Source organism: Diadema antillarum, unplaced genomic scaffold (genome assembly GCF_040938485.1).
Source record: "Diadema antillarum isolate AM-2024a unplaced genomic scaffold, OU_Dant_1.0 scf00000030, whole genome shotgun sequence".
NCBI lineage: Eukaryota > Metazoa > Echinodermata > Echinoidea > Diadematoida > Diadematidae > Diadema > Diadema antillarum.
This window is the reverse complement of record NW_027270919.1, coordinates 3,092,671-3,236,849: the sequence shown is the minus strand read 5'-3', so window position 1 is coordinate 3,236,849 and position 144,179 is coordinate 3,092,671. Positions and strand designations below refer to the sequence as shown.

General features: G+C 37.8%; 1 protein-coding gene across 1 annotated transcript; it reads right to left on the bottom strand.

Moving 5' to 3' along the window:
• Positions 1-57,741: 57,741 nt before the first annotated feature.
• Positions 57,742-116,865, bottom strand: LOC139741046 (integrin alpha pat-2-like). The gene is made up of 29 exons (XM_071651637.1): positions 116,542-116,865; positions 101,037-101,179; positions 99,442-99,548; positions 96,591-96,723; positions 93,162-93,223; positions 92,061-92,103; positions 89,250-89,348; positions 87,861-87,949; positions 85,851-85,960; positions 84,193-84,298; positions 81,483-81,588; positions 80,739-80,842; positions 80,174-80,264; positions 79,477-79,522; positions 78,319-78,426; positions 72,688-72,743; positions 71,863-72,014; positions 70,443-70,571; positions 69,566-69,630; positions 68,137-68,284; positions 67,370-67,453; positions 66,894-66,973; positions 66,353-66,442; positions 64,827-64,932; positions 63,566-63,730; positions 62,681-62,881; positions 61,209-61,319; positions 59,666-59,797; positions 57,742-58,927 (listed from the first exon to the last, which is right to left on the bottom strand). The coding sequence occupies exons 1-29, from the start codon at positions 116,742-116,744 to the stop codon at positions 58,766-58,768; spliced, it is 3,231 nt and encodes a 1,076-aa protein (XP_071507738.1). The 5' UTR covers positions 116,745-116,865; the 3' UTR covers positions 57,742-58,765.
• Between the last annotated feature and the right edge of the window lie 27,314 nt (positions 116,866-144,179).

Genomic DNA, 144,179 nt, shown 5'->3' with positions numbered 1-144,179 from the left:
TTTTTCATGCTGACAGCTTACTAGCCTATTGTCAATGAAGTGTAAAAATGGGGGAATATCTTTTTAACCTACTTTAATTTGCTTTTTTTTGGGGGGGGGGAGGTTCAGCTGGGCTGTCAAATTGGACAATCGAGTTTATTTGCAACTAAAACAAAAAGAGAAAATAAAATTACTAGGTAATTACAACTACAAAAATCATTCAGGTATGGAATATTTCTGAAATGATTTGTGATGCTTAATGTGTACTTAAATATATACACTCAGCAAAAAAGAAACAACAAATGAAAGACAGAAATGTAACACTTTTTCGAGTTCATAATTTATTGCTTTTTCTCTCATTTCACTTGAATTTTGAATTGACGGAAAATTCTTCATTTTCCTCCATTATCTTTAGCTTTCATTATTTTGGGCTTCAAAGATATTACATTGTAATGAGACCACAGGTATATCTTTGCAATTGAATTCATGCTTTTTAGTGTGATGAATTTGCTTTTTGTTCTAATATATTGTATCATTAGAAAGCACTTGCGTATGAATAACAAATTGTTCATGTTTATATAAAACTTTAACATTTAGCCTAAAATTCTATGCTTTTTTTTTCTGAGTGTATTTCCACCTACTTTTGCGATTTTTCAGCTGGGCTGTCACATGGGACAACCTAGTTTGTTTGCAAATAAAATAAGAAAACAACATAAAGGAAAATGTACCATAGTAAGTAATAGGAACGAGGAAAGTCACTCAGATGAAAAATGATTTCTAAAAAGATCAAATCAATACAAACTTACTATATGGAGGTTAGGGGGCTGATTTCACTTCTTTCTGGTTGCGATTGGCACAGTATCTACTACCATCTTCTTTGCCTTCTGGGACCGGGAACTCCATAGATTTACCTGTTCTTCATCACTACGAAAGATGTGCCTGTGATGGGGATATTTGCATGGGGGCCTCGCCTCCCTTCCTGATCTTTTTGCGTTTCATTGGCATGACACTCGAGCAAAGTGTCGACATTTTCGTGTCTGGATCACAAAATTTCCGCATCGGTTCCGGACACTTGCATATACATTATACACTCAGCAAAAAAAAAAGACAGTAAACGCTTTTTCAAGTTAAGATTTCTCATAGAATATTTGGCTGAAAGCTAATGTATCATATACCATATTGAAGGTAATTTAATTGGCTATCAGCCTGGTAGGTCAACAAAAAGGGGAAACTTTATACATGAGTGAACACCGTTGTTTTTCTCTTCCAGAGCACAAAAGTAAAAATTGCAAAACTGAACAAGTTGTCATTAATGCGTATGTGCTCCTCCATAGAACAATATTAAAGAACAAACAACAAATTTCGCACAAAAAGAAACATGAATTAACTTAAGCAAATTAAGCAAAAATAAACCCTTGATCTCTATATCTTTAAAGCCCAAAAGACCAATGAAGGCTGAAAATACTGGAGGAAAATAAAGCATATTATGTCATATCTAAATTCAAATAAAATAAGAGAAGAAGTAATAAATGACCAAAATGGTAGAAATTTGAGCTTTTTTCAAATTAGGAAATTGTACATGTTTGGTTCTTGAAATTGTCATATGAACTTTAAATCACTAGATTAAAAGAAAGAAATACGGAAATTCTGCTCATTGAATCATCTTTATGCTTATTATTCCCTTTGTCATTGAAGTTTGACTTGACAGAAAATTCTTATTTTTCCCCTTTAGTTTCCCACTTTGTTTTTCTTAGAGGTTATTTATAAAGAAATAAAGAGGACAAAAACTTATTTTTCCTATTTCATTCATGTCTCTCATTGAGTTAAACTGGTCTTTTGTTGTCAATGTTATCGTTACGGGCATTTGCAAATTAAAGAGAACATGTCAAATTTTGCCACTTTTAATTTTGTGCCTTGGAGGACAAAAACGAATGTGCTCACTCATGCGGAAAGTTTTCTTTTAATAAACCCACTAGCTTAATGGCCAATAAAATTACCTTTAGTATGGTATATAATACATTGATTTTCATAAAAATCTTCAAAGAAAATATGACCTCGAAAAAGTGTTTACTTTCTTTTTTTGCTGAGTGTATACGATCCGCATCGGCTCCGCGCTATCCTAAAACATTCCTGGTGTGTTCCGCTTTCGTTCGCGAAGCTTCCCCACACCGCGGGATTCTTTCCGGAAGGTGTGCGGAAGGAGCGGAAGGGTTCCGGACAAGCGGGACATCCTCACGACATCGTCAGGACAAGTCGCCGAAGGTGTCAGGAAGTTCATTTCCGCGTCCAAATTTTGGTCTCGATCAAAATTTGGACGCGGAAATTTTTCTCTCTCCCGAAGGTGCGGAAACGTCCGGACATGTTTAGGACAGTGAGCGGACACGTTCTGGAACGTGGAAATGTGGAAACTGGAAGGTGGACATGTGGAAAATAATGCCCAACTTAAACATACAATAATTTTGTCATATTTTAACATACGTTAGGCCGCCATTCGGACCTCCACATCCCCCCCCCCCCCCCCATCCCCTGGCACTAAGGGGGGGGGGGGGGGCACACCTGATTCCGCTATAAACAAACTTTAAACTAGACTGGTATAGCTCATAGTAGGCCTATTAACTTGGCTCTATCACCTCTAGAGATTTTTTTTTTAAATCCTTAATAAGTGATTTCCCCCCCCCCCCTCCCTGTGGGGCATTGTGCCCATTTGAACAAATTGAGATACTATCCCCCCCCCCCCCCCCCCCAGGGATGCTACCTGCCAAGTTTGGTGAAAATCCATCATGGGGTTTATGCACGACGGACGACGGGCACCAGACGCTGGACGAAGAGCGATCGCAATAGCTCACTTCAGCCTTCGGCTGAGGTGAGCTAAAAATGAGTTTAAAAGACAAAAGACAAACGTTGGTTACTGAACAATCACGTTAAGTCAACCTGATGAGTACCAGGTCCAGGAGAAAAGATCTTCCATCAAGTCGTTTCGATGAGTGCACGTCACGAGACCGACATCCACAAGTCATACAGCCACGAATCATACAGCTCACAAGTCATACAGCCCATGAGTTAGCTCAAGAGTCATAAAGCCAATTACAGTATAGTTCGACACTAAAAACTAATAAGGCCCAAGATACCGACATATTAAACCCCGTGTTGTATCTGTCCAACGCGTGGGCTGTTCTCATCTAATGTCGAACTCATGGGCTTTATTTGCCTGTAGTGTCGAAAATGCGCGAGAATGAGAGGACAAGATCCTATAATCCTTTTTGTCTTTTTGCCCTGATTATGTCAAATGAATGTGCATCATAAATTTGAACATTTTTTTTTTGCATTTTAATAGAAGCAGAGCTACCAAGTCTCACGCATTCTGCGTGAGACTCAAGCATTTAGGGGCCGTCTCACGATCTCACGCATGGCACCCATTTTTCTCACGCATCTTGGGAAGTCTTCAACTTAGGCCTTTAACAATGAACATAGCTCACAAGATTAAAGTGATAATTGCAATTGAAGGTATATTTTCCTTTTGTCTTTCAAAATAAGTAAAAAATAGTCACTTGAGAATGCACCTGATATTACCACTAAGAGCTAAAAGATGAAAAAGCTCCCTACCGTGGAAGGCCACAGGGGGGAAAACCCTTGCTCGCGCGCACATTCGCTCGCCGAGATGCCGACTCATGAAAATCTCACTCATAAAAATTTTTTGAACTTGGCATCCCTGTAGAAGTTATTTTGATAGTTCAAATCTTTACATGCAAAATAATACATGTAATTACAATACAGTGCACTCCCGTTACAACGAACACGGTTATAACGAAATTTCGTTGTAACGAAGTAAAACTTCTGGTCCCAAATTATCTCCATTACAGTCTATGGTACAAAATTCGCTTAATATAACGAACACGGTTATAGCGAGATTTTCTCTACAACGAAGTCTTTTCCCAGCGCCATTGACAAAGGAAATGTGCTCCGTTATAACGAACTGAGGATCGTTTTCGGAAATACGTAGCGGAGCAAGCATATTGCGTCTCTGCATGGGCGAACGCGTCACATCACTGTGTGTTCGCTTGGTGTGTCACGCACAGTTTCCGAGTTGAACTTGCGTTATTTTAATACAATAATCTGAAATTGAATAACTGAATTTGTTTTATTGTTCACATAGCTTTCCAGCGTATGACGAGTATTCAACAACCAGAATATCATATGTGGCTTCCTTGTTTTCGTTATGTATTGTGTTTTTTCGGTTATAACAAAATTTCGTCATAACGAAAAAAAAAAAAAAAAAAACTGCCGGTCCCGAGCATTTCGTTACAACGGGAGTGCACTGTACAGCATCTCGTGTATTCTCTTATGTCACAAATTCTTCCTTATGCATTAACTTTTCGTTAGTTCGATGTAGTTTGATGACAGTTTCACATAACTGGCAAAATATTAAAATGACAGGTTTGTCACACATGCACTGAATGTTCGCTTTCCTTGAACTAGGTTTATTTGGATGAATGGCTATACTGTCTAATAAGAGTGCAGGTATTTGGGGATTTGTACCCAACTTCTGACCCTTTTATAAGTTTAAAGAAGAAGTGAAATTTAACACTTTCACTTGACCTTTGACCTTTTGGCCTGTGACTTTTGACAAGAAACTTCCAAGAGAATCTGTATTGGGTAATAGATGCATACACTAAGTTTCAAGAAAAAAATCCTGCTGGCATTGCATAGATAAGAGGGAAATAATGGCATTTTGATGAGTGGACCTCGACCTTTGACCCATGACCCCTAAATTGATCACTGCCAGTCAGTACATGCATATACTAAGTTCCATGAAGATACCTTGAAATATCTGTGAGATACGGAGAAAAAAGTGAAATCTTAACATTTTCACTTGACCTTTGACCTCATGACCCAAAACTCTCTATGGGGGAATCTTCATTTGGTAGTTCATGTATACACCAAGTTTCAAGAAAATACCTCCAGGCATTGCAGAGATATAGGGGAAATAATATAATTCTGAGCATTTGACCTTGACCTTTTGACCTTTGACCTCGAGCGTGTGCACCCAAAAGTTGATAAGCACAACTTCGCCCACTCATACATAAACATGCCAAGTTTCATTAGGATACCGCTCTCAGTTTTTTAGATACGCTGTCCACAAAATTGATTACGGACGGACGGACGCAAGGACGGACGGACGGACGGAAGGACGGACGGACGGTGGGACGGACAACCCCAAAACATAATGTCTCCGGCGACACTTCGTGGCGGAGGCATAAAAATCATGATCGCAAACGTTACAAACACAAATGAGGTAAATTGAATGGGTTGACATACTGTGCGTGACTGTTTTCCTGTCTAACATGAATTACTATAAAATGCTTTAAAAGTTTAAATACAGCTGTATAAATATGAATATAAGTTTCACCTATCTCTCTTTCAATCTCTGTCTCCCTCCCTCCCTCTCCGTTTCTCTCAGTCCACCACCTCCTCTCTACATGTTGTGTGAGTGTGTCTCGAAATTACGATATTTTGAGAAATGATATACTTTCTGACGTATGGTTGCGAAATGACACAAGAACTACAAAGAATGCATTATGAAATCATCCAATCCCACATCCTTTATTTTAAGGCAGGCTCCTTTACCTTTTAAACATCACTCTGAGGCACCCAGTATCAGCTAAGGGGATACTTACGCATACACATGTACCCTAATTTATTTACAATTAAATTGAGAAATCAAACTTTGAGAATGTGCAAGTAATGGCACTGTAGCTAATTGATACTTTTTTCCCAACCAAACGTAGCTTAACAATAAAGGTCGGAACGGATTTGAATGAATTTTAACGGTGGAGTTAATAAGTACATGTATGTATTATTATTTACACGTATATTCAAGGTCTATGAATTTCTATCATCCTATTTTAGTACATGTACATGCATAAACATTTAAAAGAACATGACAGACATGGTTTTACGCTTCAAGAAGTATCAACACACTAAATTCTACTTAATTCTACTTTCAGTACGCTATTACTTCTGAGAGTGGTCGTCTTCAAAATGTTTATGAATTGAATGGTAACAAATCAATCTTTCCTTCTAAGATATCTTTTAAACAGTGCATATCATTTTCTAATAGCTGCTTGCTACTAGATAGATTTCATGATCATCCTTTTTTTTACCAATCTTGAAATAAGAGTTCAATTTCTAAAGTATACATGAAGTCACTTTGTTAGTTTATAACTTTTTTCCTTATCCTTATTAGAACATTCAAATAGCAATGACATATCAGGTTACTTGTTACAGATCAAAGCAGAACGATAAACCAAGGCTGTTTATCACACTTACGCCACAGTCTGGTAACATACTTACAAAATTATACAAGATTTAATTCCCGACCTCAAAATATCAACTCGGTCGAAATGAACTTGAAAGAAGTTTATTAAAATGAATAGTTATCAATTGTAAATAAACATTCCATTTCATAATTCAGATGTTTTTCACACATTATCAAATTCGAGAAATACATACATTTGCTAAGGTACTTACATTTCCGCAAATAGTAATATGCTAGTATACACAGCTATAAAAACTATTTTGTTATTGTCATAAATTATATTCTTTTAACGTTGTTCTTTGAGCCCCCCCCCCCCCCCCAAAAAAAAAAAAAAAAAAATCCAAACTTTGAAGGCCTGAAAAATGAAGTGACAAAGTATCATGGAATACTTCCATGTTTATCATGATGGGTGTCACTACGTTTTCTGGTTGTCATGGTCTCCTCTCAGCTTTAAATTAAAGATAATTACACTGCCATTCACTGCCACGGAGGGCCAAGACAAAGTCGGTTTGTGACCTTCTAGCACTCTCTTGCAATATCTTTACAAATAAATTGACGTTGTCAAACACAAAATGCTATAGTCATAAAGTTGGCTCTTGACGCCATGGACACAATTTTCGCCCGAGAATCTTTATTTGGTAATAATTATGTATACTACGAAAAAATCTCCAGGCATTCCATAGAAATGGGCGAATAGTGGCAGTGTGAGAATTTGACCTTGATGTGTGACCTTTGACCTTGAGTATAACACACCCAAAAATCGACAGGCACAACTGTGTCCACTCGTGCATAGATACAATATATTTCATTAGAATACCTCAGAGGGTTTGTAAGTAATGCTGTCCACAGAATTCGGTACGGACAGATGAACAAGGCCAGATAGACCACGTGAAAATATTATGCCTCAGGCAACACTTCGTGGCAGAGTAGCAAAAGATATTTCTTAGTCTTGAATAAACAAATGGCATGGTGTCGTACGGGACATCAAATTGCCCTGTATTGGACATCTGTGAATCAAAGTCATTAACTTTCTGACTGAGAATTTTCGTAACTTCATCAAAAGCAATTTATATTTCACATAATTATAAAAGTTGTATCAAATCACACGGCAGTGGACAGGTTAAAAATAACTGATGAGTGAAGAAGTCTACCAACGTGACCAAGGAAGGAGGAAAAACCATAAATGCAAAATGTGTGAAAACCGGAGTTTAAAATTACAGTAAACAGTATGTTTCTTCAATTAGTTTTGATTTCTCAAAACCTGATGTCAGAAATGTTTCATACGACACATGGAGATTTATATAAAGTTTTGAACACGCATACGTTTTCAGGATGGAATTTTCTAATCTAAGTTTCACAAACTTTGACTCATGACAGACTGAAACAGCTCATTACAATGTACCACACAACACGAAATCCATTAATCAAAAACTATCCATATTACAAAGTTCTTTCCGTCATTTTTTTCCCTATTGATTTAGGTTGTGGCGTGCTTTATGAACATTTGTTCTTCTTTTTTTCAGCTTGGTTGCTCAAACAGCAACCGTAAGCAATTTGCACAGTGGATACAGGATATCTCACCCATTTGCCAAGACAATTTTCACAAATAATGTAAAATTAGCTGCGAACTAAAATTGTGTATACGTGCTGATAACGTTCAAAAGCGTTGCCTATCTCTTGAATTCATCCTGTGATAAAACGAAATGAAACTGGGTACATGTACACCAATGTGTGAAACAATGAATACCGTTGCATATCCATAATTTGGGGGTTTCGTATATATTGGGGTGTATTGATTAAAGTTTAAGAGTATTTTGCAGGGCTTTGTTCTGAAAATAAATGAATGTCAATTTTTTTATCAGTCAATGATTAAAGTCTAAAATCTATTACGAATACCGGTAATAATAAGTATACACTTGTTCTTAATGTGCAGTCATCATTATTCTGAACTGTTTACCCAACCATATTGTATTCAGAACTATTTAGCGTCCATGCGCAAACAACACATAAGTGATTTAGAATGTTAGTTTCAATTAGCATTTCAACAAAACACAAGGCCAGGTCTTGCATAAGCAAGTTGATCTGAACATGATTCCTAGTAAATTGTACAAAAGCAGGATTTCCAACCATTAAAAAAAAAACCCTTGAAATTATTTCAACTGAACAGCTATACACAAGTAGCAAATACAAATACATGTATTTCAATTTGAACATTGCTTATAAGGTTGTCTTTGCGCTGTACAACCTGCTAATGCTTTATGCAAATTATGAAAATTTCTAAAATGCGTTCTTTGGGCAACCAAGTTGAAAATGTTCATTAACACCATTGGATCATACATTGGAGAAATCCTAACGTTTTGTTATTTTTTCTAGGTTAAAGTGTAAGCTAAATAGGATGACAACTTACTATAAGCTACTTTTGCTTGCATAATTCTTTTTTTCTTTCATTCGTTAAAAGTTTTGGGGTTATCCTCCAGCATGACAATTTTCCGAAAATACTTTTAATGTTCAAATTGCAAGGTTTTTCAGATTGTAATCTTTTTCCGTGAATCTACTGTACATATGTACAAAGAGAAAGAAAGAAGGAAACAAAATTACTTGTTTTTCTTATAAAAAAGTGATCTACAGTAAAGGTTAATTGCATTCCTGCATTCTTGCATGCACATTGTCTTTTCACGGGAAGGAACATTGTAACGTTCTAAAGTAGTTTGCATAACGTAGGACAGAATTTGTTGGTCTATTCTTTTTACCATTGGTCTTTTGGAGATCTTGCTTCCCCTGCCATTGCAATTACTTTCACTGAGAATGTCATCTGACACAAGCTCACTCATAAGCTTCTTGGCAAAATTTTTTCTTGAAGTCGCGTTGGCTTGCAAGCTGAGCAATACCCCTTCGCTCAATGGGATCCCTGCTCGCCAGCCAAGCAACTCCCCATTGCTCATACGGATTCCTGAACCACTCTTCCTTGGAGACTTGGAAGTGCCGTCATTTTCACTCTCTTCGCTTTCGCTGTCACATTCCGAAGTTTGTTCTGGCTCTGACACAGGTTTGTCGTCGTCCAAATTTCTAGGTTTGTGGTTTTCCCAATTTCTAGGTTTGTCGTTTTTCAAATTTCTGTTAACTAACTTTTCAAGAAGGGAAGTCATCCCCTCCACTGCTGTGGTCAATCTATTTATAGATGTTTCAATGCGGCCACAGCACCCATGGCAAGATGCATGCTCAGAGTGAGATCTACTTCCAAGAGTAGGATCTGATCGTACACTCAATAGCTCATCATCACTCTCCAACATCTCTCCCTCTCCTCTCTCCCCTTGCTCTTCCCCTTCGTCTCTCTCTTCTTGTTCTTCCCTCTCTGTCTCATCACTATATTCACCTTCCTCTATCTCTATAACCTCTTCTCTCACACACATGTTCTCTTCTCTCTCCACTCTCTCCTCTTCTTTGTCTCTTGCTTCCTCCTCTTCCTCTTCCAGATCTCCTCTCTGTCCTCTATTGTCATCCTCTCCTCCTGCCCTTCTCTTTCTTTCCCCACTCTCTTTCCCTCTGTCACCTGTTTTATCCCAACTTGGTTTGATCCTGACTCGACTGTCTGTTGCTGGACCGTGACCGTGTGCTGCACATTTCTGCAAAAAGAAACACAACACATAAGAGACAAAAAAAAAATCAATTTTGTAAAGTTGGTACAATATGCTCACTGCCTTTATAGCATTATCAAGATAAACATAACCCTTTACTGATGCACAGTAAAAGGTCTGGCAATTGCGTCTATGTAATCAAAATGTAAAAGGACTTTTTACAAAGCTAGATGTCAAAGAAATATAATGGAAAGGTTTTATTTTTTCCTATTTGAATAATTTGCAATTCTTACCAATCAGTTATTGGTATGCGTGTTTTAAATTTGAGTAAGGCTTTTGATTCTTAACATCATTATTTCATTTTATTAGTTCACATATTGGCGAGTGATCCCTGAGGTCACTCCAAAATGAGTGAAAATGAACATTTTCACTCAAAATTCACTCCAATTTCACTCTAAATTCACTCTTTTTTGTATTCACTCCTTTAAGAGTGAATATTTTCACTCGATTTCTTTTTAGAGAGTAGATTTTGCAGAGGTTGTCCGATCATAAGGAATTTACATTGAAATGTAAGAGCACCCGTCCAAAATCAAAAAGGATTTCTCTATAAATAAAGCTTGCAATTCAACAAAAGGTGAAATGCGTTTTTCGTCTCCGAACTTCGTTTTGCAACTAGAGCGGTGCCGAGCATGACTTCAAAGCGTAGTGGAATGCTAGACATTCCATTGTAACGCCTTGAACCCAAACATGTGTTTGCATGAATTACGAAGAGTTGCCACTCCATCTCTGTAACACCTCCCTGCCTAAACTAAAGAGGGCCAATGCAAGGAGGGAGAGCACTCCTCTTTGGGCCTATTGTCACTAAAGCACAACTACAACTGTAATTAGCACTGCATGCGCACATTTGGTCACAATGGTTGCTATGCACTCTATTCCTTTTTGCTGCTATCACCTCAACTGTCAGATTTTCGCATATAAACTCGAAGGTATGCTTTTACTTTTCATTGTGCCACCGTCACTTTGACTGTCTGATATTCGCCTCTCATAAACACCAATGTACACAATAGCTGCCTTCAATTTTTACTTTCTGCTATCATCACAAATATGCAACCCATGCCAATACTATTAGGCAAACTTCCTAAGAGTATGCTGTCCTCTTAGATGTTTTGACAAAGATGTTAAAGATGATTTGACTGTGATTATTATCTCATTGTGTCCAAATACATGTAATATGCCTATTGAAAGCAAACTGCAGAATTTCAGTTCGGCTTTGTTTTTTACTCTCCATTCTCTTTTTTTGACACATGGCTCAACTCGTACCTCTGCTTATTTGCTTCATCACTTTGCTCTTTCTCTCTCTCTCTCTCTCTCTCTCTCTGTTCTACTAATTGCAATCCACCACAATTTCCTCAATTGTCATCATTTGCTTGATCTTTTGTACCAAAAAACATAATTCAATGTTCCTAGTCCATTCTTAGTTCTCAATATCGCTTTCCTGTCCAATTGTAGTACATACATGCAACAGCACAGATTGTTCAATTTAGCTATGGTACAACCAAAAATACATCATAGTAATCCACAGTCTCCGCAAGGCACCAAAAAAAAGCACAATGGGGATTCAGATCACCATGTTTGAAAGCAGGCCTCAGATCATTGCCACCCTTGCATGTACACATGCCAAGTTTGAAGATAACATGCCAAACCATTCACAAATCATCATGATGATGTGCTATTGTTAATGATGATGTACACTCTGTGACCTTTGACCTTTGACTTCATGACCCCCAATCTGCTCGGGTGATTATCACCCTAGCATGCAGACATTACCAAGTTAGTAGTTAACATGTCAAACCATTCACAAATTAATATCTACTATGAGAACTGGCTATTTTTATGTGATATGTGACCTGCTACAACAAAAGGATCCTAAAGTCGCTGACGGCCGAGCCGAGAAAATCGAGTTTGAAGTTACATCATCAAAATTGGTCAAAACAATCCGATTTCTGTTTTTGGCATAATTTTGTAATAGTCTAATGTTTTGTCCATCATCTGCCAAAATTTCAAAGCTAAATGATCAAAGGAAAGGCAAGGAATCGGCACTTTTCTGGCCCATGATTTTCCTACTTTCAATGTAAGAGAAACGTGTCCGAAGATTTGGATTTAGCACTGTGGCTAGACTCCGCCGCTAGCAACGAGGGAGTGATCTCATTGGTCAGTGCGTGGCATCCTGACTACCGATTGGTCGAGCGTAGACCACTGGCGCTAAGCTTGAATGAACATGGCGGAGGTCGCTAGGAGCGTGCCTTCTCTATTAAGCCAGTTCACAGTTACTGTAGCACACGTCTGCAATGACCTCTTCAACCACAGACTTTGCAAATCATGGAAGAGTCTTCAAGAAGAGCAGCTCAAGACAACCATGTGGGAAGGGGTAATTTACATGTCAGTGCTGCATGAATGGCTTTAGTTAATGTTGCTGAAAAGAATGCACATTCACATGTAAATACCAATCTGCACCTGGTTCATTTATAACACAGTTGTCATGATGGAAGCCCTACACAGGTTTTGAATAATTCAGTTGCAAATTCATTTCAAGAGAAGGCCTGCAATGGCCTTTATCTGCACATGCTCAGATTGGAACTGTGAACTGGCTTATTGTAAAGCAGTGAAAACTGTCTCGCTTCCCCTTGACCATGATAGCCTCGGAAGGACAACTTTGAAGGCGTTTTTCTCAAAACTCTAATTTCCTCAATCACTTGACAAGCACTGATGAAATCATCGATATCTCCGCAACCGAGTACTTTTATGAGTTGTGTTTATATATATGAAATTAAAGTAGAAGAGTAAGGAAATAATGTCATGCCATTTTCAGAAAATTGTCCTCCCTCGACTTTCAGATCCTTTTGTTGTAGCAGGTCACATATTATTACCTCTGTACACATTTGTAACCTTTGATCTTTGACTTCTTGACCCCAAATCTAATCAGATCATTGGTACATTAATAGTTTGCACACATGGTTCCAATTTAAAATTGATCCTTGCAGCTGACCTTAAGTTATCACAACAAGATCAGAAACAGGACAAACGAATGGACAACCCCAAAACATAATGTCTCCAGTGAAGTTGTGGCACTCAGACAGTAAGACAAATGTTTGGGTGTTAAACTGTGAAATTTCCACTTTTACAGCAGTCTCTTTCTGAGTGCTGTTCGAGTGAGTTTAAAAACAAAATGATTGGCATCTTTATGTTATGCTGTAACATGTTCATGGAAGCAAAAACATCAACAATATCTTACAGATAATTACTTTTCTTGCTATTAACAAGACAACATTTACCCCCTTCTGCTGCTGATGGTCTGGAGGGGGTTGTGGCTGGAACTGCTTAAGAGAGGCATCTCCACTGTACATCTGGTGTTGTGGACATTCTTTGTGGGATGGGGCTTGTTGTGCCAGGTAGGCTTTGCTGAGTGTTGGTCCTGATGGTAACAATACAGAACAGGCAGTAAGTGTACACTTGAAGATTTATCTTTTGTATCATGCAAGAGAGTCTGATGATTGTAAAACAATTCAATGTTTATTTTCTTTTTAAGAATGCATCTTATAGAGTATACAGTTCATAAGAGCTTATATTTACATTATACATGATTCTGTCCAAACATATAAAACTACTTTTGCAAAATCAAAGATGAGCTAATAAGACAATTCAGGCTACACACCCAAGTAATTTGGACAGCAAAACTTGTACCTTTACATCGCAAGGTTTTCAATATTAAATTGATTATAATGTATTCAAAAACAAAAAGAAAGAGATATTGTATAATACATACAGATGCATCAACTCGCTTGCTTTCATATCTTCCTTTACAGTGCAGTTAGAAAAATTCTGTGCTCATTGCCATGATTTAGTTTCAGTACATATAAGGCTGGTATACACTGTATATTCTTTAGGTCAAAGACAGTGAGCTGTATTTGATCTTAATAACTACAGCTGTAGAAATGTCGCTATGGCGACTGATGCCTCCGCCATAATGCATGATTCTCCCAATAGTAGGTGTATAGTGCAATGTCTCCACAATGTGTGATGACAGTTTCACATGACTGGCAAAACATTGAAATTGCAGGTTTGTCAGAAATAATAATAGTCAGTTCTTAGAAACGCATAATACCATAAGATAGTCTCTATGCGTGTACAAAATTAATGAAACAAAATCTATCACATATTTCTCTATTCAAACATGTAAGCAACAAAATTTGTCAAAAAGGTGAGTTTTTAACACAGATTTGAATTTATCAAAATCTGTAATATCTTGAATGTTCACTTTCCTTGAACTACATAGGTTTGCTATAATTGTCGATTAAAGAGTACAGATGTATTTGGGGAATTGAAGATTTTTACTTAACTTCTGACTGACCCTTTTAAAAGTTTATGCATTGAGTAATTTCCAAGGTATGAAGAAAGAGTGTACTTACAGTATAAAATAGATTTTTTTTTTGCATTCGAACCTGGCCTTGACCTTTAACATTTGACCTTTGGCCTTCTAGCAAGAAATTTCCACAAGAATCTCCATTAGGTAATACATGTATATAAAGTTTAAAAAATACGGCAAGCATTGCATACACTAGGAAATAAAGGAAGGAGTAAAATTTTGAAGAGTTGACTTTGACCTTTGACCCCCTGACTATTGACCCATGACCCCTAAATTCCCTTGAAAATATCTGCCAGTCAGTGCATGCGTATGTACCAAGTTCCATGAAGATACATTGAACCATTTGCGAGAAAAGTGAAATTGTAACATTTTCACCTAACCTTTGACCTTTTGACCTTTGACCTTATGACATGAAACTCTCTCTGGAGAATCTTTATGCAGTAGTTCATGTCCACAGTAAGTTTCAAGAAAATACCTTCGGGCATTGCATGGATATGGGGGGAACATTTTTAGCATTTGACCTTGACCTTTTGACTTTTGACCTCCTACCAATGTCATCTAAATCTACTCAGCTAATTGCCCCATCATACATCATCCTTGGACCAAGTTTGGTGAAAGCTGCTTCATCCAGTTTTGAGTTATTAAAAATCATGTAAAAAACAGATAAATTTCAGGATTTGGCCTTGACCGTTGACCTCTGTCCGATTTCATTCAAAAATTAATCAAGTAATTGTCCCACCATACATCATCCTCAGACAAAGTTTGGTGAAATTCGCTTGATCCAGTCTTGAGTTATCGCGTAAACAGATACAATTTCATGATTTGACCTTGACCTTTGACCTTTGATCTTTGGCCGATTTCACCAAAAATCTAATCAAGTAATTGCCCCATCATACTTTATACTTGGACCACGTTTGGTAAAATTCCAGTCAATATTACTCAAGTTATTGCGTTAACGAATGCGGACAGACGTACTGACAGACGGACAGACGTATGGACGTACAGACGGACGGACAACCCGAAAACATAATGCCTCCGGCACCACTTCGTGGCGGAGGCATAAAAAGGTACAACTGTACATGGAAAGTGCAGCTTTTGGGAAATTTGTCAACAGCAGGATTGAAGAGTTGTCATCTCAGTGGATAGGACTGCATGTATACAATCTGTATTGTGCTAGTAACTACATTATCAAGAGCTTCACGATAAAATTTATTGAAGAGTATGTCCAGCAGTGCCTTGGGCAGAGTGCTTTTACTAAAAAAAGAATGGAAAATGGAAGTATGCTCCTAGACACACTTACATTATGTACAACTGTATGTACAAGGGAAAGTTATGGCCAAGTACTGTACAGTGTAATGTACAATGGAAGCACGGAGTTTACTGCTCATGCCTGTATAAATTTAATAGAATAGGTCAAAATGAGAAACACTTCACAGTACAACTTTTTTTTTTTTACCTTTAAAAACTCTTGAGTTGTAGGATTTGGCCCGACCATCTCTAGCATGGACAAGCATGTGTTTCTTGTTTCTGTAACGTGTTCCACATGACTTCCGGCAGATGTTGCAGACACAGTGTTTTGAAAACTGAATTGGTTCATCGTTATGTACGTTACTCTTTTTCAGAGCATGTTTATAACCAGGCTTGATAATTTGGACCTTCCTGTGTGCTTCACAATCCAAGTCACGTGGATAGCAACTGGAACAGCGGTTGCGCTTCACATTACTCTTAGCGAAGTTTTTCTGTGAGTGCAGTTTTCTGTGAACGTTGAGATCCCACTTCTTTTCAAAGGTCTTTGGGCACATTTCACACTTGTAAATGGGTTTGCCACAACGTACTTCTCCTCTGTGAACTACCCTCACATGCTTCTTCGTGTCCCACTTTGTAGGGAAGTATTCAAAACGCTGCTCACACTTGTTTGTCTTTCTTCCCTCGTGCAGTCGCATGTGTCTTGCGAGATTGACAAAACGGCCTCCACAAATACGACACTCTTCATCGAAGGTCGAAGGCACATTCCCGTGAGACCAAGAGTTGCATTCCACTGAAGTGTTCGTTCTGTCACACATACTTACGACCTTGGCCAGTGGTCTCAGTTTCCCAGGTACAGACGCCGTCTGAGTGAATGCCTCTGATGTCACGCTTTTCTCAGCATTGGCTACGTCTTGGTCTCCTGTGTCCAGAGCATCATCTATTTGAAAGGAGTCATAAGATAATGTCACAAATATCAAACAAAATATTCAACGGTAAAACACAAAAAAAAAATGATTTTCTTTGCTCTTTCTGGGCATCAAAATTCGAATTCAATGTCAAGCAGTAAGTTGACCATCCATCTCAAATCCACAAAAAAGGTTCAATTTCAAGAACCAAGATAAGCCTCAACAAATGTATTCTGGATAAAGATTGGAATATCTTGGGTTTCCTCTGAATTTCTGAAAATTTGGAAGCTTACACTATGAAAAAGTCCAACAGGTGATAAAAATATAGAGCATTTTAGATTTGCTATCATTAAAAAAAAAGTAGGATTTGTTACTTTCCATTTTCCAAATCTATTTCTAATAAAAAACTTCACAATTACAATATGTAGAGATTTGCTTTATATCAGAATATCTATCAATCAATCTACCTGTCACATGTGGATACAAACAGCTCTTTCCATAACATCTAATTTTGTTCACTTGACATGATTCCTGCTAGCATTGAATGATCAAAATGCACCCTGTAAAGTGGACTCCCACTTTAACAAAGTCCTTAGGACCGACAGTTCTTTTTTTTTTTCGTTACATCCAAATTTTGTTTAAACCAAACAAATAAAAAATAAAAACATAGGGTGGGTACTGCGTGAATGCAGCGTGAATGTTAACTTCACTGTATTAAAACAGAGTTTGTTTTACCCGTGTTCGTTATATTAGGAGTGCAGTGTGCAGTGCACTCTCATTAAAATGAAATAAAAATTCAGGTCACAACATCATCCTTCCTATGTTTTGAATTGTTTGTCTGTTCAGTGATTACCAAATTTCAATATAACGAAAAGAATTGCCAGTCCCGAGGACTTTGTTATATTGGGAGTCCACTCTACAGCAATGTCTGTAACACTATATGGCATCCCTTTGCTCTCACCATTACCAATGCAGTTGCTGTAGTAGTTGTCAAGGTTGATTGCTTGTGTCTGCAGGTCTCCTAGAGATGGAGGTTCAACCTTGATATTAACCTCGGTGGGATACTCTACTGGTCCAGTGGAGATGGTCTCATCCTCAGCTTCATGACTCGGTAGCTGATCTCTTTGCATGATAACTATTTCGTCTCCAGACACAATTCTCGTGATGGTGGGGCATTTTTGGGCATGGCTGCATTCATGTCTTGTCAGGTGCTGTCTGAAATCTTCACTGCTGGAGAATGCTTTACCACAATCTTCACACATAGGTAGCTTGCAAGTCCTAACCGAGACTTCTTTTTCCATCTCCGGCTTTGGAATGGAGGAAGGAGAACACAGGTAGGTCTCTCCTTCTTCTGCAATTAGGTGTTAATACAAAATTGCATGAAATTAGACTTTACTGACACAATTCATGAAGATGTACATCATTAACCAATTCTTGTATTGTAATTTATTTCTGGGGAGTGAGTAAAAACAGAATTGTCCTTGTGAAGAAATGCCTCCCATATTGGATAGGTACTGCAACTTTGAAAAGTTATCTGCAAGTACCAGTGCCATAATACTCATGTATTGTTTTGATATTTGATATTTGATCTTTATTTATTTCTGCCATTAACAAGCATAATAATATACGATACATTTTTTCTTTTGTATGTATCAGAAGATTTTCAAAGAAGAATTAATAAACTTGATGAACAAATCATTGACAATTATTGATTACAAATTACATGGCACCGTACTTACATGTAAATAATAAAGAAAAAAATTTAATGGAGCAATCCATGGAAAGCAACTGCAGAAATAGGCTGTATCCAATAAGCTTATGCTTGAGAGCAGAAACAGGACTTTAAAGTTTAATCATAACAAGTGTGGCAAAGTCAGTCAAAGTTGACAGAATCACTTCAGTTTAACAGAAATCCCTTCACCTGCTTCAGTAATGTATTCCCCAAGGACCTCCTTGGACTGTGATGGATGTTCTGCTTCAATCTTGTTTTCATCTTCTACCTCCATCTTAATCCACAAGACTGCCATGTTGATCTGTTGTATGATGGCAAGGAATCTGCAGTTGAAAGGAAGCAATAAACCAAGCCTGTGATCATGTGAGTTGAATGAATGAAATGTTTGACTTTAAGCACCGGACATACTGCAAAATACTATACTTTGCCTATCCAAGTCAGGATTCCAAGACACATCCATGAGTGGTACAATTTGAGGTGGCACTCAACCAGCTGTGTAGCATATTCATATGCTAAAAGAAAAACATTTTTTTGTTTTCCTAATTAATGTTTAGTGTACTTTGGTTGCTGATGGGCATACCCACAGGAGTGCTTTCTTCACCAGTTTGCAAAGATGTCTGGAAACTTACAATGTATATGAATAGAGAATAATATCCCTCATGCACTTGTAAACAGGGCTGCGCCGGTTTCGCCCCTTCTGGATCCGCCAAACTTTGCTGCAATTGTACTCTGTGTGACTGGCCGGTACCAGTGCCTATGCAGGCACATATAAGTCTATCACACATTCTTTTAACTATAACTAAAATTTCAAGCAGGGCCTTTCAAAGATTCTTATTTTATCCAGGTACAGGTTGTACAGTTTGTAGAATGCAGACATGCAGTATTGCTAATCCTCTGGCTCTACTTCACTTTTAGTACCCTGTTAATGACTTGTTCAAATGCACTCGGGCAGGTGTCCGATATGGCCGGTGAATGCATGTTACAGCGAAATCAGCTAATCCTCAATGAGACATGTAATCAATTGCTCGTAAACTGCTGAAGGCCACTCTATAGTCTTCAGTGGTCCTGCACGCATATACGCTACACATCTGTTTTGTCATTACACGCTACATATTTGTTTTGTCATTATTTAAAGAATAAAGTACCGGTATTTATCTGAAGTGAAAACAAATGTTATTCCACACAAACACATTTAGTTTTATCAAACTAAAGCAAAAAAAAAAAAAGAAGAGTATTATATTATAAAAGTGAAATTATACAGGTAACAAAGCAAGTGTCATAATGTCTTGCCCTTTCCCGTAGAAGAAATTAATGTTTTTCTATCTCCTGGAAGTTCATTGACCCTGCCTCTGAGCTTTGACCTTGTGGTGAACTTCAACTCCACAAAGGAACATTTACCAGTCAATTGTTTTGTCACAAACAGACATATGGATCAAAAGTTATGAACCATAATCGATACACCTCGTAAAACTTAACATTGGGCCTTAATAGTTTGTTGACCCCTGTCTGATGTGACATTTGACCTCTGGATGAACTTTAACTCCCCAAGGGACATCTACCATCGAAGATTGGTCACGACCGGACAAAGGGATCAAAAGTTGTGAGCAATAATCGAAACGCACCATAAAAACTTAACACTGGACCTTAATAGTTTGACCCCTGTCTGATGTGACATTTGACCTCAGATAGTTTGTTGACCCCTGTCTGATGTGACATTTGACCTCTGGATGAACTTTAACTCCCAAGGGGACATCTACCATCGAAGATTGGTCACGATCGGACAAAGGGATCAAAAGTTATGAGCAGTAATAAGCAAAACGCGCCATAAAAACTTAACATTGGACCCTAAAAGTTTGTTAACCCCTGTCTGTGACCTTTGACCTCGTGATGAACTTTACCTCTCCAAGGGACATCTACCATCCATGTTTGGTCACAAACAGACGTATGGATCAAAAGTTTTGAGCCATAATCAAAACGTGTTGTAAAAAACTTAACATCTAATTCACTGTAATTGGGCACTAGACTTTGTTAATCCCTGTCTGTGACCTTTAACCTTTCGCTGACTTTCAAATTCCCAAGGTACATCTACCGGTACTATAAGCTGTTGCATGGTCACAAATGGACAAATACATGAAAAGTTGAGCCATAAAATCGAAACCAACCGTAAAAACTAAACATTAATCAGCTTGGCGGATCCAGAGGGGGGCGCAACCGGTGCACGCCCCCCTTTATCTTTTGTCTAGAAAAACAAAAGAAATAAAAAGAAGAAAATGAAATGAAATCCTGGAAGTGGCACCAGAAATATTAGTCACACCCCCCCCCCCCCCCTTTACAGAATTCCTGGATCCGCCTGTTAATTGGACACTTACGTTCATTGACCAATGCATGTAATCTTTGACCTCGAGGTGACCTTCATGCTTGGTAAAATGTGTAACTTTGCAGAACCACTCTTCCCTCCAAGTTTGATTGAAACTGATTAAGTCCTCAGCCTCAGAAGAGAGTTAACCAAGTTTTTGGAGCGTTACGGACAGACAACGGATCGACTGACGCTGACAACCGACGGACAGACGGAACATGGACGGACCACGGATGAATGGATGACAGATGGACAGACGCCGCAGGTGATTCCTTTAGTCTCCCTGCACCTTTGAGCGGCTGAGGGCTTGACAAAAATTAACATTCTAAAGAATGATTCTACGTAACGTATGTACGTCATGCGTTTTTGCACACGGTATCATAGAAAAATCAATATATGGGACTACACAGACATTGGGATAATGACATGTCGACTCACAAATTCAAATATCTCAGCTAGCAGGTACCGGTACAGCATGGTGGTCCACAACTTGGAATTTGAGCATGTTGCAAGCTCAGAATCTGAAAATATTGCAGAAATTGAATATGTGCGGAGCGCACACAGTGAGTACGGTACATACATGTGTACAGTTGTACATGTAGTACGCAATATTTTGCTGCTTATCTCTCTTTGTGCTGCTTACATTCAATGTTCTCTCTCATGTTTTGCACACAAATATCTTAAGTACCAGGTAGTTTGATGTTTCTTATGTTATGCACATGTTTTGCACATTTTTGAATACTTTTACTTTCAGCTTGTTGCAAATTCTTGAGGATGTTGCATAGCAATTAGCATGTTGCTGGCTTTTGAGGATGTTGCACAAGAATTTTAGCATGTTGCAGCGACATGCTAAAACCCCTCGTGGACCACCCTGTACATCAGTACGTGAAATGAGATAAATACCCGATTTTTTTTTTTTTTCATTTAGCTCTAACGTTATAGTAGTACAAGTTATGATGTCCTGAAGATATTTTAAATTATCCATCATCAAATGTACAAAGATAGGTAGAATTAAATCTGGAAAACAATACAAAAAAGTTTGAAATACCTAAAGCTGGTCTTCCATAAAATCTATATTTTATTTTCAAAATTTGACATTTGTCGAAGGGAAATTTTGTTGCCCATGGTACTTAACATTTTCAATCCATCCTCTTCAAAGTGAGTGGCCCCACAAACTAAAAATGCCCCCCCCCCCAAAAAAAAAAAAAAAAAATAAATAAATAAATAAAATAAAATAAAATATCCTCAGCGGTTTACTGGTGAAACTGCAGAATATCATACCCCACCATTCACCACTCATTTGTATACTGTGTAAGATCGTTGGTCAGCCAGAGTGATGCATGAGAAAAGAGAACGACTCAGCAGTACTCACCATGTCCAGATTCGCAGGGTCTACTACGTGGGTCCAGCTATAACCCCGGGACGCTCCCGTATACACAGTTACACACTGCGTGTTGGGGCTGGTCGCAGTTAGTCCAGCTATTGCATACAGTGCAGTGTCTCCTGCACTAGGCGTGTTGTTCATTGAGAAACACGTACACTACACGTACATGTAGTAGCTGTGCACGCTATAAACAGTGATAAACGCGAAACCAACGCGATTTAACGCAAGATAGCAGACACAATGATTTTTAGCCTAACAACGAAAGTTTCTGTCTGTTCGTCCGATGAAGCATCACCATTCATGAAGTGGATGAATGGATGGATGGATGTTGCTACCTCATAATCAGTCAAACACTCACTTATCATTTTTCAACGGATCATCGACCGAAAAGAGAACGACGGCGATTCGTACGTACGTGTACGGTACGCGTGGTACTAGTAACCCTTTGCTGCAGTACGTCACGTATCGCACGTGCACATACTTCGCATTGCGCGCGTTGCATTTTGCACTCGCCCCAATCAACTCTACCACTGAAAACTTGACCAGCAAGGAAGGTCTAGATCTATGATGCAGAGTTGTGTAGATGCACTTGATACTTGGCGTTGTTCATAATAACAGTTAGAGCGGCATAGCCGAACAATTGTGCATTTTGTGATAAAAGCACCAAATTTCGTACACAGGTTGACAATCACATTCAGATTAAATTTAGATATTGGGCCATCGTAAATAGCGCCCTCAACGTCCATGGTAGCCATTTTTCAAAATGGCTGCCATAAATACCATATTTTCGTAAAATTTGCTAATTTTAGGAGAGAAAAGTCAATAAGATTTTGGTTACAAATGGGAAATTACATTCAAAATAAATCTAGATACCGGGCCATCAGAAATAGCACCCTCAACGGCAATGGCAGCCATTTTTCAAAATGGCCGCCATAAATGCCATTTTTTTCAAAATATTTGCTAACTTCAGAAGGAAAAGCCAGTAAGATTTTGCAAAGAAGTGGGAAATTACATTCAAGATTAATTTAGATATTTCGCCATTGTTAATTGCGCCCTCAACGTTCATGACAGCCATTTTTCAAAATGACAGCCATTTTTCAAAATGGCTGTCTTGTGTGCCACTTCTTCGATGATTTTGCAAGTTTCAGAAGGGAAAACTTAATAAGATTTTGCTCATAAATGTTAATTACATTCAAAATAAATCTAGATATTGGGCCATCGGAAATTGCGCCCTCAACGGCCATAGTGGCCATTTTTTTTCAAAATGGCCGCCATAAATGCTATTTTTTGTTTAAAAATGCAAATTTCAGAAGGGAAAGCCATTTCTTTTTTCTTTTTTGCAAACAAGCGGGAAATTATATCCAAAATAAATCCAGATATTGGGCAATTGAAAATTGCTCTCTCAATGGCTATGGGCACCATAAGTGCCACTTTTCCATTAAAGAAAAATGTTAATTTCAAAAGGAAAAGTCAGTGAAATTTTGCTTATGAATGGGAAATGACATTTAAAATAAATCTCGATATTGGGTCATCGGAAATTGCGCCCTCAACGGTCATGGCAGCCATTTTTTCAAAATAAAATGCTATATTTTCGAAAAGATTTACTAAAATCAGAAGGGAAAGCCAACGAGATTTTGCAAACAGGTGGGAAATTACATTCAAAAGTAAAGTTATTGAGCTGTTGCAAATTGCCCCCTCAATGACCATTCCAGCCATTTTTCAAAATTGCCACCATGAATGTCCTTTTTTTTTTCGTAAAGTGTTGCAGACGTCTAATCAGAATTTCCGCAAAGGTGGAAAATTACATTCAAACTGAATTTGATAATAGGACATCCAAAAGTGCACCCTCAAAAGCCATAGCAGCCAAGTTTCAAAACAGCTGCCATGGATGCCCCCCCCCCCCTTTTTTTTTTGCAAAAAATTGCTGCTGTCAGAAGAAAAAGACTTTGCAAAAGAAGAAGACTTTGCAAACAAGTTGAAAATTGTGCTCAAAAACAAATTTAAGTATAAGGTCTCCTTAGAAGGCGCCCTCAAGGGCCATGCTGACCGCCATGGATGTCTGTTTTGTTTTGTTTTATTTTGTTTTTGTTTTTTTGAAAGATATGCTAATTTCAGAGAGAAAATCAATGAAATTTGTACATAAGTTGAAAATCATATTAAAGAGAAAATAATATACGAGGTCATTACAAATGGCACCATTAACGACCATGGCAGCCATTTTCCAAATGGCCACTATAGATGCTATTTATTTCTTGAAAATATGATAATGTCAGTAGAAGACAAAAACATTTATTGTGCAAATTGACAAAAGACATTCAAATAAATTCAAGTTTGAATTTGAATTTGAAATGAAGATATTGAGCCACCATTTAAACATCGTCCCCAACGGCTATGGCAGTTCTTTGTCAAAATGGCTTCCACACACTCCTTCTTTTTTTATTTGCTTATTCCAGAAGGTGAACGCAATAGAAAACTGCTAAATAGCCATTACATCTAATGCAATCTGGTGTTCAAAGAAATCAAAGTTCTAAATTCATGTTTTCAGTTTAGTTCTAACTGCAGTATTTCGCGTGTGACGGCTAACAGTATGAATATCAAAGGTATGTGTTTTTATGGAAGCATGGCAAGTAAATTAACTTTTTTTCGTAAATTGAAAGGCCATTTTTCGTATCTGTCTTATTTAGAAAGTTACATTTTAGAATAGATACACGTCATATAGTCCCATATATTCAATAATATGGAGATATTGTAAAAGTTAATACATGGCGCCATTATTCCTGGATATTCATATTACTCTTTTTCTGAAATTTTTCAAGTTTGCCACCAAAAATATGCATTCATCATTGGCGAGATATAATCGCTAAGCATATGCCTTGTTTATTTTAGTTGTTCCTCAAATGATTTCTTTAACATCATATTTCAGATTATATAATGTCTCTGTGAGTATTCTACTGCCTTCTCCTTCTGAAGTTAAGCAAATCTTCAAGACAAAAAACAAAAAGAACAGTGTATTGTAGCCATTTCGAATAATAGGTGAAATAGCCATTGAAAACACAGCTTATGATGGCTCAATGTCTAAACTTCTTTGTATGTAATTGTCAACTTGCGCAAAAATGTTTATTGTATTCTTCTGGCATTAGAACATCTTCATAAAAGAAAAATGGCATCTCTGACAGCCATTTTGGAAAATGGCTGCAATTGCCGTTATTAGCATTTTTTTTTCTTCTTGAAAATTTGCGAAAAACAATTTCTAGAGTTAATGCAATCTAGATATATTGTTTGATTTTTAACATGATTTTCAATTTATGTACACATTTGTTGACTTTTCTTTCTGAAATTACCATTACAAAATGATTATGACAATGGCAGCCATTTTGGAATATGGCGGCCATGGCCGTTGAGGGCAGTATTATAATAATTTAATACAAATATTTATTTCAAACATATTTTTCAAATTGTGTGCAAAAATCTTATTGACTTTTACTTCTGTGAAAGCAGGAAACAAAAAATAATGGAATCCATATGGTGGCCATTTTGAAAAATGGCTGAAATGGCCATTGAGGGCGCTATTGACAATAATGTAATACATAGGTGCAAGATTTATTTCAAACGAAATTTTCAAATTGAGTGCAAGATCTTGCTGACTTTTTCTTCTGGAATTAACAAATTCAGAGAAAAAGGTGGTATTTATGGCAGCCAATTTTAAACATGGCCGCCATTGGCGTTGAGGGCGCAATTTGCGATGGTCCAACATCTAGATTTATTTTGAATTTTATTTCCCACTCGTTTGCAATATCTTATTAATCTTCCCTTCTGAAATTTGAAATTTTTTGCGAAAAATGACATTTATGGCGGCCATTCTGAAAAAAATTGCTGCTACGGCCGTTGAGGGCGCTATTTACGATGGCCCAATATCTGAATTCATTTTGAATGTTATTTCCCACTCGTTTGCAAAATCTTACTGATTTTCCCTTCTGAAATTTGTAATGTTTCACGAAAAATGACATTTATGGCGGCCATTCTGAAAAAAAAAAATTGCTGCTACGGCCGTTGAGGGCGCTATTTACGATGACCCAATATCTGAATTTATTTTGAATGTTATTTCCCACTCGTTTGCAAAATATTACTGATTTTCCCTTCTGAAATTATTAATTCTTTGCGAAAAATGGCATATATGGCGGCCATTTTGAAAAATGGCTGCCATGGCCGTTGAGGGCGCAATTTGCGATGGCAAAATATCTAAATTTATTTTGAATGTTATTTCCCAATCGTTTGCAAAATCTTATTGATTTTCCCTTCTGAAATTTTTAATTTTTTGCGAAAAATGGCATATATGGCGGCCATTTTGAAAAATGGCTGCCATGGCCGTTGAGGGCGCAGTTTGCGATGGCCCAATATCTAAATTTATTTTGAATGTTATTTCCCAATCGTTTGCAAAATCTTATTGATTTTCCCCTCTGAAATTTGTAAATTTTTACGAAAAATGGCATTTATGGCGACCATTTTGAAAAATGGCTGCCTTGGCCGTTGAGGGCGCTATTAACAATGGCCCAATATCTGAAATTTTTCCAAATGTAATTGTCAACATGTGTGCGTAATTTGGTGCTTTTATCATAAAATGCATAATTCCTCCATTTGTTTGAGCTATGCCGCTCCACTAACACCAGTATCTTATTAGAAAAAAACAAAAACAAAAACAATCTTAGGTTTATGGTCGTTACTGCGTCACATACAGCTCTATGGCTCACACCCATAAATATTTCCCCATAGGGATGTTTCAAAAAAATTCTGTAAAATAGCTGGGAAAAATGAGGTCTTTCAGCTTCACTAACGTGGATAAGTGAGATATACCCTTTCATCCATCAAATTTTCAGGGTGGATTCTTCAGCCCATATTCTGTCCAGGGGTCCGCAAAGCCAGACTACGAGTTCTTGTCACTCAAAAAATCACCTATATTTTCTGTACACGTATCCAATGAAATATAGTCCCCTCAAATTCCATCTTTCATCTTCCAACCAAAATGCAGTTTGTAGAGGAATTCATACTCAATATCTACAGTTATTCAGTTTTTTTGCCAAACTACATCATTGATTTTAATAATTTCTTTTTCTTCATTTATTTTGGTATCTTTGGTACGAATTTGTGAAGGGGTCTGGGACATTCCATTTTATTTACGGGTGTGAGCCCTATAGCTTTGCTGTAGTCCGTTGTTGTTTTCATCATGTAGTTGCGAATGTTGGGCTCGCTATTTTTTTTTTTTAATCTCTCTACTAGCAGCTCAAAAGTAACAGACATGCAGGGTACACAGTTGCTTTTAGTAATTTGATGAGTGTCCTGCATGACCAATCATTACAGCTAGTAACAGTTAAATGTAGTACAAAACTATAGAGCTATTTGGCATGAGCTTGTCAACATAACTTAAAACACGTACATGCAATTGTTTAGTATAAAGATTTATTCATTTGATATTTATTTCTCATTTATTTACTCCTGGAATTCCATGACAAGCGTAATATACAAACAAATACATTTTTCTTTTGTGCAAACCATAAGATTTTTGAAAAAGAATTAGTAAACTTGATGGATACAAAACACTGACAAATTTTTGTTTGACATAATTATACACGGTACATAGAGATACAGAAAAAAAAATAATTTAAAGGTTTAATCTAAGGGGAACAATTGCAGAAAAAGGCTGTATCCTATAAGCTTACGCTTGAGAGCGGAATCAGCCCATGTTTGTCCAGGATGAGTATTTAGATTTGGAATGTGGGGTCGAGGGGGAGGGGGTTGCATGCGAGGTGAACTGCATGTGCAGAATGGTGAGTGCTTGAAAGTGGTGAGGCCTTCAGTGTGTTTTGGAGATTTAAAAATTATTCCGCATATCATTAGGCCCTATAGTATACGACAAATTAGGTAATTCTTATAAGCTTTGTCTTAAATGTTCTGACCGATAGACTGCCGGTTTGATGTGATCTGGTATATTCCGCCTGGCCCGTCGGCCTATAATAGGGACTGTGAGCGGTGATTTTATTAGAACTCTTGGATTAGTAATGTGAAAATTGTCAGAAATTCTGATAGATAACATACAAGTATCTGCATGAAACGCGAATATTCATGTCTGAGCTTGGTTGAGTTGAACCATGCAACTTTTCCAGGACACGAAGCCTTTCGACAAGTGTCAGTGAGGATCGAGCGAAAAGGTGGGAAGCTGCATAGCTGTGTCATGCCATTTAAAGGCATAATTTACCATTTGAGATGAAATAAAAGTTCAGCATTGATGCTTCAACTTAGGTCGAAAATGTGATTTCCTGTATAGGGATAGGAACAACTAATGTGAAAAAATTGAATCAGTGTAATCAATAATTATGTTAATTCGCAAACCGTGAACAATGGCTATAATGAAAATGTTTTCAAACTAAACCGTCTTCAGTTACGGTTTAATGAGAAAATACTGATAATACTGAAATATATGTGGTAGGCTATCCGGGCTGTTTTATGATACAACAGACGTGCAAATAGATGCATCATTTGTGATATCTTGAATATTTTTTGTCAAATCACTGCTCCCAAAGGTAAAGAGGACCTTTAAAGTCATGCAGAGTCCATAAAATTGAATACGGACCGACGGACGGATCGACGAACGAACTGATATAGGCAACCCGAAAACGTCTCCTGCGACGCTTGGCGGAGACATTAGAAAAATATATGTATGTATAAGATGAGAGAGTGACTTCAAAATGACCTGATTTCAGAAAACGTTTGCTTGTTTGTTTATTAACTAGTTATTTTTTGCATTCCTGCTTAACATATACCGTGATATATAATTTGCTGGATGTTTTGATTGTTTGTCTGTCTGTCTGTCTGCTTTCATCCAGGTATATAAACAGTTTTGTATTCCAGTTCATAATTATGGTCGGTCATATTTACGTAAGAAATCAACTGCGGTAATATTCACAGGAAGAAAGTGTATGTACAGCACAATGCATCGACATATTGTTAGTACAATATCATTGATGTCTTAAACATTGGTTTTAAGACTTTCTTAAAAGAATATAGAGACTTTATATTTCGAATATGACAACGAAGAGAGCTGAATCATATCGGTTCCGGTATGTCTGAAAGATTTCAGAGCCATCATATCGTCGTAGGTTTATATGAATGATTTTTTTTTTTTTTAAGATTGTCTTCCGGATAAGAGTATCTGTATGTCCTTGTTCAACTAAAGGGCACTGCAAAAATGCGGGTATTAGATAATTATGAAACACCGAGCTGGTGTTAAATATCTGATGCTCATTATTTTTTGTGTTGATGAATTAACGTGGGTGTCACCTTTTATAAAACAAAGAAAAACATTTATTTTAAAACAGGTTGTTACGGTCAAGTTCACACAAATGAATGCAAGGCGGTCACAGTGAATTGAAATGAACAAATCTTCCGGAGCTTTATTAGGAATTTACTTAACAATCAGTCCCCAACCGGAATGATAATAATTGTTCAAAACATTACAGCGAAATTAACCATAACAATTGAATGTTAGATCGGATCGTTTCAACAAAAGATAACTCAACGACAGATTATGTGATACCTGGCCAGGGTTTTACCCTAACAGAACCAACGTCGGGGCCCAACTCATCTGTGACGTGACGGGGAGGCGACGCAAGACGCTATCACGTCGAGATCGCGTCGATGCACGGGGACGTCGTCGAACCAGCGGGCGACGCTATCTCGGCACAGCTTGCCGCTCCGCGACTACGCCGGGTAAAAGGGCGTTGGCCGCTAGGTGCGCGTTGCCACTCACACAGTCTCGACGCCCTGTATCGACCTCGGCGTGGCTCCCACTAGTTGCCGTGTAGCATAATCACAGGTGGGCGTTGGCTCCAGACCGCCTGGTGGTTCGCCTGGCCAAGTCAACGAAAACTTATCGACGCCGTCGTCATCGAAGGGAAACGGACTAGAAGCAGGTTGACATCTCCTGGATTACCCTGCTATTTAGCACTTTAACTCAGTCCGCAGGATACTTGTCTCAGGGAGAGCAATTTCTCCCAAGACCATGGACGGGACGTTGAGAAAGTTATAACGGTCCTCTCTAACCGGAGTCTGATTGTCGACTGACGCGAGCAATGGATTTTTAACATGAGCATTATTGCATACATAGAAAATTCCGTCAGGCACGCCAAGCTAAATATATTCACAACATTAAACTCAACCTGGGCGAAGTGTGTAAGGCTGCGTTTCAAAACGAATGACTCGGAAGGAGATTACGTAACCGGTGGTGTTTACAAACATTTGCGATCGTGCACGTGTGATCGCATACACATGATCATAAAACATGAAACCACATTGTTAAGTGATTACATGGGCAAATTCGTAACAAGGTAATGAGTTCCTCTTCTTCATCTTCTTGATGCCAAACTGAAACTAGACGACCAAGAGCTTCCTGATACAGTACTTGATTTGTTAGGGTGAAAATGTGAACCCATACACCGCAGTAACATCAGTTGGTGTCAGTGGTCTCCTATTGACACTACGCGGGTGTTATATCATTAAAATAAACACCATCAATGCAATTCAACACCACGTAGAGTCATTGGAAATCACACTTTTATGATGCTTTCACTATAATCTACATTGAAATATATATATATACGTCAAGATTCAGTACTTAGAATGTTAACATCATTGAGAGTGTAATATTAAATTCGTAAGCAGATTTTAAGCGATTGCTGATTTACATGAAATTACTGATTTATATGTAATTAACAGAGGGAAAGAGGATATACTTACGTAAAGAGCGAGAGGGAGAGAGAGCCGCTTATTAACTGAAGCTGAATTGTGGTTTACTTTATCATATAATGAGAGGAAATCATCCTCAGAATAGAGGACGTTTGCGTCTAATTTCATAAAACATGTAAGAAACTCTGTGGAAAAAAAAACAAAAACAGTGTCCCAAAGTGTGAACCACGACGTGAAAACACTGTGAACACAGTGTGAAATCTCTTCACACTGTTAAATTCGAGCGTTGTAACATTGAGAAGAAATTGTGAATCATCATTCCTATTAACTGTGTGAATCATGAATTCACAGTGTTAAGTAAAAAATTACTATGTAAATTTCCCCGAAAAAAAACCACTGCTGTATTAGATCATCTTCACACTGTTACATTCGAGCGTTTTCACACAGTCGACTCTGTTAATACATTGTGACCACACTGTTAGACACTGCACTCTTTCCAGCAGGAAAGTATATGCCTATTGGTGCCATTACTAAAGTCCTTGAACGGAGAGGTTCTCGGTAAGCATCCTTGTTCAAGACCGCAAAAAAATTCCAATCCGATGAATCAGACAATAATCATATTTGGTATATTGCAAATATTTCGGCAGATAACTGCGAAACCAGTTATTCGCATTACTTCAGTGGTTTATTTTGTGTCATGTAAGATATGAAAATTGATTATAAAAATGGTGTTAATAAATAAAGATTGCTATTGCTAAATGAACTAAGCGTCATTTTGAACGTTTCAAAAGATAATTCCATCATCAGATAGAGCGAAATTAAACCTTTCCACTCTCACTTGTAAAATAACAAGAAATATTCTACAAGTTATGATTTAAAAAAGAACAAAAATCCTTTATTTTTCTTATTGTTTTCTTTTTTTTAAGCAGCTTTCGTCATGATTATGTTATATGTCATTTTGGATTCGCAGGATACCTGGCCCAAAAATATTGAAACACCCTAGTACGTTTTTCCCCCTATTATTATGACTTGACTAAATGACCACTTTGAAGTTAAAATACATGCTAAGTGGTACCCCAACCATTAGTGTTTTTTTTTTTTTTGCACTCAAATCAACAAATCTAAACATTTACAAGATACTGATAGAAACTATTATTATTCTTTTTGCTCTCTCTCTCTCTCCCTCTGTTTCTCTCTGTAAACTGTTAAAAGTGACAAGGTTTTACTGAAATCACACACATGGTTTCACACACTTGGTCTCCATAGGATTACCAAAAATAGCCTATACAAATGTAGCTGCCACCATATCTTCTGTTACTACCTCACTCTCTTTAGGCTGATTCGACTATGGTCGTCCGCGTCAAAGCATTAGAAAAATGCACCTTTAATTTGTCCCCTCCCCCTCAAAAAATATAAATATGCATATGTAGGCCTATATAGGCCCTATATGTGTGTATATTATATATACAATATATACATATATATATATATATATATATATATATGTATATATATATATATATATATATACAATATCACTCTACACTCTACAAGTCATATTCATGTAATTCACTCAAGCATCGTGTTGATCACTCTCATTTATATGTACTTTGTACACTCGTACCGGGGTAACAGCTCGTTATTCTGAAGGTTCGTTATTCCAAAGGCTCTTTAATCCGAAGATTCGTTATTCCAAAGGTTAGTTTTTCCGAAATTCATTTTCGGATTAACGAATCTCCGGAATAACGAACCTTCGGAATAACGCCACAAATGTTCGGATTAACGAACCCTTTTTCATTTTCGGATTAACGAACCATCGGAATAACGAACCTTAGGGATTGCGAACCTTGGGAATAACGAAAAGCACCCCGTACCGGTAATCCTCGAACCACTGCAGGATGGCTGGCTTATCACGGGGTCATCCGACGAGCTCGACACCAAAGAGTCAGACGGCCCACAGGCTAGCATTGAAAACGTCCGTTAGTCATACACGTACACGAGTCGTACAGCCCACAAGCACGGTCATCATGTGTAACAGACCCACTGGCTAGCAACAAAGGTCAAATTGGGTGGATCACACGAACTCGACACCCACGAGTCATACGGCCCACGAGCTTGACATGAAAAAAAAAAGGTCCACGAGTCATACATCGCATAGGCGCCGGAAGTGGGGGGGGGGCAGGGGGGGGGGGGGGCGGCCGCCCCCCCCCCCCCCATCCAAAAAGTGGGGGGGGGGGGGGGCAAAACGCATTTTTGCCCCCCCCCCCCAAAAAAAAGCACCCCCCCCAAAAAAAAAAAAATATATATATATAATAATAATAATAATAAAAATAAATGAATAAACAAAGAAAAGAAAATAAATATGTATATATATGAATAAAAAGGAAAAAATATGGCTACAAACGGCAGCTTTTGGACTGTAAAATGTCAAAATTTTCAAGCTCGCTCGCTTCGCTCGCTCGCAACCAGCAGTTGAGCCCGGTGCGCCTCCCCCTTAATTTCTAAAGCGAAAAACATATAGCTACGACGGCGTTGCTGGACTCTAGAATGTCAAAATTTTCAAGCTCGCTCGCTTTGCTCGCTCGCATTGAATCGTTATGCCATTCTCCTAATGTTGCTGCCAGTAATTGCCAGCAGTTGCGCCCGATGCGCCGCCCCATTAATTTCCAAAGTGAAAGATATAGCTACAAACCCCAGTTTTGGGACTGTAGAATGTCAAAATTTTCAAGCTTGCTCGCTTCGCTCGCTCGCATTGAATCGTTATACCATTCTCCTAATGTTGCTGCCAATAATTGCCAGCAGTTGCGCCCGATGCGCCCCCATTTATTTCCAAAGCGAAATATATAGCTACAATTAAAACTCCAGTTTTGGAACTGTATATAGAATATCAAAATTTACAAGCTCGTTCGCTTCGCTCGCTCGCATTTTATTGTTATGCCATTCACCTTATGTTGCTGACAGTATATAATTTGTCGATCGTTTCACACCGTCATTCCATAATCCATGTAAGGAAAACTTACAATGTTCCTCAATGACTGCGTTGTTGAATGTATCACATTCCGTAATGTATTGTAGTCCCATTATTGCTCACGCACACACGCACAAGCATACAGACCCGTCAAAATTACTTTATGGTTCCCCCCATCATGTTTCGACCCACCGTACGCCACTTTACATATATATATATATATATATATATATATATATATATATAATAGATGTGTGTGCGTGTGCGTGTGTGTGTGTGTGTGTGTGTGTATGTGTCTATTGTGTAACATATGCATGGTCTAATCTTGAGCCCCCTCCAATGTTTGCCCCCCCCCCCCCCAATCCAAAACTGCTTCCGGCGCGCCTGATACATCGTATACCACGAGTAATATAGCCAACATGTCATATATCCCACGAGACACAGCCTACAAGGTCGACACTGCATGGGCAAATAATAGTATAATATTTTTTAAAAAGCATGGCCTACGATCGAGTAAGACATAAAGATAAAAAGTCAACAAGACCAACACTGTGTATACATTAAGCCCCAAATAATATTCTATACATTTTATTTAAATAGTATGCATGTCCCGTGGTAGCTCGTGGGTCTATTACAGTTAATGTAAAGCTCATGGGCCTTGAATTTAATAGTGTCTAGCTCGGAGGCTGTGTAACTTTTGATAAGTAGACTCGTGAGCTGTATGACTCGTTGGTATCGAACTCGTTTACGTGCAACCTTGATAACGTCCATCAGGTTCTATAAATCACATTCTTGTCTCTCACAGAAGTGTGTCCTCGGTTACTCTTGGTTCACGTGTTGCACCATTGAGTGTATTGCTTTTCCTGTCCTCTCCACTTCCATTTCAATTCCTGTTCATCGACTGTTCTTTTTTACATGGTTTCCGTCCGCGTCGTTCGGGTTGTTGTCATGGTCACGCTATGCTCCATTGACTGTACAAAAAAAAAGAAGTAACTTCTTTCGCTTCACTACCATTGGCTTGTATGGTGAACACATCTTTTTGATACAAAGAGTACAGCTCTAACACTCAATTTGTTTGGGACAGAGCATAAATTTTCATTGGAAAGAGACTCTGTAGTATTTATGAAATTAACCGCCTATGGGGATGCATTATCAATTGAACAGATAAAAGAAAGTTTTATGTGTGCAAGCTCAGATCGACACTATTAAAACAGCTAAATTGACAACCAATAAGGAATTTTATGACACATTTCCCTTTTTTTAATAATCAAGCAAGCATTCTTCACTTTGATAATTGTGAACAATAGTTACCAGTCTTTAAAGTCGCAGATGGATGCATGCAAAATTATTTTGCATCATTAATTTGTGATCATTGTACTAATGGCATCGTGGGCCAATGGACCCAGTTTGAATGGCCAGTATAAAGGAAAAGTGGAAATAGGACTTATGTTTCCTTTGTCAGTCGAATACAAATCACACTCTAATAGAGACGGTATCTTCGGTGAAAATACGGGGCCACTCAAAAAGGTACAAGTATAGTATCCAGAGCTGGAAGGAAAAATACTAAAGATGCCTACAGTTTGCAACAGTACATTATGGATTTCGTGAGAATCTAGATGATGTTCTGGCCCTCAGTAGTGGATCAACATTTTGTACCTTAATTAAAGGTACGTAACTCTGCCCCCTCCTATAGGAATGATCAATGCGTTTCCCGCATGATTGCGAGAGGATGACAAGGTCGATTTCATTTCTGGCCAGGCACCCAAGTAAAAAATTTACCCTAAAATGTATAATGAAAGACAATATGAAAAAAGCATTTTATTTGACTTACTTCCTTTTTACTATTGTGCTGCACCTTCGGGTGGCAAATCTTGATTGTGATGTGCATTCCCATCCAGTAACTGATCTTGCTCATTTGGGTTTTGATCGTCCGGTGCTCCATCAACTGTAGGGGGAAAAATGGGAACATTTTCTAATCTACAGGTAGACGTGTTAAGAGAGCGAGCATTTCATTTATACCATACAAATATTTTCATCTCTGCAAAATACTAAAGAGGAAGTGTTATGTGCCTATTGAGGGATTGAAACATTTCTTCTTTTCTTTTAAATGTCTGAATTGACAACAGTGATACTGGTATGCAATTTCATAACACATGTCAATTTTGTGCATGTAGTACTCAATGTAAAAGTTAGTCATCGGCAATTGGTAATTTTAAAAAAATAATTTGTGACTATGTACACAACATCAATTTCCATCACTTTATGTTCACTGTATACTAAAGGCATTACATTTGTCAGTATATCTGATACAGTATAGACAGGTTCAATCCGACACGATACGGTTATCTGCGCATCCACAGCTGGTAAGGAAAATTCTTAGAATTATCTACTCTCAGCCAATTTAATAAAATGCTTAGTTTTAAACATGGCGAGATGAATTTTCGACGAATTCGACAATCTTAATGATGTTCTAGCGCTCAATAAGTACCACCATAATTCATAACTTTTAAACGGATTGTCCAATTTTACTGATGATTTTGCTCTGCTGATGTTGCTGAAATCACTCTATCCACATAAGGTGAACTTGTCCTTAAAGGAAATTATGACAAATCCTCTCAAACCCTAGGGTTTACCACCAAAAAGTACGTATTACAGCTAGTATAATCTATTATCCCATTACTTCTTCAACGACGCAGGGCGATTGTCTCCTCCGATATAATTAGATAAATACTAGTAGTTTATATGGATTATGCAAATGAACGTCTGGCAAGAGTGCCCTTATCCTTGATAAGAACTTTCATCACGTTGTGAGAGTTATTCAATTTTCAGAATGGTATTTTCAGCATGACGTTGCATAATAATTGGTGAACAGAAAGTTACTTTTATATATAAGACTGTCATCTTGTTTGAAATTCACATCTGTCACAGAATAATGATTACCTCTTTGCAATGGGATATTGTTGTTGTTGTTGTTTTCTTGGAGCCCTTCAATTATGAAAAAGAAAGAAAGATCACAAGGTGAATATAAATCAAGCTGCCGAACTGATTTTTCTTAAACATTCACTAAATGAGAGAAAATAGAATGAACTGGAAATAAAATCAAACTCATTTCACAGACGGCTATAGCAGTGTTTTTATGTGATCCTGTTTCACAAACCGACAAAAAGTTTCCAGAAATCGATTTTTAGTGAAGAGCACATTCTGAAAGAGCAGACCTTCAGCTTTAAGATGATGCATAACTTAGTTTAAATGGACTCTCCTAACCTATCCTAATATTGGAAAGAAAACACACACTCTGGAAAATGTGAATGGATAAGAAAAGAGGTTATTCAAGCGTTTAGACCAAGCCATGCTATCTATGCAATGAATGGAACAAAAAAAAAACAGGACGTAAACTATATACTGGAACAACAACAATGAAGAGATTATCAGATTAAGCTGAAATTGAGCATATTTTATTAATGCATTCTATAGATGATCAATGCCAACTTTCATAGTTCCTTTCTTAGGTTATTACAGTTGTGAGTGAAGACTACACTGTAAAAACATCGGTGTTAGATTTAACACCACGGGTGTTAAATCTAACACCGATCAAACTTCAATAAAGGACCACACCCACAGGTGTTGAAAATGCAATGTGATGGTGTTGAAAAGTGTTCACCTGACACTTCGTGGTGTTAATTTGACACTGTACCTGGTTTTATTGTGACACTGTACTGGTGTTAATTCAAAAATGACACCACATGGTGTTGATTTGATATTTGTTGGTGTTAATATCAATGGTTTAACACCCGTCCAGCTTCAATAAGAGACCACACCAGCTGGTGTTACTTTGGTGTAAATTTATTTTCACATTTTTTCAAAAATCTAGTATTTTAATGTAAAATTCTTGATCGTCTTGTTTAAATTAAAAATCAACAAGAAGTGCAGTTACTAAGAAACTCTTCAAAAAACAGTTTAAAATGTGGAAATGACACCCGGAGGTGTTAATTTAACACCATAAATGAGCACCGAAAATTTGACACCAGCTCGGTGTTCACTTTTTAACACCGGACTTTTTGCAGTGTATGGACAGGGTTTTTAAGAAATGAAAGGGGGACTCTGTAAGACACAACTAATCACAGTATTCTACAGAAAAATAAATGCAGTTTAATGTTTCCAGGTGACGGGGCATTAGCGTGCACATTACTTGACTATGAGACCGTTCTGAAGCAAACAATTTTCACACAACAATAGATATACAAGTATAATGTACTCTTAAATGAATCCCACAAGAATTCGAACAATCATCCCCTAGCATTCCCACTGATTCCCACTGATCAGTTACTAGCCATCCCCTTTAAGATATATAAGATAAAGTAATCCGTATGAATCTAAGTGGCGACATGTAAAAAAAAATAATGATAAAAAAAAATATGGCGGGATTCGTACAGACTCAGAATAGCGAAGTATACAGTACCTTTCAATTTCTTTCTCATTTTAAAGATCACGACGAGGAGGACCACAGTGAAGACCAAAAATATCAGCCACAGTGCAATCATCCAATATGTAAGGGGTGGATATCCATTGGTCTCTGTAGGATGTTTTTAAAAGAGGTAAAGGCAAATAAGAGTTAATTAAAACGCCTTCGATTTAGTCGAATAAGACGTCAACTACGGTAGGCCTATATCATTTTGTTTTCAGCAATGTCGTTGTTGCTTTCACCACTTTATGTGGCATGATATTGTTATCCTGGTATTTGATTTTTGTTTCCTCCTTACTTGTATTAATAATGTTAAATCAGGATCGCTATGAATACTATACCATTACTGCAGTACACAATGTATATCCATAACGCGATAGAGTTCTCATGCCCCTTCGTACAAGTACCAAAATAACAGTTTGTTGTACTGTCTCTTGTGGTTACAAACTATTTAAAACTGATGGTTTCTCTTGATAAAAATCATCATCCATCTTCGCACATTACGCATGATTATTATGCTATGTACGCAGACTCACGAATACACCTTCCTCCTTCTCTTTCGTTACCACATATTCTGATATTCTTGTATTTTCGTTGTCATTTTCTACAGACGACCAGCTTGACTTTTGATAACATACTGTAAATTCATTAGTCAATTTATTCGAATTTCAAACATATCGATAACGAAAAGACCATGCGTACACGGAAGCACTTTGATGCAAATACCAACCTTTTTTAGAAGACCGCACATTTTCAGACCCTGGGATTTCGGAATTCATTTCTTGCTCAGATGGAACTGTCATCTTGTTGCTGCTCCCTGTAGTCTTACAGTTCTCGCAAGTTGTCATGGCAACGCCTTCATGAGATGTTGGATTGGCATCGTAGGACAAAGATGAGGCAGTTGGAGATGCTGTAGTTGGTCCACGTGACGTCGTTTCCGGTTCTGGAAGGATGCTTTCACAAACAGTATCTGATGTCGCGTTGCAGATAGCCCTGACTTGTTCATTCATTCCACATTCTGAGCACTCGAGGCACATTGTGCACCGATTATATTTTGATATATAATGTTTATAAGGGCAGACTTCACATCTACAGGTGGGGAGAATAAGCCAAACAAGGAAAATAGTAAAGATATACTAATTTATCTTTCATAATGTAACACGAGGTCACGTATCTAGATTGGGCAGTTATTTCGTCGTATCTACCACAAGCTTTTAGACACCGTCCTCATATACCGCATCATATCTTGCTTATTGCACAACAAACCAAAGCAATTCCCAAAAAAATATGCCATTTATGAAAGGGTCAGGGGATCTAAAGTAGAAATGGAACTGCTGATTATCTCACGCGCCCTCATCTGCCAATGCATGTTCCAGCATTAAAATAGAAGAAGATAATAATGATAATAACAGTAATGAAAATTATAATAATGATACTAATGATAATAATGATAATAATAACAATAATAACAAGAAAAAAAAGAGGAAACCAGCATAAACTAGCAAGCAAAATAATGGTGGTTTCGTTCGTTTCTTTTTCGTTTTAGCATTTGCTCGGTTGGGCAATGTTCTGCTTGCTTGTTTTTTTTTTCATAAACTCTACAGGGGATGCTGAGAACACCTCCTCTTTATCAACGTAAGATACCTGCTAGAACAAACACAGTATTCCACAATGTCAAAAACAGTGTGAAACAGTGTGGAATTTTCGATCCACATTTAAATTCGATCGTTTTAACATCTTGGAGACATTGTGAATCATCAGTTCACAGTGTGAAACAAAACACAAGGTAGTCTTTGTAAACACTCTGTTAAAAACCAGATAACAGTGGGAACTCGTCTTTAAACTGTAAAATCGTCTTCTCATACACTCTTAGAAAAAAAGGTTCTTTTGAGCACCATTAAATGGTTCTCAGCACTGTCACAATAGCGACACCCTTTTAGGTGCTCGTGAGAACCTTTTTGAAATGGTGCTTGTCGGCACCTTTTGCAAAAGGTGCCCATTAGAACCTTTTTCCCGATGAAATGGTGCTCGTGAGTACCATTTAAAAGGTGCCCATGGGCACCTTTTTGACTAAAGATGGGCACCTTTTTGACTCTTTTCAAAAGGTGCTCATGGGAACCATTTCATTGGAAAAGGTTCTAATGGGCACCAATGTTAAAAGGTGCTGACAGGCACCATTTAAAAAGGTTCTCACAGGCTCCAAAAAAGGTGTCGCTATTGTGACAGTGCTGAGAACCATTTAATGGTGCTCAAAAGAACCTTTTTCTTTTTTCTTAGAATGTAGTATGTGAATTGATGTCTGTGTATTTTTGGTGTTTCACACGCAGTGCTGGTAAGGTGCTTCACTGTTACCATTCTTAAAGGTACATATACCTATCTGCATTGAAAATGTGCATCACAAACTCATTTGAAATGAAATGAATTCATCTGAATTTCATCTCATCAAACATACGTTCAAAACATGTATATTAGCAATACATTAGCATGTCATACATTATCATTGACACTGGAAAAAAAAGAGCAAGGATAACACACCCATGCACACACAGTTTCACAAGCATGAATACATGTACAACTGTACATGACATTCACCAATATTTTTTCATGAAACATTACTCAATAATTGAAAACCATAGAAATTTGCTCTTTCGCAAATTCGCAGAAATGTATTTATTCACCTTCACTTTTACAATCTAAAGGTGAGGTTTGTATTTGTCATGTTATAATCTGTCAAATATTCTTAACAAAATATTTTCATTTGTTCACTAATTCTTTTTCCACAATATTTGTCATTTGTGTACCGAGCAGTTCTTGAAACACCATCACACATCTCTGTACAGATGATATGAAATAGCAAGAGGTGCATCAGGCTTTTGAAATACATAGCAAAATTTCTAATTCTCTGTGAAATAATTCCTGCATGGATGAGATACAGTAATTGTGTCAGTCTTAAGATAGGCAGAAGTCAAGTACATTACTTAAGTAGTATGAGGAACTTTTTCCACATGTTTGCTAGTTTGTTCAGTGCTGTTGTTGGTTTTTTTTTTTTCTTTTAAAGCATACTTGTCCTAAAAGCAACTATAGGGCAGGAAAACAATCCCATTAAACAGGACCTTTGGTATTGTCACAGAAAACATACATTACATTGCTAGTATGATACTTGGGATAGGATAAGCTTTACACTTCTTCACTTCACATTCATAACGTCGAGTACTTGAATTAACTTATCTTTGTTTGTATACGAGTGACCTTTTTTGTTGTTGTTCTGCAATTTGAAAGCACCATAGACACATCTATACAACTGCAAATACAAGAAGAGTATCAATTCAGGTTCATCATGACTTCTGACAATTTACAGCATGTCCTACGAAAACACACACACACACACACACACACACACCCAAAAAGAAGAAAAGAACACATTGTTTATAATGTGAAGGATAATAAGAATCCCAAGAGGAAAAGAGCTAGGATACCACACCCACACAGTTTCACAAGCATGAATGAACAAAATTCCTCAACCATGATCTAAAATATGTAACATTTGGAATCAATAAAAATTTACACTTTTTTTAAAAGCAGAGCAACAAATTCATTAGAGTAAACTATGATGCAGGCCTAAAGCTGAGGTTTGAATTTGCTGCCCTATAACCTGCCTATGACAATAATATGTTGTTAGCATTTGTCATTTTGTTCACCAAATTTGCCAACAGTCTTTTAAAGGACAAGTTCACCTTCATAAACATAAGGATTGAGAAAATGCAACAATATTAGTAGAACACATCAGCGAAAGTTTGAGGAAAATTGGACAATCCGTTAAAAAGTTATGAATTTTTTAAATTTTTGTGTTGGAACCGCTGGATGAGGAGACTACTACAGCTTGTGAGTCATATGCGTACAACAGTATAAAGAAAATGTAAAAGAAAATTCAACATATTTTCACTTTTTTCGCATAATAAAAGAGCACTTGACTTGCCTCTTTCTAAAGGCAGGGGGAATAATATTACCCATAACATTTGTCGGTAACGAGTCAGGGGAATGTGTTTTTTTTTTTTAAAGATGTAATTTTGTGAAATTCTCTTTATATTTTCCTTGTATTGTTGTACGCATGTGACATCTAAGTTATTCCTTCACTGCAGTAGTCTTCTCATCCAGCGGGTAGTGCACAAAAACTTCAAAAATTCATAACTTTTGAACGGATTGTCTGATTTTCCTCAAACTTTTAATGATGTGTTCTACTAATATTGCTACATTCTCTCAATCCTTATGTTTATGAAGGTGAACTTGTCCTTTAAACACCACCACCACGTACATGTACATTTTGTATGTCTGCAAAAGCAATATAAACTGGTGACAAGAGGTGCATCAGTGCTTTGAAATAAATTACATAATCTTCAATTCTCTACACAATACGTAATTCCTGCGTGGGTATAAATGCAATAAGTTTTACCAGTCTAGGTGCAAACTTTAAAAGTGTGCAGAAATCGACCACACAATGACTGGAGAAGTATAAAGAGCATTTTCCATTTGTGCTTTTAAACTTTAGAACTATGAATGACTCCACTTCTAAGATTGGCATCTGGTCTGATCTCATTACGTCTACCCCCCCCCCCCCCCCCCCCCATACAGTTGATTCAAAGCTGTTAAATGCAAATTATAGTGAAACATTATCACTGGTACATTGTAAGTTGCAAATGAAGAGTTTGTTTGCAAAAACCGATAAGTCCATAGTTGCCAAATGGAGATATTTCCGATTAAAGGTAAAAAAAAATATAGAGAATTAAAAAAAATCTTTGCTTCTTTTGACCATAACTTTAAAAATGTACCTTTATATGTAGTGACCAATATATCATTTAAAAGGTATTATTTTGTACTTTATGACAGAGACCGTACTTCAAAATCTTCAAAAATGGACTTATCAGTTTTTGCGAACAAACTCTTCAAATACTGTATTGGGATCATAACAAAACAAATGTGACCCTCCATCACACAAACCAACAAAAAGTCTCCTGACATGAATATTTGGTTGACGGCAGATTCTGAAAGAGCAGCTATAAAATACACTATAGTCAATGCAAACGGACTTACCTACCCTATCTACACATTTCTCAAAGGTTTTCTCTGGCAGCATCAGTGTTTTTTCTTTGACTCAGCTCATTCTTGGCTAGCGTAGGTTTCTGGTCGATGTTGTCAACGGGCTATCGGACTAAAATTGTCATTCTGATCGATGTATTCCTTTGGTCACCCAGATCATTCTTGACAAGCCCAGGGTTCTGTTTGATGCTGTCAACGGGCTATCACGGGCTGTCATTCTGATCGATGTATCGTCTTATTAGCCACACAGCTCATTCTCGACTAGCCCAGGCCCGGGTTCTGGCTGATGCTGTAAATGGGCTATCCCGGGCTCTTATTCTGATCGATGAATTCTTGTGGCCGCCCAGCTCATTCTTGGCTAGTGTTAAGCCTACGGTTCTGGCCGATGTTGTCAACGGTCTGTCACAGGCTGTCTCTCTGATCAATGTAGAGTCTACCTTTTTCCCTAACCGCACCAGCGACCCAAACACGTACGTTCTGCTTCATCGTCCCGGCCGGAGTTTCTTGTTCCCTGGTTTCTGTGCATGTTGGTGTGTCCACTTCCCTGACATATGAATTGAAAGAAACAATAGACCTACACCGCGTTAATAAAACAAAGTCATGCTATAATTCGATAAACAGAACACGGCATTACATGACGTGACTCCTTACTTAGAACAAACCTGAAAACATACTGAAGAGATTTTGACCTTACAGTTGGGCCTACTGGGCTGTAGACAGACCTCTATTGGCTCTAACGTTAACAATGACAGTTAATAGAACAAAAGTTATTGCATGTAGAACGGTTACCGGTATTAGACCTTACCCCGGGGCGCTCCTTGTACACAGTTATCTTTGCGTTCGGCGTTCGGGCTGTGTTTCGGAGTTAGCAGACTCTATTTTTAATAGGCATACGTTACATGCAGGCCTAGCTAAGTAACTTAGCCCGGCCCAGTCGCTGTAAAAACGTGACAGCCATGCTCCGGCCCCGCACGGCGTCTGTTCGGGCTAGCCCATGGGCCATTGCTATGCCAAATTTCTAAATGTAAAGTGTTAGGCCTAACATGTTATTGTTAGATCTGGATCTACTGTACCTGGTAAACATTACACAAGTAGCAGCTTCGATCAAATTAGATCTAACATTAACGAAAACGAAAACTGAGTGATGAATCTAACTTGAGTTGATTTTGTACCAACGACTGTCATCTAATACAACTTAAAAGTGAGATAAAACCACATTAAAACTAAAAATCTTACCTATTCTCCTAAATTGTGATGACTGCCATGGCGAAAATGGAATTGACAGTGACACGTTTCCAGTCCACTTCAGACAAAATTAATGTCTAAGGTTACCGGGTGCTGTTCGTTATGGGTGTGATACTGGTGTACCCAATGGTGATGCATAGACTAATGACAATGTGCATGTGTAAGTGTCTACGTACAGTAGCCGTCTGCTGCTAGCTGCATGCATGGTATTGCATTGGCACTCTCCTGCCGCTATGGTGGTAGGTTTGCATAGGCGCAGGCAGCAGGCAGCACAGGGCTAAATATAGCCGCGGCGCGTGCCGCGGCGGTTACATAGTCCTACACTGCAGTACGTGTGTACTAGTATGTGTACGTTTGCGCGTACGCATATCTGATCAAGCGCTAAAATTGGATCGTGGCAGCTGTCAGTTGGCACGCAGCCAAGAGAAGTCATTAGTCTACGATAATTATGTACTTTTTATCATCACAGCAGTAGAAACACATACTAGTACAATATTTTTGTACCAATACCACAGTTTTGGTGATTCTTACATCTGGCATTCGAATATACAGCAAGGGGAAAAGTGAAAGTGGACCTAACAGGGGTGTATCCAGGATTTTTTCTGGGGGGGTCGTAATCAAAATTTTTGGACCTTTACCTTTGCGAGGGAGTGGAGTGGCCGAGCGGGGGAGGGTGTGGGAGGGGGGTGTCCCCCCTCCCACGGTAGGGAGTTTTTGAATTTTATATCTTAAAATGGGGCCATTTGGTGCATACAAAAGTGATCTTTTCGGCATGGCAGTGCGGCTTAGAAATAAGGTATGGCATATTAAAACTAAGTTACGAACTTAACGAGGTTTTTGACAATTTGCTGGAACACCACCTGGTCACTTTTTTTTTCCTGTTGTATATAGGGTAAAAGAAAAATTTGGGGGGGGGGGGGTCGTACGACCCTCCCGACCCCCCCCCCCCCCCCCCCCCCCTTGCATACACCCATCCTAAAGATATTGTTTGACCTGCAAGAGTACCACAAATAACACTCGGGGACTGGGTCGCATACTAGCAAATGGTGACGAACGGAACCATTTCGATTGGGAACCATTTATAGGTGCTCATCGGAACCATTTTGTGAGAACCATCTGATGAGAACCATTTTGGAGCCGACGAGAACCATTTGAGAACCTTTTTTTCTTAGAGTGTACTGTTCAATTTGTTTGCAGAGCCGAATACGTGAACACATTCTGAATACTGGAATATACTGTGTAACACTGTGTTCTTCTCAGCAGGGATGCTTTGATAGTACGCCTTCCTACAGCAATAATGTCTGAAAAGGGGCGGTGAGAAAAGTTGGTCTTATATGGTCAAGTGATAATCTTCATTTTCTCACGTGTTTGTCTGGTCTTCGATCTCACTGGTACATTGTGCTATCCTCAGCTGCCCCGGCGGACAGGGTGCCACATCCGTCACACCATTCGGGCACTCAGGACCCTCGTTATACGGTATCTCCGAGTCAAACTCACAAGCCGACTGCTGTTAAAGTGATTTTGGAGGGGAAAAAAATGCGAATCCTTGTAAGATGTGAAGAATATCATTCTTCACGTCTTTAACTGTCGATGTACATTCAAACTTCTTTGCTTCCGTACTAAAATACGTACATAGGTTACTTTCAGTCAACTGTGCTCAGAGTGGCCACCAAGAGCAAATGAAGGTTGTTCTAATGAAACCACCCCTTGTCCAATGTGATCATCGTTCAACAGTAGGTGTCCTTGAAATAGAAGATATAGAGTATCGAAGAATATAATGATATATTGGAGTTTCACATGTTATCACGGAATTGAAATCCACGCATTTGTAGAGATCACATTATGCAAATTAGGTAAGGTGATGTAATCTCTCCATAACTTTCCTATTGCTTTGTAGATATAGATTTAAAAAATATGATTGTTGCTGACTGCTCTGCAAGTATATACCACTGCCACCCTTTAAAATATATTATCTCAACGATATTTTAGAACATTACAGCACTTCTATGTATAGAATACATTTTTTCCTTTTTGTTTGTGTGTGTGTTTTACTAGCAGCAATGATGTTATAGAATGTCTGAGTATACAATAGGTCAACTTTAATCTTGTGAGCCTGTGACATCATCGTCTTATCTAATTTGTACTCTTATACATATTGTCAAATTTGATTTAATTTCTTTGTTCTGTTGGTTTGATATTACATCACCTCTTCACACTAATATTTTACAGACATGGGTTGCTCTATCACGTTTGTGTTTCTTAATCAAATTGGTCTTTTATAAGACTTTGTCGATAACACACACGGTAGAAGACAAAAACAAACTAATAAGTCGCTCGTTACCGAGGATTCTGCTGGAAGAAAGTTTGAATTGGATCGAGTTTGATTTGATTTGATATTTCAAGTCTTTATATGTTTGATGTGATTTATTTTACGTCAGTTAAGAACGTTTTTAACCTCAGTCCTCTTTAAACTACCCTCCGTTTGTTTTTAGGCTCGTAACCCCCCCGCCCACACACACACACCACACCACACACGCACACACGCATCCTTAACCGTGCACGTATTTCCATTGTTGATATCTATACTTGTGGTGTGACTGAGAAACATATTTGAACAAACAATCCGACCAGCAGCTGTGTGTTATGCTTTGGAACATTCTGTTTATTTCTCATAATGCCCTCAGTGTAAAATTGCCCTTGAGACTCACATTGTCGTGCGGAGCCCCACAAGCCGCGGAGGTAATTTCATCAATGATTTCTAATTGTGGTGTAACCACGAGATTCTTTTAGCATAAGACTATATCACATAAATAACAGATTCCTGAACAAACAAACGAACTGGTACAGTGATTGCACCAGACTGTATTATACGTTATGATTGGCTTATATTCTGTCATTTCCCGCAAATGTCATAATGCCTCATAGAAGATTTTTAAACAGCCCTATTTAGAGACGTGAAACACCTCGACATTGAGCACTGACAATAGCATGTTTTTTCCGATACAAGAAATTCTCAGGTGAACTTTGAACCCACAGACAACGAGCAATGTTGCCTATAAGAGTTTGTATGCAATCTCCGTGGTGTTGTAAGTAGGCCTACATGGCTGGTATACTGTGCGTGCCGAGTACGTAAAGCTATACACGCCATTTGCAGATTTACCAAGTCTCACGCATTCTGCGTGAGACTCAAGCATTTAGGGGCCGTCTCACGATCTCACGCATGGCACCCATTTTTCTCACGCACCGCGCGAAATCAGCAACTTGGGCCTATAATGATGAGCATAGCTCAAAAGATTAAAGTGATAGTTGCCATTGAAAGTATATTTTCCTTTTGTCTTTCAAAATAAGTAAAAAAAAATAGTCACTTAAGCATACCTGATCGCACCATTGAAAGCTAAAAATTGAAAAAGCTCCCTACCGTGGGAGGCTACAGGGAGAAAAACCCCTCCCACACCCTCGCTCGCGCCCACATTCGCTCGCCGAGATGCCGAGTCATGAAAATCTCACTCGTAAAAATTTTGTGAACTTGGCATTCCTGCATTTGAGTGGCGTCAGCACTAGTGTAGATGATTTTTGGAAAGATTTCTTACGTCTACCGCTGCTCTCTCGTGGCGTCGCGATGAGGTCTGGTGGAACGGAATGACAAAGAATGAAATGAAATCACAGTAAGATATGTTAAGCAAGTACTGAGCATGATCGAGACATGACAATGATTATTATGTTGTTACTCCAAACTCATTATAAACGTGTTGCACATGTTCTCTCTCATTTTCTCTGCAAAAATCTCTCCAGGCAAGTTCAAAGTTGTCATAAAAATAGACGTGTATCATTAATTTGAAAGCTTCGTTATCTTTTATTCACCTTGAAGAAAAAACTTTGTATAGTTAATAGTGCGGCATAGAGTGACACTGTTTCGTGAAAGCAGGAATATGTTTGCTAGTTTCCTAAAAACAATGTAAAAGGGAATGAACAACCTACCAATGCCAGATATAATCAAATCTGCATATGCAGTTCACACTTTCAAGAAAATGTTGAAAAAGTATCTTTTTTCAGTTTAACGACTTAAAATATCCTATACCGGTATGTGCTTGTACGATATCTTTTGTACGCGCTGTGATATACTAATACTTAAGTAGTTGAATCATGACAGCTTATTCAAATATCTTTTACCTATTTGATATTAACAACAGGTAATAAAAATAATAATGATAAAATACTACTGCTATACTACCACCACCACCACTACAATTGTTATTACTACTATTACTACTACTAATAATAATGATACTGATACTGTTATCATTATCATTAGCATTATTATTATTATCATCTTCATCAACATCATTATTATTGTCGGACAACTGGTAGGCCTATACAACGAGATAGAATAACGGCACATTAAAGATGTGAAAACGCATGAAAATGCCAATGAAATTGAAATACATTTATTTACACAGTAAGAACAAACAGCATGAACCCATCTATAAGAACAAATGAAACACTAAAAACACAAACAAGAAAACCATGTCACAAGAGTTACACACTTTCAAGATTGATTCTCATGCCGTATTGTAACAAGAACAACAAGCAACATGCTGATTAATGCTAAGTACATTAACTTTTTTGATATGCTTGTGGTTACAATTTGGTGCAGGTCGACAGAAAATTGACTTCAAAATATATTTTGCATGGCACGTCTGCAAAAGGATGGGCGTCATTATGTTGCATTTATGTAACAGTATAAACATTGGATGCGCGATTACTATACGTACATAACGTAATGAGGAAGTAATGACGCAGATCGTAAATTCATTCAATTCTGTTATCTTTTACCCCTGATTTTGTTTGGTAACTGATAGTGCTCTATACGCAACATGAAAAAGGCACATGCAAGGATTAACAACGGTTATGCCGGTGTATAGTGCAGGCCGGGGCCACGGAACGTTCTGCGTCAGTGTGTGTGGGAGGTTTAAGGATAGTGTTCCTTCATATACTTGCATATTATATAAAATGTTGCCTTTGATTATCTATTCAGCAAGTGTGTTTTATGTACATGGTACATGTCTTCGTATGATTAATCATGTATATGCATATTCATTTATTTATCCATTAAATTACGTGAAAGGTGGGGTATATACTCACCAGCTTAAATGGTACACCTCGTATACAGACTAGGAAAGTACACATCACAAGCATACCGTAGATAACAGGATTACCTAATTCCACCATGTTTCGGTTGGTATTTTTTCTTTTTTTTTCTTTCTCCCTGTATTCAGAGTAAATGGAAAGGTTATCGACCAACAAAGTCACTTCAAAAACTGTATGTAATGGACAACAATGATGAGAGCGAAATGACAAGGGGTTATACTTTCACGTCGTGACTATGGAGCATTGTCGCTGCATTACAATAATTATTCAATGCAATTGTTGTTTGTTTTATTTCACTACGTTTATTAAAAGCTATTAGACTCAGGGCTGTTTTTCAATGAGTCCGTATATGAGTTTACAGCATAGTAAACACAATATGATACAAAACAATTCCATTCAAATGGTGTATACATGAAATGTCTCTGCCGGCTAGATACATGACAACACGTCAGGAGCACACTGATAATACTAGTATTAAACAGGCTTACCCAATTCAGTAATGATTGGGTTGTAATCTTTTCTCTGTGTAGTTGGAGAAATTCAAAAAGTTTATAATTGATCCACACAATGAATCACTCTAAGTGTATAGTGGACACAATGATGCGACTTCGGACGAATGGTGTGGTCACGAACCGACACGAACCTAAATGCGACTCGACGTAGGCTACTCACACTATTGCCGCCCAAACAATCAATATTTTAGTGGTAAGATGTGGACCCCTATATACTTCATGCCATCAAACAACACTTGACTAGTTGAAACAGCACTTACGCTCTCGCATATCTTGGTCTATTTTTACCTTTGGGCTGAATGAAAACCGGTGTTCAAATCTAGCAGAACTTTGCACGCAAACAGCATGTATGTTTCTGTCGACGTGCGAACACCGCAACCCTCAAATCTATTGGCAAAAACAAATGAAATCACGACATTTACTTACAGGAAACGCAATGCAGCGAACTAAAATGTTATAAAGATTGAACTTTGTATGTTTGTCAATGCTATACAGACTCAATAGCGTCGTGCCTTGACGAATGAAGGAATGTTTGCAATTATGCGTCGACAATAAGACTCATTCATGCGATATTTTATGTACATTTACGTTCTCAGTGGGGGTTCAGATGAGAATATGCGACCGGGACTTTTCTATTCAATGTCGCAGAAGACTGTGCTCAGAGTTCAGGTAAAGGATGTCTTGTGGAGAGTGGCAACCATTAATGTACAATAGGCATAACACTATTTGACCTTTTCATCCGTTTAATTAAGCTGCACCTCACTGGTGTCGACTAATCATCAATAAAATGGTTCATGTGCTGTACGTACAAACACACACACACACACACAATATATATATATATATATATATATATATATATATATATTATATATATATATATATATATAGAGAGAGAGAGAGAGAGAGAGAGAGAGAGAGAAATTTGAGCAAAGAAAATGGGTTTTCATTGGGATTATTATTTGTTTCTGGTCAGTTTTTCCCTTTCTTGTTTCAAAATATATATATATATATATATATATATATATATATATATATATATATAAGTAACAAAGCTGCAACAAAGTTCATGCTGTATTCACCAACGGTTTATTTCTTCACACAAATTTTCGGGCGTCTCGCCGCCCTTTCTCAAGTGTTGATACTGAGAGAACTTTGTTCTCTGAGAGAACTTTGTTCTCTCAGTATCAACACTTGAGAAAGGGCGGCGAGACGCCCGAAAATTTGTGTGAAGAAATAAACCGTTGGTGAATACAGCATGAACTTTGTTGCAGCTTTGTTACTTATCTTTTTATCTTGCCAACACGTGGACTACCTTATCAACACATATATATATATATATATATATATATATATATATATATATATACATATGATAGCCCTACACTCCCGGCTTACGGGGGTAAAACGGGGGTAAGCCCGGCTTGAGCCCGGGCTGTAAGACGCTCAAAGGCCTGGTTTTCTTAATAGTGTACAATCTGACTCACAAGCCACATATTCCTTGCAACAATTATGACACAAATAAAAAAACACGCACACAAAATCCATACAATTCTTTAGTTCCGCTTAAAGATAAACTATCCTCTAGTTAAGTGGCACTCGGTAGAGCCTACTAGAAAGAAGGCGGCACTATCCACATACCTATAGACACCACGATGAAGCTGTCAGCCACCTGTCATTACTCAAACAAGGCTCGATGTGGTGCAAGGTGCAGGGCAAGAGGGGAGGGTAATCGGGAAGGGATAAAATGTCAATGCTACTGTTGCTATCACTGCTGCCGGTAACGCCAAATAGAATTACCACAATTGTCATCCTCGTCATCGCCGACGTCGTCGCTGCAACCGTCACCGTCATCGGAGCTGTCCTGGGCCAGCCAGGTGGTCACCCAATCGGCAGGGTCCGGACCGGCGTAGTAAGTGGTGGTGACTCCTGGCGCGATAGGTATAATTCTTTTACACCTCCTCCTTCTTTATCATATCGGCTGGTGGACATGGGTGGCAGGGGTATAGCCGAGCGTGCAACTGTGTAATAGTTCTCACTGCTGACACAATAGTTGTATAGTGGCTGTACAACTCGTGGATTCGTTTAGCACAGTGTTGCGACTTTTCTACACGTTCACCTATATCTGCGTCATGCTTCTACCATTGTTAAAACTCAGTTTGATTCTACCCCAGCTAAGAAGTAGGTCTAACTGTTGTGGAACAAGTTCTTTCGCTTGCCTCCAAGAACATTATTGAACTATTTGGAATTAGGCATCTCTGCCTCAGTCTCGTGAGCGTTCTTTTCTCTCCGTCACTATTTTTGGCCTCTGGTCCCCCTGAATCTCTGTCATTATCTCTGGCCTGTCTGGTATTTTTTTTTTATTTCTCTTTATCAAAATACATTTATTCAGGATTGCTTAATGGGCACGAGCTGTGTTTTATCAACGTCCTGAGAATAAACATGAAAATACAAAAACAAGAATTCAATCGTTACAAAGAATTGTCTTCAGTATGAAAATCCAAATCAGCTGCAGTAATTGCCTATGTTATTATGTAAACGATGTTGCAAAACATGTAGTGTGAAATACAACAGCTCTCGATGCTTAGATAAACTCGTCATTTTTTGCTATATACGTATGATTTTTCATTCGGTCTACGTATTGAAATTGCAATCTTGTCTTCATCATGCAGATTATTTAACCTGAGGCCCGTAATATGCTGCAGATCTGCAGATGCACATTTAAAAAGAACAATCTGTCTCTTAATATGAACTTTTTCATGGGAAATGTAAAAAAATTTAAAGCCTGCCATTCTTTCAGATGTCTTAACCCAAAATGTTCAAATTTCTTTGTTCAGTCATTAGTATTTAGAAGTTATCGTAGGTATACTTCGAGCGGGCTAAACATATCGAGTATTAAACTTATCGAAAAAGATACATGTAGTCCAAGATAATTATTTGCTGAAGAGAATGAGACATTATATTACACATTAAACTGCTCTTATATTCTACAAAACAACAATACAAAGCAGTCTTGATTATTGAAGAATTATGTGGAGAAATGCTGGAAAAGGAAGACTCATTTGCAAAAAACACGATCTCAAAATAAAGCAAATAGGATTGTATGATGAAGAAGGAATGGTGATTTACCAGTCAAAATTTGATGTCTTTAAAAATGATAATCTTTTTGATAGGAGGAGTAAATAAACTTTACACATGATGTATGAAGTGTATGATTATTATGCCCGAAAACAGTTTAAAGTACTTTGTGCTTTTTCAGAGAATGTTATTGTGGTTTGAAAAATACGTTTAGATATTTCAAGCTACATATCTTAAAGCAATTATAAATCAAAAGAATCAGATTACGACCAATTGCCTAGGAATCTAAAACACATGTCTTACATTAGAATGGCAGTTGCTATTTGATCAGAATGACTGCAGTCATGATATTATGTCAAACTAATATTTAATTAGTACATATGGCAAATGCGAAAGATGGCGCTATGTAGCTGATGCCACCAGAGCCTTCTGTTACAGAGATTGGCCAATTTAAACACAGGCGCCATTTTGTGCCCACATTGTGCCCACCAAAGAGGTTCTATAATGTAATAGAGTGCGCGCTCGCATATGGAAGCGGGGCCAATTGAACAACCCGCCGCCATTAGCAAAGTGGTCGAGAAGTCGTGCATTCACGAGGGGTATAGTGAGGTGCCCGCACCTCGCCAGGGGCCCGAATACCGTCACCCTGTTTAAAAATGTTACGAGCGCACTGAACAATAAATTATGCCTGGGACTACGCTCAGTACGCTTGAAACTTGGCAGAACTACAACAACCAAGCAAATTGTGGTGAAAACCGAAGAGATTTTCACAAAAATCTGAAATTTATATTAGGAATACATGTTATAAGTATCATTACGGTCACCCGCACGCATCATTTACGTGCTTTGCCTATGGGAGCGCGGGTGACGAGTTGCGGGCCCCTCTCCTTAGCGCACAACTATTCCGCATCGTTCGCGTTGACGGTAGCTGCAAATTTCTGGTATCGATCAGTCAATTTGTGATTCTATTGCAATCTTCAGCATTTTTCCTGTATGTGACTGGGATTTCATAGAATTTTAGTGACGAAATGTGATTCAAATATGCATAAACATTTACTATGGTGAGGTGCGGGTCACCCAAGTATACCACACGTTTCTTTCGTGCGCGCGCGCCACTGTTCAATTGGCCCCGTTTTCATTTGTACGCACTGAATGGTGAGTGCTTACTCTATTACATAATATTTAGTAATACAGAACCTCTTTGGTGGGCACACAATGGCGTCCGTAGATCGGAAAACTCATAACAGGGTTGGCCAAACTCTGTAATAGAAGGCTCTGGATGCCACGCAAGATGAAATCTTGTGACAATTTCTCTCGGGTTAGGGGTGTTTTTTTTTTAATGTTTTTTGCTTTTGTTTTTGTTTTGTTTTTGTTCTTTTAACCTTATCTCGGAGTTCCACTTCAAGCATGAGTAGAAAAAATGTCATTCGTACAACAGGTACGTTGGTTTTCAAATTTACTGGAATAAGTATCTGGGATGGAATGATGCATTTAAGCAATCCTTATGAATGCTGCTTGTCAGCGCATCCACCTGACAGCAGAAGTTGTATTTTGCAATTTCAATATAGAGATTGCTAATACATTCATTGCAAATAATGAAAAAGGATGCTTTCCCAAGTGTTAATTGATAGATCACTCTAGTCAGCTAGTCATCCGTTGTGCGCAAGATCATTCTTTGCTTGAACAGGACTGATGAATCCCATAAATTGTTACGTAAAACTTATGTATTATGTCGCTCTGAAAACGAGGGAAGTGTCCCTAACCGACTGAGAAAAAAAAAAGGTCATTCGTACCAATGTGCCCACGAGCTAACTCCGAACTGGCGGCAAAGTCAACTCTTGGAGCTCTTTATTCTACAGGATTGCATGTTTTATAAGATTCATTTCAAACATGATTTATTTTGCAGGGTTGGTACTGTACAGTTTGGGGTGGTAGGGATTCTGATTGGTAGCCTGTAATCGTATAATGATGATGTTGTTTTTTGCTGACTGGGGTTATCATGCACACTGTATTACATTTCAAACCATTCATTTTTATAGGGCCTATCTTCCTCTGCTTCTGCACGAATTACGTTATGTAACTGTTCTAAGACACACGGACTTGTGGAAGAAGATTCCATGGCTGAACTAAGTGCTCATGCGGATACAAAATGAATCAATAATATGAATGAATGATTTATTAACGAATGACAGTCCTTTCCACACATTTCAGAGGTATAATTCCTGCGCGTTCACTCAAGGCCCCTTTGAAAATGAGTTGTAATTCTGAAAGGGCAATCTTTAACATGAGTGGAGAATGAATGAATAAATCAAATAAACACACTGTAGCAAATACCATTTAACGAATGAAACTCTTCGTCTTCTTAGGTGATAACCATCTTTAAATCCTCACATTTGTTGTGGATTTTTTTTCCTCTCCATTTTGTTAACATTCCAATCTATCTTTTTGTGAACTATCTTCAATCAATCATAGTTTATTTCCAATCAACGAAAATCAAAACATAGTACAAAGTATACATGTCATGAAATAATATTGTTCAAACATTTGCAAAAGATTCATGTAGTATACGAGATAAATTATATAACAACATATATATATAAATATATATATATATATATGATAATTAGGAAGAACAATGCATATATACTTCGTGGGCGTGCGGAAAATAAATTCGATTATGGAAAATAGTGATCCACTAAAAAGTAAAGATTGTGGGACGTGGATCGCAAGATAAGTAATGAGTACATAATATTCGAGGGTTTTTTATGGCTATTGTATTTGATATAGATTATTTAAGTCATTTGTAAAAATATACATGTAGTTATTTTGAGATACGCAGGTCGGGAAAAAATAAAAAATAAAAGTAGAATATCTTTCTCAACAGTGTGTTCTAAAATTGTGTCAATGAATGTACGAATTTACGCAATGAAGTTTTAAGATATGTGATATCATTAAATGAGAGTGCATGTATGAGTTTCGTTTTTATTATTAATCATCATTACTTTTCAGTCTACTGTACTGTTTTACTTTGTCCTTTTGTTTCTTTTGTGCATGTAACTCATATTTGGCACAAGTCACGCCTAGAGTATTTCATTTTTAGATGGCTTTGGCGCCATATACATTTTACATATCATTATTGATATGATATTTGAGTGTATTTGTGTGTGTCTGTGTGTGTGTGTGTGTATATATGTGGGTGGGTGCTTGTGTGTGATTTTAATTGACTTCCGTCTATTATTCATTTCCGTGGCGATCCTTTAATGTTTTCCACATTTCTGTTCACAAAAGTGTGAGTATATCGCGCAATTGGTACACTGTGTAGAACCAGCTCCAATGCAATAATTACGATGCAGACAAATCAATGCAATTGTCAAAATCATTTTTATTGTTATTGCATGGTAGCACACAATCTGAACAACCATGCTGTAATACCTACTACACATAGTGCGAATAATTCAATAATGCATACTAGTATCTTATACAAAAAATCTTAATCGCTTATTTACAATTCTTATTTTTTCTCAGAATATAATTATATGAATTTCTTAGTTCACGGCACACTTGTTCCAGTATTTTTAAATTCTTGAATGTAACTTTTCTACCGATACGTCTATTTGCAGAAGGCTTCATCAGCAACGTTTTCCTAGAAAACTAACAAAACGGCCTCACTTCGTTCAGACTATATATATGAGTATACTATAAACTATAAATGATACGCCACATAATTTTGAATCCGGATTATTCCAAGACATACCTGGGTCAATATACGTGCAACTATAGCAAGTTTCATGAATTGTTTGAAAATCAAACAATGAGAAACAGACAAATTGGCTAACAAACATTTCTAACCTTGGGAAAAAGGGTGGAAATGAAGAAACGCGTAGCTTCTAATACTTTATATTTCTCATCGATATAATGTATTAACATGTATTATACCATGAAACCAATGGATGGGAACATTCGAGAACTCTCTAGAACTCGGAAGAATTATTATAATCCAATGCTTTTTCAACTGATGAGAGTATCAGCTATGGTGTCACAGACGGTACTAATGATACAAACAGTAAAGGGAGAAGTCTAACTGCTGGAGATCCAAATGATAAAGACGCTCCGCGTGAAGGGTTACAGGTTAATCAATTGATGTAATAACATTTTACAATATAACGGAGGGAGGACACTTGGTAAGGTGGATGACAATGATCGAAAATGTGACCTTACATTCAAAGGACATTTACCGCATTAATGTATTCAATAATTCATGAATTAAAGTCAGAGGACAGTTTCTCTCGAAATTTTTGTCATCAATGCGGTGCCTATCATAAAACATTCTTCACAACACATAATAATCATATATAATACGTTGGGTGAGCACGGAAGTAGATTATCGTAGATGTGAGCAGGAAGATTTTCTCTTAAACCTCTTCTGTGTCCGGGTCTTTGAAAAATATGTAAAAGCAATTAGATTTTTGAGCCAGTAGGCGTTCAAAGCATGCACAGGGTTACCTAATGACTCCTTCGCTCATTCCCTGCCTACTGAAAGTGTACTCAAAGACAGGCATCACGTTCTTATGACCATGCCAACAACATTATGACAATGCCATCCCCGACCCTGCAACATTAGATGGTCCCCTTTATAGTTGGTGGAGTTAAAATCGCAAATTACAAAGACTTCTGCTAGTCAAACGAGGAAGGGATCACCCTTGGTAAATAAAATCGCATTATTGTTCAAAGTCATCACTAGACTATTACATTATTTCACTCTATAATACTATTTTACTATATTAGACGACCAGACTATTTTACTCTAGGACACTGACTTATTAACATACCTTCATTATATCATTTTTATGACAGCTTGAATACCCCTAGTCACAGCCGTGCAATAAACTGTTGGAGGAAGCGGTTGAAATAACACTCTACCAACATTAACGCTTGAATATCTAGCAGGAAAAAGAACTTTAGTAAATTTGGCACATCACCTCGTAACGTATAATACAATAACCTGATCATAATTTCTCATATGGCGCTCTTACAAACTTCAATATCTTATACAATTCATCACATCATAATCTACAGCGTATTTGCTAAAGATTTTATACCTACTTCACTTGTGTCCTGTTCATTCTCTCTACTTTTCCATTTCCCTCGGGATGGTACGGCGTTGTGTGCGATCTCAAAATTCCAGTAAGACGACAAAGCTGTTGTTCACACATATAATACTGCGCTGCAATAAAACCTCACTTCTGCTTAATTTCTCTTTAAATTGCACATACTCAACACAATTACAAATCTAAAAACAAATATGATTTATCAAAATTGATACACAGCACAGAAGAGACAAAGTTTGAATTTGAATTTCAATTAAAAGGAAAAGAAACACAGGGCATGACACTGAGCGCTGTTTTGCTGCTGCCATACCTCCCAAATCAGTTGTTGATTGTATTATATCCTAAGATGATCTTCCCTCGGAGTCAAAATTTTGCAAATTGTAAGCTTACTAAAGTAGGTATTGTTCGGTGGTCCTGGTAAACCGTCAGAGCTTGGCTGTATACCAGGTACTTTCCGTCAGAAATCGTATGTCCAAGTGGTTGGCGATGTAGCACGTTATATCAACTCAGCATCAGAATTCTCATAAACACCTTCCTGCTTCGTGTCAGCATCGTCATTTTTTTCTTGGTCCCCGTCAACATGCTGTGACTGACGGATGCTCTGGCGGAGCTGTTCTTTTTGTTGAGCGCTCAGCTTGCGTCTCTTGAAAAATCCGACCTGACCAGTGAAAGAGCAACGTGAAAAAAAATAATAATACACAAGTATATACCATGTAAACGGACAAGATGTTTTACCCATCATGTCCCTCTCGACCCAGGTGTATGGATGGGTGGGCCTACCTGGCAACAGTATAGTAATTAATACATAAAAATGGCAGGACCCTGTATGGTACAGCAATGACAACACACAAGAGGCTACCCTGGATAAATAAGACCTTATTATCATTAAGTGCCTGGTTGATACCGTTGATGACTCGAGTGTAATTGAGCACATGCTCTTGATATGTTGATGTAACTAGTATAATGGATTGTTATGCAGCATGCGATCAAAATGTAGTGCCCGCACTGAGCATGATTGCGCATTGGTGGAAAGGTATATGAGCTGATGGGATCAAACATGCGTTTTAGGCTAGTCTTGGGAAGCAACTTTACGGACTGTAGAACATAGAACATAGAAAATACGAATTGCAGATAAGATTCGCACTTTGGCAAAAACAAAATGTGAAAAAGGGCACATTGATGTCCATGCATTTCAACCCTTAAACCTACTGGCAAACATTTCGTACAAATTCATGCATACTTGACATAAGCAACAACATTCAGGGAGATCATTTGATCAGAATGTATGCATATCATGGTAAATTTTATTGAAACAGAGAACTGTGTCGGCTGTTGTTAAGCTGAGACCAGAAAGGCGTCACCCTAATATCATGGTCAAATCATTCCGAAATCTTACGTAATAGAGGACAACGATGATGATGACAAGGATGAGGAAACCGCCAATAGAGGAAACGATGTAGACCCACGGAGGTGACTTCTGCTGCACAATCAAAGCTTTCTCGAATTCAAAGGTGAGAAAGGTATCGACCTAAACAAAACAGAGAAGCAGAAAACAACAGCATGTATACGTAAATCAGTAACGTTGCTTGTAACCAATGATGATTGTGCATGTTTATCGTCACCATTATGATATTTTATACATCCCGATCATGAATTGGATCATCAATATACCAGGAACAGTGATGAAACAACGTGCAACAACGGATTAGCTTTGTTCGGAAGGTGAACCTAATTACTCTTGTAAGACGGAGAGAGAGAGATTGAGGCAGGCAGGTATAGAGAGAGAACACAACAGAGGCAATGAGACTGTTGAAAAGAACGTGAGAACAAAAAGACTGTGTGTCCGTCCTGTATATATATCTCTCTATATATATATTCTACCTATATCTTTCTACCTGCCTCAATCTCTCTCTCTCTCCGTCTTACAAGAGTAATTAGGTTGATACAGTTGAAGAGGACGTGAGAACGAAGAGATCATGTGCCCCTCCTGTATCTTGGAAGAATATATTCTTTAGGCCCATATGTGATTATGTACAATAGTAAAAAACAGCCGGTTTGCTTTTCAGATTTGAGGGCGGAAGATACACATTATTATCCTTTCAATACTTTGCATCAACAGGTTATTACTTTTCTGATACCTCCGAAAGTTTGAGGAAAATCAGACAATCCGTTCTGATATGAATAATAGGTTATGAATTTTTGAAGTTTCAGTGTCGCCATCGCTGGATGAGGAGACTACTATAGCTTGTGATGTCACATGTGTAGAACGATAGAGAAAATATAGAGAAAATTAAACATATTTTCACTTTTCTCTCAATAAATGAGCAATAAATGTATACTTTTAAAAAAAAATTTCTGTGAAACTCTCTCTATTTTGTCTCTACCGGGTGTATCGTTCTACGCATTCATAACTGTTTAAAACGGATTTTCCGATTTTCCTCAAACGTTCACTAATGTGTTCTACTATATTGTTGCATTCATTCAATCCACATGTATATATGAAGGTGAACGTTAACGAGCCATTAACAATCGCCCCGACACTGTACAGGCATGCCAACCTGAAAACATTGAACTGCACATTACTTGAATATGAGACCATTCTGAAGCAATTTATTTGTACATAGCAATAGATATATAATGTACTCTTCACTGAATCCCACAAGGATTGGAATAATCATCCCCCAGCATTCCCACTGATTCCCACTGATCAGTTACTAGCCATCCCCTTTAAGTCCGGTCCTCACACTGGTGTACACTCATCCGACGTTAAAGTTATACCGTTATCTTAAAGTCGACGTGAACAGGAGGACCCTTCGGCAGAGTTTGAGCAGACGCGACAGGCGTGAAACCTTTTTGAGTGTGAGGAAATACACGTCGTGGTATAATGGCACCGTCTCGGTCTTGGACAGAGCATGCAGAGGAGATCAGGCTTTACTTACATCTATTGGCTCAACGGTTGGATATGGGCGAAACGAGACATCCGGATAGATCGATCCAGTAACATCCACCGATACCGAGGAAGCGAACTGGACAGCGTCTATGGATGTTTCCTTTAACCAAAACGAAATTAATGACGTAATTCCAACCTGTTCTCCTATATGTCAAAGATTTCTTACCAATTCCAGATAAAAGACTTAATGTAAAATTGATACTTGTCCATATGTACTCGTATGTGATACTACTTTGTATTTGTGCTTTTGTTTTTGTTTACGTTTCATTGTTTAGTGTTGTTCTGGTGTGACATAATAAAATACACTTGTAGGGATAACAGATAAGAAATGTATAAATGAACATGATTTACATACAATACTAAATATATGTAATAACATGAATACATAATTTTATCTGAAATTGTCTACATAAACACATTTTGGTGAGTGACCATAATGCAGTCAATGACTAGTGCAGCGTTAGACTGCTTTAATACAGTGACGTCACGCCGGGTAAATTATAATTCCAGAATCTGACTGGCCACAGACGGTGCTAAAATGGGTTTTATACAGTGCAGTAAAATTAATGACACGCCTCGTTCTATTTCAAATCAAAGTAATTTCATGCAAGTTGATTCCATGACAGCACTTAACTCTTATGTGATTTGAGTACTGATTTGCACAGAGAACTTCATAGAATTGTACATACTGTCCAAAATCCCTGGAACACATTATGGGGTTGAGAAGCATCCTCTGAAACGTAGCTTTTTTGTGACTTTGGATATCAACTTGGACTGGTAACGCGCTGACACATTTAGTGTAACTCAGAATTTTTCATGGTTTTTTATCAATTTCATAGATAGTCCGATACAGCTCCAAGGTAGTCTTTTGTACCAGCACAGAACAACAGAAATGGTAAAGTGCAAGTTGGTCATGAACCCATTGTTTAATTTCAAAAGACCATAAAGACACTTTATAAAGCTATTCCCTCTCCTTCCTAGATTCTAGCCGTGATTTTCTTTGTTTGTTTGTTTGTTTGGTGTGTTTTTTTTTTGGGGGGGGGGGTGGAATACGGAGCACTAAATTTTATATATAATACTTTCTAGGGGATGTAGTCCAAAAAAAAGTCGAATGTCTTATATGTCTTATGATACGTATATTTAGATATAGTTCTGGCAATGGCAATGATAGTGAAGATGATACTGATAATATCGTTAGTTATGATAACGGCAATAACAACAGTAGTCATGATATCAACGATAATAATAAGTGAGGACATAATATGTGATACTGATGATGACATTATAGTACTGTAAGATCGTACTGTGCAATTTCTAGATCGCTGCATACAGTATTTAAAGACGCAAACAATCTTGGTCCATTCCTTCAACCTAATAAGCGAGATTAACAGAACAGCCGTTGTTCATTTCATATTTTAACCAACATCCCAAAACGTGCATGCCTGTGCCTGTGTCACTAACCGCCAGCAAAGAGTCGGCGTCCACGTAGGCTTCGAGGTCGATCACCACAGCATTCGTCCCCGCTGTCGCCCCGGTACCAAGAGAAGAAATGCGGCAGGTGATTAAGAAACACTCCGAAGCAGTATTGCGGTCGATTATCAGAATAGTCTGTGTTGAATTATTCCGCGGGTGAATGGCCATCATTGTATTCGCAGACAATGGCTGTGTGGAAGGTAAATGAACATAGACAATAATGACATATCATATAACTCAATAAAGTTCTACAAGCATACAAACATACAGACTGACAGGATGTCATTCGATTCTGTTTATATTCTAGATATTAATTTAATTCTCATAATTTTATTCATTATTCTTTGAAAGTGAAGAGAAAAGGACAGATGGTCTATTCCACGCATTGGTTGACTGCAAGATAAGAAACGGTAGTAATTAACAAATTAAAAAATAGTGTAAAGAGTTCCAAGCTAAACTTATTTCATTATGTATGTTCTGAAAAATAAAATAATGCTGACAACATAAATGCCTGTATACGCGTAAATCCACAGTCATAGAGACACTTTTTTTCTTAATTGTCAAGAAAAAACTGGGCATTTTGCTGTATCAAGTTTATGAATGTATGAATTAATAAAACCAAGATACACGCGTATTTCATATTTCGTTGCCTCTAATCCCCTGAAATTCCATGGCTTTTTTAAACAAGTAAAAAACATGAATTTTTTTTTTATCGCAGATGAATGTCATTATTACATCAGTCGACAGTGCTGACGGCGAGGTTCGATTAGGAACCCTGTCTCTGTGATGAATAATACAAATAGCAACACATTCAGACTTTGTGACAATGTTCGTGATATTGTTGCCGTGATCATAACTGCAAAAGTTGTTTACCGTCTCCTTCACATCTATAGTTCTTATGCTTGAGACAGAACAGGTGTCACCGGTATTCATGGTAACGGTCGGTTGAGTCGTGATGCCAGTTCCGCTCGCCAGGGTTTTCGGCCATAGTATCGTTATGACTGTCGTACCAATGAAGCTTGGCCCAGCGTTGCTTAGCTTTGGGAAATAGGAAATCATAATCATTATCATTACCGCATGGTAGTAGTGGTGTTCATGGCAGTAGTATTAGAATCAGCACACTTACTGGCATTGTTATTGTTATTGGTATGGTAATGGTATTGGTATTGGTATTGGTATTGGTATTGATATTGGTATTGGTATTAGTATTGGTATCGGCATCGGTATCAGTATCGGTATTGGTATTGGTATTGGTATTTGTATTGGTGTTGGTATTGGTATTGGTATTGGCATTGGTGTTGGTGTTGGTGTTGGTGTTGGTGTTGGTATTGGTATTGGTATTGGTATTGGTATTGGTATTGTCATTGTCATTGTTATTGCTCCTGGTCCAGGATTTGGCATTGGTATTAGTATCGGATTCGGCATTGGTATTGGTATTGGTATTGGTATTGGTATTGGTATTGGTAGTGGTAGTGGTATTGGTATTGGTAATGGTATAGAATGAATGTTAGTGTTGGCATACTACTAGCGTCGTTATTAGTATTTATAATATAGTATCAGTATTACCATAAGCATTGACATTGGTAGTAGAATAAGTACTACACTGTGTATTAGTAATATTAGCATATCCAGTATGTTACCACTTCAAATATTATAATTACCATTAGACTTTTTGTAAAGAGTTATTAAAACAAGCGTAGCGAAAATAGTGGTGGAAAGACAAGTGATCTCAGATAGGAAAGAGCTTTCAACACGGAAGTCTGCTTTTATTTTGCTCAACTCACCGCGCGTTTAATCTGGCCTGGGCAATCGAAAATCGAGATTGCTGAATGCCGATAGGAATTCGATGTCATAAACAATTAATGATATCAACAACAGACCTTTGTACTCTATCTTTCTCAAAATTAATATCTATCTTTATTCAAGTAAACATCAAAACTAAGCAAATACATGAGTGAAGACACCCTCATGCTAACTTTCACATGGCGATATTTCCCTACAGAAAGTAGACCTACTTTAATAGCTCAAGCATACGTACCTGAGAAATATCATATGAATACTAATAGAGGAAGACATCGCATCATTTCTATAGAATGGCTATACGTTGTATTGTATGATATCCGATTCAACTCACGGAAATGATGTGGCTCATCTGAGGCCCAATGTTGGCCACGTAGGATCGGTTGCGATCTGACGGATAGTCTGCCTCCTTGACAACCAGTCTCTCAGGATTCGGGATTCTTTGGAGCAAACAGGGCATAGATTTTTGGGGTTAAGCAGAGGCGGATCCAGGAATTCCATAAAAGGGGGGGGGGGGAGGGCGCAAAAATATTTCTGGTGCTACTTCCGGGTTTCATTTCACATTTTTCTTTTTATTTATTTTGTTTTAACAAAAAGAGATGGGAGCGGAGCCCGATGCGCCCCCTTGGGATCCGTCACTGTTAAGCAATGATGCAAGCGCAATTGAGACCAAAAAAAAAAAAAAAATCAAAATTTTGTTCATAATGTAGATAATATGTATGAAAATGAGTCATATGAAGACGAAAACTTCTATTGTGTTCGACACTATTTTTTTTTTTTTTTTGATGGCCGGACAATTAAATTTTGTAGCCCAATCGGGCCACCAAAACATAACTTTTCTTATAAAGTTGAGGCCCGACATCTATTTCTGGTGGCTTCAGGCTACCGGGCCACTGCTAATGTCAGGTAAGTTACAAGCTTAAACATGATAAACGCATTGTGTGTGCAAGTGGTGATTTGTGATTTGACTTCGATCCTCATGGGGTCGGCTCGGCGATCTTCGTGATTTGACTTCGATCCTCATGAGACTTATTATATTGATAAAGATATATTCATATATCAAGTTGTCCCATGTTTTAAACCAAGGTCTTCACGGGATATGCCTCATGTGGCACAGTTTACAACAGATCAGAACTACATCTCGGCCATAAGCTGGAGCTCCCTTACTGTCAAGCTATGTAAGGGGGGATTGTTGTGCTAATGCAGTGCGATCTCTGTTAACCGGCCATTTCGGCGCCCTTACTCTCTAAAAAAAGAAAGAAAAAAAGAACATATATACACACACACATATATATATATATGCATATATATATATATATATATATATATATTCACTCTTGAAGGAGTGAATACAAAAAAAAGAGTGAAGTTAGAGTGAAATTGGAGTGAATTTTGAGTGGAAATGAACATTTTCACTCAAAATTCACTCCAATATCACACTAAATTCACTCTTTTTTGTATTCACTCCTTCAAGAGTGAATATTTTCACTCGATTCTTTTTTTAGAGAGTATATCTTAAATAATTTGGCCCGATATGGAAGAAACAAAGTTTATATCTACAGGTTCACACTAGCAGTTATTAGCAGGAATTAAACGTATCACACCGCAACAGTGCTGTCATCTACGCTGGCCCACTTAAAATCATAGTCCGTTTTCAAGGGAATTGAAAATTTTATTTCAAAATGCATAACTTGTTTCTGTTGGGAGTTTTGTAGAAGTTTTAATCAAGTTTCAGATTCCTATTTCTTCCGTCTTCACCGCGTGAACACGAGCTGATGGTGGAGAAGCAGAGAATTAGGTACACTTTATATCTATTTGCTATAGTATCTCTCGTCCCGAGAGGGGAATCAGTGAACTCACCCTTGGAGAGTCAAGTTTGCCGTGGCGTATACCGGAATCTCGACAGCTAAAGAATTATCTGAAATCTTGCTGGGTTCCTCGTCATCAGAGCTGGAACAAACAAAGGAGATACAATATAGGCCTACTACGATATCAATTGCCAAACACTTAAGTTTTAAGCGTATTCTTTGCAACCATCCTGTATGGAAATTAATGTTAATACGTGTGATTATTGCTTATTACAGATGCAACGTGAGCAGTGAAAATTGTTGATAATGTACAAAATTACCGTTTACTAGTATTATATAATCTAGTATGTGTGTAGGCCCTATAGTTTAATGTTTGATGAACTTGCTGAAAATTGTTGGAGTTATAAAGCAATATGTCACAAAGAGAACAATGATTAAAATAAAATCGAACGACAAATGATTATACGCTTGTTGGCAGGTGAGACATTCGAGGACATAGGTAGTTCATTGCAGGTAGTTCTATTAATTCTATTACTAATTCTATTCTATGATTATGTCATTTTATGAATTGTATCAATTGCTAACCGCCTTACCTGTGTGCATGTAAGTTGATAGACACGTTCCCACGGAATGTACTGTAAGTCTCGGTGTGGTAGCACAGGAAAAATGCAACCTTTGATTCGTACGAAGAGTGAGCAAAGATAAAAATTAGTTTCACACTTACAAGAAATTTCTCATCTATATACCGTCTGAGACATGTTCCATTCTGTTTGATCACACATTGTCAATTAGACAAATATGTGTATTGCAGAGATTTTTCGAAATCAATCAAAAAAAAAAATTGAACGTGATACAGAATTCATGTTTTCATATTATGAGGACTATTGTGGTTCACTCAGAAAAACAAAACAAATTGCACAAAATAACAGTTTTACATAAGTAGACAAGAAATTTTTGTTTAAACAATTCGACACTCAATAGGTATTTTCAGAAATGTTGACTTTAATTTGTGTTTGTTTGTTTTTCCTGCCGATTGGCACTATTTGAATTCAACATTTGGTAAACTCACAGAATCACCGGCCTTGATCGGGTTACCAATGTTGCATGTTCGGATTCTTGACGGACCATCAAAGTTACAGGTTGCAAACGCGCCCTGTAAAGAAACAGAAGAACCAAATAAAATGACACTTGATTGCAACTGATTTCTTTACATCCACCCGAAAAAGCACCGGATAATAATTGTCTGATAGTACCCATGATTGAAAAAAAGAAAGATCACGGGCATACCAGACTGGCGTTTCGTTACAACCGTGTCCGTTATAACGGCGTGCACTTCACAATTAAGGATTTATTCCTCATGATATTACTTATAAGTGTCAGAATGTCCATTCTTTCATGGATTACAGATACTGACAGATATATCCAAACAGTCTGAAATTTTCCTTCTTTCCTTTTTTTTTTGTGTGTGTTCTGTCATATGTCCATATCAATATGGACACAGGGGGTCCAACCATCAAGTTTAAGTCTTCTTTCTTTGATTTATTCCAATGACTTGGTGTATATGTTTGTTTGTGTTTGTGTGTCTTTTATTACACTCCAGAAAAGATGGTGAACAAACTGAATTGAAATTGAATCGAAATTGAATTGAAATTGAATTGAAATTGAATTGAAATTGAATTGAAATTGAATTGAAATTGAATTGAAATTGAATTAATTGAGCACAAACACACACACACACACACACACACACAAACACGCGCGCATGCATTCACGACATGTATATCTTATACACACACACACACAAAGGAATTCGGAAACAACTCTTGTTAGTCTTACTGTACTCAGTCTTCCAACGGTGACAAAGTATACACCTTCGGGCTCGTGAATCTCAAGAACCGAGAGAAAGGCATCCTCGCCCTTGTTGGTTACGATGACATCCACATTAATCCTCTGGGACGTCCCCAGTGTCACGTGGGTGACGTCACTTCACGAGAAGAAGAAAGCGCAAATTCCGTTCTTAATTCATAATTTAAATACATCCTCTTTGAAAAAAAAAACCAATAAACACACGAAAATTAAAGGAGATCCGAAATTACAAATGGTGATGTCTGTTTGGAAACACAACCTCTCTAAGTGGTGTGTTGTTCATATACACTGTAATACAAAATAATTACGTGATACATTTCTGTCGTGTTGACCTTTTGTGCTAGCTTGAATGCATGTCTTTTTATGAAGTAGTTTGAAGAACCCACTGTATGACAGAAATTGACATTTGTTTTAGGAGTGTATTTAGAATGTTTAAACCTTAGTAGGGACTAAAATGCGATGTCTTACATGTCTTAGAAGTTAAGTCCTAAGAATTCGCCTTTGACCTCATGATTCCTCTCAATAGCACTTCCAATTCTGCGAATCACCATCTTCACTAACAGTGAGTATCGCATATTGTGTTGATATCAAAATATGCACTATGCACAGACACGCATGACGCTTTCTGTTCTACTTGCCAGAGTGACAATCACGTAACAAGTTCATTCTATTGCACCATCCACTTTTTTTTTAATCGAGTTCTTTAATTTCATACCCTCTCTTTAAAAAGGAGAAACGTATTACACCCTCCGGGGGAAAGAAATGGAGATTGTATTAAAGCATAATTATTATTATATGTATGTTTATCATCTATTTATGCATATGCCTATTTATAGATCTTACAATATGCAAATGATTACTCATATTCCGTTACTTCTAGTATTGTCAGCATCATGTACGGCAAGGGGAAAGATGTAGATAATGTGCTACCGGGACGTTCCTCGCCCTGATCACTTGTGTTTTGTCTGCTTAACTGTCACCTTGGCCCGTGTCAGATCTTTGATACTGAAACAGTTCTGTTGAAAAGATATAATCTGTTGATATTCACATTAGAAACCATCGATGCTAATTAGGATCAAATAATATATCATTTATATTTTAAGAGTTTGTTCGCAAAATTCGATAAGTCCATTTTTGAAGATTTTGAAGTACGGTATCTGTCATAAAGTACAAAATAATACCTTTTAAATGATATATTGGTCATTACATATAAAGTTACATTTTTGAAGTTATGGTAAAAAGAAGCAAAATTTTTCTTAGAATTCTCTTTATTTCTCTTGACCTTTAATCGCAAATATCTCCATTTGGCAAATATGGACTTATCGGTTTTTGCGAACAAACTCTTCATTTACACACTATGATTGTAGATATATAATGAAGCATATACCCGAATTCCTACCTAGTTGCTTGTACTCGGAGGTCAGGAAGGCACACATCTCCAACGCACTCCCTGGCGAACGGAATCTGTGCATGTATTTGAAGAGAATTATTCCTGAGCTTAGAGAAGGCCTTGGGTATACTGTTCTATTGTGTTACACCATACAATTACCGGAATGTATAGATCTGTCTACAAGACAGTACTTTACTCCATTCACTCATAAATAAAGACATTTATGAGTATGTCAACATGGAATGACCTGTCGTAGTAATTGCCTAGTCAGTGGAGTGCAATTTGAACATGTCACTGGCTTACAAACAATGATATCACAGACATAGTTCTGTCATTTGTAAGGGATCGATGTAAGTTACCTTTTTATCACAGTTCCTGCTTTTACATAAAGTGTAGGTATTCAAACAAAATCAATGATGAGTTTCACATTTATTGCCTCATGTTTTCAATGCAGGTTCATCAACAGATACCATAGCCTATCTGTCCAGAGAATTTCGGCAAATTTATATTTAAAAAAAAATGAAATTATGAAAGTGAAAGATTGTGCAGCTGATACACTATATAGATTCAAATTTTATTGCCTCAATGAGACTGATACGATTTGGACTTAAAAGGGAATTCCCCATTGATATTATGTTGCTTTGTATGAAACTAGAATTATCAGAAAAGTAGATCACTAAAAATTTTAGAAAAAGTTTAGACTATTCTTGTGTGTCTGATTTTTACTCAAAACTTTCTCCGACCTGCTTCTAGCTTTCTGTTTCCATGCACATAAAGATATAGGAACGCAGTATCAGGACGGACTTTCCCTTTAAGTATTCCGTACTGAGGAAGTCCAGCAGTTGTGAAACACCCAGAAATAATTAATGAACAGGGGAAGTCTTACCGAGTTAACGACGTGGGTCCGAGTGGCGTCGGACATAACCGGCGTCATAACGCTGGTTGACTGGTCATTGTCGAGAAGTTGAAACTCCAGAGAAACAGAGATCGGGGTTTGCTTGTCGATAATCGTTGGCTGCAAAGACACGTTTAAAGCAATTGTACCCAGAACAACAAAAAAATGGCTTGATATTCACATATAAGGTGATTTACCCATTTCTTAGAAAGTTTAAGCCTGCATGTAGGAATACAAGTAATCATAAGTTTCAGAATGTTACTGCCATGGACGGCTTCTACGCACTGAAGAGGCAGGGACGAACACTCTACGGATTTGGCTTGACATTCAGAGATAAGATTATCGACTTACATATTTCTAATCTTAGAAAGTTTACGCCTGAAGGAATACAAATGATTATGAGTTTCAGAACGTGAAAACTTATCTAAATAGAATAAGAAGTGGTGTTTCAGCACCCTTTAAAGAACGCCAGAACCCGATCTGACGGCGGAGTTTTGGGGTACCCAAGTTATGACGTCACGCCATACATGGACGAATCAGCCCTGTGCTGCTGCTGCTGCGCGGCGCGGCGGTTGAAAGCATGGATTCCGCATGATCCGTGCGCAAAAGTGCGGCGGAATGATGAATAGTCAACTGACTTACAATCAATGCTTGAACATTGTTCGGTATTATCTTTGGACATTACGTGCTTAATTTATCTTCTTTAAACTAAGAGTATGTTTACGATGTCATTAACTTGTAAGACGCTTACTTGTGCTTTTGTGCCTCAACTCGTGCTAGATAATGATCAATGTTACATTAAAAGGGAAATGGAAACAATTAAGAGGCTTCGTATGGACTCACGCAGTGTCAATTATGCATAGGTCTACACATTGTTTGTAAAGTTTGTAAATATATGTTACTTCCTACTTCTCATCTATATCCTTTGAAGACAAGTGTTGCTCAAACTTCGCAGGGCGATGAACGTTCATTTCTTTACAGGGACTACTCGTGTCAAAATACCACTAGTGAGCTTGCTTCAATTATGCAATAGTTCTGGTTTTGATTTTAAACACATACGTTTACCGGACATTATAACATCGCATACTATAATCGAGCAATTATCATTTTCATTATTGAAGCGAACCCCGCGAAGTGGAACTAAGTGCAAGAGGTGAAAATCTTCGTGATTTGTATGGCTAGTTATCACTTTTTTGTGACCGTGAAGCTATGTTTCACAGAATGCATAACTATGCGGACATCTAATGACATCAAGATTCAACGAGCCTACTAAACAGAAATTACAACTTTAACATAAATCGCGTGTTTGAAAAAAAAAGCGGGGATCGCTAAACATCCGAGTCTCCGAATCCTTGGTATAGACTCTTGATAATGCAGATAAGTGTTCTGAATGACGCAGAAGAACACTCACCGAAATATAAGCCTGATGCACTAAGTTGGTTTCATTTCGACCAGCAGAAATTGTGATGGTTCCTTCAAGAGAAAACTGACTAGTCGAAAGGAAGGCTGCTCGACGGTTTACGACTTGATGAACAGTATCAAGCTGGAGTGTGTAGGAAAACTCTGTCGAAAATCCATAAAAATGAACAGTCTCGACAGAAAGGGAGAGATAGAGAGACCAACAGAGAGAGGGGGTGGGGGAAGTAGGGGTTAAAGTAATCAGAGCTTCAATCAAGATGCTCCGATTTGCTAAGCCAGTGCAAATGATTTGTGAGAAGGGTAAACGCACTCGTTGCGATGATAATTATACAGAACAAGTAATTACAATTAAGAGTAGCCTTTTTAGGGCACCTCGTTTCAGCTCAGTTCAGTTCAGTTTATTTCTGCATTCCATTGTCAATACAGGCTTTCAAAAAATTAGAACATCTGCGACTTAATTCCAGAAAGTTTGGTCGTTAGAATTGTTTCTCTGCCCTTGAAGTTTAGTCAGATCATTAAGGCCCTATACTACATAGTAGTCCTGATTTGAATACAAAGAGACATAAAAAATGAATTTAACATCTTTTACGAAAAGGTATACGAGCAGGGTTCAAAACGAGTAGGGACGTACCTCTTGTTGAGGGTCAGAGTCTCCAAATTCGTTCACTGTGAAGGGCCTACAGTGTGATTCATCTTAAACTGTCTAGGTGTAATACGTGCAGAAGACAAAACAGTGTGTTGCATCTACTATTGCAGCTTGGTGGCAGGATATTACTGACATATTCTAAAAGTGCAAATTATTCGCTCATATTATTACCTATTGCGCTATTCAATTCCTCTCCGTTGCACGTTATGGACACAGCGACGTCAAAACTGGATCAGGAACCAAAGCATGTAGACATCAGTGGCTTAATTGGCATGGCAGCATCAAGAAAAATACTTTTGTATACAAAAATAGATTGTATGTTTGTTTCGTCTTCAAGAAAAGAGACCACAGATTGCAAAGGAGGGACCTGTTTTAGTCAAAACATGAGCACAACAGTTAGTATAACACATACGCTATTACATATAAGTGCAATATCAAATGATGCTCGCACGGAGACGTAAATTTCCACAATCGATCACTTAAGAAGCAGTTGGTTACTAAGACAAGATATACTTGGATATCTTTATAGCATCAATTAGTCCAGCGGATATAGAGCAAATATGGGGTGAATCATGCACATTATGGTAAAAGCACCATACTTGGTACACATGTACATCATGCCAATACAAGTCATTTCTGATATGGAAGCCACTCTGAATCTGCCTGTGGCAGCCGTGGCGGCCATTTTTCAAAATGGCCGCCATGTGACATAGCAATGCTGTGTATTTTGGAAACTATAAGTCCGATTGTCATGATTCTTGTACCAAAGTATAGGTTTTCAGGGTCAAGGATTCCAATAAAATAATTTTTGAGAGGATAAAACCATGGCAACCTACTTATTAACGGCCATATTGAAAAAACATGGCTGCCGCTCTACATTCTATTCATATATCCTTAAAACCAAATGATGCATCTTCACGATTCTGGTACAAAAATGTGTTTTTGAGATTCAGTGATATAAATGGATACATCTTTTCGTGTATACAACCATTACATCCTATATGTTTTGGCTGCCATTTTAACCCTATAAAGCCCAAGCTATTTTGACCCCTTCCAGGCCCAAAGGGGTGGGGGGCACATTGTGTCCCCCCCCCCATGACTTCTTTATTAAAAGATGTATGACCGTCATATTTGGCACATGGATAGAGCAACTCATACTCTACATGACCCAAATTTTGAAATTTCTCAAAGTCATCCAGTGAGGGCGCTATTTACCAAAATATAAAGAAATATATAGGAAATACGCTAAAATCATGTTTTTTCTTTTTCTTTTTTTATCCCCAGTATATATGTTTTTATTTTATATCAATCATTTTCATAATCTCCACAAAGGAAAAGCAAGTCAACTTTGACTATTAGTTATGGTTGACATTTCTCAAGGTCAACATGTGGGGGCGCCATTCATTACAATATAAAGAAATATAATGAAACCCATGAAATATTGCTTGGAATGGGTATATATATTGGTATCACATTTCATATTTCCAAAATATTGAATTTTGAGTTTGCAGATTGATAATATGATAAACAAATTATATTACAGGCGAAGCTAGTGTGAACACAAAATAAAAGGGTAGTCTTTGAAAAATGCTGTATTTTCTATTATTTCTATCATATCTATTGTGTGATGCCTATGTCATATAAAAAATAAAGTAAATAAAAAGAAGACCATTTTTGGGTGATTCACAACCATAATTACATCATATTTCGGTCCTTCACCAAATTAGAGCCAAGAAAACCCCATTTCATCCATTATTATATTGTTAATTGAAATTGGAACAGAAAATCATGCAAAATCTGACGAACATAGTTGTCAGTTTACGCTTGCCATGGCAACCAGCAGTATTGGACATAGCTAAATTATATATCAAAATGTTTGTAATAAGATTTTAGGAAAAGTCACCAAATTTGGTTGAAATCGGGTAAAGGGTGTAGGCGTGGCAAACGAAAATATGGTAGGGGGCACAATGTGCCCCCCTTGAGCTTTATAGGGTTAAAACATGGCCACTTCATACTGCACGTCTTTGAAACTAATTGGGGTCAATGATTTTAAACAAGTATTTGTTGATGAATAAAGCTAACACATATCGTTTTCAAGTCCATTTTGATAAATATGACTGCCGCACTACATAGAGGACGCACAGACATACACACACACGCGCGCGCACACACGCACACACATTATATACAGTGTGGCCTAGAATTAACGGAAACGTGAGTTTTCGCAAATGTTTGCACATTTGCTTTACTTTGATGCCAAAATTAATGACATAGAGTTATAGAGAATAGAAGAAGAATGATACCAAAATCATCCAATTTGATTGAGTAGTTTTCATTCTACAGATTTTTTTTGTTTTTTAAAAACGGGTCGAACGTAAATTTCTTAGCTCAATTCAACAAATTTCAGCATCGGACAAAAGCCACTGCCTTAGGAGACTATCAAAGAATTGAGGCCGCACATCACAATGTGGAATGCTTGAATAGGATTATGGTAGAAAATTGACCTTCAATTGTTGGGTAGTCCCCGTTACTGAGCTTTGATAAAAATGAAGTAAGAAATCAATGATCAACAAAAACATGTCTAGAAAGAAAAGTACTCAACAAATTGGACAATGTCGTTTTGGTTTTGAAAAAAAAAAAATATTCGTTTCCGTTTTCTGAGGTGCACCCTCGCTTGCCAAAATGTGTATTGTCCCATTGACAAGAATCGTTTACCTATTATTGGTAAATGAATCTCCTTTGTTGTTGCGGTGTGTAGTTCTTTATTGTTCATTGATTGTTGTTGATTGACCCTACCTCTATCACATTCACTATTCAATTAGGTATTAAACATCACATAAGTACAATTGTTGCATACCTGGAATACTAAAGATAATTATGTTGAATATCAAAGGCAGAATAAATGGTGAGAATGGAATAGAAGACTCCCCCCCCCCCCCCCCCCCATTTTAGATGCATAGACAGGAGAGTACAATTAGTGTACTGTCATAGTTTTCAGCCACAAAGACATGATTATTAACGCAGTCTTATAAGACCTTCTAATTTCTAAAGTTTGTTTTCAGTTCTTGTTCATTATTTCATAGTATGACATTGTCAAAACTGTTACACAAATTTATAAGGAATCATAATAATGAAGGAATCGAATGAGCTCTGACAATCCAAAAGAATATTGTTCCTGATCATCCATTGATGAGTGGTGATGAACGTGAATGCATAGATGCAGGTGCGCTGTATATAGAGAACGTCTTCAATATTTCTACTGGTGCTGGTAAGTAAGATCGATTTACTGAATACTTTATTCTGCAGCTTTATCTTCCAATAAAAATTATGAACCTAAAAGTTTGTACTTCTTTGAGGTTTTCTTAAATTCATAAATTAGCATAACTTTTGTTGTAGTTTATATTTTGGATGGGCGTTGTTACGTTATATGATTGTTTTGAAATGCCCACTGTCCATTTACCTGTAGAAGTTGCTTTTGAATTATGAAACCTTAATCTTTATTCCATAAGAGAATGGCAAATGCATCAAATTATATTTTTATAATTTCTTTGGGGTTAGGGTAGGGTGAAATTCAGTTCAAGAGGAAAAATCATTGATAAAAACTAATGCATAGATCAACCATAACAAGTAATGTATTCAGAGTAGAACTACACACAGAAACAGATAATTTGGTTTTACCTTGTTCTTGTTCTTTACAAATTAATGTACATAAAAAGGTAAGTTTCACAATCACAATCATTTAAAGAAAATATTTGTCACATTTCTAGAAAAAAATGTACACATAAGTTTTTTTGCTTTACCTCTGTTAAGCACATTTACATAAATATTATCTTTTTAAGTAATTGTTGATTGGGTTCATTTGTAGGATAACATGGCTTCAAAAGTAAAGCTTATTTCAACCGAAAAACAAGCTCCCAGGAAAGAAACAGATTGGACCAAGTGCATCTATGTCAAGATGACACACACACACACACAAAAAAAAAAAAAACATATCATGTATAGCTTTGTCTAAAAGAAATGATGTTGGTATAGGATACAAAACTTTGGCAGAAGATCTGATTTCTTTTCATGAGACCGATTCTTCACCGACTACGCTGCAAATGACAATTAGATATAAACCTATAAAGATGTATTATATAATACCTATTGTATTTACTATATCGTTTGATGTATAAGATTCAGTGTAGTTGTAAGTATCAGAACAGCCTGGTCAATCATGGATTTTATAGACATACATATTATAGTGTGTTTACATTTGATGTAGCCTAAGTGACCCAAGAAGTTTCAGAAGTTTTCTCACACTTAGTGTCATGTTTCCAAAGAAAGCAGATGTACTATATTGGTTGGAAACTATGTTTTTTCATTCCATGGTCAAGGGACCAGAGAAAGCGAAAGTTTATATATCCAGAAAATGTATAATCTTGATTAATATGTAGGCCTACTTCAGACATAAAATTGTGAAGATCATGTTTTTCACATACACTGCATGTAGGCTACACACACAGAAACCCTATAGAGGAAGTTGAGCAATATTTTCAAAAATGCTTACAAAGTTAACTATGCCCAGATGTTACATATTAGAATACTAAAAATGAGTGGACAATTGTTGACCCCTGAAACAAACGTTTACACCAGAATCAATCCACAATGGGCATCCCGCTTTCATAACATGAACTGGAGAGAGGCCATATTTATTAAATGGCCGCCAAAACAAAGGATGTGATGAACCCATTCACTTTGCTAAAACATCATTATATTGAAAACCTTCACCCCAAAACTATACTTTAACACTTGAATCGTGATTATGTATCTTTTGAGTTCGAAGATAAACAATATTCATCATCCCTTGTATGACAGCCATATTTATTAAAATGGCCGCCAAAACGTAGGATGAAACGATTCATATTCATTTACTGTTGAATTTACCGGAATCCTTGACCCTGATAACATATAAGTTGGTACCAGAGTCATAACCCTTTGTCCATACGTTTTCAGGATATGTTGTATCTAGCATGGTGGCCATATTTTTTCAAAATGGCCACCAATAAGTAGGTTGCCATGGTTTTATCCTCTCAAAAATTATTTTATTGGAATCCTTGACCCTGAAAACCTATACTTTGGTACAAGAATCACGATAATCGGACTTAGAGTTTCCAAAATACATAGTATTGCTATATCACATGGCGGCCATTTTGAAAAATGGCCTCCACGGCCGTCATAGGGAGAATCAGAGTGGCTTCCATATCAGAAATGACTTGTATTGGCATCATGTACATGTGTACCAAATATGGTGCTTTTACCATTAAGTGCATGATTTTTTTCTATATCCGCTGGACTAAATCAAATGAGTAACATGATACGATTTTGTTATAATGCATCCTCATGATAATCAGAGTATATTATATACATAAAACACAATTTTATATATTATCATACAGACAGACAGAAAGACATACTAGTAGGTAAATGTGAGGAAGCAGTCTAGAGCAGCCTTGCGAAATCCGTTTTTCCCTTTTATTTTTCTTTGTAAATTCGGAATTAGATATGTTTTGTTTTGTTTTGTTTTGTTTTGTTTTGTTCTTATCGTCACTGTTTTTGTTGTGAAATTAAGCTCGAGAAACTTTACGTATAATGACGTGCTTAATGAAATGATATTGCAGAAAATGCAATGAAATTAAATCATACTGTAGAAAAAAAAACAAAAACCTATTCTAATAGTCGGCTCTGTTATTGATTTGTCGCATCATTTGAAGGAAAGCAAATAAATATTTCAGAAAAAAAAAACAAAATGATATCCATTACACTGTCAGTCCGCTATTGCCGTCCTCAGTAGTCCCGTTCTTGACATCCAGGTTCAGCGATTGTGGAGAAAAGGATATTTCTCCTACGGGAAGTATGACTGGCCTTGTCCTGTGAAGTAAGAAGATTGTTGTTGTTTTGTTAAAATGAAAGGAATGTGGTATCCCTCCCGAAACTATCCCCGTGTATACAATTTAATAGTTTTAGTGTAATTCGCAACATCTTCCAAGAACCTAATCCACAAAGTGGAAATGGTCCAGAGAAGAGCTGCGAGATTCACTTTAAATCGCTACCATAACACCTCGAGTGTCACCAAAATGCTGCAAGAACTTGAATGGACCACTCTGGAACAGCGCAGAGAAAATGACAGGCTAATTATGATGTACAAAATACACAATAGTCTTACTCCTCTTTCAGCACAGGACTATAGTATCAAACAGGTTACTCAGCTGACGAGAGCCTCGCAACCACATTCCTATCAGGTACCATGCTCGAGAACTGAATCGCATCGCCATTCGTTCTTTCCAAGAACTGTAAGGAACTGGAATTCCCTGTCGTTAGAAATTGTTTCAGCGCCATCTGTGGCATCATTCCGAAACCGACTAACGGTTGATCACAGTGGCTAGTTCTTTTCTTCAGATTTTCTATGTGCTTGTAAATATCTGTAAATAAACTGTATTATAATGTAAATAACACAGTCTGCAAGAATCTTCAGCCTATTGAAGGAGGCAGACTTAATCAGAAGAAGAAGAAACACTAATACACACACATATACAAAACATTACAACAAATAAATATCCCATGAAACTGTACAAAGAAATGTATCCATTGTTGAGATAAGGGGAAAATATTTTATTTAGTCTCTTTGCGGTGCGTCTAAACGCTCATATCGACAAGTTTCAATAATTAAATTTTTAATGAGCTAGTAATGCATGACACAAAAAACGTCGTTCTACCTGAGATGTCAATTGCGTGCATTAATTTTATCATATTTCAGTTATTGCTTTTCCATTTGAATTCCAAGAGCATTATTACAAATATCCAAAAATATATTTAATGTGCATTGCTAACAAATCTCTGAGAAACCAGCCACGCACGGTAACCACTTTTGTTTCAAGATGTCTTAGCTTTGCAATCACACGTCACGTTTCCAAAGCTTACCGAAAGAGAATCACGCTTTGTGACTCATGGGCTCCAACAGCAATATCTTTAGAGGAAAGAACAAGAAAACAATGAAAAAATAGTGTCTTTTGAGTTCATGAGAACTTTCTGGGACATTTCTAAATGAAGCAATCAGATTCAACATGTAAATCCTTCAGAAAACAGCAAGCCATGAACTATGCATGATGTGGGCTACACAATCTAGTCGGACTCATAGGCATTATTTACCATTTGCAGATGAAACAAAAACCCAGCATTAGTGCATTAAAGTAGTTATAAAATGTGAGTTAGGCCTAGAAACAACCAATGTAATTCTTTTTTTTTTAATGAGAACAGTGCTTATGAGAACAGTACTGTTAAGTACTCTTGAATATACAAAATGTGAAGAATAGTTATAATAAAAATGTTTCCAGACTAAGCCGTCTACAGATATGGTTTGATAAATATAAAAATAGTGATATCTTCATATATTTTAGGCTTTATTGCAACATTCTTATATGGTAGGAAGTTTCAGATACAACTGACCTACATATTGTATGCATCCAATGTCATATCTCGAACATTTTTTTTTAAAATCACTGCTTCCAATGGTAAACAGAACCTTTAAGCACTTCAGTGGTATTGTCAAGGGCTAATGTTCCATTCCCACTTACAACAAGTGACCTCTAAGCTCTAACATTGGGTGTGCTCTCTTTACCTGGATACGTGTTCTCATCGACGTCAAGACCCCCAGACAGGGCGAATCCAAAATACGTCAACGGTCTGTTGATCGTTGAAGGACTGAGAATCTTAAAGGAGAGAATCGGCAATTTTAAAGACATACATGAGACACTGATTACTAGTGGATTATGGAATTTTACGTTACTGAAATTTATCAAGGCACAGGCTTGGAAGCTCGCATGATTAGTACTTCTTTCATCATCCCTAGCACAATTTCTACACTGTGATTTCAAAACCTTATAAAGATGACAATCTCACAGAATTTTTGATTTGACTTGAATTGCTTTAATAGACGGACGAATTCTGTTATATCACCGTTGTACGCTTTAAGCAATGTACGGACTTCCTAGATGAGCACGAACTATAAAACCATGCCCGGAACCACGCTTTTGTACCCAAATTCAATGTAGAACAAACAAAATAGAAGAAAAATTCAAACTCTATACCGCCAGCGCATTTCAGTTTTCTTTCCTGGTGAGAGAATTATAGGTAAGAAGGGTTTGAAACAAACGGAAATTGAAGTAGGGCCTACACCACTATACTTGTTTTGGTGAGAGTTCGATGGGACTGTTCCGCCCGTTGCCATGGTAAATGAAGACCTTGCCATCCTCACCGCCTCCACAGAAAGGCGCACCCACCGCTAGATCTTGAACGCAAAAACAGAAGAGAACAAACATGATTGTAGCAGATAACACGAAAACATAGCCCGACATATTGGTTTCTATTTCTAAAAAAAAAAGCACTTAATAAATCCTATATTATGGATGTAAGAGCTTACAGTTGTTGATGGATGGGGATGAGAAATAACTTTTAAACCAAAGGAACTATATCACTCGTATACATGGCAGGTCAAATCTCTGTAGCTTTAGAATACAACTTACATATAAATAGGCATATGAAGCAATATACGACTTGATTAATGCATATGAAATGTTGCAAGCTGTAATTATATAATCTCTCCCCTTCCCTCTATATCTCACTTGATTATATGATATGTATATATATTATGTATGTATATATATATGATATATATACACACATTATAAGAGAGAAAGGAAGTGAGACAGATACAATCATAGATGTAGAAAGTTATGATAGATATGTAGATAGAATGGTAATTGGCAGATATGTTAAGGCAGATTTCAGGTCATTTGGAGCGTAATATGAGACATATTTTACAAAAAATACTAAAACAACAACAACAACAACAACAAAAGCATCGCTAATCAACCAACGATATAGGCGAGTACGTGTACTACCAGAGATTGTTATTTGACGCATCGTACCGTTAAAGCCATCCTGGTTGATATCGCCGATCGCTGCCAGCGAGTAGCCATATCGACATCCTTCGGCGTTCCCAACAGCACTGCCGAGGTTATCTGTGAATCCTCCCTGCAGTTAGATGCAATAAAATCTCAATGTGAGTGTGTGACAGCCAAACGAACACATCATGCTCATATAGGTGAAAACTTACTCAAAACAGTACTATTTTCAGAATGAACGTCTGGGTTTGGGGGTGTTTTTTATTTTTCTCTTTTTTATGCTGGCCAATTAAAAACTCCCTCGAATTGATGCTTGGAATTCATCGGAACGTCATAAACACCATTTTTTAAAGAAATAAAACAAAACCAAACGAAGCAAAAACCTACGTTTCGAATTTGGCGAACAACAGCAAAACCACTGACACGTCGGTAACAAGAATTTCCTTGTCTTTGTTTCTGTTTTGACAAAAGAAATTTCTATTTCGCAATGATGATTTTATTTATCCGTCATGACCTGATAAATTTACCCTTGATAATGATTTCAATTGATTTTGTGCTATGTAAATGTTATTTGTATATACTGAACTTATAACTTATGTGTTACTTTAAATTGTCATTGATGGCTGTTGTAAACACCACACTGTATGATTTATATGGAAACCTAATAAATGAAATGAAATGATCACCGGTGGATTACCATATTTTACGTACTTGTGTGTTAAATTCTACCAATCTCGTGATGTCAACCAAATCTATATCACGTTTGCATTCCATGTGGTTTCTTATGGGTCAGAATGCATAATCAACCCGTTCGAGAGATTCTCAAAAAGAATCCTCTCATTCTATTGGCACACCTTGCCATACATTCCCATAACACCAAATGTATCACGATAATAGGAACACACCAATCTCGAGAAAAGTGATATAATTTTAAAGGTTCTGCTCAAGTGACAGAAGAACTACTGTTTACTGTGGTTCATGTTCTGTCACCCTGTGTCCTGACAATAATTATCAAACCTCTGCATTACTTAAAAGAGTTTGTTAATAAAAGCAAAATATTATTAAGCAGAGGGGTGAAGTTTAAGGTGTGAGTTTTCTTCGATTTGTCTCCTTCTACAAATGAAATTAGTAAGATCGTTAAATTTGTTAGATCATAGGTCAGCAGTAATGTTTATTGAATCATAAATCAGCAGTGGCGACCTTACAAATTTCATTTTTGTAGAGGGAGACAAATTGAAGAAAATTCACACGTCATTTCGTTAATACTTCAGCAGAAAGATTGTTCTCGTCATGGTAACATGTGGCCATTATTTATCATACCCCTAAGCGTGTCGAGCACCCGAGCAGCCATCAAAATCAAAGAAAGAAGAAAAAAAGAGACCCACGGGTCTAGCGCTCACCTGAGTATCGCAAGTTTAACTTTCACGCAGTCACTAATCTAAATTATTCACAGTTCTACCAAAATTTGACCAGGCATTCTTATAGAAGATGAAAATGTACAAAATTTTTAAAGATTCCTTAATTTTGAGGAGGAGGGGGACCCCTGGAGCCTTCTGGGTGGGGCATGGTGCCCATGTTGATAAATTGAGATTCTAACCCCTAGGGATACTGCCTGCCAAGTTTGATAAAAATCCATCATGAGGTTTTCAGGAAGAAGATGAAAATGTACAATTTAGGCCCCCATTTGGACCTCTCCATCACTTCCCCCTGAACCCAAGAGGGGCACAACTGGATCTGCTATAAACAAAGTTGATACTACAGTCATAAACAGTATTAACTTAGCTCTATCACTCCTGATTCTAGAGAAGAATTTTAAAGATTCCTTCATTTTGGGAGGTTTGGGCCCCTTGGGGCCCTCCAGGTGGGATACGGTGCCAATTTGAACAGATTGATATCCTGTGCCCGTAAGGATACTACCTGCCAAGTTTGGTGAACATCGGTCATATGGTTCTCAAGAAGATGAAAATGTACAATTTAGGCCCCATTAGGATCCCTCCCCACCCCCCTTCCCTGGGTCCCAAGGGGGCACCCCTGATTCCGCCATGAACAAACATGAAACTACAGTCATCAATGTACTAGCTCATAGTATTAACTTAGCTCTATCACTTCCGGTTCTGAAGAAGAAGATTTTTAAAGATTCCTTCATTTTGGGAGGTTTGGGCCCCCTGGGGTCCCCTGGGTGGGGCATGGTGCCCATTTTGTCAAATTGAGTTCCTAACCCCCTAGCGATGCTACCTGCCAAGTTTGGTGAAAATCGGTCATGGGATTCTCAAGAAGAAGATGAAAATGTACAATTTAGGCCCCATTAGGACCCCTCCCCACCCCCTCCCCTGGGTCCCAAGGGGGGCACCCCTGATTCCGCCCTGAACAAACTTGAAACTACAGTCATCAATGTACTAGCTCATAGTTAAGTGTATTGACTTAGCTCTATCACTTCTGGTTCTAGAGAAGAAGATTTTTAAAGATTCCTTCATTTTGGGGGTTTGGGCCCCCCTGGGGGCCCCCTGGGTGGGGCATGGTGCCCATTTTAACAAATTGAGTTTCTAACCCCCTAGGGATGCTATCTGCCAAGTTTAGTGAAAATCGGTCTTGGGGTTTTTGAGAAGAAGATGAAAATATAGAAAGTTTACGCACGACGGACGACGGACGCCGGACTAAGGGCGATCGCAATAGCTCACTTGAGCTAATAAGAAAAAAATTGTTATGGTCGTAATGGGCATAATTATGCACATACCTGTTGATCATTGTAGTATATGTAGACCTTGCCAACCTCCCAGCCATTAGCAACATTTCTTTCTCGATCAGTGTAAAGCGGGGCGCTTATTATCAAGTCTTCGAAACTGCCATGGAATGAAAGGTGGGGATGAAAAAAGACAGTTTATGATAACAGATTCATGATTAACAACACTTATGAATAATGCTACGTTTACACCATGTTCCCGGCGGCCGGCCGCGGCCGTGGCAGCCCAGTTTGCCGGAAACGTAATGCGCCGTGGATAGATGTGACATTCTCCGGTTGTTGTATTTTTTGTTTTTGTTTTTGTTTTGTTTTTCTTGTTCTTTCCGTATTAGTCTTGTTTATTCCAGTCTGACCAGGTTAGACTACACAATATTTTACGTCGCGTCGCACTACGGACCGCCTCCAAGTTTTGCTACGGCCTGTTACGTGCTGTCTCTTTTTGTTACGTTCACTCCGTTTTCATACGGCCTACAAGGTTTCTCATTAGCGATCTGACACGGCATCCACGGCAATCACGTCTACCTGTCCCGTCCCACCGCGTTGTGTCACTTCCATCCCGGTTTGTCCACGGTGGCCAAAAGCATGACTGCCGTGGCCGCCAGAAAACGCAGCATTAGCCAGTTCTGAGTTAGCTTATGACACATTGGTACGAATATTGTAACCTATCTTTTCTCTCAGTTGGTTAGGGGCACTACACACGTTTTCAGAGCGACATAACGCATTAGCTTTACCTAACAATTTTGATTCATCAATCCTGTTCAAACAAAGAATTTGCGCTGACCAGATGACCAGAATGGTCGTTCAGTTAAGACTTGGGAAAGCATCCATTTCATTATTTTGCATCAAATGTATTCACAATCTCTTTCTATTGGTATTGTCAAATACCACTTTTGCCGTCACGTGCATATATGCTGGCAAGCAACATTTATAAAGATTACAGGAATAAACATTACATCACAGATGCTTATCCCAGTGGATTTAAAAACAAACAAGCCTGTTGGTACGGATGACCATTTTTTTTTTCTACTCATGTGCAAAGCGGAACTGCGACCTGGCCTATTGTGTTTGCACACACATACACTAAGACAAAGACTTTGGTTGATAAATACTTTTATCAATATCTTTTGCATGTAGCATGACAACAATTTTTCTAAATTTAGTTTGCTGCTTCTAAGAGGTGCATACACATTCATCTCGAGTTGTTGACAAATCGTGCATTTGACTATTATTACATCTTTATAATTGGTAGTTACTAACAACTATTCTTATCAAAGTGAGTAAGCACAGATGACTGTAATGAATCGTGAATTGGGCAGAATCAGTGAATAAACGGAACAAATCGTATAAAATTGAACATGCTCAAAAGAGTTGTCTTGACACTACAGTACCTTGGTCACTAACACATCTATACTTATGCAAATAAGATGGCGTAATGATGTGTTTGCCTTACTAACTTTACTTTTCATTTGCTTTAAAAAAATGTAGATAATCTCCTTTGTAATGATACAAGAGTTCTCAGAGGGTTTTTTTTCGCCCTGAAGTAGTACAGAAATGCACTGTAATGTATTACGTAGGACCAGGTGATTTGAATACCTCTGCATACATGCATACGTATGATTGCACTAAGTCAAAGCTGACCTATTGACACCTACCCGTCATTGTTCAGGTCCGAGGCTGCCATCGTGTGACCAAAATATGTACCCAAGTTTGAATCTTGCGAAATAACCAAATATTGCGCGAAACTTCCGTCGTATAGCAACACCTGGTAAGAACAGAAACGGAGAAAAAAAAAGTCAAGACGATGGCAAGAATCCTGCTGTTTATGGAGATTATGCCTATATATACTTGTACAATCCGCTGAGACAATATAACGAGACGTCTTTCCTCTGTCTCAGTGGCTAGTCATTTTCTTCAAATTTATCATGTGCTTGTAAATATATGTAAATAAACTGTATTATAATATAAATAACACAGTCTGCAAGAATCTCCAGCCTATTGAAGGAGGCAGACTTAACCGGAAGAAGAAGACTATAAAAAATGACGACAACTACAGCAACAACAGCACATATCAATGCGAGACAGAAATTCCCACGGAAAAATGAAAACGAATTTGGACCAATATCTATAACAGGCAAATTATTGGATTGTAAAACTTGAAATTTCAGTCCCAATTATAAATCTGTATGAACAGCTGCTGTCTCTCAGTGCCGAAGATCCCGAATCATCCACCGTGAGGTCCCGGTTCGAGTCCCATGGTCCTAGAGGTTTTTACCCATTGGAAAGTCACCTTATCCGCACTGACTAGTCATCGGTGGAACCTTCGAGCCACCGGTCCCTTGGTTTCTTGCTTACTAAGTCTTCATTGCTTCCTTATCAGACACTTGAAATGAATAATAACTCAAAATTAATTTGTATGAAATCGAATTCAAGTTTAATTCTAATTTTCAAACCTTCAGAAATAATAGCAAATCCAGTCGTGTTTCTTGGCATTACTATACATGAGCATATTTGTTTGTTTCTTTCCTTAAAAAAGGAGTGCATCAATGAACGTGGAATAGACTCATGATTTCAAAATCCTTCTTCCAAAAACTGAAGTATAGGACTTTCGTCACTTTCTGAGAAACATCTAATCTAATTCTAAGTTTTGGAACTCCTCCGTAATGTTTTATGCGGTATCGCGTTCGAAATATTGATGCCTTCGCATTATCTAGTGTGTACATGAAACGAGTTCTGAAATGAGCTTTGCACATGGTATTGAAATCAATTGCGATTTCCTTTGATTTCTCCAGAAATACAGGTCGTGAGCCATTCGGTATTGATGAATGGCAGATTGCATATAGAAAAACAAATACATGTTTTGACATGTAGCAATGTGTTCAAATGCATTCCGAATACCTAAACCAATAAGACTGACGATGAAAATCTCACAACACCACATCATTGCCAGCAAAATCCAGGGTCTCTCTTTACACTACAACAAGAAAGTGAAAAAATACGCTGGTAGCGTATATCATATTGGATGTACATATATATGTATATATATATATATATATATATACATATATATAATTATGTATATATATATGTGTGTGTGTGTGTGTGTGTGTGTGTGTGTACGTACGTTGCCTTCAGATGTGTCCGTTGTGAGAGTTTGCGGGCTCTAGTCAATCTTGATCTCGATCCAAAACATTTAAACCAAAACATACGTCTTGGAAAGATTCAAAATCATAATTCATCTTCCATCACTTGGAATTTACTTCCAATACACTAACACATTCCTGAGTCCGCCTTTGCTATTATTGGCTTTAAAGGGAAACGGACCCAGGACTCGGGAGGGCGCTGTTGCATGGGCTCGTACTTCGTCTGCATTAAACCAATTCGTATGGTAGGTATTAGAAAATGGTAAAAATACTGTCAATCTTCGTCTCTTCATTCGGTTCCGCCTACTTGCAGAGACAGAGTTTGCTTTATAAGATAGCCGATATTGCTCTATATACAATGTATATAGTCCGACATGCACGGTCGTACCATCCATACGCTAACCGGTCTCCGGGAACAGCGATAGTGCCGCAATTTAGTTCGATCGACAGTAGTTATTAGCTTCGTATCTTCTATCTTCGGAATGAAGATGGCGGCGATCATATTCAGTCATCGAAACTTACTCTGCCGTAGCCGTTTCTGTAGCGAGGCTGTGAAATGGCGAATTCCGTAACACTATCTCCCTTGAAATTTCCGAACGCGACAGAATAGCCTGCAAGGAGGAGTATGCAAAATATATCAGCTACAAAATGAAATAAGCTAAATAAATGATTTCAAAGTGAAATGATACACACACACTGACACACACACGGACACCGGGACGATACAACTGATAGTTAATGACTCAAATGTTTACTATCAATAATCTCTTTTTAAGTGTGCTGATGCACTGTGATATCCCATGCATAATTAACCACTGGCACATCAAATCCACAATAGAAGGACGGCAACTATTTTTCAACGACAATAAAATGTTTTCAATGAATAAAGAAAAAACAATCGTCATTCACTAGTAAGCATCAAAGAGATTAAAACCGGACAAAGGAGAGCGAAAGTAATATCACTGAACGTCTCTTTACAAACAAATTTCCTATACTGCTTGTTGAGATCTGTATGCACTCTTTTTTCTCGGTAACTTGGACATGAAGTGCATTGCATGCATTGGACTCCTTTTCTCTTTATGCTCTTTGATTTGAATAGGGTATCAACTTTACTTCGATCAGGTCAGAGAACAAGTAGTCTGCATGTTTGACCATTAAAAAATTAATGTGGATTTTACGCAGAAAAAAAAGCAACATAAGAATTGATTCGCAGAGCTTTGCAGCGTGGAAAATGGTGAAGTGACGGAATTTGATCACGGTATAGTATCAGATACGGGTTGTCGCATTTGTATTCCATCAATCATAATTGCTCCGGATGTTTTTTTTTTCTTAAAAGCTTCTCTTTGGATTATCATGTTAAATTCTCCAAGCGAATGTAAGGGCAGTGGTCAAGATTAGGCTCTTGCATAAAAGCAACCCTAAGCTGAAATGGTTTTGAAGCAGAATCGCTGGGATATCTAACAATTAGTCTACATAATCTTGTTTTGCACATCAGGGAAACAGATCCTTGAAAGCATGAAAAAGAAAATGAGAGACTCTTTTAAATTGCTTTCGCCTGGTCAAATGCTAAACAGATATCGGTCTACTGCATGCTTGTTTCGTAATTCATTCGTGACCTATGCGGATATCATGTCGCGTGCATAACGTGTCGAATGCATGAATATATTAGGTAGCACTTCGTGTGACTTGATATCTTTTATCAATCAATGTTTTTTTCCCACTATTCTTTTGACTGTATTACTCCAAACTCTCTGTCGATGTCGCGTATACAGTATTGCTGAAGGACTCTTTATTCTAAATCTATCAATGGAATGTTTGATTGTAATTATGGATCATAATATTCTTATGGCGCCACCTCCTCGAGCACTGCTCACTACACGGCATAAACATTCAAGCAGTAGTTATACGTACCGAAATAGAATTCTCGTGAGTACTGAGACCTGTGACCTTGTGGTAGGTAGAAGTATGGTGAATCTTCATCGATGTTGCTCAGTGTATACCATGTTGACCCTGAAAGAAGACAAAATCCATACAAAACAAGATGAAAAATACTTTGAAGTGAACCTGATTCAAAAATTATACCATTCACTTTGGTATACAACCAGCTCACCCTGGCTCTGTACACTCTACACTGTATATACTGCAGCTCGTGTCATCCCTGCACACAGCCAGCTCAACTGGGCTGTGTGCACTCTGCACTATGTCCAGCCTTTGTCACCCCGGCCCAGTCAGTCCGCAGCACCCGATAGTTCGCTCGTATTTATTCAACTCGTATGCAAGCCCGCTCTAGGCTTGCATACGTAATGAGCTGCGGAAGGGGATTTTGTCCTTGGGCTTTCGGCAACATAAATACACCTTATGTTCACAAATGTGGTATCAAATTCAAGGAAAATATGTAAACTATCGTCACATGTTACTCAAATTATAGTAAATGAAAAATATCATAGCGTAATTTGAGCTTGAAAAATGATGAAAAAAGTAATTCGTGCAGTACACGTCCAAGACGTCAAAAAAATATCAAATTCACCTTGCGTCTCAATGAAAATGCTTTATTTGGTAGTCCATCTCCTAATCTTTGTATCCATGTAAATATCTTGACAATTTGTTGCTTGATCCGGTCAGGAACCAGTAAAATATACATCGATGTCAGTGCTGATAAGCTTGAAACCGTGTAATCTCAAGGGTAAGCTCTCTCATTGGACAGCGCTTCCATTCAGCGCTTGCATTACGTCATTACGCTGCTACATAACGGTTTCATGCCACTTGCGGTTTCTTGGCACGCGTGTAGTTCAAGCGCTGAATGCAAGCACTGTCCAATGAGAGAGCTCTTTAGCGCCACTGTACACTTTGTGTGGAGCATACTTCTGGCTTAGGAGTGAATTTTACAGACATTTTAAAACGGAAAAACTAGTATAAATCATGCTTGCGTCTCCTTGACTCCAATATATGATGAGCATCTAAGTTTCCCCTCTACGAAAAAGCCAAAATCAGAAACAATAGTTTCTTAATCCGGTCAGGAACCAAAAAAGAACTTTAGACGACAAAATCTTTCGTGAAAAGCAGGTAAAATTTACGCAAATTCAACTGATTACATAGTCATGATAAGATCCGATGTTATACGCAAATTTAGTATCAAAATAAAGATCAAAGTCTGGAGAACAATTTACCGTGACTTGTAGCCATGACAAATGTATGTACAAGTCGCTACACTGTGAAAACCATAGCCCTATCAAAGTCTCGCAAAATCTCGCACAACGAGACATCTTTCGAACGCAAAGATCGTCAACGAGAGTGCTGAATAAATCTTGCCGGATCGGCTCATTAGCATACGTGTTGCGGACTGACTGGGCCTGTACAGGTACAAAACCAGCTCACGCTTGCTCTGCACACTCAACACTGCAAGCCACTTCTAAGTAAACACAAACTTTCTCCGAACGTTACTTCTTTTTTTTAATGTTCCATACGTCTTCGTGTAAAATGGACGTTTTTATAACGTACATACTAACTTCAAAGTTGGGACTTAACAATTACCGCAAAGCACAGGTTTTTTGGAAAACGTTTGAAAAACATCGACGGACGTTACAAAACGTCTTTATTATGTTTGCTATGTCTTCGTCCTTTAAAAGCGTCCGCAAAACGTTTTTATTAGGTCTGCTACGTCGACTTCGTCTATAATGAACATTAAAAAAAAAGTTTTTATTTGGTCCGCTACCTGTCCGTCATTGGTTTCTTTATCAAGAGTATTCATGCCTATTTTTGAATATTCAAATAAGAAAATAATACAAGCTTTGAAAACTAGTGGAAATAGATAAAAGACATTGAAATCTAAAGATTTATGCTGGGTTCAAACTTTCTGTGTTAAAAATACACTTACCTAAGTTATTGTTCAGTTATTCACAATTTCAAAATGTGTTATGAAAGAGGTATTTTCATATGATTGGTGTGAGCTTGCTCTGCACACTCTACACTACACCAGTTTCATCCCCTAAACATTTATAGCCAGCTCAACCTGGCTATCAGCACACTCTGCATGTCACCCTCAATACGCACCCAGCTTGCTAGATTTACACACTCTTCATCAGCATATCTGTATACACAACCAGCTCGCGCTTGCTCTGTATACCCCAAACTGCGACCCATTTCATCCCCTGCACACAGCCAGCTCAACTTGGCTCTTAGCACACTCTGCACTATACCGCATATGTCACCCCCGTACACACCCAGCTCAGTGTGTGTGAATGAAGACACGCCGGTACTGATAGGCTATTGAATAGTGTGTGTGAGTGTACACATGCTCAATCATCCTTCACATTAGGGTGCTACACACAGAAATATCATTCAAATCCTGACACGAAGTTTGCATCAACCGGTTTATCCGGCACTGCGACCTTATCGCCGACGAATACGGTACCCAGCTCATCTCGGCTCTTTATTACATGTTATTATGTTCATTTGTTGTATTCGTGACATTTTTGTTATACCCAAACATTTCTCTGTATCCTCAATTTGTTCGAGATGAAATTAAATTTGAAACATATGATACATGCAAGAAGTCACGGCTATGTCCACTTTCGTATGAATTTTAATTCTGTTTCCAAAGGACATTTTGATATGGGAATGGTACGAGGCCAATAAATTCTGAAAGGAGAATAACCTTCTTCACGTTGAAAAAGAAAATTACAGAATATTTCATCTATAGATCTCGAACTGGCATCAACTGACCTTCCCATATTTGAGATCCGGGTGCACCGTGTAAAATGTAATCCTGTTACGGAGGCAAGGAAAGAAAAAAGAGACAAATTGTTATGACTAAGCATATTTGACTTGGCTTTGATTTTGGCTTGATATGAACGAGAACTCTGATACGAGTTCAAGTTGGCTTGCATTAATAGAGAGAAAATCCAACCAAGCAGAAAAAAATAAAGTTCATTAATATTCCACTAAAAGTAACAAAGTCAAGAAATTGAGAAGTTCCTCGTGTTTTCCAAAATCATGCCGTAATTCCACCACACTCAGGTGTAATTCAGAACACTTAATGGTAAAGAAATGAGTACATACATGCATAGATATACACTCTATTCTTTACATTCTACACTTTATATTTGTATTATGTAATATATATATGATATATATATGTTATATATTATATATTTGTATATATGTACATATATATATATATATATATATATATATATATATATATATATACATTAAACAGAAATCAAGTTCATGCTGTTATTACCAAAAGTTTATTCGGGCACACAAATTTTCGAGCGATTCACCCTTTCTCAAGTGTTTCTCAGGTGTTTTTCAAGAGCACTTGAGAAAGGGCAAATCACTCGAAAATTTGTGGGGCAAAAAAAAATACCGGTAATAAACTGTTGGTAATGACAACATGAAATTGGTTTCTGCTTTATTCTTTATATCATTGCGCCAACACGTGGACTACTTACTCGATATTTATTTATATGATTATATACAACATAATTATATCTGTACATATATATAGATATTGTATGATATACACACAATGCCATGTATACTAACAATGCAAATCGTTCTCACTTTCAATATGCTACGTAGGTGGGGCTGCCAAAAGTAAACCGTATTATTATTTCTATTGCATCTCTCATCATGGAGGCAATCCACCGAACACACTCGACGGGTACAATTTGCAGAAGGATTTGAGGGTAGAAAATAATCATGCCCATCATGATAAAGCTACTATCAACTAACCCCTACCATCACGCATCATGCGACTTCATTATTGAGAGTGACTCGGTAGTGGCATATTTGGTAAGAATGAGGATCGATCAAACATACCCCTCGTACGGCAGCACTAAGTCCTATCTCGCATCGATGCGTCAAAAAGTGGCCAAGCGCTTCTGCAAGGAAATGAAGGGGGAAAAAAGAGAATAAAAATGATCAGAACTTTGGTTACTTACCGAGTAGGTAAGAACATAACATACAACCGTGAAGTCGTCTTGTTTTGTTTTGTTTTGTTTTGTTTTTTTTTTTGGTCGAGAGAAACCAGCAAGATGTTTGTACAATTATCAAAGTCAGATGATTATCATAATTTCAGGCCAATGATGATTCTTTTTTAAGATTCCTGTAAGACTGTACAGTTGTCATGGTTGTAACATAAGACCAGAGTGCGACTGCTTCGTGTATATTTCATATTATATGACTAAACATTGACCTTGGTTATAGAGGCATTAAGGAAAATAAAATGTATGTACGATAACTCTAAAAAAAATTGAAATGTCAAGCACAGACGTATAAACAACTCAAAGCATTCCATACCAACAAGAGCATTCAAAAGTCTTATTATAAAAACGGAGAAGTAAAATAAATCGTTAACAGAATGAGTATTCGATTCATTCTTATTTTCAAGTTTGTTATGCAGTTGAACGTCAATGCTGTACCACTGTTTACTTTGTGGCTCAATGGCTTGATTTTTATTTAGCCTTAACACACACACACACACACACACACACACACATATATATATATATATATATATATATATATATATAATATATATATACATATATATATATATATATATATATATATATATATCACAGTTGGATCTCGAATTTATCAACACGCGAAAATGTCACAATGCTTGAGGGTGGGTGCAGTTCGATAGTGGCGGTGTCAATTCGCGAAAACAACATCCAGCGAAAATGTCTGTGAGCTCCTCATTCGTGAAAATATCTGTAGGCGAAAATAACAGCTTATACAGTACAGTACAATAATGTTTGTACATGAAATAGCCACTTATATGGCGTGAACATTTGGGTGTAAATCATCATAAGCTAGTCAATACCTGTCTGGGACGTCCATCATCACTAATCACATCACGACGTGGCCTTTGTACATGAGTGATTTTTACACAACTTTTGTTTTCCTGAGATGGCTCTGAGTATAGGCCTCCAAGACTAAAAGTCTTTTACTAAACACTGAGAAACGGAGAGGTTAGACATTTCGGAGCCATGTAAGATTGTCAGTTCCCACGCCATGCAATGATTTGATAATAATGATACTTTTTCTAATTATGTACTTATGTCTTCAATTTCTGCAAAATATCTATGTGTTTCTGTTGGATATGAAATAAAAAATGAACTAGAGAGGGGCCGTCAAAGGCGGCAGACCCACGCCTAAGTACAAAGTCGGGGTGAACATAATGTGCATTCGGTCATCTACCAGAATTCGGCCACTTAATTGCCAGTGTGCTTTATCACCAGCCAGTGAGTTCTACCAAAGATCGTACACTGAAGTGTACGATCTTTGGTTCTACAGTCACATCACACGCAAATCACATCATTACACATACGGTATTAACACTCATTCACGTACAGGAAAGTCCTTAAGTCTCCTCCAAAAATCCATCGAAAATCCCAAATTCCACCGTCAAAAGTGCAGAATCGGAACTTTTCCAAGCGCGCGCGAATTAAGTCCAGTTTTAAGAGTATTGTCTACGCGACGGGTCGCGGAAAAAGCGCTAAAAATCGAGAAATACGCCGTTTTCTTGCGGGATATTTTGATTATAGCAAGCCGAGAGTGTGATGATATCAAAGGTCGTATGAGTGTACGATCTTTGATGGTATCCACAAAAGCAAAAAAGAAAAACAAAATTTACGTACCCACTAGGCAATTACCCCTATGATTAGTGTATACGGGAATTATTCAATGCAAGGGTTGAATGCAAATGTCTACTGCACCAGTATTCGGCCACCAACGAGCGCCGCAACGTCCCCGGTGCAATTTTGCACCAACAGTGTAGAGCGCGATGCATTTTCAGCGGCCTTGCACACGCATTGACATTGAGCACGCATATCGTGCAGTTAACCGCAGCAGCGACCCCATACGGACAAATACGTACCGTTGTTACTGTGTTACAGCGCCCCGCGACGGGGTTAATCGTGCAGTGTGACTGCGACCGAGCAAAATGCTCCTCCAACGAAAAAAACAATCAATGTTAATTTGAAAAATCATCAAATATCAAAGGTCGTATGAGTGTACGATCTTTGATGGTATCCACAAAAGCAAAAAAGAAAAACAAAATTTACGTACCCCCTAGGCAATTACCCCTATGATTAGTGTCTACGGGAATTATTCAATGCAAGGGTTGAATGCAAATGTCTACTGCACCAGTATTCGGCCACCAACGAGCGCCGCAACGTCCCCGGTGCAATTTTGCACCAACAGTGTAGAGCGCGATGCATTTTCAGCGGCCTTGCACACGCATTGACATTGAGCACGCATATCGTGCAGTGTGACTGCGACCGAGCAAAATGCTCCTCCAACGAAAAAAACAATCAATGTTAATTTGAAAAATCATCAAAATACGGGCCAGTTTGTGATGACGGAGAACGAACTTTCATAAATCTAGAAGGACATAGTCCCTCAAATAGGCCTAAACGTAAATTTCGGAATTCTTACGAACATTTGAGCAGCGAAGTCGGATCGTTGGGGAGTTTATGTCTTCGTATGGTAGCGGAAAATCGCAAAGTGAGAAACGGGAAATTTTCGGAATGGTCACTATACCATGGGGTCAAAACTTCAAGGTCACACAGAATTTGCAAGGGTCAACCGATTATCACCAAAATCTAATCGATTCTTTCCTGTCATTATCCAAACATTCCCTGAACATTTCGTGCAAATCCGTTTACCCGTTCTCTTGTTATCTTGTACACAAACAAACAAACAAACAAACAAACAAACAAACAAACAAACAAACAAACAAACAAACAAAAAAACAAACAAACAAACAAACAAACAAACAAACAAACATACGGAACCCTTTACATAACCCCCTGCCGATTTTCATCGGCGTGGGTAATAAATGAATGAATGAATGAATGATAACCAGCATTTATACCATACGGAGTCACGAAATTTACAGGAGCAATGGATATGACGACACGACCGCTTCTCCGCGGGAGATCGCGACTGTAACTATCATCTTTGTAATCATGTAATTAGTTACATTATTCTTGCATCTACTGAGAACTGGATTGCAGCTAAGGTTAGTGGGAGCTTGTAATGAAATCTCTCCAACCCCGAGTCATTATTGACTTTTTTATATGATTTTTTTATTATCATTGTATTTTTGATATCTTTCTTTTTCACTAGTTCTTTATACAAACCTCTCTCGCTTTGCCATCGCTTGGCTTCTGGTGTCCTGCTTAACAAAAACACAATGAGAACGAAAGGAAAGTAAGAGCGATAATGTTCTATACTCACTGTCCAGTTTGCATGGCTCGAAAGGAGTCACAGTAGACAGGCCGTCACCGATCACAAAACAGCCACCAAAGTATGTTCTCTCCTCCCTGAAAGTTCCGACATTTTTCAACTTCTTGTACAATGGTCTGCAAACCTGTCCATCCAAACACACGTGACTAGTGTTAAAGTCTCTATGTTATGTTTTGTTGGAAAGCACTGTTTAGGCACCCGTCCCGCTTCATCATGAATATTCATTAGGCGGTATAATAAGATACTGCACCAGTAAGGGCCCAGAACGCTGGATACGTGCCATAGAATGTAAAAACGTATTGCCGGGAAATGTAAAAATCTCGAAAAATTGCATCAACGGTGAATGTAAATGCGTCACGTTGGGAGATGGAGAAATGTTCAGTTTTGCAGGGAAATGTAAAAGCGCTGCCGGGATTTGTAAAAATCATTTATTTCCACGGTATTACGGATACATGTAGATGATGAATATTCATGATGACGTGGGACGGGCGCCCAAACAGTGTTTACCTGTTTTGTTGCTTTTTGGCTGAGTTTTTTTAATGTACTAGTTTTGAAAGCACAAGTACGAGCTATATGCTCGCTTTTGAAAATTGAACGCACATGCGTGAATTTGCTTTAAAGGGGATATCCAGTCCAAATATAAGTTCATAAGAAAGAAAAAACATTTCGAGTTCAATGGTTAGATTTTGATAGAAATCGGATGAAAAATTGAGTTATATGCCACATTGAAGTTTAGCTAATCCTTGAGGAAACAGTAATTGTACAGTCAATGTGAACATGCAAATGGTAAAGTGAGCATGTCATCCCCTCACAACTTGCTATATAGTTTGCACATAAAATTGTGAAATTTCCAGTCATTCAACCAGGAATAATATCATGCTTCAGACTTCAATGGCAGAAACACTGAATTTTCGTTAATTTTTGTACACGATCAGTAGAAAATTGTGAGATTATGACATGGTCAGTTCACTAATTTGCATATTCATATCCACTGTACAAGAACTGTCTTGCAGAAATTAGCAAGAAAAAAATCATAACTGCCTTACTTTTCATTAAATTTTAGTCATATTTTTACCTTAGTTTGAACTCGTAAGATTTTACTCCTTTTTACTTATTATATTAACTTATGTTTGGACTGGATCCCCCTTTTAACGGAAGGGAGTATAATAGCTCCCATGAAATTAAGTTGATCGCTCGAATTCTGAATTTGAACGCCCGAATACTTTTGCGTGAGTAGGCTGTGTGAATTTGAGTGCACGATCATGAATTGGAGTTATACAAGTTGAAATTGCCTGTAATTTTTTTTTCTCTGAAAGGCTATGCGATGGTATAGTGCAGATATACCAGAACGTGCTACTCCAAGACCTATTATCTCAATTCTTTTTCAATAATATTAAAGAGGAAATAACGTTACCATGGTGGCAATTACCACCCTTATTTCTATCAAACTCCCTCACTTTGTGTTCACCCACCACACACGTAATTCTATTCCCTTCAATTCAATTCAATTCAATTCAATTCAATTCAATAGTTTATTTATTTCCATCATAAAAAACAACAAAGAAAACATAATTCGAAGCGGTACAAGTTGTCGATTTGTCATTCAATCGTCTGATAAGGGTTTTTTTTTTCAAATACAATATAAAGTATATGCGCGAATGATGTCATAAAGAAGAACCAATGCACTTTGTCGTGGCGAAAAAAAAAGTAGATGGTCATAACGATGGAAGACAGTGTTCCACTAAAAAGCCAAGCTTGCAAGACGTGGAACACTGGAACAATAACAACGACAACACCAATTTGTTATACCAATAGAACACATTCATATCAAATTATTCTTCATACTGTTGTACATTAACTCATTAATCTATGATATTGACAGTATAAACAATACTTACAATGATTTTAGAATGCAAACATATAAATTATATAACACAGCAGCACATTTAAGGCACAGAAAATATTTGGCCGGGTATGTCAGGAAAATTGACCAAAAAGGCAGATATACACGCGGCAACACAACACAATAACGACAACAACAACGATAACAACACAAAACACAGAAGTAACAGAAATGAAGAAAAATGCACACGCACAACTACTGGACAACGAAGAACGAGGAAAGAGGAGCAGGGAAGAATGGAGAAAGAAAAGGAATGGAAAGGAATGGAAAAGGTCTGTGGATACGCTGCAGAATCTCAAGGACAAGTGAAACAAGTATATTTTTTTTAAACGGAATTAACTGATGGTATATGGAAAGCAAATATTTTGTTAAGTTTATATGTAATTAAATCATCAGATTCTTTTAAATCATTTATCTAAGCTTTTCCACAATCTCGGTCCGGTATAAACAGATGTATTATGAATCTCTTCGGATTATATGTACGTGGCTGTTACGTTGAAACAAAGAGTGCAAATATTTTTGGTAGGTGGTTGCAGTTGTAATTAAACATAAATTGAGCAAGTTGAAATAAATACAACTCTTTTATTTTCAGGATTTTATGTTCAGGGAACAGCTTATCAGTATGTGCTCGGATATGACGGTTAAAAACAATTCCTGGCGCCATCTTTTGCAAAAGAAAAAATTGTCTAGCATTCAATCGTAGATTACCAAGGCCAGGTTCGAAAACAGTCTTGAAACGTTTCGTAATTTTATCAACTAGTCCTTTGTCTGTGCATGTGGTCAATTTTTAAATAGTTTTCTTCTTGTAATTACTTCTCCTGATTTCCTGTGTCTCAATGGACTGCATAAGAAAAATTAAGGTTTCTTGCCAAGTAAAATATCACTCCTGTCCTTTCTGTTCATCTTGACTATAGATGGATGCAAACGATGTATACGTACCACTATCGGTCCCCCGTCCCCGGCGCTTTGCACTGTCGAACCCAACCACTGGCTCGAGGCGTTCGTCACCTGAAAGGTTTGACTGTTCTTACTGATTATTTCGTTTCCTGAAGGTGTACAGAAGAACAGAGAACCAGGATCATCGTGTGAGAAAACTGTCTTGCCCCATATTTAGCGTCACTCATGATATCTACACAAAGTCATGGATAATCCCCAAAGTAACTTTACAGTCACTACTAGAGAGAGTTAGGTGGAAGTTTGGAGGGACACTAGCCATGGGCGGAATGGCAACATCCCGAACTCAAACACAGAGAGATAAATAGCGACAGGGAGAGAGTTAGAAACAGTTAAAAGAGAACGATCACAAGTATGTATTTGTCAATTGAGGGAATGTAGTAATATTAGTAGAACACAACGGTGAAAGTTTTAGAAAAATTTGGCAATCCATTCAAAAGTTATGAATCTTTAAAGCTTTGGCGCAGCCCTCGATTGTTGATGAGAAGACGACATTTTGTGACAAACAGCGATATAAAGAAAGTGATCATAAAGGAAATTCAACGTATGCCTTAATTATAATATTCACTTCTATATTGTTTTTGCATAGCATGATGAAAGTGCACTAAGAGTTACCTCTTTTAGAAAGCAGTTATTCAGGTCCCATTATCAGGACAATCAAGACAATGCCGTTAATTCTTACTTGTATTTTTTATTATACGTTTATTTTTTTATCAAAATGTCATTAACTTCTGAAATACATTTTTCAAATCGAAAACAAAGAGCGGCTATAGAATGTGACCAAGGCTATGAACTTCATTATATGGTCATGTAATTTCAAAAAAAGCACGAGAAGTAGGACAATCGAAGACACTTGTAAACAGTTTGAAAAGTATTACGGTGTTGTTGTTGTTTTTATCACATCACGAAAACAATGAACTACCATTGGGATGAGTTCTTGCGTAGTTGTACATGATACCACTTACAGGTATAAAAGTAGTCCACTTCCTGGACTGTATTCGTATGCAGCGTACCCGCGTACGTACGGACGTACGTTGATGGTGTCTGTATGTACACAAGATCACCCCTCCTGAATACATTTTTTTTTTTCGGGAGTACCAAATGGTGGAGTGTCGCAGTCAGCGGTTGGGCGCATTGTGTGGGTGCATGCATGTGTATGCGTGTGTTAGTGTGGGGAATGCGGACGATTAAAATCGTCCAGTATCTGGGCCCTGTTTCATAAAAAGTTGATATGATAACAACTCTTGCTGGAATGTCAATTGTCATGGTAACGACATGAATGCAGCTTCCTGATTGGCTGTTGCTATAGGAAGTTGTCATTCCAGCAAGAGTTGTTGACATCCTAACATCTTTTATGAAACGGGGCCCTGGACTACTGCTGCTGCTGCTGTTGGTGTTGCTGTTTCACACTATTCACTGCAACCACTAAAAAAAAGAAAAGAAAAAAGAAGTATTGGAATCATACCATTAATGAAAAAAAAAATGACCCTTCATTTTACAGCGCAGTCGTTATGGTAGTGACTGATCTAATTTGACATTCTACTGGGAATAATGTGGAGGATTACAGCTCTCCGTCTTACCAACATTATCGACGACGAATTCCTGGCATTCCGGTGTCGTGTCCGATGCCACTTCGATCGGGCAATCGAAGATGGCTCCACTTCGATACACCTCGAGCCGGTCGAAAGCACTGGATTCCGCCCTGGGAGCACCAACTATTATTCTGGAGGGAGGTAGGGGGAGTTAAGAGTTGACAACAGTGACAACAAATGATTGAAGAATGACTTTATACAAGAATATTATACGTACTGTCAAAATCTACATTGGTGGGTAAAGTATAAAGAGGAATGACTAATGAGAAGTTAACCAGTGTACATTTGGTTACTATAATCATCTGTTAATTTGTTTGTCTTTATGTATGTATGTTTGTTTTTGTTTGTTTGTTTGTTGGATGACTACAGTTCGATGTGCTCTTCGACTCCTCGTCTTTGAAAAAAAAAATGAAAGTAATTGTCCTTTTCATGTCAAAATTCATTCTGATGAATAGAGTAAAACGGACATCTCTTTCCTAAAATGTATACAGGCTGTGATAATTATTATCTCAATGTTTGTGTTTTTAATTCTTTGAGAATGGTGTCTGTCACAGTCCTTTAATGCACAATTGATATAATGAGGTGATGACGTCATGGAGTCACATACCAACTATATGCGCTTGCGCAAAGCTCTTCGCTAAATTTCTTTCTTTCGAGAAGTGAACTATAGAAAATGGAACTATTCCGCAATATCACCTAATGAACAGAGAAGCCTTGATGTTAAATTTTCGGCAATGCAGTAACTAATATGAGATTTCATAACGGTCTACATACAATTATGAAAGGATGAATTAAGCGATTATATCATTGCGTCTTTCTTTTGTCCTTCTAATATCTGTTTCATGTCCACCGGGCGCGTTTTCTTCTTCTTCTTCTTTTGAGGATTGGGAGGGAGATGCAGGCCAATAGGAAGGGGAAGGGTCAAGAGTCAATGTACAATGTGTACCCCCATCACCGCTTTGATGGAAGTATTTCTTGGCGGGACTCTCGAAGAGAAGTTTTTCGACCTTTTTTCTCTCTCTCTTTAAAGTGGAAAGTCAAAGACAATCACAACTTCGCACAAATTATAATTACGGTGTATTTATGCTAGAATCTTGGCAATGACAAAATGTAAGACTTTTGCTCATTCCACTACGGGGAATGCAGCAAGAGCAAGGAGAATTGACAAGATGTCAGCGGTAATGAAAGAACTTCCGATGAATTCCGGAAAAATGGGCTATGTTTTTACTGACGTAATAAAAAAATGGACCACTCAAGCAGCAGCAGACGACTTGTCATAGCTATAACAAATATGATTATGTGCATTCATTGCACGTAAGAAGAGGTTGAATTACTTCGAATCAGGCTAATATTCTTCAGAAGAAAAGATGGCACAGAATGCTGATATATCCTAGAGCACAGGTTCGAAATCATCACTGGAAAGGCATATTGATTTCAAGTTTTTAGAAGGTAAGGGCCATCGCATTTTCGAGTCTGAAAAGCCGTCTAACAAGGGTGAATGTAAATGAACAGTAAGAATAATCATCTGGCGCGGCCGTGCGTCTGAATGCATAACTCAAACAGTATAAGCTATGGTAGCAAGGCCACGTGAATACTTGACAATGAGTTTGGCCAAAGTGTTCGCGACGGGCAATAGTGGGGGGCGCAAGGGATTTTTGGTTCAAAATTTTCCAAAAGCACCAAAATTTGGCACACATGTAGCCTAAACCATACTATTTCGATTTTTGATGGGCGCCAAGAAGGGCGCCCTCTGGGGCGGCCATATTGGCAAAAACCAATATGGCCGCCATATAGGTTTAAAGGTCACTTGCATTTGAAAATATAAAAGGGTTACAATCATCTAAAAAGTCAGGTTAAGAGGTTTTCTGGGTCAAGGAATTTGAATCTGAAGTTGTTTTTATGGTCTGCAGTGAATTTTTCCTTATAAGGTCACCTTAAGGTCATTTAGGGGTCAAGCCTTTGTATTTATAACAGTTCATTGAAAAAAAATGGCTTGCCCATGGTCATTATTCCAGGAATGCCAGCCTTAGCAATAGAATTGCAGTTGTCGACGGCTGAAAAAAGGCGTATTTCTTGTGAAGGGCGCCCTCCAGGGCGGCATATTTGCAAAATCCAATATGGCTGCCACCTACGTTTAAAGGCCAATCCATAACAAAAAACCTTTAGAGTGTTACAATAATTTGAAAAGTCAGCTTTAGAGGTTTTATGGGCCAAGGAATTCTATTTGTTTGTATGGTCTAATGTCAACTTTTCCTTATAAGGTCTCCCTAAAGGTCATTTTGGGTCAAACCATTATATTCACAATAGGTAATTAAGAAAATGGCTTGCCTAAAGTCAATATAGGAGGAATGCCAGCCCTGCTAATAGAATTGCAGTTGTTGAGGGCTGTGGGAGAGGGAGAGGTGGGCTTTTTCACGAGTAACATCAATATATCTGCTTTCGTGTTAAGATTTCAAACACTATAGGTATACACTCATGAATTATAATAAGAATCCCTTTCTGAGAGTAATTAGGTTTAAGGGATCTTACTCAGATCCTTATTTCACAATCAAATCAGACTTGGTAACCCGTCAATTTCATTTCTAATGATTACCTACGGTAATTTTTTTCTGCATCATTTCAATTATGGCCTGTTATAATATGGCTACACAAGCTTTAAAGTGAGGTTCTGTCCAAAGCTATGGAATATCATAGTTCATGTCACAATCATTCCATTAATTAATTTTACATTACAGGCGCTAAGACGAAATGTCCTCACCGACTGGTCATATCTGCGGAATTCAATATATTTGCATTTGCTTTAATGACAGCCAAAAAGCTAGTTAGAATTATAGGTAATGCCCTGTAAAAGAGTTTTCAAGAGTTGATTATTGGATTGTTATTTTCATCTTCATATGCAAGGAATGCAATAAAAACATACATATATGAGAAAAGAATCCTATCGCTACCTAATATATTAATCGTTTAGCGATAAGGGGGGAGGGGAGGGGGGGCTACTCTCTATATACCAGCATGACGTTGCCACTAAAGAGAGAAGTGTTTTTATTTCTCTGTTGCAGTTCAGGGATCCTCAATCACAATAGATATTCATAATTCAGATTTGAATTCAATGGAATAATAATTATGAAGATCACTTCTAATCTGGATGAAAAAAAGAAAAAAATCTGTCGTGTTTAAGAGAGTTTTTAGTACATCAGGTTGGCATCAATTTGCTATTTTCGAACTTGTGTAAGAAAGTTCGATTGTAAAGTCCTTACAGGAAATTTATGTGCCTCCACAGCTAAATATGCCGTTCAGAGAAGATGACGGTCCTGGTGACGCCATGTAGGGAACAAGCATATTTCACAGGTGCCACAGTGACACCATTAACAGGGTACAGATTAGATATGCTATAGTACAACTTTCATGACACCTTCTAGGGTCTATTAAGATTCTATCCAAAGTGCTTGGACGCAAATTGGTATGATATCACAAGACTTTATAAGTTGGTATCTCATTGGTCTGCAACTCTACTCTCCGCAACATCTCTACGACGCACGTCTCCTGGAGACGAGCCCAATCTCCAGGATTCGCAGGAGAATCGAACATTTTCGATTTCTGCAGAGACTATTTCCGTCTTACAGCTTGTCTCCGAGACGTCTTTGCGAAGTCTCCATCACTGTGGCCATGTCGTGGGGACTAAATTTTTCTGCAACATCTTCGAGATGTCCCTTCATCTTGTGGAGACCGTAATAACATAATGATGAGGAAAGGGAGAAGTCGCTCAGAAAAGACGTCTCTGATAAGTCCCTGCGACTGCAAAAGCCGTGCCAACATCCCCGTGACTTCCAAGCAAATAAGTTGTCCCTTTGTTTGAAGACGTCTTGGACATCGCCCTGGAAATCGCTTTAGTTGTGACAGCGAAAATAATTTCTTCGAGACGCTGGCATTGCGACAATGTCTACTCCCGTCAGATAGGCCCTCAATCCCCTCCCCCCCCCCCCCCCACACTTTAAGTTTGCAGCAATATCAAACTACTGACTCGTCTGACACCTGCTCTACATTATGCATTTTCACCTTCATTCATTCATTCATTCATTCATTCATTCATTCATTCATTCATTCATTTTTTTTCCATTTCCATGTTTTCCACCTCCCAATGCATGCCTTGAAACAGCTGTGGTGCAGAAGAATGAAATATGGTACTGAAGCATTGCGGAGAGTGGCTGATAGTACTAGTAATTGCCATGAACCTGTGCCATCTTTCTTCCAACTCCACCCCCTGAAGTCAGGGATCACATCAGATAGGGTGGTTTCTGATGATCTGCTCCCACGTTACGACGAGATGATGCCTACCCCCGTTGACGCAGGCTGCCCCATAAACCTTGTTGCCCATCAGTCCTTGCTCGACATGAGCACGATTATTAAAGAAGTTAATGTGTCAGTGAGCTCTGGTTTGCTGACCTATACTACTTAGGCATTTTGCTGACCCATACTACTTATGCATTTTGCATGCCACATCAAAGCAAGTCTGAAGTAATGTCGCACCCTGTCAGTGCCTGATGTTGGGCTCTGGAAGAGAGGTATGTTGTACAGGAAAGAGCTGAAAAAAGGCCTTTATCTTTTCAATACCACGACCCACCCGCAACTCCCTCAGATCAAAGGGATTTAAAAAAGTACACTACCGAAAATGTGATGTTATGCTCATCCGTGCGATTGTATGCTGTTTTCAGAAAATGTTTTAAGAAAACATTTTGTCATCCTTCGTAAGGATATCTTTGCGTAGATCGCATCTAAGTTGTTGGAAAGCTGTTGGGTTGTGAGATCACAATTTCTGTTGGATATTTCCGTCTCGAATCAGGTGCTCGTGATGAGTTGTCCGTCCCATTTATTCTTGGATATCTGTGCGCTGATAAATGAGGGCAGTTCTTCATTTTTCAATCTTAATTTTCAGGAAGCCGCTACGCTCTTCCAATCATAATTTGAGATTTGAGTGGTGCCATCACCATCTCTTGTCAGAGGACTGCACAGCGTTGCTGCGCAAAAATGTTAAGATTATTTTGTTCAGGATCAGTATCCCACACAACATCTATAGGTGCTCAGTTTCCTTAGTCATTTGCGCTTTCAGTAAAGAAACGGTTTCGCTTGATAAAAAGAGAATAAAAAAAGATAAGAAAAAACCTTCATCTGAATTGTCTTCACCTACTCTGATACGATACTGCCATTAAAGGACTTTAATGATCGAATTTAGTTAACTGCCCCTAGAATACTGGTTTGACCTGGATTGAGGAGCTCGATTCCCCGGAAGCAAGGGAGAGCAGACATACACCAATTTCAGCAGGAGGAGAATCATATCGCTTGCCAGCTGGAAAGTTATATAATTGTCCATGAAAGGTGACGCGGTGGCTCAGTCGGTAGAGTATGGCTTGCGGTCTAAGTACTTGTGTTCCGGCGCGGGTTCGAATCCCACTTATCTCAAGTCTAGCTGAGCAATGGTGTGTGTTGTCATACCATCCCCTCTAGTAGAGGCACAACACTTTGTACCTCATCACTAGGATATAAAAAATGGAAGTCCCTAATGTGAAAGAATCACAAACCCAGACACATGAAATGATCCCGAATCGGCATTCCGTTATCGGAAAACTCAAGGTGCATAAACCGGTAAAGTGGTCCACCCAAAGTACATACAACTGACCAGCTAGTTGCATACGGGCTATCCAGCTATCTCTTCGGAATTTCAGGAAAAACGAAGACAAAATAAGATTAGGCGATTTTATGACCCGCCTCTTTGCCATTGCACCCTGATTCGGCACCTTGGAATAGGATGGCGGCCGTATTTAAGTATGCATATATATATATATATATATATACACATATATATGAGATATTTATATATGTACATATGAATATATATATATATATATATATATATATATATTGAAACAAAGAAAGGAAAAACTGACAAGAAACAATTGATAAATAGTGAAAACTTTCAGCAAAGAAAATGAGAAAAGAAAACGAAACCGATGGAAGCCCATTTTCTGTGCTCAAAATTTCAATATATATAACTTGTATATGTATGTATATATATCTTACATATAATTTTTTTTTCATTTATTTGTCATAATCATTATTGATATGTAGGAGGATGGAACCGCTCTTGGCCCTATTTGACCATTGAAGGAGTATAGAAGAGATGACAAATGGGACAAAATAGGGGTACCAGTGAATTGCAGTTGAATGCTCACAGACGCCATTTCAAAAATGCACAAAATGCCTGATTTGACCCTTATTTGACCATGAAAGTGACCTTGAGAGGTGATAGTGACCTTAAATTGCAGAAATGATATTTAGAATCACATTTTCTAACCCCGTAAAATCTTCCACATGGGATTCATAACATTAATCAACCTTTTCAATTTGTAACTGCAGTTGACCTTTAACCTGGATGGCGGCCATATTGGATTCCACCAATATGGCGGCCCCAAGGGTTTTTAGTCTTGGCGCCCATCAAAAATCGAAAGAGTATGGTACAAGGGACCTATGAGCCAAATTTGGTGCTTTTGGAAGAATCTGAACCAAACAGCCCATTTTGAGCCCTTAGGCCCCCAACTACAAGTACATAAAAGACTTTTAATTTTACCTTTTACTTGATAGATTGTCGTTACTGTTGATGTTTTTAAAGCAGCTCATTCAAATGACACGAAGAAGTGTTAGATTCACTCTGCATTGGTATGGCATCAATCCCGGTTAAATGTCAATACAACTATCCCCTTGTTAAACAGTTACACCTTTGAATCTGTGCATTATATTTATTCTGCAGCTTTTGCTAGCTGGGTCCATTCACAAATACCAGGCGAGTTCGGCGAGTTTCGATAGGTTTTCGAATTAGACAAGAGAATGGTGTTTTTCTTTTTGTTGCACAAATCTTTTCCATGAGGTCGGGAATTGTAATAACTGGAGTTAGCTTAAACTCTGTTTGCAATTTCATGAAATGTTATTCACGTTTGATATCTTTGAATTTACACTGAAAGAGCAAAAGAGAAAAAATGGGGGTAGCCTTCCTGCCCCCCTCTCCAGTTCTGCGACCATTGCTTAGTGCAAATCTTAATAGAAGGCTCAATAGATAAAGTACAGTAAAAGTACGAATTCTCTGTACACTGCCTACTTGGCGCTGTTACTCTGCCATGCTGAACTTAAATGCATGTACATGTACATGTACATGTATTATGAAGTTGCCAATTGCTGACAACGAAACAGTTCTGGGCGTTCACATCCTTTTCCCCATCAGCCGTTAACGAGAGTGTGAAACAAAAATTTCTTCCGTTATGTACAAGACAACCAGAAGTAGGGACCTCTGAACGATTGGATTTCATGCAATGCCAGCTCTAAGTCGACCTATTGGTACTGCAAAAGTGGAGGCACTCGCGCTAAAGAGCAGTGCTTATAAGGCTTATATATTCTGAATGTACATGCGATGCGTGTACGAGCATGATTATGTATTGATATTTGCCTGCTAAAGCAGAACATGTTCCCGTCTAATATATCATAACATATTTCATGTCTCTTTTCTCTCTAATAGGATTTCCTTGTTGATCGGCTAAGCAGGGTTTTATGAAAACCTCTGAAGTGTCTTTCGGCAGACATGTGACGCTTCTGTTATCAGACATGCATTCATATAAAAGTGATGATAAAGTGATATAATCTGACCACAAAGATCGCTTTCGGTTCGCTAATTACTGTCAGAGAATAGAAATAAAAGCATGAAGAGTCTTTCTGTCTTTGGGCTATCTATCAAGACTTGGGTGTTGCTTTCGGTATACCAATAATGACTCTTGAGGCAGCAACTATTCTTGTCTGGACGATTCACACACATTTTAATACAAGCGTTGTAATACACACTCATAATACTATAGGTCTTTATAAACAGTCATTTTCGTGCGTTTGTCATTCAATTTGAAAATCGAGTCATTCAAATTCACGCAAGACCGACAGCGCCCTGAAGGCATGGAAGGTTTATTGAATTCAGTTTCGCTCTTCGATCATTCAATTTCGCACTTTTCTCGGTCAAACAATGTAGCATCTAGATCATTAGAATGAGAATGCTCGTCTAGATCATTCATATTTGTCACAATGCAAGGGAGAGTCTTTTCGATGAATCAAGTTTGCACGTGAGCTTTCGAGTTCTGAGTAACTTCATTGAATTCAGTAGCGATGGGTTGGCGAGCGGGCAGTTGCAGAAGGAAGTCTACATAACCACGACAATTTTGTATTTGTTTGTTTCAAGAGTGGTGCTGGTTGTAAGAAATCGTTCTCCTTTAGTGTCGATGGAAAATATAGTTCCGGGGGACATTCAAATTGTCTATTTCGAAACTGAACAAGGGTTTGAGGTATACATATCCTGTGCGATCAAACACTGCAACGTCATAAGTAAAGACATTAGTGGGGCAGATATGTGAAAAAGATGCTCACATCCGGCGGAAAGTATGAAATTTTCCATTTTAGGGTATTTTGGGGCGCTGATTTCAAAAATTGCCGGATCCAAGAGATCTGACCAAGGGGTCGGCCGCTATTTTGAATTCCAATATGGCCGCCATCAAAGATCCCTATCTTCAGTTTTAAATGACATAAGCCATTGAAATTTGTTACGTAAAAGCATGATGATATGATGACTTTAATAAAAGAAATATTTGATATCTCTGACAAGCTGCAAGGCGGCCAATTTGAATTTTTCTACATAGTTGCCATTTTGGAGTGTTGAAAATCTCCTTCTCGGGTTTGTGAATTAGGCTACCTGATTGAGCGCGCGATTGTAACTGTTGAGTGCGCGCTGCTGTATTTACATTGTGACGTCAGTGAAAGGTGCATTATGCTTCATTTTTGCTGCACTTTTTCGCATGCCCATGAATGTTAGTTGTGATGTTCGTCTTCGCAGCCATATTGGAATTCAAAATAGCGGGCATTGCGTTTGTTAGACACATTACATTAGTCCATTTTTCAACTCAGTATGTTAAAATACTTGTTTGCGCTTAATTTTAGCGTCACTCACCACTTATTACTCGAGATAGGGATTTTGAACATTTCGTCGAGGTGGCCATATTGAAATTCAAAATGGCGGCCATTCGATGTTTGTCAGACACTTCAAATTAATCTGTCATCAAATTCAATATATCAAAACGCTCTTGTGTACCAAATTTTGGGGCTATAGGTCATTCAGAACTGAAGATAGGGATCTTTAAATTTGTTTGGTGATGGCGGCCATATTGGAATTCAAAATGGCGGCTGATCCCGTTGTCAGATCTCTTGGATCCGGCAATTTTTGAAATCAGCGCCCCAAAATGCCTCTATACGCAGATTTTCATACTTTCCGCCGGATGTGAGCATCTCGACCAATCTGCTCCACTACATGAGATCAATGCTAAACAGTTATTAACTGGTGTTCGCTTTTCTTGGTGTCTCTTTGTTTCCTTGCTTGCTTTTATCTGATAACGGGAGAAAAAGCCTATACGTTCACATAATTATTACCTGGTTTTCAAGGCAGTGGACATTCACGACAAAGCAGGTATTTAAAACAAAGTTGCAATTAATACAGGTAATCAAAATGAATACCAATGATTCACGTAATGGGAACAACTATAGGCTACTTCATACGGGGTCTTCCTCTTCCTATATTCTACTGAAATGCAGTCCTGCGTTCATCTTGATCGCGCATAATTGTACGGAACGATTTTGAGTTCAATGGTATTAATTGTGATGACTATGCCAGTGTTTATTTTCTTGGTGAGACAAACTTGTTCTTGTGTGCACTGTAGTATGCAACACATTTGCACGTGAGGATTGCATTTGTGGTCCGTTTGGATCCAGCGTAAATTTTTACAATCAACCTGTTGCTTCCAAGATTACTCTATTTCCCATTGCTTCAAAACAGGGGGCACCCGGTTCCCATACACAATGGATTAAATTGAAGACTTGACCAAACGCTAAGAGTCAGACGAAAAATGAATGGGAGCTTGGGCCCACCTATTTGACAAACCTAATTAGATAAAGCCATTTTTTTAATCATATAATGAGCAATTTTATAGCAAACTGTGTCAAACACACAATGCATGATTTAGTTTGATAGACTTTTCATAGTTGATCATGGTCTGAACTAGATCAAGTAATAACCACATATACACACACACGCACGCACACATACACACACACACACGCACATCTCAAAAGCTATCAACTCCTAAATCAATTGGTACTCCTCAAACAGGATGTATGGATGTACCTACCATGGATGTCACAGTAGATGTAGGCCTATTCAGCGAGCTGACGTTTAGCCCAATTACCCTCACCTAGTAACAGTGCGGTAACAGTGCAAAGGATTACATTTTCTGCCAAATTTCACTTCATTCACACACACACATTAATATATAAATACATATAAGCACACACACACACATCTTTGTATGTATGTATGTTTTTGTGGTATATAATATATAGATGTGTGCGTATGTGTTTATAATGCATATTATTCAACATTAAATTTTACGCTCATATCGTGCATGAGGTGTAAATCACTGACAACTTCAAATACATGAATAACTTAGGTGGGATGTACACTGGAAAAAGATGTAGTGGACGAAAAGTAACAGGACCAATCTAGCCAAAAAAAAAATACCAAAGAAATAAAAACAAAGAAGGATAACACGAAGAGACGCTTGCCATGTAATGTTGCATGCACTCCTTGAAAATATTTTTATAAGCCAATTTTCGTATAAAAAGCCACCGCAATATTCAAGAGAGTGTTTAATCATCAACTATAATATCCAGTGATACAACTTATCCCTTATTTTGTACCATGATGAAATTTATGTATTCAATTTCTGTAAATAGATGTTTCTGTTTGAAATGGAAAAATAAATGAATGAATGAATGAATGAACAAATGAATGAATGAATGAATGGATGAATGAATGAATGGATGAATGAATGAATGAATGAATGAATGAAACTCGGAAGATATCATGCTTTGCTGTTCAGCACATTGTTTTATATGCGTTGCAAAGGCAACTGCCTTTACAAAATAAAAAAGAATTCTCATAAAAATCAACGTTTGAATTTAATCATTCGGTATAAATCTGTTCCACGCCTTTAATGTGAGCTATAATGATCACCTATGATTCTATTAACTAAGTATACACGGCTATGCCATCAGGCGGAAACGACATACAGGAACGTCAATAACTAATTTGCTGTGACGGTGATGGTAAACCGACACCTCAATGGGATGTACGGGTAGTTTGCAATATCGCTGGTTCGAGTTCTTAGGGCTCCTCTATGAATAATTTACTAAGAATACATGATACGGAAATCCTTGAAGTTATTCAATCACCATTTCTTTTTCATGGAATTGTTGTCGCACTGAGAGTTGACGCATCCAGCTACATTCATTGGGTATCTGTAAAACAAGTAGTCAACATGATACAGGGACATGCTTTCATTTCATTCCATTTAATTCTATTTCCTTTCTAATTTGTGCACGGCACAAGGTGAGTGCCGGGACTGTTCTTCCGCTGGTCCGCGCGGACAAACCGGACATGTTTGATACCGAATCGTAGGTGGTAGGGGCAACATTATACACCGTAATTTGAGTGCTCGGAGCCCTTATGCGTGTTCTTCCCATCATTTTCTTCCATCAACAGAAAGAGCAAAATAAAGCCTTTCCGATGATATCACCCTTGTTAATACATAACAAGGCACATTCTTGGAATTAACTTTAAAAAATATCCCATATCATCCTATAATTTTCTTTGATTTTAGCAGCTTTAATCGCAAATCCTTTAATCGAATGTAGATAACTCGTTTTGCTATAAAATTCTGTCATTTTATTACAAAATCAAAATTCTTAATGACCTCGATATTTCAGCTAATTATGTTATCATAATTTTTTTTTTTTACTTTCTAATGGTTTAGTCAGTCGTGTGGTGCTGAGGGTTTGACACAAGGAGCCATGTCATCCCCAATACGCACGACAGCCTTTCTACAGCATAAAAAAATAACAATAAAGTCATTGATTATTCTCATATAGATAATATACAGTGCGAACGATATGACACTTTACTATCTTCTAGCCACTGGCAGAAACCTCCACAACTTACTCATTACGAAAAATAGCACTGAATTCAAATTAACAGGAACATTCTTCAGATGGGTAGACATTTTGCTCACTCCCAAAACGTAGGCCTATACTTATTGTCCGTTTCATTCTTTGTTCGCCAGATTTCCACAGCTGGCAACGCTCGTCTCCCTTGACCTTTGCCAAAGTGATGCTAACTTTGGTAGAAGAAAGTCACAATATTATTATAACCGTTGTTGTTAAATGGACTGTGTTTAATGAAGTATACTGTGCAAAGGAGCAGTATACTGCCCAAGCTTCGGTTGCTGGAAGTGTTTGAAGGTGAAAACGCAGATGTGTGATTTGACACGTTAGGAACGATAGATTACAACTCACGTTTATTCAGGAACGTAGGAAATCATATATGGTGTGTGCATGGACCTTCTAACAATCAAATCTCTTTACAGGTAATTTAAACGCATCAGCTCGGTGAGTTGGCTCAGTCGGTAGCGCGTCTGACTCACGATCATAAGGACCCGGGTTCGAACCCGAGTCTGGACAGAGCAATGTAGTGTGTAAACATATGACTGTCCCCTCTAGCAAGAGGCAAAACACATTGTCCCTCGGATAGGACATAAAATGGAGGTCCCGTGTATGAGAGAGTCACAGCTCATGCACGTAAAAGATCCCGCTTCATTCATTCATCGCAAAGAGCAGGGTATTTAACCCGGTGAAGTGGTCCCACCTCACATCCAACTGGGTCCCATGGAAGACCAGCTTAGCATAGCTGAATATGGGCCATCCAGCCATCTTCTCAGATGGAAATGAACAAACAAACAAACAAACAAACAAACAAGCTCAATATCCACAACAAACTACATAGAAAGGTGACAGATAGTGTCTTTGCTGTAGAAAGGGCAACAGAAATCCGTCAGTGTTGAAAAGTATTCACTCAGCATATCTCAACTTATAACTGTTCGCTTACACATGGTCTGTAGACATGGTAGATGAAAACAAAACGAATCCTGGTGAATGGCTTAAATATCCATTCCATGTTGGTCAAGTCACATGCAACGAATTATTTTCAATTTCATTTAAATGAAAATAAAAAAAGCAAACAAAAACAGTGGAACCACCTGCGGGCATGGTTTGCATATCCCCATTGAAATAACATGTACTTTTTTTCTAGAAAAACTTTTACATTATTATAATTATGGTAAAACATTTTGGAAAAAAGTCAATGATGCCCTCTAATACACCGTCAAAAATGATTCCGTTAAAAGATTCATGTCAGCATCCTATAGAATAACATGATAGTATGTGTATATTATAATTTTTTGATTGAATTTCTGTTATATATGTGTAAAGTATACTGTTTAGAGGATGAATGGAGTAAGTATATTGTAAAATATAGGCTTGAATAGTATGGTTTCAAATTTGATCAATAGAAATGTTTATACTACATACTGAGTAGTTGTTATTAGAATAATGGATATATGTGTGTATTATTATGTAGGGCCTATATTGTATGGAGTTTGTTTGATTGTGTTTGCTTCTATGTTACCAGTGAAAAACAAACGTCTGTTCACTGAATGAACAGACAATAGTATACGAATAATTTATGAGTTGTGAGTGCATAGGGCACGAATATCGCACGAGGCGCGAGATGAGCCACTGGTCTATTCAACAAGGCGCGTAGCGCCGCGTTGAATAGACCAGTGGCGAATCTCGCGCCGAGTGCGGTATTACGTGCCCCAATGCACGAACAAAATCATAAATTATTCGTTTTATACAACACCTTGTCCACAATCACAATACAAAATTAGTGACCGCCAACTCAGGAAGGCCCAAAAATAAATGTAACAATTAGGCAGAGAATTGTAAACCACCCTGTGTACTGCTTTCAAACACTCGTCATGATTCGACCACACAGTCACAGGAATCACGAACTCCGCAGGGTCTATACCCATTCCACGCTAACGTTAGATCGAGTTAGGCCTGACTGTTAGGTCGATCTAGATGTCGGTAGATCTAGTAGTAGGTCCAGACTTTGTCTATTTCCGAAAATGATTTTGTATAAAAACACAGAAAAATAATCAAATTACGGTTTCTCAATTTGAAATGAAGTCTTGATGTTGGGATCACTGTGGTCCACGTAGCAGATCAGAGTCAAAAGTAAAAACACAGCAGTACCGCTAGGTGTTACAGGCCGCGATACATGCAACTAGCTAGGTAAAGTAACTGCGCGTACACGTTAACGTTGCAGTACTCCGCCGCGCCTGGTCTGTGAGACTTACCGGCAGCGCAGCGCAGCCGGCCAGCACGTACACTGTACAATGTAGTTTGCTGGCGCTTTGCTACGGGTGTGAGCCACAGAACTCTGTGAGCGGCCATGCATTAGTAGCCCCCCGCGAAGCCGTGCTATAGTACCTTCGAGCCGTGCTATAGGCCCATGCCAGGGGCCTATTGTATGGCTGTCACTCTCAATTAGTTTGATAGGTATTTTCTATTGAATGTCATGTGACATGTTCTTGGCCAATCACAATTCGACATCATTCTGAGGTGTTGTATAAATACTCATATCATATAGTGCTTAATGTATTCAATCCATTTTCTCTTTAACTTGGCTCGTAAATATGCTAATGGGATCAATCTGTTAATGAGCGTTCCGTAGACCAATTGTTGTGCCTTCATGAATTGGTATCTATACTTCCTTGTCTCCTTGCCTTTGTACCATTACTATCGCCAGCCATTGTTTCGCCTTCTTAAGTTTCCGTTTCAATTTCTATTAGTCTTATCATGCTTTGATATAACGGTTACCCAACTGGACCTCATATCGCTTGAAACATTCTATTTTTATTGTATGTCGTTTCAAGTCACCGATTGTCGAATTTTGTACAAATATTACAGACTCAATACAGGAACAGTTTATATTTCAAATATGAATGAATGAAATTATTCAAAGTTTGATACCAAGATTCATGTAGCACTAAAAAAAAAAAAAAAAAAAAAACGACGAAGAACCGAGTGGTGAAATCAAGAATGTACAAGGTATATAGGGCGTACAAGACACAATCATTACTTCGTAACCAGGAGCTGGGGACTATTATCTATTGAAACCTATTCCATCTTACAGTGGTAGATTGAATATTGAAAAGAGAGACAAGGACATTAAAATAAATGGGTATTCAATGTAATATTCGCAAGAATTATGACGGACGCACATACAAAATTATGTTCTCAGAGACATACTTCACCTTATATATATGTGCATTAAGTGAATGCAACCAATTCGAACGGAATTTCGATGCGTTTTACTAATACTGCTGTATTCTCACAATCGTTTTTCCTCTATGTATATTAAGTTAAATTTTCCTTTGAGGTGCGGAGACATTCGCTTTGTACTTACTTGTAGTCGTCTCCAGCCTTATAGAGCGTGAATGCGAAGCCAAACTGACTCCGATTATCGTCATGTCTGTAAATTATTGGTCGTGATGTGTCGACGTTGAAGCCGCTCACAAATTCTTGCAAAACTACTGCAACCAGCATGCACAGAAGAAGTTTTAAGACCTGTAAACTTCTTGCCATTGGCCATTGTTGTTGAAATTCCATGGCAGAAATTGAAAAGAGAAAGTCAGACGGGATGCGTCCGAAGAAAAGACCACTGGCACGACTTCATACACACCAGTGATTTGCCAATTATTATAAGATATCTCAAGGAACCGAAAGCAATGCGACTGAAAGATGTATAGACTGACATGTGTCTGGGCTATGAATATCCAGTGTAAGGTTTCGACCTATTGTTTGAACAGAAAGCGAGCGGTTACTAATCGCGGAAGTGACAGCCAGCGGGCTCGTTTTTATAATATTTGCTGGCTCTGAGGTGCCAGTAGAGCAATGTTTTTGCTGTAAGCTTTCGTTTGGCATTTCAAACGGCTTTATATGAGTACTGGGCCTATAAATGCCAATTTTGTTTTCAGGATTCAACTTAGCCATATATGTAGCTATGTCTCATCATAATCATTATATAGGTTTTAATATTTGATATCGGGAAAATAATGCATGCAGCTTGATGCCAATTTGTTTACATGTCATGGATTTGTCATTAATAAAAGTAGACGTAATATAATATCCATATTATAATTAATACTTCATGGTATACAGCGCTGCCTCGAATGACCTGTGCCAATAGACAGACTATCTCCGAATCTTTGATTATTATTCTGCGAAGTACGTCGGTGAAAAAGAATATATCTTTTTTTCCAACTATTATTAAAGAATGCTTGTATTTCATTGTAACACTCAAGACATCATGGTATTTCCTCTTGTGTGATTTCACAGTCCAATCGCGAGTTAATTTCCTCTTCTCGGGGCATTTACTTAGTCATAATCTGTATAACGTAGTTCGTTATGGAAGCCCTATTGGATAACAAATTGTTTGTATCTAAACTGCAATCGAATCTCACAATGACAGATCCTACCTACCAGCACGCGCTGTTTGCTGTCAGGGCCACAGACGGTCAGATGCATGAGACTACATTCCCAGTTTCCGCCATATTTTATGGTGAGCGTACATACTGTCACTGCAGTCTATAGTTTCCAACCTTTGAAGAAAAATTGGGAAATCATTGTGGATTAGGCTTATATTCCACACTGCGCGACTTATTTGAAACTATAGCAGGGCCATAATTATGTGAAAAAACGAGCGCTCTCTGCGAGACCTGCGGCTGTTCCACAGATGCCTATATGCGGTTCAGTCGAGCCATAAACATGAAGAATAATATTGTTTCAACTATATGAGGGCCTATCTATGGAGTGGATGTCAACGGATTTAACTATTAAATCAGAACATACAAAAAAAACTATATAACTATATGCACCTGGTTCCAGCAATGCCACTTCAGTCTGGTTCCCAACCTTAGGGTAAAGTTCATGTGGCTCAGTTTTTATTAATTAATTAATTCATTTATTTATTTATTTATTCATTCATTCATTCATTCATCTTTTCATTCATTCATTCATTCATTCATTCATTCATTCCACACTGCGCAACTTTCAATTTCAATCTTAAATCAGTTCGTTTCTGCAATTTCTTTAAGAACAAGAAATAAAAGGAATATAACTTCCGATGATGTATAACTTATAAATAATATGTTGGTAAACGTTAGGAAGAAATTAACTTTGATAAAGAATCCTATAATTTCTTTAAATACAACGGTAGATTGTTGCATTTTCTCTTCCATAACAATGATACCATAAACATACATAATGATTTTGATAAAATGACAGCCCATTTTTCATAACAAAACGACTAAATAGTAAGATATACACACAAAGGAAGGAGGAAATGTGCAAGCGCGGGGCGGGGGTGGGATGTACAAATGGCTTTGGAATATGTTGTAATATATGAAGCGCGATTAGAACACAATGAATTAATGAAGTAAGGGGAAAATCGGATGATCTGTTCAAAAGTTTTTCAAGAGTTTTTAACGCTTTGTTTAAATACTACACCCGCTGGATGAGTCGTTTGCAGAAATATATTTCCTCATACAATTGCATTATTCTTTTTATCAAAAAATACGCATTTTCTCGTCCTGACACTCATATATATATATATATATATATGTGTGTGTGTGTGTGTTAAGGGTAATATCACTCCCCTTATTTTCTGAAAGAAGTAAGTCAAGTGCCTTTTCACTATGGTAGAAAATGAAATTTTGTTGAATTCATTAATAATAATAATAATAATTGCATTTATATGGCGCTTCATACTGACGTTTCTAAGCGCACTTTGCTACTCATACAAATAGACTAGAAAACACAATAACATTAACAAAATTAACGTTAACAGTAACAAAAGAAGAAGAAAGAAAAGAAAAGAAAAAAATACATGTGATACAATGGTACATAATTGATAACTGTGTGCGCCTCCAGAAAAAAAAAAATTACAGCTGATTAAACAGGTGAGTTTTAAGAAGAATTTTAAATGATTCGACAGATGAGGCATTCTGAATATAAAGAGGGAGTTTATTCCAAAGAGTGGGAGCAATGGAAGAGAAAGCTCGGTCACCATAACGGGTTTTTGTACGTGGGCCATGAAGTAATTGGAGAGAGGAAGATGAACGGAGGGGTCTGCCAGAAGAGGAGGAGCGGAGAGAGACTAGGTTTTGAAGATATATGGGTGCAAGATTACGTGTGATTTTGTACGTCAGAAGTAGGATCTTGAAAGTAATACGGGAATGTACTGGAAGCCAATGGAGTGAGCGGAGAACAGGAGATATATGGTCATGTCTCCTACTAAGGGAGACTAATCTAGCGGCTGAATTTTGGATACGTTGGAGAGGGGATATGTGAGAAAGAGGGAGGCCGGCAAGGAGGGAGTTGCAGTAGTCCAGATAGGAGGAGACGAAGGCATGGACGAGCCGCTCAGCTGATGATTGATGAAGCAGACGCCTGATCTTCCCTATTTTGAAAATACCCCATGATGCAGACTTACAAATGTTTGTGATATGGTGTTTAAGAGTTAAGTGTTTGTCCAAAGTAAAGCCAAGGTCTCTAACACAGTCAGAGACCTTAATAATCCCATCCCGAGTAGTTAGATCTGGTAGAGGAACTGTGCTCCTAAACTGTGATGAGAAATGGACGAGTTCAGACTTGTCTTCATTCAGACGGAGTCTGTTGGCAGTGGACCAGGCTTTGATGTCGTTGAGACATTCTCTCAGTGAATTAACAGCAGCAATCCTATCGCCAGGTGACATAGTTATGTAAATTTGAGTGTCGTCAGCATACATAGCGTAGTTGACTCCATGATGACAATTGATGATTCTGGTGAGTGGACCTGTATAGAGGAGAAAAAGAAGGGGGCCGGCAACGGATCCTTGCGGAACTCCGCAGCTGATAGGACTAGGACGTGACCAGGTCCCATTGATTATCACCCTCTGCGTGCGATCTTGAAGATATGACTTGATCCATTGGATGGCAGTGCCTGTGATGGAATAGTCATTACTAAGTCGTTGTAGTAGCAATGTGTGGTCGAGCGTGTCAAACGCAGCCGAATAGTCAAGAAGAAGAAGAGCAGCCTCATTGCCCTTGTCGACAGCAAGAAGGAGATCGTTGAGCACTTTCAACAAGGCAGTTTCTGTTGAGTGGAGGTTGCGGTATGCCGACTGGTTTGTGGGAAGCAGATGATTACTGTCAACATAAGACATTAACTGTGTAGACACAACCCTTTCAAGAAGCTTACTCACAAATGGCATATTGGCAATTGGTCGGTAATCGCTCAGGACATTGGGATCTAGGTTCGGTTTCTTCAACAGAGGGGAAACAAGAGATGTCTTGAAAGGTATTGGAACTATACCCGATGACAATGATGTGTTAATGATGTTTTTTAGAACCGGAAGCAGCTCATCAAGGCACTCTTTAAGCAGCCAAGTTGGAAGAGGGTCCAGACATTATATCTTTTCATTCGTTATATTTTTGTGAATACATGTAGGTCTAATTCATCATCTTACATTTACGAATATCTTAGTAAGCAGATGTCGATATTGTATGTATGCCTACTTGATAATGATTTAAATCTTTAAATGCATTTAGTTTACACATTATGACTTATATATGATATGATATATCAAGGAACTGGGGAAACCTGTAAGCAGTTCTCTTGGTGCTTGGTGCTTATTTTCCTGCTTTTTAACTCCCAGTCAGAGGACCATGATCTGAAAAAGGTTGAAAACCTTGGAGGAAACAAGTCACCAAGGAAGCAGGAGAACTTTTGTAAAGTATAAGAAGATACAAGAAGAGATGTTTGCATTTGATTTGTGTGTGTGTGTGTGTGTGCTCCTCAAGCCAAGATTTGAACCACCAGACTCATATAGTTCCAGATATCCACATCGAGTGCGGGTTTCTTCATTCGACTGAAGTATCTCACTCTCCAAGTGCAGACAGGATAATATAGCTTTTGTGTTCCTCCAGCTGAACAGTGCCTTACTCCAGGACAAAGGTGTTCAGTGGAGTTAAGCCTTCCTCAATGGCCCTCAATTCACCACCTTCAACCCGACAGTCATCAACTCTTGTTTGTCAAGTGATAAAGGAACTTCTGAAGAAGGTGACTACATTGAGATGCTTGGTGCTGCCATCAGCAAAGCTGTGGACAAGGTTTTGTCAAGCTCAATGATCGCATTGAAGCTCTTGAAGGTCAGATGCATGACCTTCAAACAGACTGCGACAACAAAGCCCACCAAATAACTGTCCTAAAGAAAGAGATGAGCAAGCAAGCTGACTGCATTGACACTTTGGTTCAAGCACAGTGGGACATGGAACAATACTCACGGAGAAACTGTATTCGCATATTTGGAGTAAGAGAAAGAGAAGGGGAAAACACTGATGACATTCTTTGTGACATCGCCAAGAAAGACCTGAGGCTTTCAATACTGAAAAGGACATCGACCGTAGCCATCGCACGTGAAGAAAGAAGGCAGATCCAGCTGCACCCAGGCCCGTCATAGTCAAGCTGACCTCCAACAAAAAGCGACAAGATATCTTGGAAAGAAGAAGACATTATATATTTGAAAGGAAGCGGAGTTTCAATCCATGAGGACCTCACAAAGCGAAACGTTGACCTGTTACGCAAGGCATCCCAGCACACGAAAGTGAAGGCTGCATGGTCCTCGGATGGTCGCATCATCGTAGAAATAGGGAGTTTTCGCTACACGACGGGAAGACCGAGAATACGCGGAAGCAATCAGCTGTGACAGTCCCCGTACTCAGACTCCCGTCCCCATAAAGCAGTTTCGCTTTCCTGTTCAGGACGGAGGTGTGGGGACAAGATCGCTGATTGGCTGGCTTACTGTCTGGTTCACTCCTGCCCAGCATCGGGAGAGAACGCTATTTTGGCCAAGTACTGTACTGTACCCGTTTTCCCCAGGACGGGACGTTTCTCGGCTTTGATCATGCGCAGAAGCAAATTTTGCACACGGCACGCTTAACTCCTGGCCGCGTCATGATTGCGAAAACTACCTAACACCAGCTACAAACGGAAGGACAGTAAAGAAACTGATCAGATGTGAAAGTGACTTAAAGAACTTGTGATCTACAGTTAACTGCATTCACTAGTGGCCCTACATGTAAATATAGATTGTACACATGTAAACACTGTGCTGCATTGATATGTATCTTTTTGTGCCTCTATACATTGTAATATACTAGTAGTATCATTACTGCTGAATTCCTACTAAAGGTAATAATACATTGTAATCAGGCAAAGACTTGTTTCTAAATCTGTTGTTATCAGAAATTTGATTTGGTTATTCTTTTCTTCTGTTTGTTCTCAATCTCAGTTTACAATTCAGTTAAGTTATTGCGATATTTGTATGTGCATGTATGTTCTCTTTTATGTTTTATATGTTATATCTTAGGATACATCTCTGTAAATAGTAAGTGTGCATTATGTAACAGCCAAATACTGCGAGATGGCATTTGTTATACGTGTATAACCAGAAATTTAAATCAGAACATGCAGAATACATTAGATGATGAATATGAGACAACTACACAACGTTGCTTTTCAAGTGAATTTCATAATGAAATGAAACAATATAATACTGCTGCTATGTTGACTTGTGTTCATTTTAATTGTAGTAGCCTTAAAGGAAATTATGATAATTTTGTTTCTTGTTTAAACTCTTTAGATTAAAATTTGTCTGTAATTGGAGTGTCGGAAACGTGGTTGCAGGACAACGATAATGTGTTATTTTCATTACCGAATTACAACTTTGTTGGAAGGGGGAGGCCAAACAGGAGAGGTGGAGGTGTTGGCCTTTTTGTACATAGCAAGTATAAATTCAAACAGCGTCTTGATTTTGATGTTTTTAACGAATGTATTGAGTCTGTGCTTGTTGAGATAGCTGACTCTCAAAATAATCTTATTGTAGCTACTATTTATAGACCTCCTAATCACCCAATTCAGTCTTTTAGTGATATGCTACAACCTGTATTCCACAAAATATCTCAAGAAAGGGAACAATGTATTATAAAAGGTGATTATAATGTTGATCTTTTGCTTGATAACAATGTGACACATCAATATTTAGATTCATTCATTTCATCTTCTTTTTCTCCTGTGATATTCAAGCCAACAAGAATAACGAACTCATCAGCAAGCTTACTTGATGTTTTTATCAACCGATCAGAAAATGTTGTAACAGCTGGTATTCTCATTTCAGATGTCAGTGATCACCTATCTCCTTTTATTGTGTATAATGGTAGTCGAGTATATAACAATGATGGTACGCATATATACAAAAAAAAAGTTATTAATGAGGTAAATATACTGAATTTCTTGATTTGTTACAGTCTGTTAAATGGAATAATATTGTGGAAGTTCCTACGGTTGATTAAAAATATGAATATTTCATGCGCAGATTTTTAGAAACGTATAATGAATGTTTTGTTTTTTAAAAAGTAAATACTAAGAAACATAATAATTGTCAAACTTGGTTTACTAAAGAATTGAAAAAGATGTGTCACAAAAAGGATATATTGTATTGAAAATATTTGAAAAATCCCACTCAATATCGTGAACAGATTTACAAGCAATATAGAAATACTGTTAATAATATGATCCGAACAGCAAAACGTGATCATTACCATAATGCCTTTGATAAAGTGAAGAGTGATTTAAAAGGTACATGGAGAGTAATTAATAATCTGTTGAATAAGAGCTGTAAGAAAAATAATTTTGATTATATTAAACACAATGATGTATTAATTAGTGATAAGAAAAGTATTGCTGATACATTCAATGATCATTTTAGTAGTACTGGAACTAAGTCCATGAATAATTTGCCGCAGTCTTCCTTAGATAAAGATTTTTCATATTTTACGAAAGATAATTTTTCTCAATCTGTTTCTTAAACCAATTAGTGAAGGAGATATCATATCTGTTATTATGAGTCTAAGTGCCAACAAATCTCCTGGCCATGATGGCGTTGATTCTTCTGTTTTGAAATGATGTGCCCATCTTATCTCTTTTCCCTTGTCACATATTTTTAATACTTCAGTTGAACAAGGTATATATATCACACAGATTTAAGATTAGCGAAAGTGATACCTGCGTATAAAAAGAGAGACAAATGTTTATGTTCAAATTATAGACCTATTTCAGTTTTGTCAGTTATTTCTAAAATATTTGAAAAATTTGTTCATAAGAGATTGGCAGTTTTTTTAGATAAAAACAATATTTTGCATAATAAACAAATTGGTTTTAGAGAAGGTTTTTAATAGTACAGATATGGCACTTTTAGAATTTGTTAACAATGTATCTACAGCATTTGAAGAAAAGAAAAGAATTCTTGGTTTGTTTATAGATTTATCAAAGGCTTTTGACTCTATCAATATTTCTATTCTTATAAAGAAAATATTTCATTATGGAATCAGGGGAAATGTTTTACAGTGGTTTGAAAGTTATTTAAAGTGGGTCTGCATTGGTAAGAAACATGTCTAGCGCCATCATAAGGCTCATTTCTCTCTGTGGTGCCCAGCATGTCTCCCATAATGCCGAGCGGCGTGCATCAAAATTAACCCGTTCCATACTGAATTCTGATATTCCCATAGACTTAACACACAGAGGTTCCCGTAGGGGATGGCCTAGCAGCGCAGCGGCTCGCTTCGCTCCCGCATTATCTTGCGCAGTCCAGTGCATACATTCACGTACCACAGAAATCTAGATATCGATACCGGTATAGGTTGTCACTTATCACTTCGCGATGCGCGATCTGCATGTATGTTCGGTGCTTTCAAACACTGTATTCGACACTCAGATCGTTTATTCTGATCGTTGTGTCGAACTTCAATCTGCGATTATGTCGCGGATACGACTTGGTAAATGCTGGATCCAGTGGGAGGAGATGCGAGCTGTTTATCGGCAAGAAATGAGCAAGATAAACGTTGCCCTTGACAGCCTATCAAGCCATTCAACACAGGATGACTTTGCTGGTCATCTGCTAGCTGCTGGATGTCCACCACTGGGCATCAGCACTGGTGTCGAGCCTATGAAGCTGTGTGCCAGGATTGCGGGATCAGCCCGTCGTGAAAGTTCCACTTGCACTCAGACTGAGTCAGAAGCCTCTGATAAGCCATGGTGGGTGAAACTCAACTTGTATGATATACAATTGTACCTACTTTTTATTCAGTTGCAAATGACATTCACTGAACGCTGAATTTATAACCTTCCAAATCCATGTAACGACTAACGTTACCGTTACTCGAATTACCGCTGCGTTGCCGTTGATCATCATAACATCGCGATGAACGATGACAAAATTTAAAACAACCTTATTCACGTTTTTTTTCAGTGATTATTACAATAAATACTGACGTCCAACTTACGACAAGAAGTGTCTATGATGACTTGATGACTAGACCTAGGTTAATTAATGAACGTGTACGGTGTAGACCCATAACGGGCCATATCAGTATCACTATCTTATCAATCAGTATGAACGTTTTCATTTTAGCGTTTACAAGTATTTTTAAGGTTATTGTTCCTCACTAACCAGCCTCAACAAATTGTCGAATGAAATTTCTAGGAAGGGAAATCATGATCAATTCAAGATATGTTATCTGTTTTCCAATTGCAATCTCGAGATGTTAGCTTGGTGTCATTTCTCACATGTGTGATAATAATATTCAGGGCAGGGGGACAGCACATAGATATAGGAACCGCATGTACATTTGTTCTGGTACTACTAGGCCTAGTAGTTTACTAGTAGTACAACTTGTACTATTACTACACTGTACTACGTTTAGATCTATATAACTCTTACCGTCTAACTGTTAGCAGTAGCAAAGATTTATGTGTGAGAGATATTCGTAAATGCATCTGGAGCTTTCCCTCATCACTCATTGTGTTGGACTTCATGAAAACTCAATAAAAAGCATGAAATTTGAAGGAATATTTTACTGCACATCATGTAGATATCTAAATCAGCTGGCCCGACGAAGAAACCGACGGCCACATTACAGTAATTCACCGCCCAGCGATGTTTTTCTGCTCGCTGCGCTGGTATGGTGTATAGCGAGTAGGTCATTAATTGGCTGAGTGAGTGGATTGTCGCGGATCTCTCTCGCGACAAGTAACCCGTTCCCTCGGATCGGCCGAAAGATCGAGGCCGCGCCGGGCGGGCCGGGCTGGGCTCTCGGTACCCCACCATAATTATTATGCACTGCTTGTGTGTGTTCTCTCGGCTCTGCGCACAGCTGCTGTGAGATCGTGCGCTGACCGGCATGCAGGCGGCGATCAGCCACAAACGATGTAACCACAGAACTAGAGTTCTGACTAGAGTTAACCCGGCCACCGGAAGTTTTGATAGATGGCGCTCTTTACAAAAAGTTCTGGCATCAAAATAATGGCCAGTGCAGACCGGCTTTATTTAACAGACAGACAATAATATGTATTTATTGATAATTACTACTCGAAATATGATCTTATAAATGTTGGTGTTCCTCAAGGTTCTATATTACGACCATTGCTTTTTTATATAAGTAAATGATCTGTGTTTTGTGAGTGATATTTTAAAAGCAATTATGTTTGCAGATTACACCAACTCATTTTTATCTGGCAAAAATATACATGATATGACAGCATTGTTGAATACTGAACTAAAGAAGGTGTGTGATTGGTTTGTAGTCAATAAACTTACAATAAATTATGAAAAAACTGTTTATATGGTATTCAGACCAAACAATGTCAATATAGACACTAGTTCATTGAATATAATGTTATATGAAAATAGATTAACAGAGGCTCAGAATACTAAATTTTTAGGTGTTATAGTTGATGAACATTTGAGTTGGAAATATCACATCAATGATATATCTTGTAAAATATGTAAAGCTATTGGTGTTTTAAATAAAATGAAGAGTGTTTTTACCACTGCGCATTTTAGTGAATTTATATAATACTATGATATTACCACATAATTATTTCATATTGTATTTCTGCATGGGGGAATGTGCAATGTATTTATTGAATAGAGTATATATCTTGCAAAAGCGTGCAATTCGTGTTATAACAAATTCAACATCTTTTGATTTTCTTTTTAAAAAGTTGAATATGCTCAAAGTAAATGATGTTTATAGTGTTTCAAGTAGCCACTTTTAGGTATAAGCACTCTAAAGGGTATTTGCCTAAAATTTTCAGCAGTTACTTGCATTTAATAGATCTAAGAATTTTTATGAAACCCGAAATTCGTGCAATATGTACGTTCCATTTCATCGATATAAGATATCAAGAAGTAGTGTAAGATTTTTAGGTGCAAAATTGTGGAATAGTTTAAATATTGATTTAAAACAAAGTCCATCACTTGCGTCATTCAGAAGAAAATATAAGTTACAGCTTATTTCAAATTATTGTATATTAATGTGTAGTCCTAGATGGCTATGTGCCACATAATGTCCCATTTTGTAGACTGTTCGGTTTTGTAATTGTTTTATTTTGTCCTCTGTAAGTGTATTTAGTACTTGTTATTGTTTTGTGTGTGCTTGTTGTTAATTATTCTGTAACGTTTTAATTGATAACTGGTAATTTTGATATTATCTTAAATGACTCGCTATTTTCATTTTGTCTATGGAGTTCGGCCTTGAAAGGTCAATGGCCTATTGCTGTTCCCCTCCACTCTCGCCACATATCCTGAGTCACAAACCTTGATTTTTATGTGTATTATCTTGTTAATGATTGTTCTTTCTGTATGTACATTTTGCTATGCTCACATGAAATCACATCAATTTCATTTTTCTGTGTTTTTATGAGATGTGGAAAATAAACTTGAAACTCGAAACTATTAACCTATGATGGGGCCTTAACTGATTTTGATACTATCGACTTTCACCTATTTAAGAGTTTTATGATATATCCCTATAAGTTCAATGCTCATTTCTATCCAAATATCGAGTATCGACAATACAACATTGAAATGCATCGCTCGCTCTCACGCACGTACAGTTAATATGAACTAACTATAACCATCAAACATGCTTGCAAGCGCGTATGACAAGCCCTACCACCTTTTAAGTTTTATATTACCAGTTCCAGTTTGCGATATCCAAAAGGCAGATTTCTAATATCACAAATCCTAATTGACTTAACACATTAATTCAATTTCCGCATCACAAAAAATTATTGTGATAAATGATAAACTGGTGATTATGTATTTGTTCATTGCATTATGAGTATATAATATGTGACCCTGCATCACAAAACAAACAAAAAGTCGCCAGATATGGAGTTTTAGTTAAGGGCAGATTCTGAAAGAGCAGACTCTAAGCTTTAAAATGGTGTATAGCCCAATTGAAATGAACTCTCCTAACATATCTTAATATTGAAAAGAGAGCACACACCCTGGAAAAGTGTGAACCGATAAAAAAGAGGCTCTGAAGTACAGGGTCTATCTGTCTATTCAAGCACTTAATCTGTGCCAAACCGTGCTAGCTGTGCGATGAATGGAACAAAAAACAGGATGTAAACCACTGGGGTAACAACAATGAAGGGATTATCAGATTAGGTTCAAATTAAGCATGCTTTATGAACACATTCTGTCCATGATTAATGCCAACTTTCAAAGCAGTAGCCTTATCCCTTCGAAAGCTATCAGACTTGAAAGTGAAGAGTTTGCAAAGGGTTATCAAGAAATGAAAAGGGGCCTCTAAGACATACCTGATCTCGCTATTTTACAAAAAAAAAAGAGTTGTAGAAAAAACTGTTGAAAATGCACTTTCCCATTCATTTTATGAGCCCAAACTTAAGAATAATGTAGAAGAAAGGTAGTTCTTTCAGAAAATATGACAACCGCAATATTGACTTAGTTGACCCATTTCACCTTTTATGAGTCCTCACGTAAAATCAAGGGGTGCGACTTTTTGTTCGCTTTGTGATGCACGGTCACATATAGCATAATTCTAATAATAATAATAATAGTGAGACTCTTATAAAGCGCACATTTCTACCTAAAAAAGATACTCAAGGCGCTATAGAACAGAGTACATTTTGTGTCACGTTACAACAGTATCACAGAAAATAATAAGACAATAAACCAACAAACAATAGTCCTATACACGTACACATACTATACATACAGGTATACAATATCTTCAATTCAAATTAAAAATATGTGTCTTGAGATTCTTTTTGAAACTATCAATGGAAGATGCTTCTCTAAGAGATTTTGGTAGGCCATTCCATAGTTTTGGGCCCATATATGAAAAAGCCCGATCCCCCCAATTATGCTTGATTCGAGGTACCTGTAATGTTAGCGAGTTTGATGAACGGAGATTACGTGGTGGTTGGTGAAGATGAAGAGTATTTTGAAGGTAGACAGGGGCAAATTTACGCAATGTACGGTAAACAAGAAGAAGAATCTTGAAGTTAATACGTTTTTCTACAGGAAGCCAGTGTAGGGAACGAAGTATTGGGGTAGTATGCACAGTTTTCTTCTTGAAAGTAAGTAATCTAGCGGCACAATTCTGAAGACGTTGCAGTTTACTGAGTTCTTTTTGTGGAAGGCTGCAAAACAGAGAATTGCTGCTGTTTTTCTGCTGCTGATCTAGTTAAATATCTCCGAATTGAGCCCAGGTTACGCAAATGAAATCTTACAGATTGGGATACATATGAAATGTGGTCTTTGAATGTCAGATTTGCATCATAAACAACACCAAGATTACGAACTTTGTTCGAAGGCTTGATAGTACTATTGCCAATCCTAACAAAACATGTATCAGAATTCACTTTAGACAACATCTGTTTGGATCCTATCAGAATAAATTCTGACTTACTGTCATTAAATTTGAGACCATTTCTTTCCATCCATGCCTTAACATCATCAATACATAATTCCAATCGTTTTACAGCTTCAGTGAGTTCAGTCCTGGTTGGTGAAAAGGATACAAATATTTGTATATCATCTGCATAACAGTGATACTGAATGTCGCGTCTTTCAAAAATGTGTCTAATCCTTGAAAGATAGAAGTGGTCCACCTACAGACCCTTGCGGGACTCCGCAAGTAAGTGCAGCCGGATCAGAGTTACTGTCATTGATCTTAACATATTGTGAACGGCTGGCAAGGTAAGATTGAAACCACTCTATAATGCAAGTCCTGTGACACCAACAGATCTGAGAGTCTGGGTGAGAATGGAATGGTCAACAGTATCAAAAGCTGCCGACATATCGAGTAAAACAACTGCAGTGATATTCCCAGCATCCATTTGTCTCAAACATTGATCAGTTAGGTCAGTAAGTAATGTCTCTACACTATGATCTGGGCGATACGCTGATTGGTGGCTATCAACAAAATCATTCTCCTGCAAGTAGTCTCGTAGGCGTGAAAAGGAAACACGTTCCATAACTTTGCTAACAAATGGCAGGTTTGAAATTGGTCGATAATTGTTTAACATGTTCTTATCTAAATGAGGTCTTTTGAGGGTTGGAAATATCATCGCTGTTTTCAATTCATTTGTCACAACACCTGCTGCAAAACTGCCATTTATAATGCTCGTAATGGCAGGGGCAGTCACTGATACACATTTTTTTATCAGATCCGTACAAAAAGGGTCTAATTCACATGACTTATTTGGAGACTTCATAATCATATTCTTAACCTCAGTTACAGAGGTTGGATTTAGTGAGTCTAATTTTGAAGTAGTTGCAACTTCAGCTTCACTTTTAACCACACGGACACATGGTAAGGATGAGCGTATATTCACTATCTTATCAACAAAAAACCGATTAAACTCGTTAGCCAACTCTTTGTCAGAATCATGCTCGGGTAGAGGGGATTTCTTTTTTCTGCCAAGAAGCTTATTTACAACCTGAAAGAGTTTCTTCGTGTCTTTACCACAGTCATTAACTTGTTTAGAGTGATATTCAGTTTTCGCTTTCCTGAGCAGTGAACGGACATACTGACGCTGTGTACAATACAACTGCCGATCAATCTCTAACAACGATTTCCTCCATTTTCTTTCTAATTGCCTTCGACGCAGTTTCGCACATGCAATTTCTTCATTGTACCATTGAGTGTTTGGGCGAAGGTTAATACAGCGCTTCTGGATAGGGGCGTACTTGTCCAGAACCGTCGACAGAGTAGAGTTATAATTGCTGATAGCTTTTTCAACATTTTCAGCACTTGAGCAAATAAAAGGAAGAGATTCCATCATCGGATCTTCACGCAGCATACCAACGTTGATTGATCGCACTTTCCGGGTTGATATCATTTTCTTGTAGGAGATTTTGACAGGAGTGTTGATTTCACACATTATGGCAGCGTGGTCAGAGATGCCCTCACAGACCCTGATATTTTGGACGGTTGTCACATCATCTTGCCTTGTCATGAGCAAATCAAGTATATGCCCTCGGGAATGAGTGGCTTCTTGTATATGCTGCTGAAGATTATGACTAGCCATCAGATCTGTGAACTTCTTGGTGTTAGGCGAAGGTAGATCCATCTGAATGTTGAAATCACCTGATACTATGAGGTCACTTCTCCGTGAAAGTTGTTCATCCAGAAGAGTGGAAAATTCTTCAAGGAAATCATTGAATTGGTTTGGATTAGGAGGTCTATATACTATCATTAGGTGAATATTCCTTGTCTTATGAAGAATTTCAATCTGGATCAACTCGAAGGTGTTATAGTTGAATGAAGAGCTGATGATTTCATGTTCCAGATTGCTCCGGATGAGTACTGCAACACCGCCGCCTCTCTTGTGCTTACGTGGAACATGTCGGAATAAAAATCCACTTGGAGTAAGAAGGCCAACCGTAGCAACATCATCTGGCGACAGCCACGTTTCGCATACACCAATGACATGAAGATCATTCTCAGTTGCAAAATCAATGAAATCTGCAGGTTTATTTTTCAGTGATCTTGCATTCATCATGCAGAAGGAGATATTCTTTGTTGACTGAGGACGCTGAAATTTTTTCTCATGACATTGCTCGGTACTTTGCTTTGCTGTGGAATTGGATGTACTAGAGGCAGGAGAACTTGTCTGCTGGTGAGTCATATAGTGCATATTCAATCTGTTTATACTTTTCCCTCCACAATAAGGCTTTCCTTTCCTTGTAATACCGAGACCAGTTATTATATCCAAAATATTATCATCCAGTTTACACCATTTTCCTGTGGTAGAAGGTGCTAACGATCGCAGGGTGTTGCAGTCATAGGTTTGGCGGGCAGTAGGTGTATGTAATTCACTCGGTGTATACCTTCTATCAAGGGGCCCAGGGTTAGGACTGACATCTCCCGATAACAGGAGTGCGATGCGATGGGCTGCTATAGAGTTACTGTAATAAGGAATAGCAGCTCCGCAGTATTTTTGTCTCACAGTATGTGTACGCGCATCGCATAGAGATAAGCGTGCATGAAGTACAGAGTTTCCATGTTCAATGCATATGCATCTTTCTCTCAAAAGAAGAGCAACGAATACAAATGCTAAACAGCTAGTTAACTCCATGTGTATCAGAGTGGCTCGTTAAAAGTGTCGACGTAATAGCAGGACCATTGTCTTCCTCAGGGTATGACTTGATGACGTCACAACAGAATAAGTAGCTGCTGTCGTTGCTAAGGTGTTGATAACGCGGTTGAGAAGGGAAGTGATGCTGTTGCGCAGGTTGTTATAGGTGACAGACGCAGTGGAGACGACAAAATATGCGTAGAGATGGTCCACACCATGGAGTGTTGTTAAAGGAGACAGGTGAAGGTGTTGCTACAGGAGACAGACGCAGTGAAGATAACAGAAAGATGCGTAAAATCGTCACATACACGGATATGATACCAGAATATAGTTCAAAGTTCAGTAGAGCAAGTGAACTTCCGCGTAAAGCCAGTGACGTCACAATGAACTCAGTTAATATTGCGTGATTCTGCTGGTTATACGCGCTCAGGGCATGCGCGAAGTTTGTTATGAATCAACGCGATAATGTAGAGCTAGGACCGAAAGATGACGAAAATCAAACATAAAACACATAACTTACGAAAATCAGACAGGATACATTAACAGTCAATGAGTCCTTGTTGAAGAGGATCACTTCCACTTTCCAAAGATATAAAAATGACTCCACAGATCCAGTAAATGATCATAAAAAGATCACGAGTATGCGAGCTCGATCTGCACACGTCCGTCCTCAACAAAGTCCAATATATATATATTGAAAATTCTGTATTGAAAATTGTATTTTATGTATTTATGATTCATATATACATATATATATATATATATATATATATATATATATATACACAACAGTAGGTCAATATAAACTCCGTTGGAGATGTAAATTTGACGAATTTTCGCCCATAGGGCTTTGTCAAGTCAATACATTTGACACTTTATTTTGAAGCAGATCAAAATAAAAGATGCGTCGTCACTGTGATGGTAGCGCGTCCATAACAAGATGCGCACAAACACAAAAAGCGCACAAGGGCGCACATAGACAATTAGCGCACAAGGTAGGACGTCACAAAGACAACTAGGAAGGTAAGGAAAATACAAGAAGCATACAAAATAGGACGTCACAAAGAACAAAGAGAAAGCACGTCACAAAGCAAAGAGGTAGAAAATTGCAGATGAGAGAGAGAGAAAGAGAGAGAGGGAGAAGGAAACGGAGATAAAAAAGAAGGATTATTCCCTAACGGAGAAAGAACGGAAAGAAACATTCAGTCCATTGGGGTGAAGGCAGCCGAGGCGATAGATCAGTTGCTCTTCTCGTGTATAGTTTGCGGATTTCGTCTGGGCCATTATGACAGGTCGTCATTACACCGATCTTCAGGTGGTTAATGGTGTGCCCGGGCCGGTTGAAGTGCTGGGCCACTGGAAGTCCCGGTGTATTGAGCCTTATTGATCGGAGGTGTTCGGTTGCGCGGTCTGCTAGTCTCCGTTTCGTCTCACCTATGTAGATCTTGTGGCAGGCTGTAAATGGTGTAAATGTAAATGATGTGCGGCCTCTTCCCGAGTTCCCATCAATCACACTTCAGCAGTAAAGTAGCGCGCACTTTGACTGCAGTGCTATCATTGAAGAGCACGGCAGCATTCTGGTCATCGTAAGCTCCGACCCCTAAAACAATTTGCAGATCAATTCGTTCACACAACTATTTCATTTCATAATTCTGGAAAATTTTGATTGGAAAACACCTCCGGACCGTCACTCGAAGCACGACTGGAATTACAATTCAAATCTCAATCCGCGATTCAAGTTTGCATACACACGATCAAATTGCGCCATTCGATTCCTGATTCTAGTGATGCGTCGTTGGAATCGTGATTTAAATTACGCACTCTTGGTAAGTGTAAAAAGCCGATGTCAAATTGGTCACACTTTTCGTCGTTTGCGCACCACTGACGCTCTGTAGATGTGGAGTAGATTTGTAAAGCTAAATTAAAACAGGTAATTTGCTTTACTAAACTTGCTGCAATAAAGTAGCTAGCAAAAGTATGACGTCCTATACATATGTGATATTGAATGTGTGATATTGCACATTTATCTCGCGATTATAGGGACGGAATTTGGGATACTACAAACTGAATTCTTGATATCGCAAATTTTTGATTAAGACTGTGATAATACCTATACATAATTCACTCTTCTGCGCTGCATTAGCTCCTGATATTGTGAATTCCATTGCACCAATGTTCACAGTATCTGAAATGTGAATCTATTCTTGTAGCGTAATGGAAATAAAATAGTAAAACAACTTGCCATATGCGCGATAGTTTCCACTTGGTTCGTATAGAAGCATCAAAGATTTGTCGTTCAAGTGACATTATTGTGTCGAGTAATGTATTTCATTGTTTTAAAGCATCAATCAGTAAAAGATTGCACTCGTGTCCTTTGTGAAGTGCACAGACACGGGGTAGGCATTTTTTTTTTTGGATAAAAGTAGTTGTGATACATGCTTAAGAGCACTTTATCTGTCATACCTTGAAAACATATTCCTTTCCTGAACTGTAATCTTTCCATGCAACACAAACCCCGATGTGTGTGTGTTTTTTTTTTTCTTTTTTTCCCGTCATTATAAGGCCGGGCGGCGCGGACCACCTAAAATATCGAGGGATAATCAATCTTCTATCATACCCCCTATTCTCTCCCCCCCCCCCCCCCTCTCCATCTCTCTCTCTCTCTCTCTCTCTCTCTCTCTGTGTCTGTCTCTCTATCTGTATCTCTATCTCTCTCTCTCTTTGTCACTCCCTATCTAACTATCAGCTTCGTTTAAAACTAATCTATACAGCGAAAAAATACACCTCAACTTTCCGCTCATCTATCTCTTTTCATATATAATTCTGCCCGGAACTAATTTTCAGCAAACAAAATATTCATTTTCCTCAACTTATCACTCGTCTATCCTCTTCGCTGTTCCATTTCACAGGAGACCACTTATCTGCCATCACCCATTATCACTTATCCTTCCTTTTCAACAATAATTTTTTGAAGGACTTTACCAAAAACGTGTTATACTGACAAACTTCCTTATTACTACTCTTACCATGGCGAGTTTCACAAAGTAATAAAACTTCCCTGAATAACGAGACCCGAAAGGGGCGAAGGAAAAAAAAATGCATACTTTATATACGCTTATTTTCTCCTGCAATATTTCAATTTTTTGTATTAAATGTATGTATTTTATGTATGTATGGTATAAAACTCATGTTAAGTTATTTCATTTCATGATTTATATTCTTCATTTATGCACCTCTATCTTTATGTATGTCCGAAAACAAATTTTATGTATACTTTATACATGACAATAAATTATCTTGAATCTTGAATCTTGAATCTTGAAAATAAGCCCTGCCTACTGATCCGACGAATAAGAGCATTCAAACACATAAGAAACGGGCTATATCCAGACGTCGTCTATCCATAAGAGAACTCGCTAGTATGAAAGGGGGTGTAACAGCGTGCAGCTGAGGTTTTTACATTATACGTGGGAATGCGAAGTGTGTCTCGGATGACCCAACGGGATGGGGTTGTGCTATATAAAGACGAAATGAAGGAGGAGTTGAGAGGTCAAAGTGAGATGTCCGTATCGATAGACCGGAGAGAGGGACATCTCTAAGGGTCATTTGAAATAAGACGTATCATTCCCCTTCAGACCATTAAAAACATAATAACAATATCATAATATTATCTCTTTCAATATTTATCTTTTATCTATTTCCATTTCACTCATTGATACACATTAAATCGACATGACGATTGTATAAATACATTAAATAAATGTACATAACGTTACATCTCATGCCAAATAGCACAATGAAGAGATGTGATGGATTTATTTCTTCTTTGTTTTTTTTTTTAGTAAAAACCATGACTCGACTCCCTCTCTTAATCATACATACACTCAAGCAATCTTATTTGTATTATCCAGGATAACTAAAAGCACTTATCTTAATTAATGAAAATAAAGACGGAACTGAAGTGTTACTTTTCAAACTATATTGTCCAAGCTCAAATCGAGTACAAGTTCACACTTATTTTGCTTTTTTTCCCACAATGATATATAACGTAAATCTCACTTTCTTCCGTGACAGACATAATGCATGTAAATTTGTACAGAGAAAACAACAATAATACATTGAAAACTTACAGCAGTGATACATTGCAATAGGTGCTGAGGTAACGAAAGTGAAATGATTGTCAGTATGCATAGTGTAAAATAAAGGACCCACTAAAAACGGTGCTTGTAGAGATAAAAAGATCCATGAAAAAATTGACTGAAAACAGAAACAAAGCAGCACAAAAAGTTCAGCAGCCCACTGAGAGACAGACAAACATTTACACACAAAAAAAACAGCAACCAACAAACAAACATGAAACAAGACCAGGACAGCAACAAGACTACTTGTGGGGGGAAAAAAAGTGGCGACAATAGAAAAAAAAAAACCGCAGTGCAGATTTTACAGACGGGTAACAAACTAATAAGCCTATAAACTAATCCGATTCTAAAGGGTCGTCATCATAGGAATGTAATAGAAAAAAAAACTCAATGTCTTTTTAAATGAGTATATATATAGAAAAATGAGCAAATTTTCTATCATGATTCAGAGGAATTCCATCAACATGATTGAATTGATCCAGTGTAAATAAGTGTGTTCTTTGCTAGAATCGTTCGAAGAACTGGTAAATGAAACTCATTAGAACGTCTATAGTGGGGTAATTATGGAATGATTGATTTTTGAGGAACATAGAATCAAATATAGGCGGGAGTAAACTGTTACCCTACATGTACATAAATTGGCCTATGAATTCAAGGAAAAACAATTTATTGGTTTGTAATAGTTTATTTCAGGCAAACAGTGCATTCGTATGTGAACGTATGGAAGAATAGCAAATGATATGGAGGGATTCCTTTTTGCAGTAACAGCACATATTCTATTCAGGAGTGTCTGATGAGTATTGTCCCAAGCCTAAATCCCATTAAAAAAAAGGAATATCAAGGAGTATGATGTGATGTCTTTTGATTTGATTTGATTTGATTTGATTTGATTTGATTTGATTTGTTCCTGCATTATATCATTGCTCATGCAGATACATGCACATATGCATTGATAGTGCCATAAACATTGGTTACTAACAAAGTAGTTTCTTCATTACCCTTTAGAATATACAGCAATACAGTTTCTTCATTGCCTTTACAATGTACAACAGAACATATCAGCGATGCAATGAATAACGCAGAAGGGCTACAGCTTAAGCATTGCTTGATTTGCATGCAGCCCTCGTACATAATACATAACATATAGGAAAATAGGAGGGAGGGATGACTTGCATAGATATAGGATAGAAGAAAGGAGAGAGGAGAGGTCTGTCTGCTTTCGCTAATACACAACGTTATATCACCTGGATCACTGAATAGTAAAGCATGGCAAAGTATTTTCTCACCGAGGTACAGGAGAACTGTTACAGGTCGTGGTCGGTTACATAACATTACGCAATAAATTCAGAACAGCGATAATTCCACGAGGGAATTTCATATACAATACAGTTACAATGACATTATAAGATCACTGATATCCAGAGAGCAGCATTGTCTTTACAGCTTTCTTAAAAGAATACATAGACTTTAAAGTTCGAATTTCAGAAGGAAGAGAGTTCCAAATATTGGGTCCAGTGTGTCTGATAGATTTCAGAGCCATCACCGTTTTAGGATTTTGTAAATGAGATTTATCTGATTGCCTAATGGGATAAGAATGTATGCCCTTGTTTAACTAAAATAATGGGAAAAAAAGAAGAAGTCCACTGACTGTTATACAAACGAATAAAAAAAAGTGAATTTTGCAAAAAAAAATAATGTCATTTACCTTTAGTGTTTTTAATTCTACGAACAAAGGATCTGAATGGTCCCGATAACCTGAATTAGTGCACAATTTATACGTATAGCTTTCTTTTGTAGAAGCAATATAATGTCAATGTGACTTTTTGCAGTTGCCCAAACAATGTTACAATATGAAATGTTCGATAGTATCAACGAATTTTAAAGCATAAATGAAATATTCTTTGGGACATAATACTTATGCTTATACAATGTATAATGACGTTTCGAGACATTTTATCTGAAATGTACTGCACATGAGCATTCCATTTCATATCTTCATTTATATATATATTCTAAGAAATTTGACACTCTCTTTTTGTTCCAGTGATATACCATCAACCATAATATTTAAATGGCGCATTTCATTTTTATGCTTCTTATCATGAAAATAAATAAAATTTGTCTTTTTTAAGTTCAGTGATAATCTGTTGCTCATAAACGATATAGATAATTTCGGCAATTCAGTATTACGAGTTCTTAAAAGCGACTGAAAATCAGAAATGGAACAAAATACATTGGTGTCATCGGCGAATAGAATATATTGCAGTAACTTAGATGAATTTGTAATATCATTTATATACACTAGAAATAGTAGCGGTTCCAATATGGATCCTTGTGGGACGCCACAATGTATGGGTAAAACTTCAGAGTTTACCGATTCATAGTATACGTACTGCTTTTATTTTGATAAATAATCTTCAAACCATTCCAGTGGAATGCCACGAACTCCATAACAACGTAATTTGCGTAAAAGGATAGTGTGATCAAGAGTGTCGAATGCCTTGCTTAGGTCCATGAACACACCAATGACATGTTTTTGTTCAGCTAATAGGGCGGACGTCCACTTGGGCGCGGACAAGCTCCGGAAGGGTTGCGGAAGCAAATTTTGTCATTTCGGCATCCTGTCCGCGACAGACGCGGAATAACTTTGTGAATCGGCTTGTCCTGGGACATTCCTAGGAATCACTCCGGAAGAGCGCGAAATACCTCGGAATATGCTAATCGTAGCCAGGCAGCGCGGAAACATCTAGGATTACACCAGGAATGAACGCGGACAATCAGGATGCCTTCCGGACAACACAAGTTAGGCATGCGGACAAACTGCGGACAATACCAGGAAAATGGAAAGGTATAAATTTGGCGCTGACTTTCACTTTTTCTCATTTGACTGCTAGCCGTCATTGATGCTCCTTGTTGTGTTTCCGCAGTAGCTGCTGATATTATATTATATGATTGGTCAATATTATTTTATAAATGTGACCACCAAAAGTCGAAGAATAGGACTGTCTGCATGTCGGGTGACGACTCATTTTTTTTTTAATTTCTCTCATCTGGGAGAACAATCTTTTCTCTGCCTACAGTTACATGGATGATATTCGCAAACTTTTTGAACCATATATATATATATATATATAAATGTAAATGTATATGTATATATATATATATGTATATATAATATACATAAAAATGTAGATGTATATACATATATATATACATATATATATACATATATATATATTTAAATGTTGATAAGGTAGTCCACGTGTTGGCAAGATAAAAAGATAAGTAACAAAACTGCAACAAAGTCCATGCTGTATTCACCAACGGTTTATTTCTTCACAAGAAATAAACCGTTGGTTGATACAGCATGAACTTTGTTGCAGTTTTGTTATATTCTTTATCCCCTTTTTTTAGACCTGTGCTTTATCCATCGTGAAGTATATACATGTTTTGTCTGATACTTCTGCAGAGCATGCCAAAATGATCCTAATCATTAAATTTGTTCTTCTTTCTCTCATTTTTACCCTTGTGCATCTCTAACTCTCTCTTATTTTGATCACTTTTGAACATTTTGCAATGATTCAAGTCCGAGAAGTTTTTTTTTTCTCATGCTTAGAGCTTACTAGCCTATTGTCAATGAAGTGTAAAAATGGGGAAATATTTTAACCTACTTTAATTTACTCTTTTTTGGGGGGGGGTTCAACTGGGCTGTCAAATTGGACAATCGAGTTTATTTGCAACTAAAACAAAAAGAGAAGATAAAATTATTAGGTAATAACAACTACGGAAATCATTCAGGTAAAGAATATTTCTGAAATGATTTGTGATGGTTAATGTGTATTTAAATATATACACTCAGCAAAAAGCAAACAAACAAACAAGCAAACAAAAGAAAGACAGAAATTTAACACTTTTTCGAGTTCATAATTTATTGCTTTTTCTCTCATTTCACTTGAATTTTGAAGTGACAGAAAATTCTTCATTTCCCCCCATCATCTTTATCTTTCATTGTTATTTTGGGCTTCAAAGATATTACATTGTAATGAGACCACAGGTATATCTTTGGAATTGAATTCATGCTTTTTAGTGTGATGAATTTGTGTTTTGTTCTAATATGTTGTATCATTAGAAAGCATTTACGTATGAATAACAACTTGATCATGTTTATATAGTACATTAACATTTAGCCAAAAATTCTATGTTTTTTTTTTTCTGAGTGTACTTCCACCTACTTTTGTGATTTTTCAGCTGGGCTGTCACATGGGACAACCTAGTTTGTTTGCAAATAAAATACAACATAAAGGAAAATGTACCATAGTAAGTACAGTGCACTCCCGTTATAACGAAATGCTCGGGACCGGCAGTTTTCTTTCGTTATAACGAAATTTCGTTATAACCGAACAAATACGATCTATAACGAAAACAAGGAAACCACGTATATATATCATATTCTGCTTGCTGAATACTCATCATACACTGCAAAGCTATGTGAAATGTGATGGGATAACTGTAATACAATAATAAACGCAACTTCCCCTCAGAAACTGTGCGTGACACAAGGAGCGAAGACACAGTGGTGTGAAGCGTTCACCCATGCAGAGACGCTATAAATGCTTGTTCCGCTACGTATTTTCGAAAGCAATTCGCATTTCGTTATAACGGAGCACATTTCTTTTGTTTTTCTTTGTCTGTGGCGCTCGGAAAAGACTTCGTTATAACGGAAATTTCGCTATAACCGTGTTCGCTATAAGCGAATTTTGTACCATAGACTTTAATGGTGATAATTTTGGGACCAGAAGATTTACTTCGTTATAACGAAATTTCGTTATAACCGTGTTCGTTGGAACGGGATTGCACTGTAATAGGAACCAGGAAAGTCACTCAGATGAAAAATAATTTCTGAAGATCAAATCAACATAAACTTACAAGGAAGTTAGGGGGCTGATTTCACTTCTTTCTGGTTGCTTTTGGCACAGTCTCTACTACCTTCTTCTTTGCCTTCTGGGACCGGAAATTCCTTAGATTTACCTGTTCTTCATCACTAGACGAAAGGTGTGCCTGTGATGGGGATATTTGCATGGGGGCCTCGCCTCCCTTCTTGCTCATTTTGCGTTTCATTGGCATGACGCTCGCGGAAAGTGTCGACATTTTCGTGTCTGGATCACAAAATTTCCGCATCGGTTCCGGACACTTGCATATATAGATCCGCATCGGCTCCGCGCTGTCCTAAAACATTCCTGGTGTCTTCCGCTTTCATTCGGGAAGCTTCCCCACACCGCGGGATTCTTTCCGGAGCGTGTGCGGAAGGAGCGGAAGGGTTCCGGACAAGCGGGACATCGTCAGGACAAGTCGCCGAAGGTGTCAGGAAGTTCATTTCCGCGTCCAAATTTTGGTCTCGATCAAAATTTGGACGCGGAAATTTTTCTCTCTCCCGAAGGTGCGGAAACGCCCGGACATGTTTGGGACAGTGAGCGGACACGTTCAGGAACGTGCGGACAGGTTCCCGAAGGAGTGCGGAATACCAAATTTGCATTCCGGGGCTTGTCCGCGTCTTGTCCGCGCCCTAGTGGACGCCTGGTCTTAAAGACAGTCGACACTATGTCATACAATTGGGCTAGTGCCATATCTGCAGAATGAAATTTTCCGAAACCATCTTGATCTTGGTTCAGTATATCATTTTGTAACAAAAATTCATACAGTCTGTTCTAAACAAGCCTTTCTATGACTTTAGAAAGACTAGGAAGAATAGAGATAGGACGGTAATTCGAGACAAGAGAAGCGTCATCTTTTTTGTATATTGGAATAACTTTTGCAATTTTACATGCGTTCGGAAATATACCAGTTGACAACGACAAATTACAAAAATGTACTAAAGGTGTCAATATACTCCCAACAATTTGTTCTAAAAGAGACGTGCTCATTTCATCATGACCACATGTATGACTTGATTTTAGAGAATGCACAATATCAAGGATTTCACTCAAATCTGTTGGTTTGAAAAATAATGAATTGTCGTTTGACATTAACAAAGTACTCATTAAAACAACGTGCGACATCTTCAGGATTACAAAGCCTTTGTCCGTTATTCATAATTTGAAATGTTGACACCTTTTTTTTTTGCTTACCAATGACCTCATTAATAACCTTCCAAGTGGCAGACATATTTCCAGTAGCATTTTAAAAGCTTCCGTATAATACATTCTGCGGGAAAGCCTGATAATCTGTGAAAGTTTATTTCTGTATAATTTGTATCGATAAACATTGTCATTATCAGGATACCGTAAACTATATTCATATAAAACATTTCTTTTCTTAATGGAACGAAAAATTCCCTTTGTTATCCACGGATTTTTTATTTGTGTGTGTGTGTGTGTGTGTGTGTGTTTTCTTTTCAATTGTGGGGATATGTTTGTCAAAATAAGAAGGAAAAATAGTCCAGAAGGTGTCATAAACAATGTTAGGGTCTGCATAAAGTAATACATCATCCCATGTTTCCGTGATTAAATCATCGTTGAGTAATGATATATTTTCTAATGTGAGGAATATAACATATAAGTCTGTTCATAATATCCATATTACGAGAAATGATTTCGCAGATATGATCAATATGTATTTTCCAAGAAATTTTATCATCTACAAAAATACCAAGAAATGTAAAATATGACACACTTTCTCAATCATAATCATCCAGAAGTATTTTTTCTTTCAAAGAATCAACAGTATTGCTGAAAATCATGAATTTTGTTTTTGAACATGCAATGATAACTTACTTTTAGATCTGACCCAATTGGTCACTTTTTTCGATTCTATATTGAGTTGTTGAACAAGAACATCGATATCTTTATGGACAAGAAAAAGACTGGTATCATCGACAAAATGTATAAAGGAAAGTACGTCAGATAAGGAAGAATAATCATCGATATATATTATGAATAACAGCTGCTCTAAAAGACTTCCCTCTGGAACGCCACACTTAAAATTTCTTGTAACTGAATTATTATCTTTAATTGAAACAAATTTTTTTCTGTTGGTTAAATAACTCTTGATCCACTCCAAGGCCTCCCCGCGTATTTCATATAGTGCGATAACTTGTGGAGTAAAATGTTATGATTGATTTTATATAAGGCCTTGGAGAATTCAAATGATATACTAATTAAATGAGAAAGATTGTCAGTTGCATTAACGACCTTGTCGATAAAATGAAGAACTACGTGGATGGTGCTATGTTTTTCTAGAAAAATAAAAAAATGATAATTCTGATGTATATCATCTTTTATAGAACTTTAGACAATGAAGATGATAAAGAGATTGGATGATCATTGGTTTTCTTAAATATTGGAATTACTTCAACAAATTTTAACGAGGAGGACGGAATGCACATGATCCTACAAACAGAGAACACTGTCCTAC

Excerpts from the sequence above, each read along its gene's own strand:
- LOC139741046 (XM_071651637.1), bottom strand. The coding sequence starts at position 116,744 with ATGGAATTTCAACAACAATGGCCAATGGCAAGAAGTTTACAGGTCTTA. Across the intron at positions 80,843-81,482 it reads CAACCAGGATGGCTTTAACG|ATCTAGCGGTGGGTGCGCCT; the intron begins GTACGATGCGTC and ends TTTGCGTTCAAG. Across the intron at positions 64,933-66,352 it reads GCAAACTTGACTCTCCAAGG|AATCCCGAATCCTGAGAGAC; the intron begins GTGAGTTCACTG and ends TTTGCTCCAAAG.